Source organism: Cryptomeria japonica, chromosome 5 (assembly GCF_030272615.1).
Source record: "Cryptomeria japonica chromosome 5, Sugi_1.0, whole genome shotgun sequence".
NCBI classification, from domain to species: Eukaryota; Viridiplantae; Streptophyta; class Pinopsida; order Cupressales; family Cupressaceae; genus Cryptomeria; species Cryptomeria japonica.
The window spans coordinates 196,640,859-196,785,037 of NC_081409.1; the positions used below are offsets into that span (position 1 = coordinate 196,640,859).

Genomic DNA, 144,179 nt, shown 5'->3' on the forward strand with positions numbered 1-144,179 from the left:
AGTTAATGTTGAAAAATGAGAATGTTAACATTAACACCAAGAGAGATGATGTTTGAACTGAAAATGCGACTGTTTGGACCGTAGGTGCGACTGTTTGGACCGTAGGTGCAATTGTTTGGACCATAGGTGCAACTGTTTGAACCATATGTGAGATCGTTTGGACTATATATGCAACTGTTTGAACCGTATGTGCGACCGTTTGGACTGAAAGAGCTAATTTGTTGTGAAACTTGTGAATTTGACAGTTTGAAGTTTGAGTTTTCAATGTTTGTTGTATTTCAATGGATGAGATCTTGACTTGACTTGTAAACACAAAAATCAGATTGTATTTTTGTCCCAAAGGTTTTTAACAATTAAAAACACATCAATCAATCTATCCTAAGGAGATTGGCTGAGAATGAAAACCTTTACTTGCTGACTTAGGTACACACCCAATAGCTAATCAGAATACGGCCACTGAGCATCACACAATGGATTCTCAACACCGTATTATCCGACTCCAAACGCTAATGGGGGCACGATATGGCAACTGTCTTGGGAGAGTTACTATCTCTCTTGCACAAAGATTATCACCCTTTCGGAGGTGAATCAAGTAGATTCTATTTTTATAGTTCTTAGTCAGGAATTCTGTTTGAAATTACCCCTTGAAGTCACGCAAGCATGATTGAGGCCTATAGCCCGATAAGGTACCGAAACAAGTTGTAGTCACGTAAACGTGATTGAGACTGTGAGGCCCTACAAAATGCCTGATATGAGAGATCTCAAAGAGAAAACTCAAATAATCCCATCCTCTGAGACTTTAATCATCATAGACCTATTTATTATAGTGAGTTGGAATGCTCGGGTCCAGTCGTACTCACTTGGGTCGTTCTCACAGGGTGATTACTTTTTCCCACTATGATAGGCCCGCTAAAGATATGCACTATTGAAAGCAAAGGATGAGTCTAGCTTTTTGATCACCTAAGAAAGGTGAGAGCATACTCGCCTATCATCAAGACACATAAGACATGTTTGTTCATTTCCATTGTAATTAGTCTATGTGCCTAATTTAACAAATATAAGTGTAAAATCCCGCAGCTGCAAACAAAGTTAGTAGTTTATATTATATTATTTGGCGGCGAAATAGTTTATAACTCTGGTCTTTCATAGCGAAATAAGTACCTGCAAAACCAACAATCTGCAAATTAGGTTCGGGAAAATGACAGTCCATAAGCAGAAATGAGGAATGCAACATACAATATTTGCAAAATTAATAAAAAACTGAAAAATGCCATCAAATTGACCAAGAACACCATCATATATGCCAAGAACGCTACTCTGCACACCAGAAATGCTGTCCTGCACACCAAAAATGCTATTCTGCACAGCAAAAACGTTGTCCTACACACCAGAAACGCTGTTAAATAGACTGAAAACGCTGACAAATTTGCCAAAAATGCCACCATACATACCAAAAATGCTAAAGTATAGACTGAAAGTGCTAAAGTATAGAAAAGCAGAAAGACAGAGTTGAGAAGTCTCCTGAAAATGTCATTTGAGGTGCCAGAACACCACAATAGAGACCAAGAATGCTACTCGAGAGCCCAAGAGAGCTAATCTGCACTCTGAAAGAGCTAATCAACCCGTCAATGAAATTTCCTGCAAACAAACTTGTTAAAGATCAAAGGGGTTGGGCCCCATGGTGGGCGCCAATTAATGTGATGCTAAAAATGTTTTTAGTAAGAGAAGGCATACACATATAACGAGACAATAAAATGTAATTGAAAAGCTTAATTAAAAAACTAAATCAAAGATGCAAACCATAAGCCTTCCTAGAAATGTCTCATTTTCCTCTATTCTTGAGGACCTTGAAGGTGTTGGATTGATGGGCTCTTAGCGGAGCAATGACCTCCAAAGTGACAACTCAAGAGTTGAGTAGCTATTTGATCATGATTGACTATGGAGATGATATAAAATGCATGATTTAAGAAACTAGATTAACATGCTATGATAAATCCAAAAGCTAATTACTAGATAATTGAAATGCAAAATGCCTATAGTAATGATGCCTAAATTGATATGAGATGGGATCCATATTGCTCCAAAATGGGGGATATTTATAGGAATTCCAAGGTCAAAGCTGAGGTGGCAGGAATCAACGGTCTAGACTTGATATGAAGATATCAAGGGCCAAGATTGAGGAAGTTGGAGAAGATGTTGAAGGAAGGGACACTTGTCATCTATGTGGTGACAAGTGTCAAGGAGCCTTGCTCATGAGAGGGCAAGTGTCCAAGGAAGGAGACGTGGCAAAAGTGCCATGTGTCTCAAGGAGAGAATATCCACACCATGGGAGGTTAGGATAAGGAGGTTAGAATGTGCAAGATAGGATAGGGTTAGTTAGACCCAAGATTAGATTGAATGGGTTAAGTTAGGGGATGGTTAGGTTAGGTGGTTAAAGTTAGGAGCCATGGGATCATTTGAATTTAGAAATTCAAATAATTGGAAAATGGTAATTAATCTCAACAAACTTGAGTTTGTTAATCTTAATTAGGGATTAGAAGAATTGATTAGTATGGGGAGACATTAATTAATCAAAGGGGGATATGAAATGAACTATATAAATAAATCATTTAGATTTATTACTTAGTAGATGAATAGAGAAATTAATTAAATTGCTTGTGAATTCAATTAATTGGGAAGGGGAATTAATCAAATAACTGCGTATTTAATTAACTATCTTCAGACCATTTTTAGGTGTATACAGAACCATATATGTAGGACTCTATTTCTTATGGATTGGATCATCCCTAACTTGTATCACATGTTCCTGACAATTTAATGACAGGAAGGAGTGGAAGTTTGGTGTACATCGTGAAGGATTAACTGAAAATACATAGTTTTGGTGCCACAACTATAGCAGTAGCAGATCGGCCTTAAGGAGGGGATATTTTTGTATTTGAAATAGTAAAAGTATGTTGAGGAAATGGTGAATCATCCCTCATTTGATTATGGAAGTGATGTTTGGTGAGTTTTTGACAAAGCCCTAGGTTTAAGGGTGAATTAGTGAGGGTTTAGGGGTTAGGGCATATAGAAGCCTTACCTGACCATACAACCTAGAAAATCATTGGTTTTTTATCATAACCAAAGTCTTTACAGAAGGTTTCTTTCTAGAGATGATATTTGGGAGTACTTCCTTTGCAAACGTGGCCTAATTAGCCTACCAGGTACAAAGGACAGCGAGTTTTTGAGATTGTTGGTTCAAAATAATAGTACCTAAGTTTTGGATATGTTATTGTTGGCTGAAAAAGAGTATCCTAATATGTGATTTTTTTGTCTGGTGATTTGAAAATTTTGGGAGATAATCACCTAAAATAGTGTTTGCAGGGCTAGTAGGAGCCTAGGCCTAGTTGTAGGCTAAATACTTGACTTATCTTGATAAAGGAAGACTTGATGCCTTGAGTACCTTAGGTACATATTGCTTGGGAGTGTTTAATGGTGTAGAGGCAAAGGAACCACTTGCCTTAGTGGAAAGGTTTTGGGTCCTTATCACACATTTAACTGCAAGCTTTGCAATTACACCTCTTTCCTCTACATCAGATTGGTATCAAAGTAGTGAGTAGATATTTAAGGGAAGGTTTTGATACGATGGCTCCTAAAAATCAAATGGCTAGAGAGATATAGGAGTTGAGAGAAGCCCTTGAACAAGAGAAGAGGGAAAAGAGGGAGTTGGAAGCAACAAAGGATGGGGAGGATAGACAAAAAAGGATATAGAGGTTACAACTTCTAGCAAGAATTGAAGCCTTGAATAAAGAAAAGGGAGAGCTTACATGAGAGGAGATGAATGAAGAAGTCGGAGCACACGATGAAGGGGAAAGGCATGAAGAGCCTAGAAGGGGAGAAGAAGATCCTGAATAGAAGAGATTGGTGAGATTGATAAAGGCAGTCCAAGGTGGAGGTAAGAGTAACATTGACCTACCTATTTACCAAGGGAGGATGGACAGTGAATAAATCTTAGGCTGGTTAGATGCCTTAGACAACTATTTTGAATTTGAGGAAATCGATGAAGAAAAGAAAGTAAAGTTTGCCAAAACTAAGTTGAGAGGTACAACCTTGACATGGTGGTCTGATGTACAAAATGACAAGATGGCTAGAGGATTGGAAAAGATCACAACATGGGCCAGAATGAAGAGTTTGATTAAGGATCAATTTTTACCATCTGATTATACAATTCATGCGAAGAAAATGAGGCAAAATTTGAGGTAAAAGGACACGGATGTGATGTCCTATATTGAGCAGTTTCATAAGCTTGGTAATAAAGGGGGTCTAGAGGATGAAGAAGAGAAGATAGCAAGGTACTTGAATGGGTTAAGATTCAACCTTCAAGATGAAATAGGTTTGCAGATGCCTAGGACGTTGGGAGAATGTTTTTAGTTGGCCATTAGAGCAGAAGATAAGTTGAAGAGGAAGTAGGAAAGACAAGGCAATGCTGGAAGAGGTGGAAGAGGAAGAGGTGGTAGAAAAAGTTGGGAACAAGGACAAAGCAATGAGAAAGGAAAAGAGACAACTTCTGATTCAAGAGGAGGATAAAAAGGAGGTGAAAGATTTGGGGCAGGTAGAGGCACTTTCACAGGCAGATGCTTCAATTGTAATGAAGTGGGGCATCCTTCTTTTAAATGTCCTAAGTGGGAACAATTAGATAGAAGTAGGGATAGGAGAGTCAACTTGACACAAGAAGAAGAAAAGAAAGAAAAAAATGAACCATTGAAAGCAAGTCCAGTGCTAGAAGGAGAATTCCTCATGCTTAACAAAGGCAAGTTGCAGCAGCAAGAAGATCCTAAGGTATCAATTTTTAGAGCTCAGTGTTTGTGTCAAGGTAAAATTTGTAAATTGATTGTAGATTCAGGTTCACATAATAACTTGGTTTCCTATGAGATGGTCAATAAACTTAATTTACAAAGACTTCCTCATAGATGTCCTTATTATGCTACTTGGGTCAGCAAAGAAAACATATCCTCATTGGGGAACAAGCATATGTTAGTTTTTCGATTGGGAATACAATGATAAGGTTTTGTGTGACGTGGTACCTATGACTTGTGCACACTTCATCCTACGAAGACCTTGGTAGTATGGGAGAAAGACAATGTATGATGGCTACACTAAAAGATACCTTGTGCATAAAGTGAGCTAAATTTTTTGTTGAATCCTGTGAATGTTGTTGACAGAAATGACAAAAGTGTCATATGTTTCAGAGATCCAATACCTGTGAGTTTGCAGGTTGGAGATAAGCCTCATGTGAAGCAAAAGATGGTGGTTGATAACAACAAGTTAGTAAGCACAGATGTGCTGTGGACTAGTAGTATGGATGGTGTAATGGTGGGATCAATTTTGTATCCTATTGGAGTGTAGAAGAAAGGCAGTAATGGTGACATTGGTGTTAACCAAAAATCATATCAAATAACAGATGAAAGGAAGCAGCAAGGGCAGACAAAAGACAGTCCCATGAGGGAACCAAAATATAATTTTTTGAGCACTAATTCTTGTTTTGAGATTGATGCAGGTTGCAGAGGTCAGAGAGTTTCCTTTGAGTAGTTGAACAAGGTGCAGACATGTACCAAACAATCATCACTGGAGTTACAAGATCTGAACACAAAATATTTGTTCTTTTGGGACAAGAGATTTTTCATTGGGGGGGAGTATGGTGTAAGAGCCCTTGACATGAAGACAACTTGGAGGACACCATGGAGGCATTACAAGGAGGTGTATGGGTCTAATAGACTAAATTTTGATATCTTAAAGCCAATTATGGCATTTCATTGTAATGATCCTAATGTAATGGTTAATTGTCCTAATGGGCTTAATAGGACCATAGGACCAAATATAGGATTTTAGGGTTATAGGATTGGGAATAGTCTTAAGAGTGTTTAGATCTATTTGATAAAGTATTTTGATCCTTTGGGAGTCATTAGCTTTGGGTAGAAGTCAATAATAGGGTGTTTAATAAGAGTTTTTAATTCAAATATTTGAATATAACGACTAGTGTCATTTTGGTGGGAAATGATAAAATAGGCTTGTTAAGCATCTGTAATGACACATAACTATATGGATTGGTTGGGGAAGTTTTTGGAGGCCTATTAAAATCTTTGAGAGGCATTTGTATGGGGGGAGAGCACAAGGAGTCCAGGGTTCTACGAATTGTAACCCAAAATAGCAATAAAACTACTTATTTTTCTTGCAGATCTGGGTTTTCATGTTTTCTTTGCACTAAAATAGTTTTGATATTGGTTTTGTAATGAAGCGAGGGTAGTGTCTATGCATCCTTACATGTTTTTAATCTGCTGAGGGTTTAATAAACCCAGAATCACACCTTGCACTATACATTCCTAAGTCTGCAGTCTTTCATTTACTGTTTTGTTGGTTTTCATTGAAACAATTATCCAACCATAGATGTAGGAATCTATTTCTTGTGGATTGGATCATCCCTAACTTGTATCATACATTCGTGACAATTTAATGACAGGAAGGAGTGAAAGTTTGGTGTACACCATGAAGGATTAATTGAAAATGCATAGTTTTGGTGCCACAACTATAACAGTAGAAGATCGGCCTTAAGGAGGGGCTATTTTTGTGTTTGAGACAGTAAAATTATGTTGAGGACATGGTGAATCATCCCTCGTTTGATTTTGGAAGTGATGTTTGGTGAGTTTTTGAGCAAGCCCTAGGTTTAAGGGTGAATTAGTGAGGTTTTTGGGGTTAGGGCATATAGAAGCCTTAACTGACCATAAAACTTAGAAAATCCTTGGTTTTGGATCATAACCAAAGTCTGTACAGAAGGGTTCCTTCTGGAGATGAGATTTGGGAGTACTTCCTTTGCAAATGTGGCCTAATTAGCCTACTAGGTACAGAGGATAGTGAGTTTTTGAGATTGTTGGTCCAAAATAAGAGTACCTAAGTTTTAGATATGTTATTGTTGGCTGAAAAGGGTATCCTAATATGTGATTTTTTTTTTCTAGTTATTTACAAATTTTGGGAGATAATTTCCTAAAATAGTGTTTGCAGGGCTAGTAGGAGCCTAGGCCTAGTTGTAGGCTAAATAATTGAGTTATCTTGATAAAGGAAGACTTGATGCCTTTAGTACCTTAGATACATTTTTCTTGGGAGTGTTTAATGGTGTAGAGGTAGAGGAACCACTTGGATTAGTGGAAGATAAGTTTTGAGCCTCTTAGAGGTATTAGATGCACTTGAAACACCTTAGGAGTGTGGGGTTTGGGTCCTTATCACACATTTAACTTCATGTTTTGCAATTACACCTCTTGCCTTTGCATCAGTGGTACTCCACCTAATGAACAGATGCATGGGAGGTACCAAATCCTCAATTTGCACCCACTCCCCATTCTCTACTAAAAAATGAACTTGTGGGGTTGCAATTGCCAACAACTTGTGCATCCCATACAATATCTCCTCCTCGACACATTTATCCAACACACAAAAGACCTTTGCTTTGTGGCCCAATTCAAGTCCTCGTGACATCACCATGGATACAATATCTGCGTTTGTGTAGTAGCGATCAAAAACGCTCATAAACTCTTCACCCAAAAGGATGCCCATAATCTGAAAGAAAATGGGCTTCTCGAACTTAAAAATACCTCACATCCACTTCTTAGAAACTTGGCCCATGAATGCTAGTTGTTGTTTGGATGTCACAAATGAAAAGTTTGCTTCCATCTTGTGAAAAAACAACCACCACCCGTCTCTACCTTGCACTAAATTACTCTACCATCCATCTCCTTCCTTACACCAACTTACTCCAGGTTTTCTTGCAGATAAAAGGAAATGCCAATGCAACCTTAAATAATGACGTCTAACATCTCACACAAAATCCATCACATACCTCAATTACATTAAACTTTGGCAACATACACACTACATTCTTCATTAACCATCCCACATTATTATTTATTACTCATTGAACAAACGCCTCAGAGATCCTCCCATATCTCCCTATCTAATTTGCATTTAAAGCCATCGCCACATTGGACAACTTGTGCCCCCCTCTCAAGGTGTGGGAAACAATACATTTTGAAAATTTAGAAAAATAATTTCAAAAAAATTTAATATATTTATTAATTTTTCATGAAATTGATTCACCTTTTATGATGACATTGAACACTATCTGAGAGTCACCTTCAAGGAGATTTGAAACTGCTAATCAATCTGCCATTTTGACTGCCAAAAGAGTGACATAGGCTTTAACTTCATTGTCAGCTCCCTCTGTCAACTTCGTAGCCCCTAGTGCTAATATATTACCATTCCAGTCCCTAACTACATATCCTGCCCCCGAAGGACCCATATTACCTTTTGCAACCTTGTCAAAATTCACCTTTATCCACCCTTATTCGGGCCTTTTCCATTCAACCTCCTTTACCCTATGTGAGTCCAAATTAACCCAAATAGGCCCATTAATAACTATAGTATAACATTATTATCTAATAACTATAATGATTATTGTAATATAATATCATCTTAATTAGATTATATTATTTTCATGAGAAAAGCCATTCACATTCTTCTAATTAAAAAAAGTCTTATTATGCCTTACAAAATGATGATCTATTTCACATTTTGTAGGATTTTAAATATGACCAATTACGACAAAGATAAATATCTTTGTAATTATCTATAATAAATACTTAATTTCCATCTTCAAACATTTAAGAACTTTATTTTAAAATTATTTTTTTAATTTTTATCGATTGCAGTTAATAAAATATATAAATATATGTGTGTAAGATGACATCAATAATAGCCTCAAGAAGAACAAACGGGAGGGATGAATTGCTAAGCTAGGTAAAAGCCATAAACTTCTCACGTCAATAATCAGCGTTTCTTATATTTATGTATGCAATTTATTCTCAAACAAATTAGCGCACACAGCAATCTACTTCATATCTTAAAACAGCTATTGACATTCCTTTCGGGAGGATTGTCTGTAAAAAAACACCTAGTTTGCTTTATTCTTTCCTTATGAACATACACCGCTCTACTACACTAAATTTATCACGGAGTTTAGGGTTTGGATCCTGCGACTTCTGTGCTGTTATGTTCTCGGTAATTAAAATTTCGCTCTCTTAATAGCAGCAGGTTTATTTTTTCATTTTTTTTTTTTGGCTCTTAGGATGCCTTTTGTTGGATTGAAGTCCGCGCAGTTTCAAATATTGTAATGACTAAACTGTGCTTGCAAGAAACACATAGTTAGGGTTCGCGATCCAGTTCAGTTGGTAGTTTGTTTTTTTGGGTTAGTCATTAACACTCTTTGTGATTCGATTTAGGGAAGTTTATACTTGTAGATGATTTCAGAGGGCTGGAAATTGAAGTGAGGCGGATTTTCGGAAGGCCGTAATTTTCATTATAGCTGCTATTACTAGCAAGTAGGGTTTTGCAAAATCCGAGAATTTTGTTCTATGGAATACATCCCGGTTATGGTTTATTTGTAGTGACTGGAATTTAGTAGAGCAGGTCATTAGAGCTGATTTACTCTAATTTGGATAACCTAATTGTATCATCTATAGCATGGGGTTTTGTCGCCAGTCCGGCGTTTTCTGAATGGGATGTATTTTTTCAATTACAATTGTATTTCGGGAGAAGTGGGCTTCTGCCAAATTAGAGAACTTGAAGTTGAGGATGTTTTTATTGCAATTGCACTGGACGTAGCAAGTTAGGCATTTTTTTGTACAGGCTCTGTGCTTTTTGGTTTAGTTGACCATAGGAAGAAGTGGGGTTAGACTAGACAAGAGATTTTGATTGTACCGAATATAGTCCAAGGTTTTGATAAAATATTTTTATTCTTTTGCAGGGTCTGTACTTATTTCAGTTCAGTTGCTTCGGAGAAGGCTCAGGATTTTGCTGAATTATTAGCTACGCTAATATGCTTCCAATTCTAAATTGGAGGAAGTAACACAGACAGGTTGATATTTTTGCATGAGGGCATGGGCTCTGAGAGTGCAGTATATAATAATTGAGTGCAGGATTTGAATTTGTAATTATTTAATGCAGGATTGGAATTCACATTCTTGTTTGGGGTAATTTATACTTGGTTAAGGGACTGGTTTGAAGCATGCAGCGACCAGGGGGAGAAGCTCCTCCTCAGTTCAGGAACGGCCCTCCTCTCCCTCCTGGCTCAGGCCCCAGGCCAGGAATGATGAACATGGGTCGTCCTTATGCTCCACCTCCAATTCAGGGTCGAGGTCCCATGATGCACCAACGTCCTCCGTTCCCTCACGGACAGCAACAGCAGCAGAGCCCTAGATTTGGACCTCCTCAATCTCATATGTTGCCACCAGGGAACCTGGTTGCACCACCTTCTGGACAGCCAATGCCAGCTGCACCACCACCTCCTAATATTGCGCTGCCTTCTCTAGGAACCATGCCATCTAGGCCTCTGACTGGTCCTGCAGCAGCTGGTTCCCCACTGCCTGCTGTGGGTCCTAGAGGGCCACTACCTCTTCCAGGGAAGCAACCATTGCTTCCAGCGACGTTAAATTTACCTCAATCTCCTATTATCAATGCCCCTCTATCTTTGGGCCCTCCTCTTCTTGCTGCTCCCGTGCAGGTTTCTCAAGGACTGCTGACTGCTCCTAGTTTGCTTTCACAGCCTCCTAGGCCAAAAGATGATGAAATTATCCGCAACATTGAAATTTTAGTGCAGTTTGTTCTCAAGAATGGACCTGAGTTCGAAAACATGGCTCGGGCTAAACAGGCAGGCAATCCAAAGTTTTCATTTTTATTCGGTGGGGAACTTGGAAGTGATGCAGCAATAGGATATGAATATTACCAATGGTTGAAGAGGAAAAGCCAGCTGGATCAAAGTGCAGGGAGGGAGGGAGAGGCCAAAGTTCAATTGCAGGCTCCATCAGTGTCTCCTGATTCGAATCAGCAGCACATGGATTCAAAAGGTGTGCACTTGGGAGGGGCTTTGACAGTTTCTGTGGTTTCAGACATGGAGGTTGACATGGACATGGAAGGTAAAGCAATTTATTTTTTGTTAACAGGATTAGTTTTCATCATACACTTTTGAATCTATCTTTTATGCGTCTGGTTTACCTTCTTTTTCATAGGTTCTTTCACCGCCTTCTATGTTTGGTTGTGAGAGCCTTCTTAACTCTTTAAGAGTTTCTATTGCAATTAGATGTGCATTTTAACTCCTATTAGCCTACTTTTGTAATTGGGGGATGGTTGCTTTAGATTATATGCAAAGTTTTTTTTAGATAATAACATGAACAATTAAATCTTTTTTATCATGGGTTGTTTTTTCACTTAGTATTTTGGGTGAAGTTATTATTTTTCTCTCTCTTGAGCTTTGTGGGGAAGCCATGCAAATGGTATTTTAGTCCCTAAATCATCAGTATGAATGACACCAAATAGATTTTTAAAGTTTTTATATATTTAAATCCATAAAATATAGTATTCAGATTGACATTTTATTACCATGTATGAGACCCAGGGATTGTACAATTGTTTTCTTCTTTCATTACCATTCTCCTCAAAATGCTGTCTATTCTACCTAAGATAGTCATTATTTGTTGACATAACCTGTAGATATCAGCCATTGTTTGCTTATTCTGTTAACTAAACTTCTAGGTCATATGTTGGCACATTTTTTATTCAAAGGAAACACTTTTTACTGTTTAAGAACTCGATGTTCAGTAAAGTATTATCGCAATTTCTAAAGAAATATGTTTTCAATTTCATTTATTCATTATGTTTGCAGTTGTCTATCTAATGATTCCTGAGTGTTAGGGATCACGAACCTGCAATACAAAATATTCTAGTGATATTGCTCAATTTAAAGACTAAGCCCCCTCCCAGTATTAATAGCATCAAATAAAGGTTAGATCCAAAATCCATAAAACGAGGGAATTATGAAAGAGAAAAAAGTTCTCTTCCCTTAAAAAATGTAGCTAATGCCTCAACTCCATCTCTTTTAGGTTCATATAAAAAATTAAAATAGTAACTCATTTCCCTCCCTTTTGAAGTCCCACTCATTTCATTCAATAACTGGAAACAGACTCTGCACTGTTTTTTAAACGTTAAGCATTTCCTGATTATTCAGAAATGAAATAAACCAATCTTATGGAGAATTACAATGTATATGTTTGTATGCATAAATAATTTCTTCCATTAGAACTTGAGTCTAAGTGGACAGTAAGAAATAATTTCATGAATGGAGTCTTGAAGTAATCCCTCTTGAGTGCACTGCATTTTAAATGGAAAGAAATTTAGTCAAGTCCAAAAAACATTCAGGCTTATAGTTATAACTGTTCATTAATAGAGTGTTTTGTCACCATTAAGATAAGAGATAAAGCAGCTTCACTGGGGAGAGGCAACTATTGAGAAAAGTTCTAAACCCTGACAAAAGGAGTTAGGCATTGGAGCTCAGATAAAACAGTCAACACTTTAGAAGATCGGGACAAAAAGTGGAAAATTAATTATTTTTGACTTACCAAAAGAAAAATGAATGGGTTCTCGGTTTCACACAAATTTATTTAAGAAGGGGTGCTCTAAGATTTCTGATCCTTCCCAAGTGGTGTCTTCAACAAGAAAGTTCTTTTAGCGAACTAGTTATTCCATGATACTTCTTCCCCTTAAGTTTTTTCATTTTACCCTTGTATTTGTTACTTCTTCAGGCTTCAAAATCAACTTACCCTCATCACCTAATGCTGTTAGGTCTATTGAAGGCACAATTTGTGAGCTAAGAGCTCCTTTTTTTAGAATACAGAATTGGGTATATCACCCCCTATAAACTGCAGTGCACCTGGTAAACTTTTTAATTTGACTGGTGATGCTGTCGCGACACGTCCTCCAGTACCATGTGGGTTGGGGGGACACTAGACCTTGTGCTTTACCATTGGAAGCTCTCGCCAATCAGGCTAGGCCGCCAACCCAGCTAAGAGCTCTTTTCAAGCAAGAGACATGGAATACATTGTGGATGCTGTTGCTTTCAAGGAGCTGCAATGCATAGGCCATCGTCTATCCTCATCATGATCTTGGAGTGTCCATAAAATTCTGGGTGAGTTTCTTAGCTCCACTTCGTTTGAGGGAAGATTGCCTAAGAGATGTGCAAATGTCATGATGCTAGACTTGCCTTAGGAGCTCACAAAGAGAAGCTGCATAAAAGAGTGAAAATACAAGGCTAGGTAGTGAGTTTTTATAGGCTTAGGGAGAGGGTGGAGGTGGCGAGTAACCAATAGGGAGTGACCACCAAGTGGTCAACTGCGTTTTAGCATGTTGACACTTCAACATCCCATCCACTAATTTAACGCACTTTATTAACCTATGAAAGTTTAATAATAGTGTAGGAAACCTAGGGCTTAAGAAAATAAATAGCAAACTACTTCTTGCTTCACTGACAAATCGGATTAGAACCAAGTGAGAAGCATACCTTGAAGTAGACTAGCAATCTTGGGAATTCTTGACCAATTTGAATGTGTGACCCACCAAGTCAAAATCAATGCCCGTTGCATATTGAATCCCATAATTGTGAATACCCTTAATTTAGTGGAGAATTCTTGTTGCTTCTTCTTAACGTAGCTTATGTGGCTCCCGCATTAATGGAGAGACAATGCCTATAACATATGAAATATCAGGTCTCATGTGAGTCAAGTACATGAGATTCTCAACAAGATGTTGGTGTTGTAGAGGGGAAAAAGTGAACTACTCCAACAGGTGGGTGAACACCTATCAGGGACTCACTAATCAACCTCTTCACTCGGGATGCGGTACAAAGTATAGAACTGTTAGTTACCCCTTAGATGACATTGAACGTGTCATAGAGGTCCTCTTACGTGACCCAATGACACCGTTTGAGGATGCATGCATAGGTTGAAGACGATAGCATGACATGCTGGCATCTTGTATGGACAAAGTCACAAAGTCCGTACAGAGAATGAATTGTGACGAAAACCTGCCCAAATAACAAAAACTAAGCAAAATAACAATGCAAAAAGCAAATACGACTATCTATTAAGTAATAAAAAGGAAAGAGGGAAGAAATGTAATCTCACAATCGGTCCATGCTTGAAGTCTCCAGCTAGGCCCCCAAATCTACTCAACAACCTGCACACAAGACGAACAAGGATGAAAAGGTTGTGACTGTGTTTTTAGAGGCTTGCCATAGTCAGACCCCCACTTTGGTGTTTCCACCTCCATGGACAACCAAGATAGATATATGAAATAATAGATAAAAGATACAACAACAATATCTTAACGAATATGCTACGGAGATAACAAAAGATAGAGGAAGAAGAAGACTCCCCTTCTGCACCCAAAGTGAGAAGCCTGCGGGATGAAGAAGAAGAACAAGCCGATCTTCCTCAAAGCATGATAATGGTAGCAATGTGTGAGAGCCAAGGACACAGTCAGAGAGAGAGCTTCGAAAATGAGACAATGGGCAAGCGTAAATCCAATAGAATTCCATTGATTAGAGAAGCCACTAAGAGACCAAATGAGCTCCAAAAGGGAAGATAAACATGCTGGGACGAATATGGAAGTTGATGGTTGCGGAGAGGCAATAGAGGCATTTTCTAGGCGTAGGCGTAACTCTCAAACGACCGCCTTCAGACTATTAGATTCGCAAGATGATAGTGCGTTGTGCAGATGTCTCCGGTGTGCTACGAGTCAAATAGTCAGCAGGGTCGGAAAAGGACAAGGCAGAGGTTGACGGGGCAAGTGAGATGGACAAAAGGACAAGGCAATGAAGATCTCCAATCAGCCTATAGCGAAGGCTCTTATGTAGCGTAGAATTATATGGGATATAGTTTACAGCACTATAGGTATAAAGTGACATCAAGCAAAGGTTAAAAACACTTAGCCTCAAGTTTAAACCTTGACAAAAATGGAGTTGGTGCAGGCTTATAATCTACCATGCCAAACTTGGGGAGCATGTCAAATGTGTACTTATGCTGTGCAATTAAGATACTAGAATGAATGAGTGAATAGTTTTAATGACTCCCAAGAGAACATCAGCTTATTGGACCAAGACTAAGTGATCGCTTTCCCCCAAAAGTAGTACACTAGGCCTAAGTCTGACATAAAAAATGAATCATCAAAGGTAGTTTTCATTATTTGAGTTGTTCATTATTTAACTATAGGGAGGATGGAGCCCATCATGGCATACCAAGACTAAGGGGCTTGTTTGAGGCCATAGAGAGACTTTTGAAGATGTCAGGATCGTGAACAAATCCCTATTGTTGCAAAATGTATATCTTCTCTTGAAGGTCAACATGAAGAAAATCATTCTTCACATTCATTTTATGAATTTCCATTTTGTGGGTTGCAGCCATAGCAAGAACAAGTTGGATGCAATTTATGTTGGTGATTGGTGCAAAAGTTCTAGAGTAGTTTTTGGGAACTTGGGAGAGTCCCTTGGCAACCAAGTGAGCCTTTTGCTTGTCAATTGACCCATTTCGAGCAAATTTTGTTATATAAATCTACTTGCATTGAATAAGTTTCCTCTCCATAGGAAGGGAGACTAGATCCCATGTGTTGTTCCTCTCCAAGGAATTGAACTCTTCCTACATAGCAAAATCCCACTCGGCAATACTAGAAGCCTCTTGAAAGTATTGTTGGATCAGAAATTGTAGCAATCAAGAGATGTGGAGCTTGCTGAAATTGTTGATTGCAATATTTGATGAGCTCAAAAGGCCGTAAGGCTGGAGGGTGTGGAGAATTTGGAGGAGTATCCTTCGAGTGATGACTAGGAGTGGAAGGATGTGAATCATCATTATTGTCACCATCTGAAGTAGAGGAATTAGATTTATCATTAAGACTAAGTGGATTAAGATCCTTTGAAGGATTATCATTATGCTATAGTGTCTCCAATGCGATGAATGATGGAGAAGTGGTAGGACCCTCCTCAAAACGAACACTCCTCTCAATGAATAGCTCATGAGTAGTAGGATGAGGGAGCTTGTAGCCCTTTACACATTTTGCATACCCAACAAAGATACAAGGCTTGCTCTATGGATCCATAGCCTTGGATGGGATGTGGGCCCATGCAGGGAGCCAAACACACAAAAGTTTTTCATTGTGGGTTTACAACCAGTCCAAGCATGGAAAGTAATTACACCCTTCACAAGTTGGTGAGGAACTTGTTCTGAATATAACAACTATAGTTGATGACTTCCACCCAATATATAGGTGCTAGAGTTTTGGAGTGTATCATACAATTAGCCATCTCTTTCAAGCACCGATTCTTCCAGTTTGCAACTTAGTTTTGTTGAGGATTGTAAGGATTTTATGTTGTTATTCAATGCCTTCTGAAGTAAAAAATTTCTCAAATCTTTGGTTGACATATTCCCCCCATTATTTGTATGTAAAATCTTGATTCATTTCCCAGATTGTTTCTTTGGAAATGCTTTGATGTTGAAAAATGAATTTAAAGACTTAAAATTTTTATTTGAGAAAACACACAAAAGTTTACCTAGAAAGTTCAGTAGTGAATGTCAAAACATATTGGGCTTTACTAAAAGAGGAATATGGGATTGGACTAGCCAAATCTCTAAAAGACAGATTAGGTACAATGATAGAAATGTGAAATGGATGCATAACTAGAAACTCTTAAGAGAGAAATAAGCTATCAAATTGTAAATGAAAAACACAATTTACAAACTAGAGAGTTCAAGAGAATTGCATTAGGAACCCACAAAGAAAAGTTTGCATACAAGAGTGAAAACACAAGCTAGGTAGTGAGTTTTATAGACTTAGGGAGAGGGTGGAGGTGGCAAGTCCAACCAATAGGGAACACCTCAATAAACAATTCACTAATCAAACTCACTTTATTAACCTAAGGAAGCTTAATGTTAGTATAGGAAGAACCTATGATTTAGGAAAATAAATACTCTGTTAGGAAAATAAAAATCTACACTAACACAAAAGAGGATGCAACCTCAAATAGACCATGCCCCCAACCTCAAAAGACCTCCCTATATGTTTTTGATCTGCATAAAACTTTTGTTGTTGCTAAGCTCTTTGTAGGTTGACTTTGAGTTAACTCAAAATCTCTTGGCTTTGATTAATCAAGTGAGCAGCTGTGGGTATCCTATTGTTTGTGACTATGAGATCAACCAAACCTAGAGCATCATATTCATATAAAGTTGTAAAAGAGGGCACACTGATGGACATATGATAAGAGCTGTTGTAGCAGAACTCTTCCAAGTGTAGCTACTTGACGTGTGCTTACTACTAGTTTGAAACATAATTTCTCAAGCGCTCCTCAATCTATTTATTACCAATCTCTTTTTGCCCAACTATTTGTGGGTGATAACTTATGTTGGGGTAAGCTTTGTGCTTCTCAAGTGATACAATGCTTGCTAAATTAAACTTAATAATTTGTTAACCCTATCACTAACTAGGCTAAACACCTCCTTGAAGAATAGATCAACCACTCGTGGATCTTAGAAGTCTGAGGGAATGGCAAGGAACTGTGCATGTTTAGTTAACTGGTCTACAATAACAGAAATGCAATTCTTATCTTGCACCTTTGGGAGGCTAGTGATGAAATCCAATGACACACCCTCCCACTTTTGATTTCTGATTGATAGAGGTTGAAGTAACCTTGCTGAAAAATTTTGCTCTCTCTTGTTCTATTGGCACGTAGTGCACTCCCTTTTATGTTTGAGGACATCACTCTTGAGGCCCTTCCATGAGAATATTTCTTTGGTTTGCTTGTATGTCATGAATTACCTTGGATGCCTCGCTAGTGGTGTGTCATGAGCTGCTCTTAAGATCTTCCTCTTCATCTTAGATATTGGGACTAAGAAGACTTTGTTCTTATACAGGATGAGTCTATCTGTTGTTGTGTACTTGGCATCCTTAATCACCTCACCAAGGATATTAGTACTGAATGTGTTTATAGCATATTTTGCAAATATAGTAATCTTCTAGTTAGCTGCAATTGTTCTTCCTAGAAAGGGCTTCCTAGAAAGGGTGTGAACAACAATGTTCTTCTATCCCTTCACATATTCTATATCAAAATCGTAGGCTTGTATTGTGCTAACACATTTTGGTTGGTGATCATTTAGATTCTGTTGGTTCAAGAAGAATTTTAGGCTATTATGATCAGTTTTTACAGTAAATTTTCCATAGACTAGGTGCTACTTGAATTTCTCTAGCACATCAGGAACAACAAGCATCTCTTTGCATCTCTTTGTCATAGATGGATTAAGTCTTTTTAATGTGAATCAATTTCTTACTCTCAAATGCTATTAGGTGCCTTCATTTGGTGAGAACAACTTCTATTCCCCCTCTTGGGGCATCATGTTCTTTCACAAATGGAAGAGAAAACACAGGTATAACAAACACTCGGCATGAGCTCGTTACCCTTTTTAGTTTTTTAAAAGTTTCTTGAGCAGCCTCTGTCCATTCAAAAGCTCCCTTCATCAAATTTGTTAAGGGTGCAACAAGTTGGGAAAAACCTTTGACAAATCTCTTGTAGTAATTGCACAACCCAAAGAATCCTCTCAATTGTGTTAATACTGTAGGAGGTAGCGAGTTTAAAATGGCTTGAATCTTTTGTAGAACCACTTGCATTGCACTCTCTTGACGCTTATGATGCACCCTAAGTATAAAATCTTGGTCATTTTAAACACATTTGGATTTCTTTGCATACAAGAATGGCTGTAGGCTGTAGCTAATCTGGCTCTAAAAACACCATGATTTCTGCATAACACGAGGGTAAGTCGGAAATTACAGATCTTGGCTGTGCTTGGCAGAACTAGCTGCGTCTTTTATTTTTTCGGCTGTGTGTATAACAAGAAGGTTAGTCAGTCGTTTTGGAGCTAGATTAGCTGTGTTCTACAAGAATTGCTTCTCCAGAATACACAACATGGTGTCCAAGTTCTTCAAGTGCTCTTACTGTAAACAATAATGTTGTCAAAGAAAACTAAAACAGATTTCCTCAGCTGTTTGCTAAATGCTTGATTTGTATGGATTGGAATGTAGTTGGGGGCATCTGTTAGACCAAAGGGCATAACCAAGAATCCAAATTGTCCAAAATGACATCTGAATGCAGTTTTGTGCACATACTCATCTTTTACTTGAATCTGATGGTATCTTGATCTATGTCAATCTTTGATAAATTCACAGCTTTGTGTAATTCGTCTATTAATTCATCTATCCTTGGTATAGGATATCTGTTCTTGATGGTTTACTTATTCAGTTTTCTGTAATCAATACACATCCGCATGGTTCCATCCTCCTTCACAAGAACCACTGGGGATGCAATGGGGCTGGAAATTAGTCTTATGTAGCCCAACTAGAGAAGCTTGAAATATCCTATTGTCTGAATTTTAATGGAATTTACGAATCTGTTTAGATAGATGCTTGGTGTTTATTTCATATCTTGAATATTCTTGTGCATGCAACGATAAGAGCGTGCAATAAATGAAAATAACAGAGTTTTCATAATGGAACTGTAAACCCTTGTATACTACTATTGGAGTGGTGAATTTTGGCACTTATTACCAGTGTTCCACGGGCGTTGGGGATGGGGGGACGCGGGGACGCATTCCCGGGACGGGAGGACCAAGGGCCTAAGTTTGGGGACGGCGGCGGGGGGTGGTGGTGCTGATATAGTTATACATATACATATAGTACTTGAAAAACTAGTTTTGAAAAGATGTATGACAGTATTACAGTGTAAGAATTATATTTCAAATGAGACTATAGGAAATTTGAAATACTAAATCTAAATACCAAGATTTCTAAGTTGTGTTGTTATATGGAGCCTAATCAGACTCAGAGGTTAGATTTTCCCTACTTCTATCGGAGAGGTTTCCCCTTATATTTTTCAACGGGGGTTTGGGGGCAGCGCCCCCAAGTTGGGGTCAAGGGGCAGCGCCCCTTGAGCGTTCCCTGTCGCGATACAGGGCGGGGTCGAGGGGCAGCACCCCGCGAGGCCAAAAATATTTTTATTATTTTCTAAAGGCGTCGGGTGTTATTTTTCTTTTGACCCACGTCCAATTAGAGTTACCCCTTAACCCTCAAAAAACTTAAAAAGTCACTTTTAAAAAAAATTTAATATTAAAAATTGCATATACGTGGGGGCGACAGGAGACGTCTGGGCGTCTCCCCGTCCTTGGAGAGACGTCTGCATGTCTCTCGAAGGACGGGGAGACGCCCAAACGTCTCCCAAGGAGACGTGGAGGCGTCTCCATGTCTCTTTGAGAGACGCCCAGACGTCTCCCCGTCTCCTTGGGAGACATGGGGACGTCTCCGCATCTCGGCGGTGCTTGGGTGGCGGTGGTGGGATGGCGGGGGACGTTGTGTCCCCGTCCCCCGTCCCCGAGACGTTTTTGACGGGGGGATGCGCCCAAAAAGGGGGGGGACGTGTCCCCGTGGAATGCTGCTTATTACAATAGCATTTGATGCTGCAATTGCTCAGAATTTACAAACAATACATGCAACACATACCAAATTCTGCAATCATTTCCAAACATGCCCTACAAGAGGTTGCCCAAGCTAGAATTATCATATAATTTCATGTAACCTTCAACCTGCAACATGGCTCCATTATTGTGTCCAAACCCTAGCTGGAACTTCCACAAATCTGCCCAAAATTCTGCAAATAAGCTCAATGATGAACTCTAAATGAATCCACCTCAGAAGTAGAGTTGGGTTTCCGTCCAACCTACAAATCTCCAAGGGGTTTTGTCCTCAGAAATCGCTGTCACTGTCACACCAGCAACTAAGAAGAAATATCAAGTATTAAACAATCACATAATATCCCCCTTGGAGAAGGACAAGGCTCCTTTATAAAGACTTCCCAAACCATTGGTGCGCTTCCACTCTCAATGTGGGATTAAAAATCACTTTATTTTATTTACTCCTTATAAAGTCACTTTATGACTTAATTATCATTTTTATAAATAAAGTCAATTTACTTTTATAATTTTATTTTATAACTTAAAGTAACTTTTCTCACCAAATGATAATATAATATCCAGTGTTCCACGGGCGTTGGGGATGGGGGGGATGGGTTTTCTGGACGGGGGGACCAAGGGCCTAAGTTTGGGGATGACGGGGGGACAGCGGCGGGGGGGTGGCGGGGTGGTGGTGCTGATATAGTTATACATATACATATAGTACTTGAAAAACTAGTTTTGAAAAGATGTAAGACAGTATAAGAATTAGATTTCAAATGGAACTATAGGAAATTTGAAATACTAAATCTAAATACCAAGATTTCTTCAATGCTAATTGCTAAATAAAACTTGACAAATGAAATTGTCAAATTGGAGATTTCTATTATATTGAAAAAGGAAAACGAAAATATGAATATCTGATGCCATTGCAAAGTCTGTAATAATAAAGATGATTACATGATTCATCATTACAATGGGTAGCCAAATACAAATACGTGTAGCAATAGCATTACAAAAGAAACTAGAGTCAAAGACAAAATGACAAAACTCAAAATGTAGCTAATGGAGGCCTCTAATCATCTGCGAACTCCTCACTGGAATTGTTGGACTCCTGAAGATCAAGATCCCTCAAGCTCACACCAACTAGCCCTGCATCTGAAGTGGTAGGATCATCCGCATCAATCTGTGAAGGCTCCTCTGGCTCTACATCCCATTGTGCCGCTGGACTCTCCTTGTACACAAGTGTCTTGCGGTCCATGAGACGCAAAGCACTGTGTACAACCACAAGCTTCTTTGCTCTCTTATGCGAACTCCTCCTCACTGGAATTGTTGGACTCCTGAAGATCAAGATCCCTCAAGCTCACACCAACTAGCCCTGCATCTGAAGTGGTAGGATCATCCTCATCAATCTGTGAAGGCTCCTCTGGCTCTACATCCCATTGTGCCGCTGGACTCTCCTTGTACACAAGTGTCTTGCGGTCCATGAGACGCAAAGCATTGTGTACAACCACAAGCTTCTTTGCTCTCTTATAGGTAAGTCTGTTCCTCTTAAGAGAGTGGATGAAGTTATATGTAGACCAGTTCCTCTCAGCAACTGAAGAACTGGAAACCTGGGATAGCAGACAGATGGCTAGAGTGGTGGTCAAAGATTTCGGGCCATGGCAATTCCACCAAAAAAGTGGGTCCTCCTGTGCCATAGTGTCTATATCCATCTTTGCCGCATCTAAATAACCTTTAAGAGTGGTGAATCTTCCCCACTCAGTGTGAATTGTGCCGTTATCTCTGGAATCAAACATCTTTTCTACGCACCTAAAGAAACCCGCCTTCACCTCATCATCCTGAATCGGTGTCACTCTACTCGGTCTAGCCTTGTACCACTTAGGATTCAAGGCAAAGGCAGCCATATGCAAAGGAGTGTTCAACTTGTCCCATCTACGCTGAATGATAGGCCGAATTTGCTCATTGTAGAATGCTAGAGAGGGGTCCTTCACTCGCACAACAACTCTCATCTGGTCAAGCATAGAGTCAATGCACTCATAGACCTCTCCAAGGTTAGGTGCATCCCCATCCCCTTATCTGATCACCTGGAATACTGGAGAAATGATGGAGACAATGTATTTCGCATTAGTCCAAAACACATCACTCTTCACTATCTCCTTCACCCTTCTCCCCTGCTCTGTCTTGGCCTCAACCCACCTATTCCACTCATTAGTGATAACCATGAGTTGCAATGCCTCTTTCAACTCAATCATTCTCTCCAAGAGAATGAAATAGGATGCATATCTGGTCTCAACTGGTTTCAAGAACTCCTTCTTCGCGAAGGTCTTGAAGAGTGCATGTGAAGTGTGGTGGTTTGTAGATAAACATCCTGCACATCTCTCGCATTGGTGACCACTCCTCTAATCCAGTCAATCTTCCCCATGTCCTTGAGTGCATTGTTCATGGCATGCACACAACATGGGGTCCACCAAATATGTCTATAGGCTGCCTCAATGAGTCTCCCTACTGCTTTACACACATGGGCTGCATCTGTCACTACTTGGACCACATTTTGTGGCCCAACCTCCTCAATAGCCTCCTTGAGGACTCGAAACTGGAAATCAGTATCTTTACGATGCCTTGTACAATCAACTGCTCTAAGGAAGTAAGGGCCCTCTGCACATGTGACCATGACGTTGATGAGTGGACAATGGCTAATGTCCGTCCACCCATCGATAACTATGCTGCACCCCAATGCCAGCCAACATGCCTTCATCTTCTCCATCAAAATATTGATCTTGGAATAGTATTTATCCAAGATCGAGGTCCTCATTTTCGTCTCCCTTGGTGGCACTTAAGATGGTCCTCCCTTTGCCACCATAGCCATCATCTCCCTATAATAAGGAGACCGTGTAACATGAAATGGAATGCCATTGGCAAAGAAGAACTTGCCAATGGATTCATCTATCTCATCTCTTAGCTGCACATTAAACATATTAGCAATGGGGTTACTTTGTGGTGTCTGCAACTTACGTTTCCTTGCCCTGGCGGCAGTAGAAGTGGAAGTATGTGGCCGATTCTGGTTGTGTTGAAGGGCTGCCCTAGCAGACAAAGTAGTAGGCATTGAAATATTTGTGTCATTTGGAATCCCCCAAAGCTTGTTGAACTCAATTCTGTACTGTATATTTTTAGCCTCCTCCAAAACCTTACAATGTCTCATGCCTTTTCCTCTCCAACAAAGAAAGTGTGCATTCACCCTACTAATGCTACCAGACCATTCGGTGTCACAAATGTTGCACTTCCACTTCCTTGTTCCCCCACTTGAATGTGATGTGCCTTGTACTGATATTCTTGAAGCAAACTGTTTGAGAGGAGACTTAGGATCAAAATGACCCCTAGCATACAGTGCCAACAACTATGAAGGGCAACCTGTACTAGCTGGTGCACTCACCATATAACTAGATTGGGCTCTAGGATCAGCCCCATGGTCACCTCCCTCATTTTCAGGTTCATATTGTGAATCATTCTCACTATGAGAATGGATTTCCATCTCATCTTCACTCATGCCTTGGAAGCTCATTGTGAAATTGACACTGCATTTCACAAAATAAAATAAAAATAAAATCAGCCTAGTTTAACAATTTGTTTTTTTTTCGTATTCATCTCAAAATGAGATTTGATGTTTAATCTTGAGGGCAAAATGATCATCATTGTGCCCTCAAGATTAAACATGAAATCTCATTTTGAGATTCATTCATCATTTTGCCCTCAAGATTAAACATCAAATCTTATTTTGAGATGAATAGGAAAAAAAAATCCAAAAATGACATTGAACAATGAAAATCAGAAAATAAAACCAAAAAAAAAACAAGAAAAGTTGAAAAACCCTACTTTGCACTTGAAAAATCGCTTCAAAATGCAATAGAATCTTCTTCTTCCTCTTCTTCTTGCTTCTTCTAGCTCCTATCACACTTGCAATCACTTTTCTCACCCCTTCAATCAGTCTTCTTCAAGTTTTTCCTCCTCTTTAGCTTGCTGGAAAAAAATCAGTTTTTCAAAATGAGAGTGAAATCAACAAAAAAACATGGTTTTGTGTTGTTTTGGGGGAAAGGGTGGGGCCCACGTCCAATTAGGGTTACTCCATAACCCCCCCCCAAAAGTCGCATTTAAAAAAAAATTAACTTCTACGTATTAGACTTTTTGTGGGGTGACTGTCCACGTCTCCACTTCTTCGGCGGCGATTGGTTGGCGGTGGCAGGACGGTGGGGGACGTCGTGTCCATGTTCCCCTTGTTGGTTGTAATTAGGGCCAGCGGATTCCTATTGCCATAGGCAACATTGGAATCCACCCCCTTCATATAGGGCTAGGCCCATCACCACTCGACACTTAAAGGTTGCTCGCCACACTTAATAAACATGCCTCCTTGATAGGGCCGACCCCATCAAGGTAAATTAAAAGGAAAGAAATAAAATGTTTAAAGTATAAAGGAGGCCGACATGTTTAGGGATCTATATGTCACCTATATATGCAACACTTTCCTCTCATTTAGAACAATCAAGTTTCATATTGATAAAACAATCTTTGGTGAAGAGCGAACTTTCATAGTAGGCAGCGAACTTCCACATAGTGGCAGCAAACTTCAAGCAAGATCAAAGTCTTCCATAGTAGGCAGCGAACTTCATAAGGAGTGCAGTAGACTTCAACCAGCAAACAGCGAACCTCACATGTTGTAGCAGACCCAAATAGGAGGGTGCGAACTTGATCAAACAGCAGCAGATCTTACCTTGAAGGCAGCGAACTCCCTTAGAGACAGGAGATGATCATACAACATTGAAGACTCCATTAAAGGGCTGTAATCAGATAAGGAGGACTGTAACCTAATTATTCCTCTCTCATGGTGACTGTAAAACCAGATAAGTGTGTAATTTTCTGTTGAATTCTAAATCATAAATCAGATCTGAGGATCCTTTGGCTGGGTTTTTCCTCCTAGGAGGTTTTCCCAGGGTAACTGTGCATTGTCTTTAGCATTTCATTTCCTTTATTATGTCTAAAGTCTGAAAACAATAAATTAATTAATCTAAATCTAATTTTCTGAGTTTTATGCAATCTGAAAGTACTAAAATTAACACCCCTGTCTCCGAGACGTGGCCAAAAAGGGGGGGGGGCGCGTCCCCATGTAACTCTGATAATATCCCATAAAATAATATTCCACCTTTTATTTCTCCACCAATAGAAATAAATGACATGACCAGTATATCATCCCCTATATCTCCTAATTAGCCTATCGTGATGTTGTGAAGAAGGATAATCAACTCTTGTGTGGTCATTGAGGAGAAGGGGACATTACAAAGCTCCTTCATAGCTTTCTCAATCTCTTCTTTATATCCCCTTGGATGTCAGAATGGGGTGGTTATGACTTGTTTTGTACTTGGTTTCAATTTAATGGCCTGTTTGAATACTTTACTTTGTTTGGCCAAAATTATGAAATGTCTATATGATGAGGGAATTCTCAACTAGTTGTATAATTAGTGGGTATGACTAAATAGCTGGCTGCCCATGCCACTTGACCCATACAGAAAACCCTTTCCATTTTCTTTTTTGAGACTACTCTTAGGGTTCCATTCAATATCTTTTTGAGGATACTATCTTTTCTGTTTGATTTGAATTTGAGTTTCATGAACTGGTAATTTTGAGATAATTCTCCTAATGAGTGTAACCATATCCATTCTTCCAAGCTCAACAACATAAAAATCATTACATTATTTATGATCTCATAGAGCTAGATGGAGTTTTCAAATCACCCTAGTATATGGGAGAGTGAATCCATCAACAACTACATTGGAGATCTTAAAATCTTACATCCTCAATTCCTCTTTGTTGACTAATTTTCATCAACAAATTTGTGGGTTGCCGTGTTTATGAGCATTGCAGTCTACTACCCAAATTATAATCTACATACCTTGAAGGGGTAGTATTTTGGTGACCTTGAGAGGGTTGCAAGTGTGCCATCATTCCTTTTTTTTCATCTTCTTTAGGTACATTGTCTTTTTAATCCACTAATTCCTCAATTTCATCTGAGTTTGAATTTTTATCTGATGTTACCTCAATGTAGTGCACTTGACCCTTTCCAAGGCATTTATGACCTAAAGTGTATGGTTCTCTACAAGTGATACACAAGTTCTTTTTCCTGAGCTCATTCTTAGTTTCTTCATCTACTTTCTTTGTGGTGACTAGTGGACTGGTCCTTTGAGGAGGTGTAGTGTCCTTTTCTCTGGAAATTTACTTTATGTTTCCCAAAGTGGGGTGTCCTAGGATGGTAAGGGAGTTTATTCTTCAATAGTGAATACAAATGGATCTAGGGTTAGAGCTCTTTTGATTATTCTTGCAATGTTGGAGGAGCAAAAGCTTTGACAAGACATTTAATGGTTCCAAGAGTCCTTCAATAAAAAGGAATATTATTCTCTTTCTTGACATGCTTGTCACCACAATAGCAACTTTCTGGATCTCTACTATATAAACACTCATTGTAGTCTGCTACTTGATTTTTGAGAACTCCCTGAAATATTATTCATCATCGTTAAACTCAAATCTATGAGCACTCTTTTAGAGAACTCCTTGAATCTTAGTATTCACTATTCAGTCATGACCTTTTTTGATGTGGCCATGTTGCCACTATTCATATGCAACATTCTCTAAATGTAAGGAGGCAAATTTGATTGCATCTTTTTCCTTCATGTTGTTGTGAGTAAGGTAAATTTGTTATGTTTGTAACTAAACCGTGTTGTTATCTTGTCACTTTGATCAAAAGTGGGTGTAGAAAGCCTATTCAACCTATTTTCCAGCTCTTTGTTTTTCCACTTCTGTGTGTTCCCTGATCCTTTATTGTAGATGGCTTTTTCTTACTATGTGAACGTACTTTTTAAAAGTTAGGGCTGCCCTCACAGCGTTAAATTGATTCTGCTATTTCTCCATTATCTACCCACTTCTTCATATGATTCTTTGTGGGGAGTGATGGGGGCTTTTTTAGCTTCTTCCTCTAGTACAAATATTGGGCTTGGGGATTTTAGAAGGGTGTCTCTTGTGGCTTTGCTACTTAATACTAATGTGTGGTTTTTCCCTCCCTTGAATATTTCTCCTGCTCAATTGTTCTACTAGTTTCCTTGTTGTTGAACTCTCTTTGGCTTTGTTCAAGAGTCGTAAAAGTTTTTTGGAAGAACTCTTCCTTTTCCTCATTTGTCATTTTCTTTTTTTCCTTTACCTGCCTTGGTTATAGCTTCTCTTGCTGAGTCATCTTTAGTACTTGAGTCCTTTGCCTATGGCTTCCTTTGTTCTTGTCTAAGGTATTTGCTCTTTTGTCACAGGGAACCATAAATTATCGAGATTCTTTGTAGGATTGCAAAATCTTTTGCTTTGATACCATTATAATGATCCTAATGGCTATTATGAGGGAATATCATTTAGGGTTTTTTATATTTTCAATTAGATTGACAAACCTAAAAATTTCCTTTAAAACCTTAAATTTTACCCTTAAGGATTTATTATTAGTTTATAATTATTGCTTCCATTTATTAATAAATCCCAATGAATCATGGGTTCATAGATTACTAGACACAGATAAAAGGAGAGAAAAAGAAGGTCAATAGATCCCTTGACTTCAATAACAGAGTCAACGTGTTACATTTGATGATTTCAATACAAGAACATACAATGGACGCAACAGTAGTAGGTACAAGAACTGTAATAGAAGCAAGGCAAAACTTTGAAGTTTACCCGACGATTCACTGACAACATACCAACATGCTGGATGCAACATTTAGGAAAATTCATAGCAATGGAATTGCCTTCTAATCCTCTAGATAAAATTGCCTAGTTGGGGCCTAGGATTCTGTCCTCGGTTTGAGAACCAAAGGCTTTTCACCCTTTGGTTTGTGGCAGGTGTGAGGGCTTCTGTCCTTGGATCTGGCACTTTGAATTGCACATGTTTTGAGCAGTAGTGGTTAGGGTTTTAGGAAATAGATTTGTTGAACTCCCGTGAAACACTGCCAAACTTTGATGAAACTTAAGATTTGCAGTGAAAAGGCTTCTTGCTCAAATCCATGGCTGTTATAGTGATGACTCTGAGATTGCAGAGCTACAACTATCATAAATGGAATGTTATTGTATTCCACTGTTCACACTGCAACTGCCCATTATTCTGCCAAATAGAATATTGGTAATGTTTGCATGGGCGGGAAAGTCCATCTTTGAAGAAGTTTCGAGGTCCAAACTGCATTAATGGTGCCCTAGGTCATGCAGAGGGGTTAATGGTGTCCTAGGTCATGCAGAGGGGTAGGTGAGGAGAATTCAGTAAAAATGAGAAAGTTAAGAGTTTAGGGGTTGGGGGTGCCGCATGATATGTGTCACTAGGGAGTCTGAGATGTGAGGAGAGGCATGCCTATTGGGAGAAGTCTGAAACCCCAACAAAAGGAGTTCGGTGTGGGAGATCAGATAAAACACTAAACACTTAGGAAGATGGAGACAAAAAGGAAAAAATTGACTAGTTTTGACTTACCAAAAGAGAAAGGAATGAGTATCCAGTTCCACACTAATTCATTTAAGAAGGCAACATCGCATGCTCCATGAATCTCATAGTTTGTTGGCAGCTTTCTTGCTTCAATATTTTTATGATCTAGATTGGATTTTTAAAAGTTTTTGCATGGTGAAAAAGATGTATTTTCCATCATAACCTTCAATCCCCTTTTCTCATCATTTCCATCAGGCATCTTACCACACCTGTAGCACATGCCATCATGCTGTTGCTGGGAATTGCTAGAAAAGAATATTGATGGGTGGGAAAATTTGTGAACAGCAATTGTTAATTCGAGTGCTTTTGGTCCTTTCATTTATCCATTGGGAAAGGATAAATTAAGTTTTTATCCTTCACCTTGTCTCCCATTCATTTGATTTGAGTGAATGATACCTTGGCCGAAACAATGTGGGATTTTTCAACAATTTTTAGGCTACTTAGCTTAGACTCCAAGCCTCACATTTATGTTCACCATTTCACTGATTAGAATTAAGTAGATTTTTACAATTATGGTGTTGAGCTTACTGAAGTTCTTTCAGGTCTTTCAGAGCATTATCCTGGTTCTTTTATCAATGCAAACATGGAAAGCCATAGCCAGAAGGCTTGTCCATCCCAACACCAGGTTCCACCCATACATGCCAGATCTGTGTTTCCTTTGTTGCCCCATTTAAGTATGTCTTTATTATCCTTGGCATGCTATTTTCCTATAAAACCATAACAATTGCATTCTGCTTCCTCTAGCATTATTGGGTTTACAGTTTTTTATATGACTTTTAAGATGATTTTAGCTTTGGTGGTCTTAATTCATTAAGCTTGATTTTCAAATGATTTGTAATCTTGTTCCAGTCTGGTATGTTGCATTTGTTTTTTTAAATGTTAATGCTCTCAAAAGAAAATTTCAACAGGTATTAAAATGAGAATTTTCCATCAAATATTGGCAATGAAAGTATAGGAACAAGAAAAGGAAACCATTCTTTATCCATAGTCATCATCAGAAATTTCTCTACAGCCCTAGCCTGAGATGGTGCTCAGGTGAGGATTGTGACTTGAACTTATAGAAGACTCAAAATCAGAAATTTCTCTACAGCCCAAACAGATAAGGTTTAAGGATTTATTGTACAAAAGTATGTTACCCAGTATGGCATGCAATGGAATGTGCTAGGAATGTAGAATACAAATATATTTAGGGTGGTGGTCTCATTTTTGAACTTTACACTTCATGGAAACCCAAATCTGGCCCATCTGATATACTGGCTCATTATTTGCTGGGCCATGGTTTCTAAAGCAGTTTTATATTATAGTACGGATCCTTTGAATACTCAATAATGATATTATTATTTAGAGAGGATGTTGGAATCTGTAGTCTGTTTTCAGCTTAAGGGTTAACACTTAGCTTTTGATAGACCAACTTTGGTGTGGGGGCAAGGCTTTGGGCCCCATTACTGTGATCTTAGGTTGAATGTTGTCTCAACTCTTATCACATCTACCCCTTTTAACTCAACAAGATTACTTCCCATCAGAGTTATTGGAAATGGCAACCCCCAAGCCCGGATACCTGTTCTGCCATACCTGGTATGGATACGGATGCGGTACAGCACTCAAAAGGTACGACACTTAAAAAGTACCCTTCTGTTTCTGGAAACTTGCCCTTTTTATATGCGTTTTGGATTCGATTTTTTAAAAATGCCAAAAAAAAAAGTGCTAAATTAAAAACGAACTGCAGTTCGCTATTGATTTAATTTAGAAAAAGTTAAGATTTTTCTCCTATAAATGATCCGACCAGCAGCTCTGTAATTCACACGGAAATTGAAAAGTTTTCACAAGCAGTCTTCGGGTTCATCTTTTTCTGGAAGATTTCGGCTTGAGGTTTGCTGGAGTGTTTGCCGCTCTGCAGCTTCACTTGTTTTCCTTCCTATCTGTCTCTGCGCCTTTTCCTTCCTGTCTGGCTTTTCCGCTTCTTTCTCCTACCCGGCTCACTTCAGCTCGCAACGTAGGTATAATATAAAGTTTAAAGTTACATTATATGATTATAATGTTTTGATTTAAAATTTATTTAATTTGCATTTTAAATTTTTAATTTACTTATTTTTTATTTATGATTTTTTAATGTATATTTAGTTTCATTTAATTTAAACAGTGATTTTATTAATCTTTAGTACTTAGTTTTATTTAACAGTAACTTTATTAATTTATATTTAGTTTATTAAAAATTTAAATACTTAGTTTTATTAACAGTAACTTTATTAATTTATATTTAGTTAATTAAAAATCTAAATATTTAGTTTTATTTATTTTTATTTAGTATATACTTTAATTTATTTATAGTAATTTAATTAATTTATATTTATTATTTTTATTTTTTTTAATAGATTTATAACTGCAGAGGGGCAGCACCCTTGTATTAATCAAAATTTGAAAAATACAAGTTTGGTTTAGAAAGAGCCGTAGGGGGAAAGAATTAGGAAGAAAACCCCCTACCATTGCTCCAAACAACGACCAAAAACCAACCGAGCTGGCATAGATCCCTACATTGCTAGACAAAATCAACCGGATGAGAACAAAATGCTGGCTGTTACTATGCCTAATTTGGCCAAAGGCCTACAATCTTCTTAACAATTTAAAGAACTTGAGAAATGGAATACCAAAGAGAATCGACACATAGAACCGAGGAGATCACAACATTTCAAGACTCTTCAGAGCTTGAATCTGGGTCCTCGTCATCGGGAGCAAGAGTAGCAACAACATCCAATATTACCGGGCAATCATTCCCGCAAGCAGCATGAGCCAATGATTCCGCTTTTCCGAGAGGTGGTGAACATTGTCTGGAACCACTCTTCACCACGATCAAGACCCCAAGAGTTGCCATCGTCTATGTCACTGTTGGCCAAAATACCAATGTCTCCTTTGTCTGAAAGCCCTTCATCCTGAATATAGGTTCTTCTCTAGGCAGCCTTGAAGTCGGGTAGTATTCCGGCAACCTTGAAAAGGAACTCAATATTTCTGTTAATGTTAGGCCAGGAGGCCTCCAAGGCTTTGAAATCAAGAGAGGTTACTATCACCTCTTTCCTCACCTCCACACCATTTCCCAAACTCATATAATAATTTTGGGGAAAGGGCATTCTGAGATTGCCGTCGACATTATCCAGTACAACGTCAATTTCCCCAGGGGAGTGGTGCTCGAACACCATTTGAGTGAGCAGCTTCGCCCTTTGCTTGCTAGTCCCCATGTAGAGACAGTCTGCATTGGCTCTATATCTGTGGTAAGCATTTAAGAATTCCTTCCCCAAAATTCTTTTTACATAGTGTAGAATCAAAGGGTGGTTTGAGGAAAGAACCGATTGTAGGCGCTTATCAGAAATTTTGCCTAGAAACGCCATCTGATGGCATGTTGCCTCCAACAATATCGGTGTATCCATTGTATAAACAACAGAGCAAGAAAGGGGAAGAGATTGATATGCTTACATTAAGCAGGCCTTCCTTTATTTATCTCGACAGCTCATAAAGGTTGAGGAGCTTGAGGAGCTGGCTAAACTGTGCCAAATTACTTCGCACAAACAAAGCACATCTTAAGCATGTTACCTTTATTCGCAATTTATTGCCTCTTTGATGTTTACCGCCGTCTGGCTTTATCATATCTAATAGTAATTATGGGCATTAGATTACCTTTTTGACAACATCTACACCAAAACTCAAGTGAAGGACCCTGGAAAGATCATATTATCGGAACCATAAAAATACCAGTAGGAGACAAATGCAATAGACCTATGCAACTGACAACATAGCCAACCGTTAGACCTCGCAGCCGGGGGGGATACCCCTACCGGTAAGAGCCAGAAGGAAACCACAATCGAAGAAAAAACCCACACCCGGTAAAAATTAACCCCCAGTAAGTACTACAAACCGGTAGAGGCCAAGACCATCGGGGAAACAAAGCTGTTTCATTCTTAGACCAAGATAGGTTGCACCACTTAAACCATATCAACCACCATAATCAAATATAGATGTGCCCTAATTGTATGTCCCGGATCAAGGCCTCCATTCGCATAGGGTGACTTGAGGAGAAAACCGGTTGCAACCGCTTATCAAAATTTTTGCTAGATTGTCTTTCTGAGAGCATCTATTCCGACAGTGTAGTAAATGACCTCGATAAGACCATATTATCGGAGCGTAATAAATACCGGTAAGAGACAAGTGAAAGAGACCTATGCAAACGGCATCATTGCCAACCGGTAGAGACCGCACAGTCGGGTGGGATACCCCTACCGGTAGGAACCAGAAGGATACCATAATCAAAGAAAAACCCAAACTCGGTAAGAGATCATCTCCCGGTAAGTACTAAAAACCGGTAGAAGCCAAGACCATCAGGGAAACAAACCGGATCATTCATCTGCCATGATAGGTTGCAGCACTTTAACCATATAAAATGCTATAATCAAAATTTATCTGTCCTAGCCGTAAGCCCCGGATCAAGGCCTCCATCTACAATTGCCATCTTAGATAGTCTGTCTGCTTCCATATTACCTTCTCTATAGATATGGCTGATCCAAAATTCTTCAACGGTCTCAAGCAAATCCACCATCAGTCGAAGCCATAGGTTAAGATGCCAACTAGGGGTTTGGTTACTACGAACAACATTGATAACATTTAATGAATCACCCTCCAAATGGATTCTTTTTATCCCCCCAACTCAATTCCCAATTGCAAACTTCTTAATGCCGCTCGGAATTCATTCTCATTGTTAGTGGCCATACTGATATCTTCAGAGATTTCCTTAATACAGATATCTTTAGAATCTCTAATAATACATCCAATTCCATTCCGCCCTGGATTCCCTGCAGAGGCACCATCAAAATTAATCTTATGCCACCCTGGATCTGGGATTTCCCATTTAACATCCAATCTTGGATTAACCGGTATCTCAGGGTTACCACTTCCAAAAAGCGGGGGGATGATCAAATTTGGGAATGCAAGCTTTAGCTTCCAATCCCAGTCAGTGTATAGATTCTTTTTTCAGTGATTTGGACTTAGCCGATTCATTCAAGAGCTCAACCAGGTGATTCTCAATTTTCCCACAGAGGGCAATTTGGCCCATATCTTTATCCTGGAAAATTCTACAATTCCTCTCTTTCCAAATATCCCAAATCAGCAGTGAGGACAGGATGACAAATAAGTCCCCAAATAATGCCTTGCATTTTGATTTAGGCCATAGTAGAAACCAATCATCCAAACCTTTCGGAAAAGGGCATGCAAGATTTAATTTGCCCATAAAATGCCACCAACAATTGCTGGAGAATTTGCAGTGAAGCAGAAGGTGAATAATGGTCTCCTCTTGATTTCGACATAATACACATCTACTAGGCCCATTAATACTCAATTTAAGGAGTCTTTCACTGGTTAGAATCTTCCTCTGAAAAACCATCCAAGCAAAGGAACCTGCTTTACGAAGTAGATGTCTGTGCCAGAACAGATTAATCGACCGATCCTTCTTATCTACAACAACTTCTTTCAATTTATAGCCAAAACATACTTTATACTTACCATCAGACGAGCCACACCATCTAATGATGTCCTCATCCGGGGATGGATGAATGATTCGATTCCTTAGAATACTGACAAAAATGTCTTTGTGATTTTGGACTAAGTCCAAGCGGTCCAGAGAATTCCACACCCATCTGTCAATACCATTCTCCTTAACTAAATGACCATAATCACAGACTGTGCCCTCAAAGCTGGCATGTTTCTCTCATTATAGATTGAAGAGTGGGGTTATGACACAAGGCTTCTTCGCCACTCCAAGAATCCAGCCAAAAGGATGCATTCCTCCCATTTCTGATTACCACCTCTACAAATTTCCCATACCAATTTTGCTCCCATAGCCAAATTCATAATAGAAATCTATCGAATTCCAGCACCCCCAACATAGACAATTCTTGACCCATGTGATCCATTCATTGTAGAAGCCAAATTTCCTCAATACTTATACAAGAAATTCCCTGTCCACCATATCATATGCTTTCCTAATATCCAACTTTAAAATCGTACAAGAATCTTTAGTTTTCCTTGCAGTGTGGAGTGTTTCATGATCAATGATGATGCCTTCAACAATAGAGCGTCCAAGGGCAAAGCCACTTTGCTCATCTAAAATAATATGTTTTAGAAGAGGTTTCATTTTGTTGGCAATGATCTTTTTTACTATTTTGTAGATTGAATTGCATAATGAAATTGGTCTAAAATCACCCATTTGCTGAGGGTTTTTCTTTTTCGGGACTAAAGCTAGAAAGGTGTGATTAATAGCTCCCAACAAAGTCATTCTTTTTCTGGATTCTTCTACCGCTACGTGTAGGTCCTGGCCAATAATGTCCCATAGATGCTGAAAGAAGGCCGCAGGAAAACCATCAGGTCCTGGAGTCTTATTAGGATTCAGCTGGAAGGTAACTTTCCTGACTTCATCTAAGTCAATGGGTTCAAAGAGCTCTTTATTGTGTCTTTCAGTGATTAAAGAAGGGATTGAGTCTAGAATTATGTTTCTTACTTCCTGACCACTCTGGTATTTACCATTCATTAGAGATTCAAAATGTCTTACTGCTTCCCGGGCAATATCCTCATAATCCTTGGCAATTCTACCATCCGGCCTCACAATCTCCGATATTCTGTTCTTGTTTCGGTTGACAATAGCAGATCTGTGGAAGAACTTGGTATTTCTATCCCCATCCTTAAGCCGAAGTTCCCTAGATTTCTGCCTCCAGTGAATTTCTTCCCGCTGAAGAATTTCTTTTAGTTCAGCCTTAAGAGAGCTCTCCCTTTTGAAAAGTTCTTCATTCATGCCTGTCTTTATGACATAATTGGTAATTTCCTCCAGCTTTGCCGTGACCCTGAGTTTCTCCTTATGGATGTTTTGGAATTGACTCAAGTTCCACTCTTTGATTTTGATCTTAATATACTTGAGCTTCTTATTTAGCTTGAACAACCTCGAGTTATTTCCTAGTACGGGCTCATTCCACCATGCTGCTATCAATTCATGTAGTTCCGACACTCTGAGCCACATCAATTCAAACCAAAAAGGGTTGCCACCCTCGGATTGTCCTATAGACACATTTAGGCAAATAGGGAAATGGTTTGATCCTACAAGGGGTAGAATAGTTGATTCAAGGATAAGATTTTGTTCAAGCCAATCACCGGCCACCAGAAACTGGTCTAGACGTTCTGCAATGTTAGTGAAACCGGTTCTTCTATTTGTCCATGTGAAGGTTCCATTCTTCGGGGCAACATCCAATAGCTGATTCTTTTCTATAAATTCCTGGAAGTCTTTTTGAACCGTACCAATCCTCTGAGTAACACCCTTCTTTTCATTACCTACTAGCATAGCATTGAAGTTGCCTGCAAACACACAACTGCCCTTAGAAATATTTTGGAATCTGTTTGATAGAAGTGCCCAAAGATCTCGTTTGTCATTAGCAGTAGAGGGTCCATAGACATTAAAGAGATTGAAACTCTCATTTTTGCATAAACTAGTGACAGACAATGTTGCCAATATTTATCTTCTCCAAGGAGTGTGATTTTAACATTCATAGGATTCCAGATTATTCCCATACCACCAGAGGCCCCCTCGGGTTGCCTCAATAGACCTTTTCATTGTTTCCATGTTTTCATTTTTTTTTTCTATCTCAGCCCGACTCCATTTAGTTTCCTGTAATACCCAAATATCTCCCTTAGTCTCATCAATTTGGCGCTTAATTAAGCGCCATTTGTCAGGGGCATTAAGGCCCCTGACATTCCAGGATAGTAGCCTCATTGATCCTGGGGAAGGGGGGTCCCCGTCCCTAAATTAAGTTTGAACTGCCCACTAGCCGCACCTACGATTTTCAGCATTGTTTTCCTTGATTTGCGCCCCCTTTTGCCCTTTGTTAAAGTTTGGAGCATTAATATATGAAGCAGTCTTCCCAAAACCTTTCGCAGTATTATCCATTATTAGGTTGGCAATTGGTTGAAAATCTTCTTCCCATTCCGAGGCAGAGGAAACAATTTCTCCTTCTTCCAAGTCAGTGGTGATGCCTTTCTTTCCCAAAACACCAGAGGCGTTTGGATCAATTGGCAGAGGGGGAATATTCTCATCCTCCGTCACCCTAAATTCACCGACCTTAGTGGATTCTGAGGAAAGAGAAGCTGCGAGCTCTATTGTAATATCATTTTGAAGGGATTTAGCATCTTCCAATAGATTTAGTAGAGCTTGAGCACTATCACTGTTGTCAGTATGGATCTGTTGTTGGCTAGATACAATGAGGGGAGACTTATCAACAGGATTATTAATTTCCACCTCCTTCATACTGGCTGCCGAGGATTGTTCTACATCATTTGTTCCCAGTATTTCTGTATTTTCCTTATATGACTTCACATCAGTCAACTTAGTTTGCACACAAGCATAACTTCTTAAGAAAGAGGCCGAAACTTCACATTCAAGACCAATATGTTCCCTTGAGAAGCATTTGGGGCAAAGATGCAATTGATCTTCTCTGTCGATCCTTTGAATCCATACCTTGCCGACACCAATAATTTTGACTTCTTCTGGGATTCTGGAAATTTGGCCAGTATTAATGCATATCCTGATAAAACTACCCCAAACCCTATCCTCCAAAATGTCATCGACAGATACAAAAGTGCCAAGTTCTTTGCAAATGTCTTTAATAATCTCAATGTCAATAGTCCGATGGGCAATTGTATAGCCTTAACCAGACTATGCTTTTTGGTAAGGTATGAAACCGGGGATTGAAATTAGGTATCCAATCAATAATATGCACTACAATCCCATCCAGAGTATAAGGACCTTTATTTTTAGCATTCCATATGTCCTCTTTTTTCATAAACTCAATCAAATAGTAATCATTCGGAAGAACATTAAAGTTAATGTCCTCCCCCCATTGCGATCTTCACCATTTCTCAAAATTTCCCCTTAACCATTTACCTCCACCCCATTTAGTAAAAAAATAGTAATCTTGAAGATTCGACCTAGCCAAATTGATCTTGTTATCATCCAAAATAACAGTGGGTCTCGACATTTTCCTTACCGGTTTGTGAATGTCTGGATAAACTGATGGTTGGTATCTTCGCCAAGGTTCATTTTGCCCCACTCGATCCAAGTTAGATTGCTGGTTTCTGACCAGAGCAATGGACCACTAGACCTCTGCATGATCGGCTCGCGAAGTTCTGTCTTGCCTAAACCACCCATTTCGAAACTTTTTAGGGCCATTACCCGGTGGAGGGTTGAAACCTTGCCTATGGCAATTAGGGATGTTAAATCTTTCTGTCTCCGATACAAAGGGATTAGGATTTAATAATGAATTCCAATTGCGCGCCAACTCAGTAGCAGGAAGCTTCGCATTGCGAAACCAACCATCATTGTTCCATGAAAAGCCATTCTTCTTCCATGCTTGCATGTTTATTGGCCCGAGGTTACTGTTTGTGTAGGGATGACTAATAGCTATTTTCCTCTGAGGTCTTAGATCCTTATATCTTCTCTGCACGGGATTAGGTACATTTACCTTCCATGGCCGGCTTGGGATCTGATCTTTCCTTGCTGATGACTCGAGCTGGTCACTTGCTAGCAGTTTGGCTCCTCATAGCGTCGATGGGAAAGGCTTCGTCAGCTTTGTCGCTCCATGATCTAATCTTCCCCTGACCTCCCTTGCCTTGGATTGGAGCCACATCCACATGCTCGCCGGTTAGGAGCCTGCTGCTGCCGCTGCCTCTGCCGAATTCGTCACCTTCGCTCGCCATTTATTTTCCCTCCCCCAAATCATTTATGGATTTATTTATTAATAATGTAGTTTTAGTTTTATTCATTTAGCAATAACTTTATATTTGGGTTTACTTAGAATGTATATAATTTATTTTAAATTAATAATTAATTTAAAATTTATGGTGTATATAATATTATTATAGATTTTTAGATTGCATGTTCTGTAAATTTGATTTTGAAATAGTAAAAATTAAGCATACATTATAAATTATTTAAGTTAAATTCTTAAATTATAATTTGTGTTTTATAAAGTTAAAGTCAATGTATAATTAATAATTGTTTATATTTTATAGTTTTATTAAATTATTTTTTTGTAGGATAGTAATCATGGTAGCATGATCATCATTCGAAAACGACAAGTGGATCAAACCAAACCTTAAGTATCTATTATGGAAATATGTCACCATTGTTGAAATTTTTTAAGGTGGTGGAGGTTTTAAATGGGGGTGTCATGAGTGTTTAAGTGATTATAATGGTTCTTATACTAGAGTTCGTGGGCACCTTTGCCACAAAAGGTACATGATGTAAGTATGCCCTGGTCCAAAAATTGGTGATAGTAAAGGGAAGGGATTGTCAATCAAGAAGATTGCAAAATACCAAAACGAAGAGGATGAAGCTAATAATCAGGTCCAAACATCAAATCAAAGGCCAAGTCTAGGTTCAAATAGACCCCCATTGCATCCAGCTTCAGGGACATCTACTAACCACAAGAGGAGCAATTTAGGACCTCTTGAAAAGGTATTTAATTTGCGAAGTCAAGAGGATACATACCAGCATATTGCACATTGTCTGTATGCGAATGGAATTTCATTCAATGTGGTTTGCTCTCTATTTTGGCAAGAGATTGTTAGTTCTTGTAATGAAGCCCCAAAAGGATACAAAATTACAGGGTTCGAGAAGGTTTGTACAACTCTTTTGGCCAAAGGAAAAGATATTATTGACAGAAAATTGCAGGTGATTCGAGTTTCATGAAAAATATTAGGGGTTTCTATCATTTGTGATGGATGGAAGGATGTTAGAAACAAGCCACTAACCAATGTGGTTGCAATGAGCCCAAAGGGGGCAATGTTTTTGAAAGTAGTGGAATGCGATGTTGAAGAGAAAGATACTCGGTTTATTGCCAACATTCTAATTGATACAATTAAGTGGGGCTAGAAAGTGTTGTTCAAGTAATTGGTGATAATGCAAAAGTATGTAGAGCAACATGGTTGGTTGTGAAAGCAAGGTATCCAAACGTTTGGTGGATCCCTTGTGTAGTTCATTCTTTGAATTTAATGCTCCAAAAAATTGGAAAAATTCAATGGATACAAAAGATTTATGAAGAAACCAAAGAAATTTAGATGTTTATATGCAATCATCACGTCATAGGCCATTTACAGATAATTTGCCAAGCTAGAGATGCTAAAGGTAAGTATTCTTCGATATTAAAATTATTCAAACATATTATTTTTAAATTTTTTTTTTTTCTGTTGAAATATTTGTAAGATTTATATGTTTCTAAAAATTATTAATTTTTAATTGAAGGTGGTTGAGACACGCTTTGCCACACACTACATTGTTCTCAACAGGCTTGTGGATGTCAAACAAGCCTTAAAAAGTATGTTGATTAGTGACGTTTGGGCAGTTTGGAGGCAATCTCAAATAGATAGAGCAACTAATATCAAAAGATAAATTCTTGATGATGATTGGTGAGCTCAAATAGATTGTTTACTATCCTTCACTAAGCCAATATACACCCTCATTTGTTGTTGTGATACCAATCAACCAATTTTGGGTGACATCTATGATTGCATAGATACAATGGTGGAGCAAGTTAGAGATATTATTATAGCAAAAGTGCAAGATCCCTTGGAATTTTTTTATAGGCAAATATATGAGATAATCAATAAGAGATGGGATAAAATGACGACTCCTTTGCAACTTTTGGCATATGTTAGCATCACTAAATAGGACTGCACCAAATATGGATGTTGAGGTTGTTGATGGGTATAGAAAAGCTCTCAAAAAAAATGTTTACAGATCTTGGAGTTGCTACGAAGATTCAAGATGAGTTTGGCACGTTTGCATCCTCTGATGGAAGTTATGCAGATTTTGATGCAATGGCAGATAAAAAAGAAATGGACCCTTTAAAGTGGTGGAACTTGCATGGTGCCACAACTAGACATTTGCAAAAGTTGGCTATCAAACTTTTGTCACAGGTTTGAGTTTATATGAATTATATTCTAATTTAAATTACTTTTTATTTGTTTGTTTGTCTTTGTAACTTATACTATAAACTTTTTTACAAGTTTCAAGTTTTGCATCTAAGAGGAATTGGAGTACATATGGCTTCATCCATTCCGTGAAACGAAATAGGCTGGCAGCTAGCAAAGCAGAAGACTTTGTATATGTACATTCCAATCGTCGTCTCCTGTCTCATTCCTCCACAGGTTACATGAAAGGACTACTTTGGGATGTACAGCTGGAGATGAGTGACATTGATGTATCCATAAATGCATTGATGCATCTCAATATCATTATTGGTAATTCTGACATAGTAGGAGGATCGTCATGTGAATCTTTAGTGCGTTCTGAGAGTCTAGTTGGTGGTCACACTCAATCCAACTATCCTAACTCTTCAGAAAATCTTCATGATATAGATCTCCAATTTTAAGAAAATAGTGATAATATTTTTGATAGCATGTGATTCTACCAAACTACTATGTATTTGAATTTTGTTTTAATAATAAAACTTATTTAATTATAATCTTTTAGAATATGTCCCAATTATGTGTCCATATTGCTTCACAATAGTGAAAATCTTCTTTAATAACTTAGAAATTTGTGTTAAATATATATGTATGTGTTTTTTATGAATGTCGTATCTTCTGCCGTTTTGGAATGAGAGGTCTTGAAAAGTAGCCGTATTTGTATCCGATACCGTTATCCGTTTTTGTGCAACTTTGCTTCCCATGTATAAGGACTTCAAAATTTTCAAGACATGGTGTTTGGGTTATGGGCTACCTTACAGTGGTTTGCCTCTTTGAACTTGGGTTGCTCTCATATAAATGCATCCTTTTATCAATATACCAGCAACAATTTGGATACAGGGTGTTAATTCGAATCATTTCTGATAATTTAGTGCTCTCATCTGTTGTGATGTTGTATATTTGGTATAGTTTAATAGTAAATTTGTTCATTGCAGTACAGTTATCCTTAAAATTTTATTTTATCTATTTTTAATATAATGTGGAACTTAAGTGTGAAGTTCACATGTAAAGAGAACATTCAGTTCGAGAGTTTAAAATAAGAACATAACATTGCCTAGATAAATTGTTAAGATATAAAGCATGGGCCTTGCAATGAACTTCATGTGTTTTGCATTATAATTGTGACTTGGAACATGCTCAATAGCCATCTTTATTGAAATACTATATTTGCACATTGTAATTGATATTAGGAGAAATCTGTGAGATTGGAATGTTAAAACTGGTCATTTGCTAACATAATGGGGCAAAATGGGATTGTACCCACTTATTCACCATAATTGTCTAATAAGCTTCATACAGCATGGTTTACCTGTTTGTATCTTTAGGATATAGTTGAAGTCTTTTGCAAACATTAATATAAGAGACATACAAAAAATTGCGATCAGTATGCTCATCCAAAGGTGTTTTGATCATGGCAGATGACAGTGTAGAGCCTATGTTAGTGACTGAGGATGTAAAGAATTTCCAGGCTACTGGCAGAAAGGAAGGAGAAGTTTGGCCATCAGTTGACAATGAACAGGGAGAAAAAGGAGAAACTCTGTCTTTACAGGTGAAGAGTTTGGCAGCTGAAGGTGGAAATCATATTGAGGCATCCCAATTAGAGTTTCAGAAAGAAAAAGGTTGGCACAGACCCAATTTTTTATAATGCTTGCTTTCTGTTTTAGGAATGAAATGAATTAATAATACCAATTTGATCTGTTGTTTCAATTTGCGACAATTTGCTCTTCTATGTCTGTGATTATGTTTTCATGGTTTTCTCAATCAAGGCAGTATTCCATTTACCCAATACTGACACTGCAAACTAAAAGGGTAAATGGAATTCAATCACTCAAGTTTAATATAAGAAAAAGATGAGAAAAATTAGCAAATTTAAAAATGCTAAAATATTCTTAAGAAAACAGAAAAAAATTGCTATTGCTTTTTCATGCCAAATATAGTTCATAGAAAGAGAAACACACATTGGACATAAATAAAGAATCTATTCATTGATGTTAATTTCTCTCAAATTTATTAGAAAATCTCAATCGAGTAGTATATTACAGCTTCAGTCTTAAGAGTACAAAACAAATCTAGAAAACATAATTAACCTTTAAGGTTCCTAAACTAGAATGTGAAGCCGATGCCCTTGTATCCTCATTCTCCTCCCTATGACTGTGATCATGATCATCAAAAACCTCATTCAATATTGTCAAATCCTCTTTGTCAAATGATGAAAAAACTGCAGATTATCTAATAACTGCAGTTTTTTGCCAGTCTAAAAAAGGTCAGGGTTAGGGCTTATTTTAACAAAGTCTAGCTCTAATTAACTTTTTAAAATTTATGGTTATTATCAGAAGTTTAGAATTTTACTTTACCTAACCCTAACCCTAAACTATGAATTTTGAGTTTGGATTTGTTGGTATGTGTCCATGATATCCCCTTGGGATCTGTGACATGGTTTAACAACCTCCTGTAAGATCCTTAACTGGGATGGTAGCAGTTTCCTGAATAGATGCATCTTTTGGGAGAAATGGTCCGTACAACTCCCTATAATTGGTATCAGAGTGGGGTTGCAGGTTCGTATCCCCTGGGGTAACACTCAGGGAGAGATTGTTGGTATGTGTCCAGCATGTCCCCTTGGGATTTGTGACATGGTTTAACAGCCTCTTGTGAGATCCTTAACTGGGATGGTAGCTGTTTCCTGAATAGATGCATCTTTTGGGATAAATGACCAGCTCAACTCCCTATAATAGGATTAGCGCTTTTTAATTTTTTTTATCTAAACCTAAAAGTTACCATTGATTTGTTTATGATGTCAGCTGATAATGGTGTGGGAAAAAGATTTTACATGGGCCTATTGTGAATCTGTGCTAATTAGCACGGGCTAAAGTGCAAATTTGTAGAATGTTAGGGAACAATGTGAAGGCTTGTAGAATTTATCTTGTTGATTTATCCCACCAAGTCTTATTATATCTCGAGGCCTTTAAAAGGACAAGAACCACAGGTGGATCATCCACAAGGTTTTTGAATTAGAGCTGGTTGAGGAGGAACTTGAATGATAAATTCATGTTGATACTTCTACACCATCTCAGTTTTTCAGAAATTCTAGTATTTGTGAATTCGTTTTTGCACTCCATTCCACACTTAGAGCCTAACCATCTTTGGAAAGGAAAAGATAGAGGAAGAATGTTCATGCACATGTTACAAGGCAATAGTCAATTTCTTCTGTGGCTTGAGCATCCCATTCAATGTTGTATGATTTTTTAATTGGCACTCAATGATTGAGGTTGTTTCTGCTGGGATTTTTATTTTAGAGCCATCGTATGAGGGACATTGAGTTGATGTTTTGAAAGACATGGAAGATTTGAGTGAGATTTGTGTTGAGCATTGCAGGAATTGAGCAAAGATAGGTTGCGAACTCCCTTGTGCCATCCAACAGTGTTATGGTCTTTGTCAATTCTGTGAATGTATTTTATGAGGTGATGATTGAGATTGGGCCACAATATGCAGTGCAATTTATCATAGATAATACAGTTAATTGTATGGCCTCATGCAAAACTATGATGGAGAAGTACCCTACATTGTTATGGAGCCCATGTGTGACACATTATGTTGATTAAATGCAAGAAGATGTTGGCAAACTTCTATATCTTCAATAAAGATGGGGATATCCCTAAATAAATTCTTATGTAATCACATTAGGGTGCTCAATGAATTTGTCGGACCAGGTGTGATTAGATTTCCTACTCACTTCCTTGCATTGTAGAATTATGTGTATGGAAGATTAAAACCTAATATGCATGTTTAAACTTTATTTCATTAGATAGAGTTGAGTGTAGAATTGTCAATCACACATATGATATCACTATTGCACACCTTGTTTTTAATGCCCCATTTTGGATGGATGCTGCAAATTTGAGAGCTTTTGATCAAAGTGCTTATATTAGTTGATGGGGGTATATTCTCCATGGGCTATTTTTATGACAGTATGGATAGGCTAAAGAAGGCAGTAAGGTTTGAAATGCGAGGAGAACTTGTAAATGCCATTATGAGAGATTATGTGATGTTCCCAACACAAGCCATGAGGCTTTGGCTTTTTCTCTTTTCTATTCTTAAGTTGTGGGCACGTCTTTTGTATGCAACTTAAGTGATTTTAAGTTGTGGGCCCGTCTTTTTATGAAACTTAAGTGACTCTTAGCCTAAAGACTTAATATTTCCCTATGTTATCCCGAGTTTTTGGGACAGGGACGACAAGATGAGTTTTTGAGGCGGCAAATTTTTTTGGGGACGGCGGGGGGACGACAAAGGGGACAGCTATATATAAAATATAGGGAAAATTTAAATGTTCATATGAAAAATAGATAAAGCATGTATGTATACATTATATTCATATGAAAACATGGATAAAGCAGGTATATGTACATTATACTTTATAGAACCTCAACTTACGACATTTGTGTACGGAATTCATTGTCAATACTCAATATGGATTCATAATTGACAATTCATTGTCAATACTCAATATGCATTCATAATTGAAAATTCATAGTTTCATTGTTTCTTTCTGGTTGGAGGATATTTTGATAGTCTTCCATTACTATTATGACCTACTACCGCTTTTTTATTCACTACAAAGTTTTGGGTGTTTGTGAAATTCATTACCAAGCTATTTTTCATATTTTTGAGTGCTTTTTGTAGAATTTTTTTTTGTCATTGATGTGCAGCTGTCAGTATGCGATCTTGTTTATGTGCCAAGTCACTGTTGCTCTTTTTCAGATGTCTGCTTAGAGTCTCCAGGTAATAGGCTTGGTGATTCCACAGGTGGAGTAAGAGGGATCTCTTCCTCAAATGGTAGTTACCCGACACATAAATATACTTTGCATTGAAATATCTCCAGTTTGTAACACCTCTGTCTCATTTGTATTCTGCCGTCTCTGTAAGTGGAAGCGTTTTTCTGAATGCTAGTGTGCCTGGTTGTGGGTCGACAGTTGTCATTCTGCGTGTTTGGATAACAGTTTAACAGTTTTGAAATTGTAGATGCCTTTTTGCTGGAAATGTTTTTTCCTTCTGAGCTATCAAAAGGTGCGAGGTCATTTATGAGAATTCTACGTATGCCACTTCGAAAATATTTTTTTGTGAGCCGTTTTCTTCTGTACTCTGTGTACAGCCAGTCACCTGAAGAAAGCGATTTGATCAGTTCATTGTTTTGTTTCTGTGTATGGGCATTTTTTTTAAGGTCTTTTTCGAGCTATCTGGAAATGCCTGGTGAATATTGTCTGCAGATTCTTGAAGCATATACAGAGACGTTAACTTTGTATGAGAACAGCTGTTTTGTCTGCCGTTTTTGTATGTTGAGTATAATGTTATTCTGGAGGTGCAGCGTTAATGTGAATGAGAGCTGGTATTTGCTTTGATTGAACTCTCTGGATATATCACGTCACACATAATCGAAGCCTTTAAAGATGTTTTTGTTGCCAGATTGGAAAGAGTTTAGTGTGCGTTTTTTTAAGGAGAATCGTCTGACTGAAGCTTTTGTTGGATGATATAATTTTCATTTATATATGCAGAGCTGTTTTTTATTTGGCGTTAGAGCTGAGTTGGGTGTAATGGTAGTCGGGTGATTAAACTTGTTTAGCTGAGCTGTTTTCTGTGTTGGAAGGAGATGCTTAACATAAGGAATCAGATGTTCGAGTAAAAATTGGTACGTTTGATAGAAAGTTCTTATGCAGATAATTGAGAGGGAGTCTAGAAGTCTGAGTGATCTGCTCATTGTATGTGAAACTGGAATCTATGCTGTTCTGCCGAGGTTCGATTAAGATATTAAAGAAAGGTTTTTTATGGATTTGATGAGCTCACAGAAAATAATGCTTTATCGATATACTCTCTGCTTTGAAAAAGCTGAAGTTGAACTTTTCGATAGTAAGTGTATGGTACTGTGAGTGGTATGGAACTGTGAGAAAGGAATGTTCTGAATATCCTCTTTATTTTTGATAGATGGGTTCTAGAGAAGTATATGTATTTGCAGTTTTGAGAGCATGCTGCAGATACTTTACTGCTTCGATTTGACTCAGTGGCTGGATATGGCAGTCTGTTCATTAAAAATAGTTTCATACAGATTGTAATGTTTTGATATCTCATGTATTATGATGGTTTTGTGCCGAGTTCGTTACACATTTTATGTATTTAAGGACTGAAGTTTCTTTTGTAACTTTGCTCTCAATCAAGCAATCTAGTCACGTTGATTTGGTGCTCAAAAGGAGAGGTTGGAGCCTCTGATGTTCTGAGTTGAAGCTCGTTTTGTAATGGGTTGGAGCCCTGTATTAATAACAAGATTTCTTTGTATTGTGGTTTTTCTACTCTGTTGGGTTTTCCACGGGATAAAATCTGTGTAAAGTCTTGAATTTGTTTTCAGTTTTCTTATCTTCTATTTGGTTCAAAAGTGCTTAAGATACTGATTCACCCCTTTGCTTCTCACTTCTCAGTATCTTTGTTAGCGTTTTCACTTTTGGCTATAATTCAGACTTGTTTACCTTTCATATCAGTGAAAAGTCCAATATTGTAGACCTGCAACCACTTTTTTACACACTACTGAGTTCTAAGTGTTTGTGAAATTTATTACCAGGCTGCTGCTCATTATTTCTAAGTGCTTTTGGAAACGATTCAGACATATTTACCCGTCATATTAGTGAAAATTCAGTTTTATAGACCTATAATAGAATTAAAAAATGTTTTTTTTGAGCATTCAAGTCTCTTTTATTTTTTTTAAATGTGCTGGGAAAAGGGGGATGGCTGGCTATCCCCAGGACGATTAGGGGACGTCACAGACGTCCCAACCATATTGGGGACGGGGGGACATCTCCTTTGAGAATTACTGCCGTCCCCAAGTTTCTGGACGTTTCCCATAGATATTGCACTTTTGGGGATGGCGGGGGGACGTCCCTTGGCCGTCCCTAAGTCCCTGAAATGTCCTCCGTACAGGGATGGGGGATTTTAGCCCGGGTACTCGTCCCTGGGTAACGTAGGTATTTCCCCCATTTGAGTTTAATGACTTAAGAGACTTGTACTTTAAGTGATTTCTATTAAACATGTGCCAAGAAGGTCAAGGGGGCATTGGAAAATAAGGAGCCTATATGCTCATTTTTGAGGGTTTTATTTGGAGCATTGGATTGGGCTTGCAATGAATCTATGACTGAGATTAAATCATTCTTTTGGGATTCATTATATAACATTTTAGGGTTCTCATGGAGCTCATTATGTGATCAGCCTTTTCTCTATGCTGCTGCAATCGTTGGCTTGAGGCTTGAAACCCTATAGTATTTTTGGTTTTGGAGAGACATATTGGCTGCCCCTAGTAAGAAGGGTGTGTTTCGGTGGAAGGGATTTGGTCTGTGGTGCTCTGGCGCATTATTTTTAGAGTTGCATTTTCTTATCAGGTTGGGAGGCCATTTTGGAGGTGAGATTCAAAATTATCAAGATTAGATTTGGACAACCTATATCAATATGTTTTAATGTTTCTGAGCATAATTGAAGCTAACATCATAAAGGATAGGTGGGACATCATCTTGAGACCTAGCATTGGTTTTTTGAGGGTTTTGTCAAGGGTTGCTAGGGTTTGGAAGACAATTTTAAGGCATTTAAGCATAAATTTGCATATTCATATCATAAAAATAAGGAAAAAAATAATTTAAATTATTTCTGAAAATTCTGTTGGAAAGATCAAGAACCCATCATGAAGCTGCAAATTTCAGGGATCAACCAAGAAAGATGTCAACCACAAAAGAATGTTGCAACATGAGGTTGAATGAACAATAAGATTGAAAATGATATGATACAATATATAAATGGGCCTTGCTTATATAGGCAGGGTGATGAGGTGGAATTATAACTACCCTTGATACAAACATTAAATGTATGATGCATTATGATTAATGCCTAGATCAAATATTAAATAACGAGCTATGATTCATATCCTCTAGAATGCCACCTAGGATAACTAACATGATTTTATGAATAATATTAAATGACAAGTTACATAAAGCAACTTCATGAAAACTAACTTTAATGAAGCTAGGTCCTATTGTGACCTTTTTCACACATCGCCCCATTGCAAATGGGGACCCCCTGTTTTTGTCTTGGCATCATAGTTGCTAATCACTAGTATTTTTTGCAATGAGGAGTTAGAGTTTTTAGGTGGTCATCAAAGTCATTTTGAGGAAATCATGGTCAGAACAATGTCTTGATACCATCAGTGTGCCTAGAAAGTCCAAAGGATGAAGATTGCAATTGATTTGGGTCAATTTGGATAACTTTCTATTTTTGGAAAGTTTTATTTTTTTTTGCTTTTTCCTATTTTTTTTAGGAAGTGTCGTTTTTGGCACTTTAAGCACGATCCCTAAAATGGCTATTTTTAGAAAGTTTTTCCTATTTTTAGGGATTCTTGCTTTTTCTATTTTCGAAAAGTGGATCTAGGGTTTTGCATTTTTGACTCAGTGTTATGGTGAAAATGATCGAGAATTTCATCCAAAATTCTAAATTTGTCCAAAAAGCCAAATTCCTAAATTTGAGAAGTTCGAAGGGATTGAAGGGCATAATTATGAGTGATTTCAAAATTTCTAGTTCATTGGAGCAAAATTCGATAAGGTATGAAGGATTCCAAATCTGGTTTTCATGGAGACAAAGCTTCATAAAGTCTGCCCTTATGAGGAAAGTCTTTCACAAAGTCCGCCTTGGGATGCACAAGCTAGGGGAATGAAGATTTTCAAGTCCGCCTTGGAGAAGATAGAGCATGGTCAAGGTCTTGCTCAAGTCCGCCCTTATGTGGAATGAGTTACATGAAGTCTGCCCAACAAAGATAGAGTGTTTTGTGGAGAGGAAACGAAATCATCAAGTTCGCTGGAAAATATTTCTTAAAGTCCACCTTGGTAAAGAAAATGCTGAAGTCTGCCCAGCAGTTGAAAGGGAAACAATTTGAAGTCACTCATAATGAGGAATGTTTTTCTTGAACTCCGCTTGGGAGAGGAAAGGAATCCTCAAAGTCCGCCATCATTTGGAAAAGATTTTAGGAACTCTGCCTAAGTGAGGAACAATTTTGGTGAAGTCCGCCACACATGAGGAAGCATTTTGATGTTTGCCAAGGTCTGCCATAAGGAGGAAAGAAATTCCTCAATTCTGACTTGTGCAAGGGAAAGAAAGTGTTTAACTCCGCCATGCCAAGGAAGGAAACTAATCAACCCCGCCCAACTTAAGGAAAGAATTCTATGAAATCTGGCCTACCTTGGAAGACACTTTGATCATCATATTGGGAATAAAATTCACCAAGTCTGCCTTAAGAAAGAATTTCCTAAGGTTCGCCACGAGTATGGAAGGAAAGAGATAAAAGTCCACCTTGACAGGATTGGTAGATTCATTGAAATGAGAAAAGGTTCTCTTCAAGTCTGCCCTCAAACTAGGAAAATAAATGCTGAAGTCCACTATCATTTGGAAAGAATCTTATGAAGTCCGCCACAACTGAGATAATAAAATTTTTTTGTCATGAGGAAAAGATCTTCCAAAGTCCGATTTTGGACTAAGATAGAAAGTTTTGAAGTTTGAAACAAAAGATTTTATCAAAATTAATTTTAGAAAGTTTCAAAATTTGGAGAATAGGGAAAGATGGAGTTTGATTCTTGAACTCATAATGGAATTAGAAACTTTCTCCAAAGGCTAAACTTGAACTCAAAATGAAATCAGAACTTTCTCAAATAACTGAGTTCAACTGAAATTCGAAATTGGAAACTTTCTCAAGAGAATCAAATCGACATCATTCACTGTGTCCAAGTTCGATGTATGGGACCAAATTAGAAACAAATAGGAAAGGCAAGCTATGTTTCTAAATGCAGAATTCAAACTCTTTTGGAAGTTTATACTTATAACAAATCATTCATTCATTTCATTCATTGTGAAAGTTCGAACTTGGAGAGCAAAACACAAGAGGTGGAAAAGATTTCAAGAGTTTTCAACAGGTTTCAAGAATTTTTCAAGAAGATTTCAAGAGTTTCAAGAGCAATTCAAAGACATATCAAGTGCAGATTCAAATTTTTTTAAGACAAGCAGCACTTTCTTACTTCACTCGTCTAGATTCTGAAGGTGAAAAGGGTTTTTCAAGACAAATTCTCATGGTTTTCAACCTGGTTTTTCAACTTTTGATGAAGTTTTTATGGAAAATGGATTTGGTTTTCACGACTTAGTTTATCTTTCAGTCATCCAAATCTGATTTTAACATTCATTTCACAAATTTTGGGACTAAGTTATTCATTCTCAGACCAAATTCAGTCCCAAAACCTTTAAATTGTTGAAATTAAATAGCTAGTTCGAATTATTTGGTAGCAAATATGTATTGTAATAGTTCGTAAATAGTTGTGATCAGATTTATCAATTTTCAGTCTAACCTTTTGTTCAAAGTTCTGTTTTCATGGCTTCTTATCTTAGGACTGAAGATAGGTTGGAAGTTTCTGTCAACTACACTTCTTGGAAGGTCAGAATAATGATGGCCTTGAATGACCTTGCTGAAAATGTCAGCAAGGATGCTCCTGAACCTAGTGGTGAAGAAGAAAAGCAAGCTTGGAAGAAGAAGGACTACCAAGCGCGAAGGATAATAATAGACTCCGTCAAACATCATATTGTGACAAGCATCTCCAGAATGAAGATTGCAAAAGAAATGTTTAGCACTTTGGAAAAGATGTATGAGATCAACAACACCAGTCATATACTATCATCAAGGTAGCAGCTTAATCACATCAAATTAGAGAAGGAAGAACCTGTAGCTGCTTACTTCATGAGGATCTCTGAGCTAAAGGATCAGCTCTCTACTGTTGGGACGACTGTTGAAGATAGTGACCTAACTATGATGGCTCTAAATGGTCTTCCTCCATCATGGGAACCTTTTGTTCAAGGAATCAGTGCAAGAGTTGAGCTTCCTCAATTTGATCGATTGAGGGGAGATTGCATTCAAGAGGAATCATGCTTGGCTACTAAAGGAAAAATCAGAAGCCCCTCATGACAATGTTCATCATGTCCTCTCAGCTAAGGAGGAAGGTGTCCATTGGAAGAAGAATAACTTCAAAAGAAACTGAGATTTCAGACCCTCTGCTCTTGATTCAAGGAAGAAGCTAAGGGACTTGTCTCACATTCGATGTTTCCGATGCAACAAGTATGGTCACTTTGCAAAGGACTGTCAATCTCAACTCGAGCAAGGAGAAGCAAACCTAAATGAAGTCTCAGAACAACAGAATAATGAAGATTTCCTCTTTGTCTCAGCCTTGTCAAGCAATGTTCAATCAGATAGTAACACGTGGTTGATTGATAGTGGTGCATCTAGAGACATCACAGGCTATCGGGAACATCTCTTAGATTTGGTGGAGGAGGAGTCCAACCTTCATGTGACTATTGGTGACAATGCTCGTTATGCAGTAAAAGGTTTTGGCTCTACTTTGTTAAAATTAGATTATGGTATTTCCCTTCATCTCAGTAATGTTTTGTTTGTACCTGGAATAAAAAGGAATCTAATCTCTATATCTGCTCTAGAAGATAAAGGTTATCGGGTTGTATTTTTTGAAGGAAGAGTTCTTGCATGGCCTAAGGAGTCCAACCTCAAATCAGCTCGTGTCATCGGGATTAGATATGCAAGCCTATACAAGCTTTCAACTCTCACTTTCAATTAAGGATATAGTTGATAGATTTTTAAACTATGCTATGGGTCCTTATTTGAATTTATAATTGTTATATGATTATTACAAGGATGTTCTTGATCATGATTCTATGTTTTGTGATAAAACTAACATGTGTTCCTTGTTTCTTTGGAATATACTTTGGCTAAGAGGGAGTTTTCAGCTCCTATGATACATTGTGTATATCTTCCACCCTCTGTGGAGTGCAAGGTGGTAGTTTCTTTGAGGTATGATACCTCTCCCACCCTCTGCGGAGTGCAAGGTGGATCCATCCTCTGCGGGTGTGTATGATGGATATCATGGAAGGAATCCATGACCGTATTCTTTGAATCCATCCTCTGCAGATGTGTATGATGGATATCTATGGTTGTATCTCAGATCCATCCTTTGCGTATGTGCATGATGGATATCATGAAAGAAGTCCATGATGTGTTATTACAATATATGGTTACTCACTATAATCCTCCCTAGCTAAGAGGGAGTGTTGAAATTAAATAGCTAGTTTGAATTATTTGATGGAAAATATATATTGTAATAACTTAAGTGATTACAATACTTGTAACTTGTAATAAAAAGGGCAGGCCCTATTTGGGCAATTGATTTAACTTGTAAATTGTATATGGGTCTTGACCCATATGTAACTTGTAAATTCAAAATTATATCTTGGCGCCAGAATATGCAAGGCCAACCAAGGTTTATTGTTGACATGAATTCATATATAAGTAAGATGATTTGAGGATCACAAATCATCAATCACAAGCAAATATATATCTCTCTACCTTATGTGATCTGCTTCCAGCTGCAATCATCATCATCAGCAAAAGGATATTCATCAAGTGTGAGCGAACTTCAGCGAATTGGTTTCTTGTTGAAGCGAATCTGATCTAGGAGTGCAAATCTGTCCTAGGGCATCCAAACCTCATATACTCTGCCAAATTTTTGTTCTTTTGGCTGGACGAATTGGTATGGAATCTGAGCTATGAATCTACCTTATATCTGGGCGAACTATTGATCATTCTGAGCTCCATTCTAGACCTGACTCTGATCACCATTGTGGAGCAGACTTGTGCCAATTATGGGCGACTATGCTGGGCGATATTGAGTTGTCTAACTCACTAATTTAGAGCAGCGATCATCCTCTTCTGTGGTGCCAAAACCCTACTTGTGGGATCAGCGAATCAGGGCCTGCAGATTAGTGATTTAGATTGGGCAAAGCTCTGCACTAGGTTGACGACTTAATCAGATAAGTGATCTGATCTTCATTGTACTTGTAATTTGCTCATGATTAAAGGATTTTGATCTGGACTTGATGCTGAGTTTTTCCTCCAAGAGGGAGGTTTTCCCAGGGTATTCTTGGTGTCTTGTCTCTTTTGTGTGATTGCTTTGTGTTATTTCTAAGTTATTCTAAATCTGATAACATAAATCAGATTGAGTTTCTTAGAAGTTTTTCTTATTTTTCAGATTTCTATGTGATTACAGCTTGTTCAAAGCTAAAAGCGTTGAGAAATTGGGAAATCAGAGTACACTCTGCCATCAAACCTTCAAAATTTACACTCAAAGTTAGAATCTTAACTTAATTTTTTTTTGGTTTTGCAGATCATAGATGACAACTGAGGTAGGATCATCGCAAAAAACATAAATGGAGTTTCAAGCCAAACTCATAATTAAAGACAAGTCTAGATGCAAGGTTCATCCGAGCATAGAGATGACCAAAATTTGGCTAAGTGTTGAAAGGTCTGCATGTTCAATTGTTACAAACTGAATTGCCAAAATTTGGCTATGAAGTTTATAGAGAAAATTCCAGTTTCCTCCATTGTGGCAAAAGCATAGAGGAATTCTTCTCCAAATTCAAGGTGATTGAAAGAATTTCAGGGCATAAAGAAAGAAAAATCCTCAGACTTGGTGAAAATATAGAAATTTTTTTGGACTTCTTGGGGGAATTCATCTACAATGCCAGACCTATTGAAGCAATCAGGGCAGCTTCTTGAAGGATTTCATCTCTTGAAGAATTAAAGACAAGCTCCCAATCAGAATCAAACAAATTTTCATACTTAGACAATTTCTTGGAGAATCCAGAGAGGAAATTCAAAGGAATAACATCATATCCAGTTCAAGCATAAGGACATCCAAAACGTTGAGGTGGTGCTTTGTCATCTTCCAACCAATCACATTGTTCCAAGTCAACATGTCCAGGGTCAATGAACCTGACTTATCCACAAAAGCTTCTAGAAGGCACACTTCACAATGCAACAACCTTCTATTTTTATTATTGGTTTATATTTAGTAGAAGGACAAGTGTCCTCAAATGTAATTTTCTCATTGGTCGAGGGGTAGTTAGTTGTAACAAACCCTAATTAGGGTTTTCTTTTGTAATTTCAGGTGTTTATTCGAAATCAATCTTGGCCATTGAATTGTAATCGAGGAGCATATAAATTGAGCTTGTCCCTTATTTGTAAATCATGGGAGAATGTTGCAAAACATGTTGAGATAAGCAAATTGTTGCTTACGACTCCCAAAGTAATAAGTAATGCATTGTTCAAATTGATGGTGATTACTTCTCTTATTTTGGAGTTTGCATGGTTCTTATCCCTCATCATAGTTTAGATTTTATTTCATGCATGTTAGACCAATGCTAGATCTGATAAGTATTGATTTATGGTGAATCTTTCGCTCATACTTTTGATGAACAGATGATTTTTGTTCATTGTGTAAAGTTAGTCTGAGCTTACTTTATGGATGCTTAACTTCTGTCTGGATGAATATTGTTCGATTTGATGGTAGTTATTCATGACGTGAAAATCATAAGCACATCGCTTGAAGATTGCACCCGGTTTGTGTAGTTGTCCTAGCGTGGCGAAGCAAAGTATTGTTATTGGGTTCACCTAGTCAATACCTTCTCTTGAATTCTTAGGAATAGATTAGAACTTCTAAACCTTCATCTCTTTTTCAGTTTTCTTGAAGTCCATGATCCAAGACCCAAATGATAGAGCTTCATTGTCTAGACTTTCATTGTGAATTGAACAAGCCAACCATAAGTCCCCCTTATATTTCAGCATACATAACCAAGGAAGCTACCCAACATAAAGTCGCCCGTTCGCATATATAAACCTTGGAGTCGCCGTATGGTCTTTCTTGTGCAATCTTGGCATACGTAGTGATTTTGATTAAGAGAGGGTAGAATGTGCTTGACATTTTATTCTAGGTGAATGATAAAACGTACAGCAACAGGTCCTAAGTAAACCTAACATGTGAATAGGTTTTAACTTTTAACTATGAAGTAGATAGGATATAACATCATTCACACCAACAACTCCCCTAACTGCCACTTAGGGAGAAAAATTATTATGCAAATGATGCAAGACTAATATAATGGTGCAAAGCCAAGTTGACATGTGAATAGGTTCTAACTATGAATTAGTTAGGATATAACCTCATTCACAACAACAAATTCTGGGCAGATTTAGAGTGTTTACTGCCTTTTTTTTTACTCAGAAATAATCAGAAATTTCTATAAATTAGCAGAAGAATCAGATAAAATTTTGAGTCTATTTGAGTTTGTTGAAGGGTATTTTATTTGCAAGTATAATTTGAAATTTTTCTGTTGTTTATTTTTGGAGAGATTGCTGTTTTAACTTTATCACTATTTGGGGACATCACAAATAATTCAAGCTGGATAGAATTGACAAATATCTTATTATCTCTATGTTGCCAGATGCTACTTAAATCCATCATTTTTAATTGTATATCACTTGTGAATGATGTGGAGGTGACATAAGGCATAATTCAAGTGCATTGCAAAATTTTTTCTTGATGTAGAGGATTAACAAACAAATGTGGTGAAGTTACCAATGTATCAACTGGTTTCTCCTACAACTTAGGTAAAGTAGACTAAAGCAATAAATAAAAACCAAGGTAGCAGGGAGATGCATATGCAACCCCCTGGGATGTGACTACCGCACCTGGGACATGGTTGGGAACACCCCACCAATGTCTTCGGGTGTTTTCACTTTCAATGAAAAAAACCCTAACTCAATACACTAAAAAGTCTAAAATGTGGGCAAAAAAATAAAAAAAATGTGATGAAAATGGAAACAAATGTGACAATAGAAAATCACGTGCGGTAATAGAGAAAATCATGTCCGAAACCTTCAACTCGCATTGTTTCAAATCGATTTGCAGGAATTTGTAGTTGTTTGGGAGTGCAAGTTGGTCTACTATTCGAACTGAGATTTCAGAATAAGCTATTAAATAATTTATTTATTTTCTTTTTAAGAATCTATAAGCTATTTTCCAGATTCTTGAAATTGCTACCATCAAGATGCAAAATGTATGATTTTGACTTCCAGGATATAGCTATTTGTTTTTTTTTCTTTATTTTTTCTTTCATATTTTCTTTGTGCTCAGTTTATCAACGATTTTGTGATTATTTTTTAATCAAATATCTACATTATTAATATATTTGCATGGCACTGCATGTCTGTAACCTTAGCAAAATATTTTAATTTAATTGACTGTAGTACAAACCAGTGAAAAATGCAAAACCAAGTGTATGAGTCTATGACAGTCGACACTTTGTTGACTGTTATTAACTTATAATCATAGATATATATTTTAAATTTTAAATTTATTATTTTTTTTGCATTTCAAATTGTCTAACTGTTGGTAGAAATCAGAAACTTTATTTGCATTACAAACTTTAAACCTGCATTCCAATAGTTTTGAAAAAAATGGCATAATTTCACATCAAATCTAATTATTTTAATTTTTCCATGTAGAATGTTGGGTGAAGGAAAGCAAGTCTTGTACCCACTATGGAAGTATGTTGACTGTGCTCGAGGGCTGAAAGGTTTAGGTGGAACAACCACAATCAAATGCAAACTTTGTCCAATGGCATGGTAAGGTACCTACATGAGGGTGAAGGTTCATTTCCTTCGCCAACTTGGAAAAGGTGTTGATTCTTTTCTAAATGAGTCAAAATGATATGATGCTGTGAGGGATCAAGAAAGGGCCGATGAGAAAGTTGCTAATCGAAGCTCTCATGCTTCAATGACGGGGGCAACTACTGCAGCTTAAAGTCACAATACAGAGCCAGAGGTGGATGTGACTTCTAAAGATGTAACAACAAAACATGCTCCAAAAGACCACACATTGGTAGCTTAAACCCCATTGGAAGATTTGTGTGCAAGGTCAAGAAGTAGTTGATGCAGGGATTGCACGATTCTTTTTTGCAAATGGAATGCCAATGATGCGGTGAGGGATCAAGAAAGGGCCAATGGGAAAGTTGCTAATCAAAGCTCTCATGCTTCAATGATAGGGGCAACTACTGCAGTTCTAAGTCATAATACAGAGCCAAAGGTGGATGTGACCTCTAGAGATGTAACAACAAAACATGCTCGCAAAAGACCACACATTGGTAGTTTAAACCCCATTGGAAGATTGATGTGCAACGTCAAGAAATAGTTGATGTAGGGATTGCTCAATTTTTTTATGCAAATGGAATACCATTTAATGTTGCTCGCTCACCTTTCTATGGAGAGATGTTCCAAGCTTTCGATAGTGCACCAACATGTTATAAACCACTTGGGTATGAAAAGTTTCTCACTACTCTTATCGATAAAGAAAAAAATTGATTAGAGGAACATACTGAACTATTGAAAAGAGTGTGGGCTATAGGAGGATGTAGTATTGTGATGGATGGGCGGACAAATGCTAGGAATCGTCCACTACTTAATATCATGGTAGCATGCAGAAAAGGGCCCTATTTTTTGAAGGCAATAGATTGTTTAGGGCAAGAAAAAAATGCAGAATTTCTTTATAACCATCTACGTGACGACATTGAGGAGGTGTGGGCATCACATGTAGTCCAAGTTGATACTGATGGTGCCCCTGTTTGTAAAGCAACATGCATGTTGGTGCAAAAAGGTACAAATATATATTTTGGACACCATGTTGTGTGCATTCGTTGAATAATTCACTAAAAATTATTGGCAAGTTCCAATGGATTTCGGATCTCATAGAGAAGGGCAGAAAAATACAAATGTTCTTATGTAACCATCACCATATACAAACCATTTATCATAAATTTGCCAAGGTGGAACTTCTCAAACTTGTTGATACACGTTTTGCTTCTTACTTTATTCTTCTTGACCACCATTGTGAAGTCAAAGGAGCTTTGTGTTCCATGGTTGTTAGTAATGCATGGGCAGCTTGGAGAAAATCTATATCAAATGTTGCAGTTGAGGTGAGAGGTATGGTCCTTGATGGCCATTTTTAGGCTGATGTTAAGTATGTTGTGGACTTTATTAAGTCCGTATGTGAGGTGATCAAATTTGTAGATATCAGACAAGGCATGTTTGGGAGAGGTTTATGAAGTAATATACTTCATGTATGAAAGTAACATTTAAATGGTGGTGGAACCATGGAGGTGAAACACTTGAATTGCAATAATTTGCAATACGATTGCTCTCACAAGTAGCTAGTTCTTGATCTTGTGAGAGAAATTGGAGAACTTATGGGTTCATTCATTCACTAAAGATGAACCTATTAGGATCAAAGAAAGTAGAGAACCTGGTGTACATTCATAGCTCATTTCATCTAATCTCTTGTGTAGATCCTGAATACAATGAGGGCCATTCAGCAAAATGGGATTAGATTTCACTTGATGGAGAAGTTGCAGCCTGTTGTGATGTTTTCACACATCGCCACATTGCAAATGGGGACCCCCACATTTTCTGCTTTCTAGGATAGTTGTAGAGTCTTTTAGCTATTAGCCTTTCACTTGTAAGAAGTGTAGCATCTTAAGTGGCCAGAACATAATCAAGTCAAGTCTCCTTCTCTAGATGAAGTGAGGTTAGTCAATGAATGATTTACATCTTTGCTCGCTTTAATGGAAATGAAATGTTGAAATTTGGTTAAGGCAAGTCCCTTTTGGAGGATCGGTATTCTAGGTTTGCACTTTGGAGCTCGGTTATTGACCCCCCAAATGTGCACCTTAAGCATCCACTCTTGGTCATTGATCCCCCAAATGTGTGCCTTAAGCATTAAGTTATTTCCTTTGCTACCTTGGAAGTGCGCCTTAAGGATTGAGTGATTTCCTTTGACCCCCCAAAAGTGTTTCCTAAGGATTGAGTGATTTCCTTCGACCCCCCAAAAGTGCGCCTTAAGGATTGAGTGATTTCCTTTGACCCGCTAGAAGTGCGCCTTAAGAAATAGAGTGACTTCCTTTGATACCTTAAATGTGCGCCTTAAGATTTTTATCACTTCCTTTGCTCTGCTAAAATGTGCAACTTAAGAGTTGAGTGATTGCCATTGACACCTCCAATCAGCAAACTGAGGTTTTTGTATTGTATTGTTTAAAATGTGATCATGATCGTACTAGGTGCATTGCCACGCTTGAGCATTTCTAAAAGATTATAAAATTCTTATCCAAGGTAAGAGAGGGAGCAAATTGAGTGCTAATTCAATCAGTAACTCATCAAGCGCTGTCAATGCTCACTCAAATCCATGATTTAGCTCTTCCTTTGCCCTATGTGATCCACAAGCTTCCCTTGCTACCTAAAACCAATGCAAATCAGGTATTTCTCAGACCTGAAACCTATGAAATCGGGCATATAGAAGTGAGAAATCAGACATAGATCAGACCCGAGACACAAAATCAGACTTAAAATAAGATGTATCCATGATCAGAAATTCATTTCCAGATTTAGAGAAGGGAGTAGGAAGCTTGATTTAGTACTTTTTGCATTGTTTTGATTCAAGTTATGTTCGTTTCCAGGTTTGATGCAAGTAGGATGAACAGGCAAAGGAAGGTGATGAGGATCAGCTTCAAGATGAGGACTTATCAGCTCACATACAACATCAAGATTTCATCACATAAGCAAAGACGAGCCCAAGGATGACAATGCAGCATTTCAAGCCTCAATCTCGTGCAAGGCAGCTGATGGGATCATCTTCACAGACTATAGGGCAAGAGTAGGAGTCATCTACATCAAAGGAAGCAAAAGAAGACTCTAGGCTTGGAATGAAGGATTTCCACTGCATGAAGAAGATAATATTATACAATGAAGATCAATGCAATACTATGGCAAAATTTCAAAGCAAGAAGATGAAGGGTGAGATGATCACGAAGAAGAGATATGCATCATTCATTCACACATTTGTGATGAACTTCAAAGAACAAGTTGAGGTGGCGCCCATTCATCACTTATCCAATCATGTCATTTCAAGCTAAGACATCCAAATTCAATGTACCTAGCTCATCCATCAAAGAGATAACTACCACATGTGGGCACAAAGTTTGATACACCTACCGTCATCATCCATTAGTCAATTATTCAAGGAAGGACATGTGTCCCATTCAATGTAATTTTGTCATTGGTCAAGCTTTAAATTTGTAATGGGTGTAACCTATGTCACTGCGTTCGAATTCGAATTCGAGTTCAACAACCATAAAATTCAGATGAAATTTGGCGAAGGCAAAAAATTCGACATTAAATTTGCTTTATGTAACTTTATTTTTTAAAATACAAGTAATATATAATAAATTACCAAAATAGTTTAAGATTGCAAAATAGATTTGAAAATATTATAAATAAATTAAAATAATAAAAAATTAAATATACTAAATATTAAATTTTTAATAAAAAATTAATGTAAATTAAAATTACGAAACAATAAACAAATCTAAATGTATTTAATATTAATGAGTAAAAGTAAAGTAAAACAACATTAATCAGAAGGAATGAAAAAAACCGAAATAATATTAAAATAAAAATCCTATACGAAAAACCAATTTAATATTATCTTTAACTCTTCGTCTTGAATAGCAAATAATAAATTTTGGTAGTCTTGTCTCTCTCTAATAGGAAAAAACAAAAATTCTATGGCTGAGAAAAAATTCGCGGTTGGGTTGTGGGGCTCATACGACACAAGAATGGCACAGGAATAGCACGGCTAGGCACAACATCAATGGCAGATTTGCCCAATGGCGGACTTGACCACAAACAATTTCAACGTGATGAACAACAAACCTTGCATTTTGACGTACTAATTTTCGGCGAATTTTTACGATTTTTTTTCTTTTTTAGTTTTGTAGATTTGCTGAATTTTGAACCTGAAGCCGGAAATTTGGCGAATGCAATGACTAAGGGTTTAACAGACCCTAATTAGGGTTTCTAACATTAGATTTGGCCATTGATTGTGAATCAATGTGAGCCACTCAATTGTAATAAGAGCACCATAAAAGGCTCCACTCTTTCATTTGTAAAGGTTAATAGTTAGAAGTTGAAGAATAGTTCAATAGTAGATAGCAATTAGAGTAGAGTAGGGAGATAAGATAAAGATTGTTGCCAAGACATTGTTGTAAGAAGCATGTAAACTTCATTGAAGATATGGTGAAATTCATATGTTGATTCAACAATTTGTATGGTCTCTACATCTCGTTTAATTTTCATGTTGGTTAATTGAATGAAAGACTTTGTGTATGAGCAATGGTGAAATTCCCACATCCATACTACTAACACCTTGCCGATAGTCAACTAGATTCATCTTAGCCAAGCTTAACTTCAATTATCACTTCTTCATTGATATGCATCAACTTGATGGTGTCTATGCTTGTAGTGGTGATTTGAAAACCATAAAGCTGTCCTTAGAAGATCACACTAGCCTTGTGGAGATGTTTGTAGCATGTCAAAGCAAAGCTTAGTTGAGTTCCACTAAAGATTATCCATTGCTCTTACATTCCTTGGATTAGATTAGCTCTTTCAACCCTATCCTTTTTCCTTTTTTTTCAGTCAAGTGAAATTTTCACGTTCCAGTGACATTCAAAGCATTCAAGCATTCAACGTAAGTTGACCTTGCGATTCCAGCAATATCACATCAAGCAACTAAGTCTATCCAAGAGCACATCAAGACCTGACATTTGGAACCTTGGAGTCACTCCATTTGATCATGTAGCTTAACATTTGGCGAGTCTTTGTTCAAGAGAGGATAGTATTTTATTCTGTGTTGCATAGTGCGTAAAAACACTATCAACACAACCATTGTGGGTGAAGTGGTTGAAGCAGATGGACTAACTTATTTACCCCCTGTTATTCTACCATCAAAGGAACTTGAGTTTGAGAGTGATGACTATTTGGAGATCATCATAACTGAGGACCTTGATATCGATGCATGACATGGAAGTGTAGATGATAGATATAGGATTTCTGAATTTTGTTTTCAGTTTTTTGTTTGCGTATCAGCTTATTGCTTATCAAACTAATTTCAATATGTAATCATTAGAAAAATGTGGGTGTTTTTTCGTAAAAACAAGTCATAAGTGTTTCTTGAATTTTAAAAGTTTAAGGCCTTAGTTGAAAACGAGTCAGGGTTTCCCATCAGAACTCTTAGGTCAGATAATGGGGGGGAATTTTGTTCAATTGATTTCTCCAACTTCCGTGCACACCATGGCATTAAGTGCCAACTTACCACACCCTACACTCCTCAACAAAAAGGTGTTGTTGAGCAGAAGAAGCACACAATCATCGAAATGGCCCGATCTATGTTGGAACATAGGAATGTTCCTAAGAAATTTTGGGCTGAAGGAGTCTACATTGCTGTTTATCTTCTGAACTGGTCTCCCACACAAGTGGTTAAGAAGATGATCCCAGAAGAAGCTTAGTCTGGAAGGAACCCCAAAATCAACCATATGAAGGTTTTTGGTTTTGTAGTTTATGTGTGGATTCCAAATGCAAAGAGATCGAAACTGATGTTCACGGGTTACACTGACAACCATAAGGCTTATTGGCTGATTGATTTAGAGAATGATCGTCTCATATTTAGTCGAGATGTTGTGCTGGATGAAGAAGGGAGGCTTTTTCAGCCCACTTTTGTTTTGAGTCCTAAAGATCAGCCTCTGAAGGCTAAGGATTTAGGTGTTCGACTTCCCTTAGCTCCACCTGAAGGGAGGGATTCTGATGATTCTGAACCAGAGAATGTTGTATCCCCTAGGCAGGATCTTGTTCCACCAAATTTTCCGCAGGAAAACTTGGATCAGCATCTCGATGAGTTTCTTATAGACACTCCTGCTCAGCCCGATCCTTCGGTGTTAGATATCGGTGCTTTTCCTTGTCGACCTAAATGGTGGGAAAAGACCATTGGTGTTGTTTGTAATGATGAACTTGATGAGGGGAGATCTTCTAGAGGTAAGAGCAAAAAGAACACAGTAAATTTTGCTTTGATGGCAAATCTTTAGAGTAATTTTGAGCTTCAAACGTATTCCGAAGCAAAAGGAATACTTGAATGGGAAAAGGCTATAGAAGTTGAGTATCATTGTTTTCAAAAGAACAACATTTGGGTTTTGTCAAATCTTCCACCCTGGAATAAACCCATTGGTTGCAAATGGGTCTACAAAGTGAAGTACAAAGCTGATGGAACTCTTGATAAGTACAAGGCTTGGTTGGTGGTAAAGGGTTTTCATAGAAAGAGGGCATCAACTATGAGGAGACATTTGCTCCCACAACCAAGATGAGCACCATTCAACTTGTTCTAGCCATTGCAACACAGTTTGGTTGGAAGGTCTATCAAATGGATGTCAAGAGTGCATTCCTCAATGGTGAATTGGAGGAAGAAGTGTATATGATGCAACCTCAGGGTTTCAAGGTTGCCAATAAAGCTCACTAGGCATGCAGGTTGGTGAAAGCACTCTATGGCCTCAAATAGGCTCCTTGGGCATGGTACATAAAAATTGATCAGTATTTGGTTGGACAAGGCTTTCAGAGGTGTCCTTCGGATCCCAACTTGTATGTCGATAAGACTGGTAGTGAGATCATTCGTCTTGTCATCTATGTCGATGAACGGGTCATTACTGATAGTGAGATCATCCTTCTTGTCATCTATGTCGATGACTTGATCATTATTGGTAATGCGACACATTTGATTGAGTTGATCAAACAAAATTTGTGCCAATCTTTCAATATGACAGATTTGGGACATCTACATTATTGTCTCGATGTAGAGGTTTGGGAGACTAGTGACAGTATCTTTATTTCTTAGTCGAAGTATGCTAGGAGTTTGCTGGATAAGTTCAAGATGGATGATTGAAAACCTTCATCTACACCTATGGAGAAAGGGTTGAAACTATTAACCAAATCAGATTCACCTGTGGTGAATGGATAAACTTTTAGGCAACTAGTTGGTAGTCTTATCTACCTAATAGGTCACTAGACTTGATTTCAGTTATGCTGTGAGCTACATATCTCGCTTCATGACAACCCCTAAGGTAGAACATTGGGTTATAGCTAAGCATGTACTGAAATTTAGGTTGTGTTGCTGGGTGGTTTTGACGATGGCCATGGACGATTATTTCCATTTAGGGCAATTGTTCCTCTTCCTTGTGTGGTTGTGGATAGAAGGGGATTTAGGACAACAAAGGAGACAATTGAGGGATGGCTTGTCTTGTGGGAGACATTCAACCCTCACTTTAACAGGAGTATGAGCCCATGGAAATACTCGTGGTAAAGTAGATGAAAGATGAAAGAGAGGAGCAATTAGGAGCACAATCAGAAGGAGATAAAACATCACTAATTTCGAGCAATCGAGCCCCCAATCTTAGGATTTTAACTCACACAATCATATGTAATGGCACACAAAACAAGATAAAGACAAAAAAGGCAAACAAAGACAAACACATATAAAAGGCAAAAGACACAACACAAAAGCTAAAGACCTCAAGTCAACTAGCTGAAGAGACTTCGATCAAAATGTCTCAACTACTAATATCATTCTTGAAATGCCATTACAAGGACACAAGCGATCACATAAAAAGAGGAAGACCATGCATCAAAACATGAACTACAAATAGAAAAGCTATGAGCTCATGATGAGAAGAAAGGGAAGACATGGATATCACATTCTAGTTGTGTTTTACTAGGTGATCTATGAGAAGAAGAGTGAGAGAGGACATAGATGCCATGAGCTAGTTGTGTTTAAGTGATCCATGTTAGGGAGGAGAGTAGGAATAGTCTAGCTGTGTTTTGCTAGTTCCATTCATCTTGTTGTTTATGCAATTTTGAGTATGTTTTACCTCATATAAGACATATATAAATGCTGCGTCTGGTTTTGGGCATGAAGCATTTTGTGTAAGAGTTTGTTTTCTCTGGTTTCAAGAATGAACATCCCATTTAAGATGTGCAAAAACACAATACAATATATTACAAAGAGGGCAATATGTAATGCCCCTCCCTTAAGATGTCAATATAGCCCTATGTTGATCTCTTAAGGAAGCTAGAAACAAGGATACTCACCTTCAACACCAAGGAAATATCCTTTTAGGCAACAATGTTCATAAATCCAAGCTAAAGAGGATACTCTTACAAGCAAGGATAAGATAGTTGAAAAAGAGATATCTTGCAACAAGTGTAAAGGGAATCCTTGGAGAAGAGTCTTTGCTCAAAAGACATCTACCTCCAAGAGGAGATTCTTGACTAGACATAACATCTAGTTGAAAAAGAGATAGCTTGCAACAAGTGTAAAGGGAATCCTTGCAGGAGAAGAGTCTTTGCTCAAAAGACATCTACCTCCAAGAGGAGATTCTTGAACAGACATAACATCTTCTACCAAAAGAAAGGAAGGGGAACAAGAATGCATACCTTACCCCTATTGCTAAGTGAAAGGGATTCTTGATGAAGGATGACACACTTTTGACCCAATATGAGGAGTATGTTTATAATAGATATACATTGCCAAGTGTAAAAGAGGTTGTAGGCAGGAATACACACCTCTTGCATAAGAGAAAATCCTTGAGCAAACAAACAACTTACACAAAGAATGACATCACATCATAAGCAAACACCACTCAACAAAAGAAAAGTGGATCCTTAGAAAGGGTAGGAAATATCAATGCCCCACAAGCGTAGGGACAATGAGATGATTTACACAACCTCTAAGTTGAGATTATACATAAAAAAAATGCACTATTCCAAGCAAAGAAAGGTCCTAAAGAAGGAACACACATGTACTTGCATGAAGGAATATTCAATGCAAGAAAATACATTAAGATATGCAAAATGCAACTCTAAAGAAGAGGTAATCTTCAAAGCGAAAGAGAGAGTTGAATATATATTGTCCTTCATAATAGAGCTTTTATAAAGAAGAGGTAACATAGTGCTTTTCTTAGGTTGTAGTCAAGGATACACACCTCTTGCATAAGAGAGAATCCTTGAGCAAACAAACAACTTCACACAAGGAATGACATCACATCATAGGCAAACACCACTCAACAAAGGAAAAGTGGATCCTTAGAAAGGGTAGGAGAGATCAATGCCCCCCAAGCATAGGTACAATGAGAAGAATTATACAACCTCTAAGGAGAGATTATACATAAGAAAAATGCACTATTGCAAGCAAAGAAAGGTCCTAAAGAAGGAACACACATGTACTTGCATGAAGGAATATTCAATGCAAGAAAAGACATTCAAATATGCAAACCACAACTCTAAAGAAGAGGTAATCTTGAAAGAGAAAGAGAGAATTGAATATATCTTTTCCTTCATCATAGAGCTTTTCTAAAGAATAGGTAACATAGAGCTTTTCTTAGGTTGTAGTCAAGGATACACACCTCTTGCATAAGAGAGGATCCTTGAGCAAACAAACAACTTCACACAAGGAATGACATCACATCGCAAGCAAACACCACTCAACAAAGGAAAAGTGGATCCTTAGAAAGGGTAGGAGAGATCAATGTGCATCAAGCGTAGGGACAATGAGAAGCATTACACAACCTCTAAGGAGAAATTATACATAAGAAAAATGCACTATTCCAAGCAAAGAAAGGTCCTAAACAAGGAATTCACATGTACTTGCATGAAGAAATATTCAATGCCAGAAAAGACATTAAGATATGCAAAATGCAACTCTAAAGAAGAGGTAACATAGAGGTTTTCTTAGGTTGTCAATAGAAGCATCATCCAATCCAATTATGTCAAGCATGCACCGTCAGTTTTATGGCTTCAAAATTTCTCTTGGTTAGCTAGGGATATTTCTTGTCAGATTGTAAATTGTTTTATCAAAAACGTATAAATGCAAGTAAAACATGTTCTTTTTGGATCGTCAATGGTTGAATTTCCAATTGGAAGTCAGCATCTGGGGGAGAGAGAATCACCTACTAATTTTGGCAAGCTACTGCATGATATTTTCCTGCAATTTTAATGGTTGGCATAGGTAACAGGTTCTACTATGTTAGCTAGTAGAGGCATGAATTGAATTCTTTTGGTTTTGGATTGGGTTTGACTACTAATATTTGCAAGGTGTCCAATATATTTAGCTGATATGTTTTTTGTTTTTTCAGATTTGGTATCTTGAAAGATTGATTTCATTTTTTTCTTGGGAATTTGATTATAATGAAGGTCAAATGCAATTGGTATTTGAATGATGTCAATGGTGGCATATATTGCTTTTAAGTGGCACTTCACAAAGGAGGCAGGACATGACACCACATCTTGCCTAGCCTAAGGCAAAAATTGCAAGAATTGGGATATAAGTGGTTCTTATTTTGCAAATTCTAGGAGAAATCCTATGGAGGAGGTAGTTGGTGCAAAAGAGTCTTTTAAGGAGTTTGAGTCAACATATTCTTCTACAACACATGATCTAAACATTGGTGGAGGAATCATTAATTCTTTATTTGCACCTAGTACATCAAGATAACAGATTGCTTTGGAGATTACAAGATTGAGGAAGAAAGCCATTGAGTAGGTTGAGAAGGCAATTGCACATTGTAGTACTACTCTGCTTTTCCATTCCATGTTGCCATGCCTCTATGCTAGCAAGGTATGGTGGATGCTATTGTAGCTATAGGTTTGGCGCTTAAAACCCCATCTTTTGAGACATTAAATGTTGGTTTGGTCAATGATGCAATATAGGATGTTCTGAACATTGATTAGAGTGCACAAACATTGCATGAACCATAATGTTAGATGGGTGGATGGATAGAAGGAATCAAACTCTCATCAAATATCTTGTCTCTTGTAATATTGCTATGATCTTTTTGAAATTAGTGGATATGCATTAGATAGAATCAAATTTATAGTTATATTGTTTGAGTTGTTTGACAAGGTGGTCATCTTAGTTGTCGACTTATTTAGCTTTTTAGCTTTTTAGTAAACTTATTTAGCTTGTTTTGGTGCGTTAAGTGAAACTATTGCTTCTTTATTAAAGATGCATAGTTAGCTTTTTAAGCTTTTTAGCTTTATAGTTTTCACTTAAACGTCATGTTCTTAATTTAGAACGTCGTCTTGTAATCTCTATATATACGCTTGTATATTGTTGAATAGATTATCCAATTATTTTGAGCAATAAATTTTTTCGTGGTATCAGAGTGGGATTTAAATTTTTTTGGAAAATTTATAATTCTAAAATAATTTCTTATTGAAACTTTTTAGTGAAATTTTTCTTGTTTTTTTCTTGGGCGAATTGGGTCCAAGTTTTTGTAGGTTTGTCCTGCTAGGGTTTGTTGGAAGAAATTTTTTAGGGCACAATCTGAATAATTCCCTTTTTGGAGGTCATGTTTTTCGCAGGGTTGAAAATTCGCGATTTTTGAGATATTGTAGGGTCTTCACTGCGTGTTTTGTTTGGCAGCAGTTTGTTTCCATTTGGGTTTTGGCTCGAATTTTGCGATCAGGGTTTTGGTGACAATGTTTTTCCTTTCTAGAATTCGCATTTGTTTTTTGGCAGAGTTTTGTGATTTTCGTGGCCCTGATATTCTGAGTTTACTGCACGATTTTATTGTGTCGGCTGCGTTTGTATTTTTGGGTGCTTTTTGGGCACCCGCTTTTTTTTCACGTGTTTTTTACATGATTTTTTTGCGTTTCACCCTCTTCTGGTGGCACTTTTTTTTTTGTCGTTATGTTGTGATGCGTGACATTATTTCGGCAAAGTTTTTTTCTGTCTTTCGCAATTTTTCCGCCCGATGTGGATTTCTGTGTTTTGCAATTTCGGATCTGTAGTGTTTTCCGCGATTTTGACTTGATGGCAGAGTGACATTCCACGATTTTTTTTTGGGTGATTTTTGCATTTCTTTTGGTCGCGATTTTATTCTCTACGACTTCCATATTTCCTGGGCGCAGTCTAGGGCAAAAATTTGTGTTTTGTTTGCTTTTGTGATTTGTCTCTTTTTTAAATTCAAACTAGGGTTTTCAGAAATTTATCCGGGTTTTCCAGAATTTTGCATCTTGGGATTTGTGCACGTTCGAAATTGTGAAACACAGAAATCCGCATAGGGTGGAAAAATCATGAAAGACAAAAAAACTTTGCCGAAATACCGTCACGTGCCAAAACACAACGACAAAAAATAATTTGCTGCTGGAAGAGGGTGAATGCGAAAAAATTGTGTCACTATAAGTGGAAAAAATGCGGGCGCCCAGAGAGCATGCGAAAATATGGACGCAACCGCCACAATAAAATCGCATGGTAAACTCAGAATATTAGGGCCGCGAAAATTACAAAACTTTGTCAAAAAACAAATGCGATTTCTGGAAAGGAAAAACATTGCCGCCAGAACCTTGATCGCGAAATTCGCGCCAAAACCCAGTCGGAAACAAACTGCTGCCAAACAAAACGTGTAGTGAAGACCCTGCAATATTTCAAAAATCACAAATTTTCAATCCTTTGAAAAACATGACCAAAAAGCAAAGTATTCAGATTGTGCCCAAAAAAATTTCTTCCAGCAAACCCTAGCAGGCAAGACTTGCAAAAACTTCTTGGATCCAATTCGCCCAAGAAAAAAACAAGAAAAATTTCACTAAAATAATTTCAATAAGAAATTATTTTAGAATTATAAATTTTCCAAAAAAATATAAATCCCGCTCTGATACCATGAAAAATTGATTGCTAAAAAAATTCGATAATCTATTCAACTATATACAACCGTATTCATAGAGATTACAACACGACATTCTAAATTAAGAACATGTCGTTTAAGTGAAAACTAAAAAGCTAAATAATGAAAAGATAACTATGCGTCTTTAATAAAGAAGCAATAGTTTCACTTAACGCCCCTCTTTAAAAAATGATAGTGTTGAGGTTACATAGGGCTTGTTCATGTGCATGGCTAAAATCATTTCTTTGTTTTGCAATTATTTGTTTATTGCCAATGGAGGAAGATGTAGATGCCATTCTAGTTCCTATGGCAAGAAATAATATAAACATATTCAAAATAATATAAACATATTCAAAAACAAAAGCTAAATAAAGAAAAAAAATTCAAGTTTCATGTTTGACAATTTGTGAAACAAAAATAGTTGGAAAAAAATGTTTAAAAACCTACCTCTTGCAGCCAATGGAAACTTGAAAATGTATGGAAATGATGCTGCAACACTTGTTGAAGCTTCAAAAATCAGTCTTCAACTCCTCTTTGATCTTGGAAGCCAAATTTTGTTCACCCTTTCTTCAACCTGCTCTCATAAAACTTTTGTTTGCAACACAAATGAGGTGAAATGAGTCAATAAAATGTTTTAGAAGTCAATTTTAGGTTATAACTTTAACTTTTTACAAGGCGGAATTGAAAAAAATAAATAAATTTGTGTTATTTTTTGACTTTACGGGCCGCCCAACCGCTCGGTTTCGACTGGGTTCGACCCCGGGTTCGAACCCACTCTGGGGTTTTCAAACCTTGGTCGAACCCAGTTTGAACAGGACCCGGTCGAACTAGGACCTGTACCAGGGGGCCCCAGAGGCGAACTTGGTAACCTAGCAATTATGGTAGAGTTGTCAATGTACAAGCAAACAAGGTTTTTTTAAAAAGTATGGCTTTCATGTTAGGCAACAAGAAGACCTTCAAACCAGGTAAACGCTATAAAATTTGGATAATCTCTTTATATCGTGGACACATTTACATTTAAGATGCTAAACTTTTAAGATATTCTTACATGATATCATTTCAAAATAAATTTTGTTTTTCAATTTAAGAGTGGGATTTTTTTGGCCAAAAAGCCAAACTTTTTTGGAAGGTAAGTAGTTCACGTGCTTGTGAGCATACTTGGAATGTTTTTGAAGACAATACATTCTAAGAAATGCAACCATATAACACAATAATGGATGAATGACTTTGTATTTGTTCACTACAATCTTTGCCTATAATTGAAGAAATTTCAAGGATAGAGTTTTAATATATTTGAAATCATAATTGTAATTGTATTCATTCTATTTTTCATTTTCAATTGCTGAGACTAATTTCTATTTTGATCTTGTTAAAATTGATTCAAAGTTTGAGTGGATTTCAAATGATGATTTTTTTTTGACCGCGAGGATTTAATGAAGGCCAACATTGATAATGTTGGTGAACCACTTAGGAGAGTCTCTAACCTAGAAGCTTCTTAATTAGGTCCGATAGCTCTCTAGTGTATCTCTTTTAGTGGCAAGAGTCAATGGCTAGGATAGATTTTTTGGAACTTTATACTTAGTTTATAGGTTGACTTTGTACACATTAGATTTCAATAGAAAATTTGAAAACTGTCAGCATCTAGTATTTATACACTATGAAGAATGCATTGTGCAATACAATGTAATCAGTGATATGAATATAAACAACAAAAAATATATTTCACAATTCATGTGTCAAACTCTCAATTTTATTTGCTCTCTATAATCCTATGCTAGTGAAATGCCTTTAACATTTAAAAAATAACAAGTTTATTCTCTTTTTCTACATTTTTCTCTTCTTTTTTTTGAATCCAATTTTTCCCATTTAAATCCCAAAAAGGTTTGCTGGTTTTTTCCCCAGAAGACTGTTACTGGTTTGATTCTAACAAATTTTGCCACTGATACAAGTCTTGGGGTAAAATTCACTGAATCCACTCATGATGTGTTGAACTCAGAAGAATAGTCTGGACCACGTCAAAGCTTAAAAAAGGTTGGAAGTTAAAACAAAACTGACCCGATATATAAAATATATTTTTTGAATATTGAATTTGTCAATGTGATAAATATTAAGGTTCTAGTTGCAAATGTATCTACATTTTCTAGTTGCAAATGTATCTACATTTGGACTGTTCAAGGTCAAGTCCACACTGTGGGAAAGCCCAGACCTTTGAAGGGCTGGTGGCTCATTGTTGAAATCCCAAAAAGAATTAGACAGTTTTAGATTTGGGAGCTAGGTGTGCTTGCCCCAGTGAGTGATTCTGCAGGTTAAATCTACACTCTCACAAAGCCCAAACCTGTGAAGGGCCAGTGGCTCCATTGTAAAGCACCCAGAACTGCCACTGGGGCTCCTAGGATCAAATTCTAGATGGTCTGGTCTGTCTAGGAACATGAACTGAGAACCCATTTCAGTATGCAAGTATATCATGTCTGCTGAGTCCATACTTTACAAAACATACTTCCCAAACATATTTATTCTTATTGAAACCTAATTTTTATTAAAAGGAATTTTAACTTGAAATAATGAATTTTTTTTCACAAGGATTGCTTTGCAACCTACCAATATTTTTATTTCTCATTATTTTTAGACAAGATACTGCTGATTGATGATTACAATGGTGTTCATGTTAACAATGGATTAAGTGGCTTATCCCAGTTTTGCATGTGTTATTGAAGGGGCTAGCTGTATCAAGATCAAGTGACTTTTTATAAATTTTGAGTTTATATAATACTCAAAGCAAGTGAACGTGGGTGTCTAATTGGTTGAGATTGCTCAGTTTCACACATAGAAGTTGGCCGCCACTGCCAGTCAGTACTATTCTGCCACTTCATTGATCCATGTGGTAGCGCTTTCCATTGTTGACAAAATAAATGCTGCCAGTTCTAGCTGCCCTAATCTATACCAAGCTGGTATAGGTGATATTGTTTGCACAAGGCGTGATGACAAAGTTTTAGATTGTATCATTGATCCTGGTATTGTAGAAACCATGTGGCTGAAACACAGGAGCTATTATGTGGGTAATTCAACTAACCCTTTTCATATATGCCATGTTACAAGCAGGGGAGATGACTGTTACAAGCAGGGGCGATGACTAATGCTTTGTTACTGATTACCTTATTAAAGGAACATCTTCAATTGCCATCCTTGGGAAGCTGGTTAAGTGAATGTATCGAACGCATATTTTGAGAGGTGTGTTTGAGAAACCAAATTTAGCGTGTGTCTCATGGACTGTAATTTGACTTCATTTTGGGCACTCTGGGCTAGATTAAGGCATTTGGCAAGGAGAAATTAATGAGTGCTTTTCCATTTCTTATTTAATGTGCAACAAATATTGCTCTGGCTCTCCAAGTTTAAATCATTGCATGTTGCTAAATTTGGCATACAGCTGGAATTGTTTAGCAATCTTTTTATCCTCACAGAGTTTGCTATGACCAGACTGGTTTTCAGATTTCCAACAAGAATTGTTATGATTTGATAACAGGCATTCAGTTAAGCATAAATATAAGTGCTTCCACACCAGTGCAATGGAGGTATATCTCTGAACTGATTATGCTAGAGAAGATGAGAAGAGTGTGTTACATGCCCAGCTTCCAAATGCTGTTTCCTCTCATGAAGCACAATTGAGGGCTCATGCTGCATCTTGCATAGATTATATCCCTATTATGTCTTGTCTATCACTACACTGATTGATAGGGCCTGTATACGTTATGCAACTGTTACACATGCCCACAACACAAACTTTTTCACATATCTCATCTCATTCTCTCAGCTGCAACTTTCTCTGAGGATAGTAGAACCATTATTGCAGATTTACATACAAAATGGCATTGGTATTATGTACCTTCACCATGAAGAACCGATCAATTAATATGTTAAAGAGTACAACATTCAGAAGATTTTAGAGATTCTATCTGGTCTTTTCTATGTAGCAAATATCAAAGACAAGGTGGACTCCTCTTTGAATTTGGTCATTAGGACTGGTGCAAGCTTTGCCATTGCAGCAATTTATCTTTTTCTAAGCTCTTAACTGCCCAATTCTGCTATACAGATTGTAGTATGAAAATGTCCCAGTAGCTTCGTTCTCGTAAGTCCATGAGACAAGAATGATGTGTAACCCAGTGCATTCAGCAATATTTACAATATAGCCATGATCAAAAGGATCTCATATCGCTATAACTCTAAAAGAAGTCTTATGTACAAGGATTTTGGATCTTTACTATTTTGTTTGGATCTCATATTTGGGTCTATCAATTAATTCTTTATGCTTTGATAGGCTTTTATAATTTTGTATGTCATAAGGTTGAATTTGTTTTCTTCATAGTTTGGCAGTCATTGTGTACTTACAGCCATGAATTGACAGGGTATAAGATGCATGCCACTTCCAATATTTCCTTTTGGTATTTTTACACATGGATTTATGCTGGCTTTCTTAACCCTCCAATTTTAATAATTTTACTTATGCATAATATAATTAATTCTATTTGACCAATTATTAAAAACATAACCTGTTTGGACAATTCCAAGGCTGTTACCAAGAATATTCTTCTCTGTACAAATGCATCTTCTGTTTTTATGCGTGAGTAGTTTTATGGTTATATGCCATTTTGTAAAAGATAATGAGAAACCGTGTAACTTTATTTTAGGATATATAGTGTGGTGAGAGTTAAGCACAATGGAACATGTTTTGTGCCGTGTGGGAAGATGTCCTTGCCACACATTGATCTCTATGTTCAATTGATTCGTAAAAATATTGAATTGGGTTAGATGGAGAATAGAGTGCATTGATAATAGGCTATATGTTTTTTTGAAGGAGCAACTATTTTGTTTATGACTTTTGCATAAGATGCAGCTAAATATGGCAACTCAATAGAGGGAATGGAATGGAAAGTTTCCATGTGATGTGAATACTTGTATATGAAAATTGTATTGTTGAAGTAATGGGCATTGTTAAGGGAAGGTCTGTTGATGAATGGAAGCTTTTGGATTCCTTAACAACTTTGATCAGATATGGAGAATCCTTCACAAAGTAGATTTCCTTTTGAGAGCTACTTCTTACAGGTGAGAAAACAAGACTATGGCATATATGATATAAGAGATCTATAAAGTTGGTAGCAGAACTTGAATGGGATGAAAAGTGATATTAGGTTTACACAAATTGAAACATTTTTATGTAAGGCAAATAATTCAAGCATTGATTACTTGCATCATGCATTCATTGTGCTATCTTCTTGGTATTTACAAATAGATGTAAATTAATAATGATAATTATTAGGGCCATGGGCATATTGTATCAAGTTTTCTGCCTTTAGAATCCCGAATGGTATTTAATTTAGTCATTTTGAGTCAACGATCTAGCGTAAATTGACCCTAATGATGTTATAATAATACTATCCATTATCTTGCTTACTAGTGGTATTCAAGCACAGTTGCCAGGAAACTCCAATAGAGGGCCAAGGACTGTTTCTGTATCCACATCTTCTAGTGACTAAATATAATATTATATATAGTATAATATAATTTATTTCTACTCTTCTTAAATTGCTCCTGGACCCCGATTTTAAAGAGTGTACCTGTACCGGTATCTGTATCCCCATTCCCCTGGGAACTATGATAAAAGAAAAATAATTCAAAAATCTACGATGTGGAAATAACAGTAGTGAGGACTTTGTTGAATGATAAATGAACCTTATTCCTGCCTGCCTTGATATTTATGAATGAGAATCAAATTTTTTGTGTCACATGAAAATCCATCACAAATGGTTCTTTATTTACCTGAGCAAATAATTGAAGTGTTGGTACATCCATGAAGATTTGAATAAACAATTTGAACAATTTGAATTCGAACATCGTTTATGACAGTTGGAACAAAGGCAAAATTAAAGAAAATTTAAGCATTATAAAATCAGCATACACCTTCAAGCAGGATATCCTACATATCTGCATAAGGAAATCAAGCTTAAAAAGAAAAGTGGTATTCCATGGGGATGTTACATGTCTTCTAGGGATGTTGGAAGGGTACACGATAGCAAAAATGTCTCCTTCATTTATATGCTTTTTGACATGATAACCCTAGGATCTTTTGTTTGATCACTAGCTGTCTTGGAGGTATTGGTTATTTTTTCTGTTTTTGGGGATGGTTTTGGGATATTGGTGAATGGTCAAGGGATGCCCTCAAATGCTTTTTTCCTCAATTTTCTTACTAGTTAACTTTCATTTTCACAATAATATAACAGCCCGATATTTTGCTGCAAACATGGTTATGCTGTAATGTTATTTTGCTACCGTAGAGGTTTTGGAAGCTTCAGAAAATAAGTAGATCATTTCTGTTTTGTAGAATTGGGTTATGTTCCACCAGCAAAATTTCTTAAGATGTCGTTTTGCTAATACAATTCTAAAATTTTGACTATAGGAATTGATATTCTTAATTCTCCGTTTGCAGGAAAATGCCTAGAGCCTGCATTTGAAGTTCCATGTGTTGAAGATGTGAGTCCAATCCGGCCTTTACGAAAAGAGCTACAGCATTCATTGACAAATGACAATTTAGAGGCCAAAAGTTTCCCTATCTTGAAAGAAGACCCACCAATTGCATCCAACAGAATGGCAGAATCTGATGCTATGGTGAGATCTGTGGTTGGTGTGGGGTCAGAAACTGTAAAGTTGGTTGACAATAAAAGTGGAGAGAAACATGGCAGGGAAGATATAGAGTGCCAGAAGCTAGAAGCCGATACTGCTTGTAATCATACTAAAATGTTAAATGATGATCTTCTTTCCCAAAATACTAGAGATAGGTTTGTTTCATCAAACAATAATATGGCTTTGGAACCAGATTATCTGAAGTATAATTTTACTTTGGAAACAGATATTGTAAAACCTGATTCTGCTTTGGCTCCTGATCATGTGAAATCTGAAATGGGTCTCCATGGAAAGCGAGAAGATGAATTAGAAAGATTTGATAAATATGGTAGACTAATGAGAAGAGGCAACAGTGATAGTGAATCAGATGATATGCCCCCTACTACAAAATTTAGGAGGGATTCTAGTTGGAGTAGAAGTCCATCTCCAGGGTATGATAGATGGAGAAAGAGGAGTTACAGTCGTTCTCCCAGAAGAAAGTCCAGGTGGAGCAGATCTCACAGGTTTGGCACAGAATTTGATTTCCGTTTCAGTGTTTATGCTTCTTGTTAGGAAGGATAAAGTGTGAGTTGCTTGGATGATCTTTTAATGTGTTTCAGCTATTAGACTTATTACATTTACATTTTTAAGTGTTACTAATTTCAGAATATCTCTACAGTAAAATTTTATTTGTTGCTTTTTATGCTCCAGCCGCTCTCCCAAACGGCGCAGGAGCAGAAGTAGGACACCGCCACATAACCACAGGCGAGGGGGAGATTCGAGGTATGATCATATGAGCAGAGGAAGAGGGACACCTCCCCCATGTAATGACTTTGCAAAAGGAAGGTGTTATAGAGGAGCATCTTGTAAGTTTCTTCACCATGATGTTTCTGGTGATAATGCTAGTAGGTGGGCTGGTGGAGGAAGGGTGAGGGGAAGGTTAGAGAACAGACAAGATGTGGCAAAATCTGCAGGTAGCAAGGATGGTTTTTTATCTGGGGAGTTGGAGAAGCTTAACAGCATTTCACCGGAGAGATTCTTTGATGGGCATGATAATCGCAGTTTTGATGAGAGACAGAACCAGGAATCATATAAACAAAATGATTGTGCACCTGCTCCATGCTTCAATTTTTCAAAGGGTAGGTGTTATAGAGGAGCATCGTGCAGATATCTTCATTCTGAGACAACTGCTGATACAGGTGGTAGATGGCATGGTTCTGCAAAAGGAAGAGAACGGACGGAGACCAGGCAAGACTCTACAAAATCTTTTTCTGGGAGGGATAGTTTTGGTGTTGGAGAAATGGAAAGGGAAGAAAATAATTCACCTCATAGATTCCGTGATGATCATTATAGACACAATTTCAGAGAGAGAAGAAGCCAAGAGGTGGACAGGCCTCATATTCGTTCAGTTCCAGCATGTATATTTTTTGCAAGAGGGAATTGCCAAAAGGGACCATCCTGCAGATTCCTTCATGAGGATAGTTCTGGTCAGAATGTTGGTGCAAGGGGTAGAGAAAAATCCAGTACTCGGGCAGAGTTAACAGTGCCTTTTGGTGACAAGAGGTTTTCTGGTATTGCAGAGATGGACAGGAACAGGGACATTCCCCTTGAAAGGACTTCTGATGGTCAGGATAGATGGGATTCATTGAGACACAAAACCCAAGAAGCACATATGCAGAATGCTTCATCTGCAAACACTGTTATAAAACCACAATTTTCATCTCCAGGCAGGGAAAAATCTCAACCTCAGAGAGAGGAATTACCGACATATTCAATGCCAACTACAGATGCTTCAACTCTGCATGATAATAGGGAAAATCTTGAACTTCAATTCATACAAACAAAACAATTACACTCCAATTCAGCATCTTGGGAAAATGTTGATGCACAGATCCCTCAGGATGGTTCTGGTGCAGAATCTCTGAGAGCACAGGTCCACCCTGACAACTCTGTGACAAATTTGGGTCTGCAACCTTTGCAAAATAGTGATAATAAATTTCATGTGGAACACATACATTCCAATGAGGATTTGCATTTAACTCCCCTGCAGCCCTTGCCTAGGGATTTACCTTCTCATCAGCATCATGCTGCTATGAGATTTTCGTCATTGTCAGGGCAGCCTCCTGGATCTGGAGGTTCATCTTTGAGTCAGCATGATACTTTACAAGGGATGCCACTTTCACACTTAAATGTAGCAAAGAGCATCGATCCTCTTCCTCCTGGATATCCATTAAATTCCTATTATGATCATCCACATTCTGAGATTGCAGGATCTTCAATAGCATATGAACCCAGATCTATTGCTACTAACCCCATCTCAACTAATCCCACCTTAATTCCTCAACCTCCTCCTGATCATGCTAAATTTGTTCAGGAGTTTGAACATGCTGTAAATGTTCATATTGACATGCCAACAACCAGTGCAATCCAGAAACCGGCATGCTCTCAGACTTCCTTGGAATTAGAATTACCAAATGTTTCAAGCACTGAACAGGAAGCTCTAATGCAGAGACCCACATCAATACCACTTCTGGCTCCTGAGAGTAAATCAGGACCGGCTGCATCAGCTCCATTTGTGTTATTTGGAGAACATATAACTAATTTATTATCCCACGGTGTGACTCCATTGACAGTAGGCCATTCTACTATTAATCACCCCCCTCAAGACATATCAGCCGGAGGAGACCAGCATAATCCTTTATCTGACACTGTTGAGTATTCATCCGGAGCCAGTGAATTCTTGAAGAAGGTACCTGAATCTCCCAAAGTTCAGGATGTTAAAGGAGTAGTGGTAGAGTTAAATACAACCCCTTTACCAGAGGCTGTTATCTTAAATAAGGATGACCATGTCAAATCCGGTAGTCCTTCCAAGGTTCAGGATATTGTTGAAGATGATAAATGTAAAGATGCTACCATGCACACTACAATGGAAACTGATCATCAAGCGGTAAATACAGACATGCATGCTGGCATAAATATATTAGAGAATGGAAGTCCTGCACGTGAAGGGAAAAATTGGAGTCCAGGAGCAACAGGTGCTGCAGATATTGACACAGACCAAGCTCATGTACAAGATGAAAGCAAAAAAAGTAAAGAAATCAGAATAGTGAAACAATTTAGGTCCGTACTTGCAGAATTTGTAAAAGATGTGCTGAAACCTACATGGCGAGAAGGTCACATGAGTAAGGAGGCTTTTAAAACAATTGTCAAGAAGGTTGTTGACAAGGTTGCAGGGTCACTACAGATCCATCAAATACCAAAGACACAAGAGAGAATTGACCAGTATCTTGCATCATCTCGGCCAAAGCTGACAAAGCTTGTTCAAGTAAGATTCTTAACTACATCCTTTTTGCAAGAAGAGCAAACAATATTTGCATTTTTGCTCCTTGGAATTATTTCTAATTTCAATAATAAGGGCAGCTTGCATGATAAGAAGTTTTTTTCCTGCAGGGCTATGTTGATAAGTATGTGAAGTCTTGAATAGCATTGTAGAAGCTAAAGACCATCTAATGTTTCAGTTGTTCATAGAGCTTTTAAGGGCCATTAAACAAGAAGTGGCAGTACTTGATGGTAAGATACTGGCTTCTGCAATGTTTTGCTACCTGGAATTCTATTTTTACAGACACATTTATAGATATAAAGAAGCTATACTTGTAGAGGCATTTACTAGACCTCATGTGTCTATGTGGTAGCTACAAAGAGGATTTAACATGATGTAATTTGATCAATTTGGACATTTCCTTATGTTTGTGAAAATTGAAGTTTTGGGTTTGGCAGATTCCTGAGCATCTATTTGAAGTATTCTGAATGGGTTAATTTGTAGGTAACAACAGAAGCAAATGGTTAACGTTTTGATGCTATAGAGCTTTGTCTGATTGTTTTCTCAGTTGATAGTGTAAGGATGACCTATATTTTGTTATTTGAGTGTATCTACTATCACATATTTCTACCAAGTGGGAATACAAGCTGATTACATTATCGTTGTAACCACCTAAATCCCCCAATTGTTTTTTTTATCTCTTTTGATAATCTTATGTTCTGTAAGTTGGGATGATCATATTTTTGTTTGGCATGGTTTTTGAATATAAATTTAATCATCTGTATCTTGAATGGCTTATGAAGTTATTTTTCTGTCCAATTAATTTGTTAGTAGCATGTTTTCGATGGTCCTGTTTATTAATATCCATGTTTGACATCTCATTTCGGATTTATGTAACACTCTCTTGATATACTATAATGAATTTAAAGTGGTTTTATAATTTATATCTTTTCAGAAGGTATGGGTCTCAATATTCTGTCACACAGCTGTAGTGACCAAAGTGCTTTATTGCTTCCCTGCCATGTCAATGATCATATTAACTATAGTTCTCTTTATTATAGTTTGTCTATTGTGAGCCACACTTTTACAGGAATTCTTATCATGGTCATCGAAATGATGTTGATCAAGTGATGGGCAGTCATGCAATATGGTTTTCAATGTTGATTGCAATGTTTTTACACAACCACTTTTTCTTGAATTTCTTGGAGGCTTTTTAAGAAATGGAGAAGTATTCTTCTTTTCTTGGCTTCTTGTAACTCTTAGAGTTTCTAGAATTTCTACCTATATCATGTCCACTAATTTTATTGATTTTTCATCCAACTTTCCAAACCATTTACTTACAAATTATCTGGTCCCATGAACTTCATTCAAGCCTTTTCTTGTAAAATGGGAGCATACAGTAAAACTTAAAGATTATTTTTCCTTTTGCCTTTGATTATGTATTTTATAAATCTCTGCATTTTGCTATATTCTTTGAAATGATATTTTAGTAGGAAATGAAGATTCTGGGTAATCCTAATTTGTTTATTAAATGGAGTAATATCAAGACTTCTTTATAACATTACAAATTTCATAATATATTGAAGGATGCAAATTGCATTCACTTCAGACTATTTTGTACTTAAAATTGTCTTTTGTTTTATTACTTTGGACACTAATGATTCTTTAAACTTTTCAATTGTATCCTTTTGTAACAAAAAGGTGAACGTTGTTTTCTTGATCTTAAGATAAAAGGTCTCTCTTTGAATTTTTTAATTTGATTTCCAAATTGAACATTCCACCTGGGGCTATGTTGTACGTTGTTAGAAGATATTTTTCAATATCTTTTAATATGGACACTAATGATTCTTTAAACTTTTCAATCGTATCCTTTTGTAATAAAAAGGTGAACTTTGTTTTCTTGATCTTAGGATAAAAGGATTCTCTTTGAATTTTTTAATTTGATTTCCAAATTGAACAATCTACCTGTGGCTTTGTTGTATGTTGTTAGAAGATTTTTTTCAATATGTTTATAATGGTAAAGTGGGCCTTCCATTAACTATTTTATTTTGAATCTGTTAGCAGAGCATTCATGCATTTTTATCATCACTGTTACTGCCATAGTATTGAAATTTGTAGGGAACTTGAAAACCCACGAGTTCAAATTTTCCCCGAGAATCTGTGCTTGGACTTGCTGCTGAGTTGGTGTGAGTCTGGCATATGTTGACACTAAGTTGGCCTGTCAAATTGGCTGACATGGATAGAGCATGTCTATCATTTCCTCCAGTGTATGAATGAGCAGATAAAGACCCATGCCATCAGTTGTGGAATCGTGAGTGTTTGGCTACATTATTTGCTTCAGTGATGTCTTATGTAAATTGGAGTTGAGCATCCATTGCTTGTGGTCATTGCCATAGAAATCTGAGCCAGGGACGTCACTGCCCTGTTTTTGCTGCAACTGATTTAGTTGTCATTCTGTACAATTATTTATGCAGGTAGTTGGTGGGAACAGGGGTGATGGTGATATTCTGTCGGGGGGGGGGGCGCGGGGTGGGGGGGAGGATGTCCAATTCTCCTTTTGCATGTTATGAAAATTATATGTTTATATTTTGTTGTCAGGATTGAGAACTCAAATTCTTTTTACAATGGGTGCCAATGACAAAATGACATCCCATGAATTTTTATTTTTTATTGGCCAATTCTTCCAAAGAACTAATCCTAAATTTGGTTGACACATGTTAAGATCTGGACTGTTCCATTGTTAGACATGCCTGTTGCATGTTGCAGGAGCATTTGCAACAAGGAGTACTGCTGCAAGTCTTCAGAAGGCTACTGCAGGTGAATGCTGAGATGTTGCTGGTGTTCAATAAACCTCTACAAGGATTTAGTTGTAAAATTTGGGGAGTTGTTCGTGACCCTTTGTGGGTAGTTTGGGCATCTTTCTTCTGCTGGGGTCATTATTTTGGGCAATTCATATTGGTCTCAGCCTTAGATAAAAAAACTCAGCAGAATAGTTGCCAGACTCATGAGTTCCTGGAAGACAAAATTGCTCCCAAGTCACTTGCCCAAAAACTTGGGGTTAGTTTTTACAAAAAATGGTGAGATAAGTGCAAAAATTGTGGTTAAACATGGCAAAAACTTGCTTGAAGCTATGAGTACATTGAATTGTATTGTTGCAGGCAGCATGCGGAGAAATCACATGAAGCATAGGAAATATTCCTGCATGTGAAGACACCCTTGACTAGCCACATGCCAAATGTAAAAAAAAAACACAGTTTTGTTGGCATGTTTTCTTGTTGCTACCACAAGGGAACATCTTCCAGTCAAGGCACATTGTTTGATCACGAGTGGATGATTAAATGATTGTTGGTTGTGTGTGGGAGGGCATTGGGCGTTTCCAGATGTGAATGTGTGATTTTTAGTCACTTGCTAAGTTTTGTGAGTTTTTAATGAGTCATCAAGTTCAAGTAGAATTTGGGCTTACCAAATTTTGTTGACTTAGAAGTTTTTAAGCTACACTTTCAGCAATGCTGCAAGTGCAGGGAAGGATGGATAGTGAGTGTGTTTGGAAAATGGTTCTTCAGGCATCTTGTTGATGGTCCAAAACATTATCATTATGCGTGTGGAATCAACTATCCATATCTACAATTGTTGGAGGTCAGTTCTAGCTGAATACTTGAAGCTGGAAGGTTGGGTGGGTAGAGGAATACAAAGGGGATAGATATGTCTCATGGAAGTGCCCATATGACTTTATCTTGGCTATGTTTGACTCTTCAATATTGGATGGTGTTAGTTAGGGCAGCATTTGTCTTGTCTTCGGTGGTGGGTTATTTCTTTTTCTTGGTGGGTTATTTCTTTTTCTTTTTCTTGGATGGGTGCTGTTTCGTTTCCCATGCTGGTGATTGTGATGAATTGGACATCAGTTGTTTGGTTTCTGCATAGGTTGTGTTGGTGGGTGGTTTTGACGAAGGCCATGCATGATTATTTCCATTTGGGGCAACTGTTCCTCTTCCTTGTGTGGCTATGGATAGAAGGGGATTTAGGGCAGCAAAGGAGGCAATTGAGGGATGGCTTGTCCTGTGGGAGAAACTCTCTTTTGCTGGTTGGAAGCTCACAGAAGGTGTACATGGTTTCTGAGGAGCATAAGAGTAGAGTCAACATAGAGGAGGCTGTAGAAATATTGTACAGCTTGATTATGACCATTGCAATGGTGTGATTTTCATTATTGGCACTGAATTTAGTGATGGGATGCTTGTAGCTTACTCTTGGAGTTTTTCACTTATATGGGTTTTCTTCAGCTGAAATCTGTGTTATGTGCTTTGCATATTGTGTGACCTGTTATTTGCTTTTTCCTTTTCTGTTATTTGAACATTCTGTGCTGCTGCATGTTGCTAAGCCATTTGGGCTGCATGTACTGAGAGTTGTAGCTATTGAACTAGTGTGGAGTTTGGTGTTTGACGTATTCCTAGGGTAATGAACCCAATATTATGGAACAAGAACTAAGGAAATGATTAAGAATATCTCCTTATCTTTTACTCCATTTGCTCTTTGAATGGTCCAATTCATAGAAGCCAAAAAAGGGAAATAAACATGATTAATCATGAATCACTGTGGATTGTGATTTTTTGCATGCAGCACTTGCTGATTTGTTAAGAAATTATGGTCAATGATTTTTTTTTGTGTAATTGCATTTAAATCATTAAAAAATTGTATAAAATCACTTTGATCTTTAACCTACCTGTAAATTTTTTATGTCATTTTAGGGATTTCTTGGGTGAATTTTTAAGGATTTTGTTATTTTTATTTTTTAGCATTTGGAAGGGATGTTTTGGACTATGCAGGTGGGTTAATTTTTTGCTGGTTTTCAATGTCAAGACTGTACGAAGTTGGGCAAGACTTGAAATCCAATAAGTTGTGCTTACTTTTCCATTTTACCCATTGGGGTATTAAATATAATAGTCGGTTATTTTTATCTTTTTTCACTGATATTTTCATTGGCAAAGAAAGGCAACCCTTGCAAAGCTGAACTAACAGAAAAACTTAAGGGTATCAAGCAATATATATTTTTCAGTGGAATTTCTTATGGAAAATAATATATCACTTATAAAATCCATTCCTTGCTACTTACACTACAAGAAAATCAGGTGAGAATAAAATTTACCCAATGAACTTACTAAACTGAAGAATAAACTATGAAAGTTGGCAGTAAAATATCACAACAAATGAAAAGAAATTAAGTTTTAATCTATTTAGTTTTAAAATTTAAGGTTAATAATAATTTTAGATACTATCAAAAAACAAAATGAATATTTTTCTCAAAAGGAAAACGTATCTACTTCACCCCATACATGGAAGGTCATTTGCTTTAATGTTCTAATGTATGTTGGCTTTGTACAAAGTAGATTGTAATTGGAAATTTTGAAAATTATTGGCATCTAGATATTATTTATGCACTGTGAAGAATGCATTGTGCAAAGCAATGCTATCAGTAGTATGAACATAAATGACAAATTTTTATTTCAAAATTCTGTCTAAACTCTCAAATTTATTTGCTCTCTGTATTTCTATGCATTGAAATTTAAAATTCAACGAGTTTTTATTGTTTCCTTTGCTTTTTAATGTTTTTTAAAAACCTGTTTTTTTTCAAAGTAAATGCGAATATATAGAAAAATCTTATACTTCTGGTTTGCTAATATTTCCCCAAAAGATTTTTGATGCAATGGTCTAACCTACATGAAAATTTTGGTCGGTTCCTTTTTCTTAATTCTTTCCGAAATGAGTTTTCTCATTTTATTTTGCAAGAGGTTGGAACTTGTCATTTTTCTTACTGATATCTTATGGACAAATTTTACCAAAATTTCAATTAGTCAACTGGTTATTGCTGGTTTTTGGCTTCAAGGTCAATTGTTTTGCTCTCCCTCTCTATTAGAATTACTTGACATGCATGCCTATTAGAATGATATTTTTGGCATTGTTCATCGTTATTCCTTTCTTGTTCGGCATGGAAATCTAACCATTCTTATTGTTTACTAACAGCCCTTGTTGCCCACTAACATGGTTGCGAATTTTGTGTAATGTCCCTTTCTTGCAACTAATCAGCTTTGCTTCCAGTTAGCCTATGCTTGTAGTTTGCTTCCAGTTAGCCTATGCTTGTTGTTTCCTTGGTGCTATTTTTAGTATATGCTATTTATATTAAGTGCTTGTCTGACAATGTTTTGGATTTTTTTGGGTTTGTTCTCTTTAGCTCTTGGAGAACACTGCTATTTATAATAAGTTCTCGTTTGGCACCAATCTTTCTTTGTTTTTGTTGCTTTGTTCTCTTCAACTCTCAGAGACACTGCTATTTATTGCAAGTGCTTGTGTCGCCATCAGTCATCATCTTTCAACATCAGTTATGTTCCAACATGATCGATTTTCCATTTTCGGTGTCCTGGTGAGTTTACGTAACGTGATGGTTATTATTTTAATATTTACACTAAAGTAATAATGTGACATTTAATTATTTACTTTAGTGTTTAAATATTAAGTGTTGTGTTGACCCTCAATGTTGGACAACTAGGTGATGTTGGGGGTGGGGGGACACAAGTTGTTCTTAAAACATATTGAGAGCTTTTAGAGGGAAGATAAACTATTGAATTTTGAAGTGCCCTAATTCTCTCAAACTCTATAAATCGGAGTTTTAGCTCTCAGTTAATTGATTGAGAGCTTGCACACATAAGGAGATGTTGGCAGGATGAACAAAGGTGTTTTTCCAGGTGTTGTTGACATCGAAAACCCTCTTCAATCTTGTTAGTTTTGGTGGTGGAAGAACCTCCCTACTTGGTTTGGGTGTGTTTTTGCCTCAGGAAACACCATTGCTTTCACAATGGCAGATTGTTAGCGAATGTTTTTACATTGTTTAGTCTTCGATTGTGTAGTTATGGTGGCAGTTGGTGTAAATATATTTCAACTGCATTTCTTCGTTTACATGTAATCTATTCATCAATGAAACATTCACTGTTCTGTTTTGGATTCTAATATGCTCTCTCTCATATAGTATCCGAGTAGGCAAAATAGAATGTAGAGACTTCAGAATAGAGCAAAATGACAAAGCAAAATGTCGAAGGCAATTACAGAAGAAGCAACAGGTAATCCAACATTAATGAAGTCTAAGTGCTAAAGGAGAGTTCTGCGATCTGCTACAAAGGTGGTGACAAGAATTGTGTCGTGAAAAATTGGTAAGCGTCCATATAAATGTTGGGTGACTCCTTGTGTGTACAAAACCTTCTTCATGGAAATTGAAGATATGGGGTTGCTGAGGTGCTTGAAGTTATCTTGATCTTAAATTCAAGCAAAATCATCTATTTTAGTGAGGGTGGTTTGAAGATTTCTCCAAAAGTTACAAAACTGCCACTTTCTGACAATTTTTACCCTTATTTACAGCCATAACTTTTGTACAGACTTGAGGCAAAACGAAATTGTATCTTTTTGAAAGGAACATGAATATTCAAATTTTAGTGTAGCAAAAGTATAGTTTGTGGTCTTGAATCTTGCGGAAGCATTTTTCTTTTGAATATTATCTCTTGGAAGCTCACAATTTCATGATTATGTTGCAAGGTCATGGTGTAATTATTGTTTGTAACTAGGCTCAGAAAAGGGGGTTCGGATTGCCTAAGGCTACATCCAAACACCTAAAGGGCTGGGCCCCCCTTTCCCAAAGTTTAACGTGTAGGGCTGGACCCTTCACGCCAAAGAGGGTAGCGTGCCCCTAAACAGGGCCAGCCCTATAATGACATGCCATACTAAAACCTATATTGGCGCCAGACATATTTATCTAATTAAGGCCGACTTGAAGGTTATATGCTCATAGAAATAAAGACCATTTGCCAAGATCAACTCACTCAATCAATTCATGCAATCAGCGAAATCCATCTGCTCCTTGGTGTGCGAAATTAAGAGCTGAACTGGGCGAACTTATTCAAGGAAGACAAAGCTATTTTGGTGTTCCTAATTACTGTTAGATGGTGCATTAAAGAGCAGACTTGGTGAATTCAGAAGTGCAGACCTGATATAATAAAAGGGCAGATCTGATTCATTCAAATAAGAGGTTGAAGATCCCAGATCTGAGTCACATGACTGGAACTAAGTATTGTATTATTACAATTCAAGATTGAATACATAATCTGACCTATGGGTTTTTAGTGCTGGGTTTTTCCTCCTTGGAGGTTTTCCTAGGGTAATTGTGTTGGTCTCTTGTGCACTTGTTTTCTCTCTTTCATTTACTTGCTTATCATTTACTTAATGTTAATCTGAAATTAAATACTGAAAGTCTGATCGCTGGTCTGAGACACAAAACTAACATGGTATCAGAGCTAAGGTTTTACTAACTTCAGATTTCAATATATTATTTGTTGCATCTAGTTGCTGTTTGTTTTCAGATTAAAATGTTCATCAACATTCTAAACCTTGTGCTCTCTAACATCTTGATGATGGATCACAGAGTGTCATCCAAAACATTGATGCAAAAATACAAGCACAATCGAAACCAGAAAGAACAGCAAGAAGAAATAAATAAGGGTATCGTTAAATTGTTGCCTAAAGATGGGGACAAGTTGTTAATTAAGAATTGGAGACCTATTACCCTTCTGAATGTCACATATAAGATTCCAGCAGAAGTATTGGCTTTAAGATTGCTGAACATCCTCCCCACCTTTATTAACCCAACTCAAACTGGTTTCATAAATGGTAGATACATATTGGAGAATCTCATTGCAAGCTGGGAAGCCATGGTTTGGGCAAGATTTTCCAGCTAGAATACAAGCATTCTCTTACTTGACTTTGAAAAGGCCTATGACAAGTGGAGGCAAATGGATCATTGTTTGATCAATTTCCTCAGCAAAAGTCTATAAGGCAAGGTTGTCCCCTTGCTCCTGCCTTGTTTGTAATAGCCTTAGATGCTTTATTTTACCTCCTAAGGGATTCCAGTATATCTCTTAAGGGAAAAGGGTTGTCTCTTCCCAGTGGGGATGAGCTCTTAAACGTGCAGTTTGTAGATGACACAACTCTATTTGTTAACCTTGGAGCAAGCAATGTAGAGTACAAAGTGCAAACTATAAGAGGAGAGTATTTTTTGACACACCTAAGATCTGCCCGACAAGGATAAGTGTTGCTTATTCCACTGACTCAGCCTTTTTTTATCAATTTTACCTTTTATCCATTCCTACATATCTTGTAAACAGGGATTTACAGCAAAAGTTATGGCAGGGTACCAACCTTTTTGTTAGGGCCTCCCCAATGAAATTCATATTTACATAGCCAATTGGGAGGGAAATTTTCCCAGCCAAGCATAATGTATTTTACCTTAGATATATTCACTCTAAAGGCCTCACAAAAGAAATCTAGCTTTTGCATAAGGTTGTCAGTTTGTACTAGTCTTTAGTTTGCTTATTCAATACTGACCAATTAAATGAAGTTCGAAAAAGCATCAAACAATTCCTTTGGTCAAATGGTAAAGGAAATAAGAAGAAGCATGTTGTTAAATGGGAGTGGTGTTTGATGAGCACACGGTTATACTAAGAGGCGGGGGTGGTGGGGGTGAATCATTATAAAGGACATAATTTTACTTTTTCAACTTAATATAATAAGCATATTATTTAATCTCAAAGCATATTCATTGCATATTAACATTCACATGAGATCTAGCTATCATGTAACACAAATAGAACACAAAATATATGTGGAAACTCTAATGGGAGAAAACCATGGCAAAATAATGCTTTTATATAAAATATTTTCTTAAAATTTTTGTAGTCACCAACCCCTCATTCAATTTGTGAGCACCAACCCATTGGAAGCACCAATGCTCACTTCTAAATTTGTAAGCACCAACCTACTAGAGGCACCAACCTACTAGAGGCACCAACCCCTCATTCAATTTGTGAGCACCAACCCACTGGAAGCACCGACTCCTACATCTGCATTCGTAGGCACAAACCTAGTAGAAGTACCAACTTCCAAAGCAAATTACCACCTTGTATGTTGGTCCTTCAAGGATGATGGACATTACAATCATCTTTTTACAATTTCACTCACTCCATGATTACCTTTTCATGATTAATATATCTTTCATTGTTTCTTTGTTAATCCTACTCATACATATATTTTCCTTCTCAATTCTTCATATATTCCCTTGTACAAATCTGCTTATACCCTATTCATGTATCTACTCCAAAAGGTGATATATTGTATTCTCCAAATTCTGCTCCAAATCAGGTATATGGTTTGTGACAAGAACTGTAACAAATCTGCTCTTGATCTGCCTTATAACTTACTCCAGTATGCTGACAAGAATTGCCTCAATATGCTGATCAGATTTGCCTTGATATTCTGTTCCAAAAGAGGACTATGAAGTCTGCATCAAAACTAGTATAGACTCTGCGCCAAAATGGCTATCAAATTCTGCTCAAATGTCTTCACAAGGTCTGCTCAAAAACTTCTCACAATCTCCTTATAGAATCCACAAATAAGCTTCTCATGTTCTTTATCTACTTCATCATTCCATTCCCACTTCAATTGATTGATGTCGTTTGTTCCTCTTGTGTGATCTTTCTTTTATTTCTTATCCTATCAACAGTCACACTTCTTCAAATGTCTCTTGCTTTATTCTTAAACTGAACTTTTAATTAACTCCCTCTGCTTGGAGTTTTCTTAATTTCCTTAACAGCTATTAGTTATATATCATCTGTCCTCTATTTAATTATTTATGCTGCTCCATGTTGCAGACTACATACCTTTTCATTATGTGTGCAAACTCTTTGAAGAGTCGCCTCTTCTTAATTTAAATTGCAACCTTTTGTTTTATTAATGTTTGCTTACTTTTTAAACAGATTGCTGCTAAACCATTCACACCTTTTGGTTTCCCATACTAATCGCTTGTTACCATATACTCCTTGGTAATTGCTGCTCAAAGTTATCTATGTTATGAATTTTCTTTAATGAATTTGCTGCTTCAATAATGGTAATTGGCTTTGTTATGCTGTCATATATTACTTAATGAAGTTGGTCAATATGTTAAGAATTATAATCGCTGATCTGTCTCATAAATACTACGAGGGTCGGCTTTTTAGAGAAGTGGCTTTTGTCTCTTCTACCAAATCTGTTTTGTTTTGTCTTGAACTTAGCCACATAAACTTTAATTAAATCTGTTTTAACCCAATCAATAGAAAGTCAGCCAGTAATCAAGCTTCAAATTAACTGTAGAAGCCCTTGTTCCTCCACTGCTGAAATTGTTTATTTTGCAAGTTTTGTGTTTTGAGAAGTATAGGTTTTTTCTTTAGGATTTTTATGAACAATAATGCTAGGCAGAAAATTAAACATGAAGCTATATATGCAATAACGAAGAGAATTAATTGCTGCAACCAATTGGAATTAACTCAATCATTTTTCATTGTATTTCACATTACATGCATACCCAAGAAATGAAGAGAATTGATTGTTTGCTTTTTTCTGGAAATTGCAGCAGCTATGGGGTTGTACGGCCAGCATGGAATTGATTACCGACGACTTGAAATGAGTTACTTGAGTCCTCCAATTCTACGCCCAGCCTTCTCAAACCCCCACAACCCTTACAAATTATTTCAGAATTTTTGGAGGCGTCCTCACACAAAATCGCCCAAGCCCTAAAGTGTACGATTGAAGGAGGGGTATGGCTGGGTAAAGTAGCAGCTGTATGGCTGGGTAAGGTTGCCAATGATTTGCAAAAATGATGTCCTCCTTCTGCTCTCCAATCTGCTTGGAACTTAGAGGAATTCTTGCAAATTTAGCTCAGTTAGAACCTCTGTCTAGAGTTCTCCTGAATGCCAAATTCAATGGATATTTCACCACCTCAAATGGCTGCAACATTGAAAAATGTAGCGTTCTCCAATGGCTCGAAGAATGAAACCCTTGGCTCCTTTCTCACAAACAATTTTCATGAAATCAAATGCTCCAAGAATGAATAAATCGATTTCCAGGCAAAGGTATATATATGCCTCTAATAAAAGTTCGATTTTCCTCATGAGGCTCATTAGTGATCTTTAAAAAGTTTATAACCTACAATTTAATATTTATTAACTTTTCACCTTGGGCTAGGCACTCACTTTTAATTAAATAATTGGTCCCCCTTTTCATTAAGTTATAACTTATTAATATATCCTTATAATAATTTAATATCATTTTGGGCATTAAAACATTAATAACTCCTTCAATATTCATTATTTTTCAATCCCGTTTGAACCAAAGGGTCAATAACTGTAACCACTGTGCATCTGATTGCCTTACTAAAATTAGTAAGGGTCCCTCTCAACCAACCTCTGACTTACTATAAATAGTAAGTAGACCCTCTATCCATACTCATTAGCCTACGAGGGCCAAAAATAATAGGCTAATCCCTTTAACTCTGATGCTCACGAAAATGGGGACATTACAGTCCGCCCTCCCTGACATTGCTTGTCCCCAAGTAATCTCTCATCAGAAAAAAACACACTGTTCTCAGTCTGAAGAAGATCCACAACTCCACTAGGATCCCATGGGAAGATTTGTGTAATGTACCAGATATCACCAAACAGCTCTTGTAATACCAACACAAGAACAACTAACGAAACCTTCCGAACCAAAGTAATCTTGCCATCAGGTGTTACAAGAAGATGAGCCTCAAAAGGAAGCAATTCAAAAGACTGAAAACATTTGGTTGCAATTTTTGCGCAAAGCAAACTATCGCCACTGAACTGTGCATTTGAAATAGATCATGTACATGAGAATCGAAAGTGAAACCACAAGTAATCCACACCATGTACACACTGCAATACTCCCGAGTGAAACCAAATTGGAACCTTGATGCACACGAAAGATCCCACAACACACTGAAGAGTGTCCAACCAAATATACCTGGATCCCAAATCCTGAATAGAAGCTTGCCATAATGAACATCCTCAGACTTCTGTTGCTCAACACTGATCCCAACTTCACCATACCAGAAGTGGTGAAGCCAACCAATAGGACCCACCCAAACTGCAGGGCTAACCTTGTCGCCACCTGGGTCCCAATGCAACGGAGACTCACATCCATCCGTACTGTGGAGATAAGAACTCTTGAAGGTGTCTGTATCATAACCACTATCTCCATCCTTTGCTAAATTGCCATGGATGTGCTGATCTCTGCAAGTAGTCCCCCACCAACTTGCAATTGCTGATTCCATCCACTGAAGATGGTGAATACCCATCCCGCCAAGGATGGTATAATCCCGGAGCCAATCCACACCGATGCATCATCAAGTCCTCTACATGTGGATCAAAAGAAAAATGATGAGCACTCCTCACTGTGTAGTTACAGTAGAATGCTCCAACCTTTGTCAATGGCTCATCATTGATAACTTTGGAATCAGGAGATGGCTCCAATCTTTGACCTCGAATAACTGATTGGGTAGGGGCTTTGGTAACCCTCTCTGCAAACCCAACCACAAAATCTCTATGAGCAAGCATTGTAGTTGGAGTATCTACAATCGCTCCCACCAAATGCTGCATGAACCTCAGATGAGAGTATCCTTAGTGACTCCAAACGGTCCCTTTTGAAACTCTGGACTCTCAAGTAGGTACTCAATAAACGAATCCGTGTAGGAAAAACAATATTTGGCAGAATCAACCTTTTCTTCTCCAACCTAAAGCTAATCACACTGACTCTACGACATAACAAGCTGGCATTCAAAATTAGTTGCATGGGATGAAGTAACAGATTTGCTTCCAAGAGAGAGAAACAAATCTACATGAGAACCATACTCCCAACTAGATGACACTCTGTGAGTCCTCTATGAAGATGATGGAGTAACATAATGTACTAACACACAACTCTTAGGGGAATCCATCACTGCCACATAAGAGGTGTCAACAATCTGACCTGCATCATCTGTCATAGTGCTGACCTCGGGAGAACGTGATGCAACAAGTGGTTCTCTACTTCTCTCAACGCAAACACTCATCCCACCTGAGTCTATTGCACCAAAATTTGTGACGGATGTAGCCTTATCCTCAACATGTCCACCACTACAACCCGTGGGTGTAAACTTATCACCAAGTGCTGCTATAGAAAACTCAATTGTGTTCGTATATGGTGAAGACTGTGCTAATCTCAACGCCACGGTAAGCTCCTCAACTTGTGATAGTGACTCACAAAGGGCTGACTGAGCGCTCTCCAACGAGTCCATAGCCACCTCAAGCTCACGAGTGAGCTCATCAACCTCCTCCTTTCCCTTTAGTGCATTGTAGCAAGGGCAATCCCACTCGAGAAGATAATCCCTATCGGGAAGTAACTGCAAATAATTATGTTTCATTAATCCAATAGCTCCTCCGAGTGCGTGGAACTTTGCTAGGGAAAGGCTACTATCACCGTGCTCATCTCTCTTAGGAGTACTCCAATCATAGGTCACCAACATCTGTCGAGCGACATCAAAATGCTCCAAACTTGTAGCAATCATATCATCACTTACCTTCAACTGCCCAGCCAAATGATGATACCCCTGTGACTCATTCTTTCCACCCAAATCTGCACTATGGTAAGAGGCTGTATCTACATCACTCACCTCATGATAAGCAGCGTCGTGCATGCAATCAACCATGCACACATCAATATCTAAGGTATTGCTGCTATGTACCTCAAAGGATGGCTCAACTGGCAAAGTAGAAGCTGCTGATATGACAATATCTTCACACACTTCCACTTCCAGTGCAATTGTATCACCATCCAACTCACGATCCTGGGAATCAATGCCAACCAATCAATTTTCTAACTTGTTTTCTAAGGTCTCATTTGAGAAATCGGACTCGTCATGACATGAATCCACAACATACAATGCATCATTAGTACTTAATTCCTGAGTACTTTTATGTGACAACTCAATAGTAGCATCTTGCACACGTGTAGTCACTACTGTCTCATCCTGATGCAAAATTTCATCACTGCTGTCATGAAGATCAGATTTGTTAATGTGACCGTTAACAACTTCTTGAGTGCTAATAACATCAACTTTCTCTTCGAATCTCACCTTCTTTACTTGCATAGGCTCCTCCTCAACCAAACAAGGTTCCAACTTGTCTTTGCATTGATCAAAGACACTGCATACCAACACATGGGCAGCTGGAGATGTTAATTTCTCACGCCTGCGTATTGCTAGAAGAAGTATCATAATGGGCTGAGATATGCTATCAATGTTATCCACGATGGAGATCATGATATCTCTCATGTAGTCCTGTATACACCTATCATGCCCCAAACTAACGGACTCTACAAAGAGCCTGAATAACTGCAACACAAGATCATGCTGATCATAATCAAGCATGGCAACACATGATCTAACTTGTGACATTAGCTCTAAGACCTTAACCTTCCGTGCATAGGTAGGACTCCCAATGTCTCCAATCCCAACCATACAATCAATGATCAGCTCAAAAACCTCTCTCATGGTGTTACCAGAATAAGGAACTAGAGGAACTGTGATCCTCATGAACTGACTGTAGCATAGGGCAACAACAAGCCCGATCTCACTATTGTTATGCCTCAAGTACCTATGCTTACCCAACGTTGTCATTGCAGGACCCATTGCTATCTGAAGCACTGCTGAAGGTGAATGCCCTACCATACTCAAACTTTCTTCCAGCTTTCTAAGAGTACATAATGTATCATCCCTGGACTCTGGAATTTCACCAAGTTTCTCAGCTTGTTCATATGTTGTTCTCGCTAACCAAATTCAATCACTAGATCTAATCCCATAATTTAACTCTTGACTGGATAACCAAGGAACTGAAAATGCAAGAGTGCTGATCAATCAAATGTATCAAATGCATGCTCAATAAAAATTTAGTTCAAAGCCCAGCAGGATGGCAGGAAACCGATCTGATACCACTGTAGAAGCCCTTGTTCCTCCACTGCTGAAATTGTTGATTTTGCAAGTTGTGTTTTGAAAAGTATAGGTTTTTTCCTTTGGATTTTTATGAACAATAATGCTAAGCAGAAAATTAAACAAGAAGCTATATATGCAATAACAGAGAGAATTAATTGCTGCAACCAATTGGAATTAATTCAATCATTTTTCATTGTATTTCACATTACATGCATACCCGAGAAATGAAGAGAATTGATTGTTTGCTTTTTCGGGAAATTGCAGCAGCTATGGGGCTGTATGGCCAGCATGGAATTGATTACCTACACCTTGAAATGAGTTACTTGAGTCCTCCAATTCTACGCCCAGCCTTCTCAAACCCCCACGACCCCTTACAAATTATTTCAGAATTTTTGGAGGCGTCCTCACACAAAATCGCCCAAGCCCTAAAGTGTACAGCTGAAGGAAGGGTATGACTGGGTAAAGTAGCAGCTGTACGGCTAGGTAAGGTTGCCAATGGTTTGCAAAAATGATGCCCTTCTTCTGCTTTCCAATCTGCTCAGTAACTTCCTTTAGTCTGCTTGGAACTTAGAGGAATTCTTGCAAATTTAGCTCAATTAGAACCCCTATGTAGAGTTCTCTTGAATGCGAAATTCAATGGATATTTCACCACCTCAAATGGCTGCAACATTGAAAAATGTAGCGTTCTCCAATGGCTCAAAGAGTGAAACCCTTGGCTCCCTTCTCACAGACAAATTTCATGAAATGAAATGCTCAAAGAATGAATAAATTGATTTCCAGGCAAGGTATATATATGCCTCCAATAAAGGTTCGATTTTCCTCATGAGGCTCATTAATGATCTTTAAAAAGTTTATAACTTGCAATTTAATATTTATTAACTTTTCACCTTGGGCTAGGCGCTCATTTTTAATTAAATAATTGGTCCCCCTTTTAGTGATGAATGACCCTCAAGTTATAATATTAAGTTATAACTTATTAATATATCCTTATAATAATTTAATATCATTTTGGCCATTAAAACATTAATAATTCCTTCAATATTCGTTATTTTTCAATCCTGTTTGAACCAAAGGATCAATAACTGTAACAACTGCGCATTTGACTGCCGTACTAAAATTAGTAAGGGTCCCTCTCAACAAACCTCTGACTTACTATAAATAGTAAGTATAGCAAACAAAGCGTTGGAAACACCAAACGAAAGCCAGAACTGGAAACCACTAAACTTTGGAGACGATACATGCCTCAGGAGACCCTCTATTCATACTCATTAGCCTACGAAGGCCAAAAATAATAGGCTAATCCCTTGAACTCTGATGCTCACGAAAATGGGGACATTACATTAACATTCAACAAATATATTTATTTTCCAATGTAAGCACCACCAATTAGCAAGTCAGCCAATAATTAACTATAATAATTTAGTACGGAAGGACTTAAAAAAGCATGGTGTTGCTTTAGCTGGTAAATGGATACTCAAAACCTCAAAATGGCCTATTTATTTTTGAACTTGAATATCTTTACTTTCACTACACTCATTGTCGGTCATATTTTTTCTTTGAAGACAATTGCAAGTGCAAACATGTAATGTCCCCTTTCTAGGTGACAGGAGAAGAGTAGTGGGATGGTCTATTATTTGGATCTCGTACGCTGGCAGTGGTGGATAGAGACTCATGCAGTGTATTCAGTATCTTGAGTTGGCATTTCAGACAATTTGAGGGCCATTGGGAGCAGTTCCTTGATTTTAGGGAGATTCCCTGTTTTTTAGGAGGTTGTGGCAGTTCCCATATTGGAGGTTCCACGGGACCATGTCATGGTTTTAGTTTCAGGGAGTTTGGGTGTGTTTCCTAGTTTCTAGGAGCATCCCTAGATTTTAGGGATGGGACTGCCAGTTAGCTCAGCTTTTCCGGCATCGGTCACAGATAGGTGACAAAGTTATATTCATGATTGTTTGGTCATTTTGGGCTATTATTGGATATCTGGAGATATTTTAATATATTTAAATATTTCCTAAGTTAGCGATTAAATAAATTAAAATAGGGCTATGTTTATAGCCATTTTGGAGTAATAAGGGGTTTTTGGCTTCATCTGGATGCATATGCCCATGTGTTATAGCTCGTTGGAAAGGTCTTGAACTTTTCTAAATGTTTACCATTTGTCAAAGACCCTTTTGATGAACGGAATTATTTTATATTAAAAAAGTGACATTTTCTCTATACTTGGCGACTAAAAATGAGAAATAAGACTTTATAAGCCTAAGCACACTTTTCATACACTTTTAGGGTTCGAGCTAGAGGGGAGGAGTTATAAGGAGATGGTAACCTAATTATCATCCATCTTTTACACATTTCATCTTTGATTTGGAGAATTTGCTCTGGAGAGCGATTCAACATCTGGGATGGAAACCCCAGGGTCTTGCCTATCTGGGACGTAGCCCCCAGCATAGTGGTTATTTGGTTCTTGCATTCAGTTTTTCAGTGCCTTAGAGTTGGTACGACATCTTTTCTAGAGGATTCAATGATAAGAGTTAGGGTTCAGCGTGGAGATTGGGGTTTTCAGCTTGGCATCACCTAACAGCCGTACGGCTATACTTTGCAGCCATTTCTCTTCCCACGTGAAGCTATGTAAGAGCTTTGGATGTTTGCCGCAGCCTCCTTCTTGATTACAGTATTCACTCTTCATCCAGGTTGGACTCATTGTTATTGTAATCTTCCTGGAATTGTTTGGAATCACTATCTGGATAATTATTTGATTTAAATAATCAGACTTCTGCTTGGTACGATTCTGATTTGGCTGTGTATGAACATTTATTTCCAGTACTCTTTTCATGTACTTGTCCTTCAATTATTACTTGCTGAAAAACTATCAAAAACACAAAAATAAACAAACCTTCTGCAACTTTTGTCTATTCTCTAAGACCATCAAAGGAAACACAAGAAAATATAGTTTATTAATTTAAAAACTATAGCAGATCAGCAAGGGGATCCATTTGGGATCTTTCAGTGGTATCAGAGCCTAATCTTGCCAGCCTGTGGGTTATAATTGCATTCACTTGGTGTGATTGAATTTGGTTTTCAGTTGGACAGTAAAAAGAATCATCATGACAAGGTTATGTAAAAATAAACAAGCAGGGAGGGAATTTGATCAAACACCTTCAAAGAGTTCAAGACACTCTAGAGTTACAACTACATCTAAAAGTACAAGGAGGAGGCCCCCTGTTAAAACATTCAATGATACAGTCATAAGCAACTATCATGGGTATTGCTCCCTTCCAAAAAAGCTACAGGATATGCTTACCTTCACCCAATTTATGGGTATTTCAGATGAAGCTGAAGATGCTATGAATTCATATCAGCTGCAAATAAAAAGAGAAGAACCGATTGACTCATCCATAAATGAGGTTTGTAAAAATCTCTATGAGGAATTTGATGAACATGCTACAATGGATGAAGTGGTACCTATGAATGTTGAAAACATGTCACAAAGGTATGGCAACCATTCTGATTTTTATAACAGCAGTCCTTCATATGAACATAATGATGATTCACAGATCATGGCACATGAGGAGGAAGTTGTAGGAGGGATTCCTACAGTTGGCATGCAATATATGAGTGTTAAACAAGAAGGTTGCAAGGGGATAACAAGCCATAGCAGCCCTGACTTTTATAATAGTAGTGAGTCATTCTCTCTTTTTCATGTTGTTGGTGCTTCTAATTATTGGGAAATGAGTCATGAAAATTCTATTATGGTGGGTACACATGAAGCATGCTTTGATCATGATAAGTCACATGGTATATCTCATGCTAGGACTGGGTTTAGACACTTTGGAGCAGCTGATATAACTCAGTCCCAAGTGATGAATGATGCTTGGCTAGAAAGGGCAAGGCAAACCAAGCTATTGGCTCAACAAGCCAAGATCAATCTTCAACATGTTCGTGTTGTTCACCATTCATCTAATGATGAGAGATATGAGTTGCCTAATTCAGAATTTTTAGTTGAGGTATTTGATCATTCTCTTGAGAGTTCTTTGTGTGGAGTAGTGTTGGCATGCATACTTCATTTCTGAGTTTATCACCTATTTCACTTGATATGGAAGCGATATCTTTGTTGGTTGGTGACTTCATTTTCTTCGATTCCTTGAGGACTAGTGACTGTCCTAGGTGGAATCATGTGGCATATCCTGACATTTCATTGTCTACAATAGTTTACCAGTAGTCTAGGAGTGTTCGGAGGTATACCTTTGGGATAGAGATGGAGTGTGGGGTGATTTTTGTTGATTGTCATTGGTTTGATGACAAATTTGATACCATCTATGTTGCTGATCAGAGTTATGACAGCGAGGGTTGGCGGCCACTTGTTTTGGTTATATGGCATATGGGGGTTCATTTTCACATTGTTTTGATATTCTACATGTTTGTATGGTTACTTCAGGGTGAACATTTGACATTCTCCTACTTCATCTCCTACAACAAATTCTATATTTTGATTTGGGATTCGGGTATTGATTTGCTTGGTACATTATTTTACATGGATTCCCATACGTTACTTCATGGTTTGTGGTATTTGGGCATTTTTATCAGAGTAGCACAACGGTTGGGTGAAGCAACATTTATCAGATTGGTATGGGGTCCGAATGTTGGCTTGCTGGGTACTTTGTTCCTCATGGATCACCGCATGTAATTGCGTAACATTCATGTAGACTAGAACAGGAGCATTCAGTATTTTATGTATGGCTTGTATGGGATGGTGGTGGTACATGGAGGCATTGCTTGTGGACAAGCAATCTCCGGGAAGGGAGGACTGTAATGTCCCCTTTCTAGGTGACAGGAGAAGAGTAGTGGGATGGTCTATTATTTGGATCTCGTAGGCTAGCAGTGGTGGATAGAGACTCATGCAGGGTATTCAGTATCCGGAGTTGGCATTTCAGACAGTTTGAGGGCCATTGGGAGCAATTCCTTGATTTTAGGGAGATTCCCTATTTTTAAGGAGGTTGTGGTAGTTCCCATATTGGAGGTTCCACGGGACCATGTCATGGTTTCAGTTTCAGGGAGTTTGGGTGTGTTTCCTAGTTTCTAGGAGCATCCCTAGATTTTAGGGATGGGACTGCCAGTTAGCTCAGCTTTTCCGGCATCGGTCACAGATAGGTGACAAAGTTATATTCATGATTGTTTGGTCATTTTGGGCTATTATTGGATATCTGGAGATATTTTAATATATTTAAATATTTCCTAAGTTAGCGATTAAATAAATTAAAATAGGGCTATGTTTATAGCCATTTTGGAGTAATAAGGGGTTTTTGGCTTCATCTGGATGCATATGCCCATGTGTTATAGCTCGTTGGAAAGGTCTTGAACTTTTCTAAATGTTTCCCATTTGTCAGGGACCCTTTTGATGAACGGAATTATTTTATATTAAAAAAGTGGCGTTTTCTCTATACTTGGCGACTAAAAATGAGAAATAAGACTTTATAAGCCTAAGCGCACTTTTCATACACTTTTAGGGTTCGAGCTAGAGGGGAGGAGTTATAAGGAGATGGTAACCTAATTATCATCCATCTTTTACACATTTCATCTTTGATTTGGAGAATTTGCTCTGGAGAGCGATTCAACATCTGGGATGGAAACCCCAGGGTCTTGTCTGTTTGGGACGTAGCCCCCCAGCATAGTGGTTATTTGGTTCTTGCATTCAGTTTTTCAGTGCCTTAGAGTTGGTACGACATCTTTTCTGGAGGATTCAGTGATAAGAGTTAGGGTTCAGCGTGGAGATTGGGGTTTTCAGCTTGGCATCACCTAAGAGTCGTATGGCTATACTTTGCAGCTATTTCTCTTCCCACGTGAAGCTATGTAAGAGCTTTGGATGTTTGCCGCAGCCTCCTTCTTGATTACAGTATTCACTCTTCATCCAGGTTGGACTCATTGTTATTGTAATCTTCCTGGAATTGTTTGGAATCACTATCTGGATAATTATTTGATTTAAATAATCAGAAATCTGCTTGGTACGATTCTGATTTGGCTGTGTATGAACATTTATTTCCAGTACTCTTTTCATGTACTTGTTCTTTAATTATTACTTGCGGAAAAACTATCAAAAACACAAAAATAAACAAACCTTCTGCAACTTTTGTCTATTCTCTAAAACCATCAAAGGAAACACAGGAAAATATAGTTTATTAATTTAAAAACTATAGCAGATCAGCGAGGGGATCCATCAGGGATCTTTCAAAACATAAAACACAAAACCAAAAACTAGAAGTTTGAAGTGTTTGAATCCTTGATGGAATAAATTTAAAGAGATCTGTCATTTGTGTAAATGAACAATGGATGGTAAATTTACCTCAATTGATTTAGTTTTGATGGTCTCTTGTCTTTTTCTCATTGCTGTTCTTTTTCTTTGCCAATAGTCTTGTAAAATGCAAAATTTTAAAATGAGAGTTTTTTGTTTTTTATGTGTCCTTTGGTTTAGGTTTAGGGTGGTTGTTTTTTAAGTGGTGTGGGAGTCCTTGGGGCTCCCCATTCCTTTTTTAGTTCAGTTTTTGTATTTTTAAAAAGACCTAAACTTTTGTAGGCTAGGCCATAGGGGATGGCTACTTGTCCTTGGGATGGTTGGGAAATCTCTAGGCATTCGTTTATCATACCGTGCCATTTTTTGTCACCATTTGTGATTTTCACCATGGAATGTAGAAAAATAAGTAAGTTAACTAAGTTTTATTTATTTATTTATTTTAGGTTAAGTTACTAAGTTATAAATGTTGCCCTTGCAATTTGTGGTGTAAAAATTATGGTGAGAAATAACATGAACTTTTTCCATCAACATTTTGTCTCAGCTGTGTACCACTTCTAGGTGTGAGTACATTGAGTATATTTGAGGTGGTTCATTTGAAGAAGTACAATAGTAGAAGCAAACATTTTTCTTGGGAATTTCTGGGCAAACTAAAAGATATATTTTTTGAAATTTATTAGGATTAAAACAGGAATCCAAAAACCAAAAATAAAATAGAAGAAACTTGCATAACAGAACGAGGGATTTTTTGTTTGTTTGTTGTAGAAGCATATTTGGGGGAAAAAGTCAAATAACCAATAATTGGCAATTTTTAAGTTCAAAAGTGCACTGACTGATATTTTGAAAATTTTGTGGTATTTCAAGAAATTTATTGGTGTGAATGCTAAGAAACGATATCTCACAAATTCTTGCAATACTTTTGCTATAAATGCTTTTGAGTGTTGACTGAAGCACACTGACCTTGTTTTCATACAACACAATTTGCTTCTATGTGCCAAAAAGCTGGAAGTGTAGGAGACTCATGAAGCAATAGATCTAGGTGGCATTGATGCATATTCAGTTTGGATTGTCGAGGATGATGAGCCCATGCATTTTGTGAATGAGATTGCTGATTTTGAGATAAGTGGAAGAATGGGCAGCAGATGTAGTGGCATAAGGGGAGGCCAAAGGCAACGTAGCAATAAGGGCTTCATTAGATGATCATGATATGCTTGAGGATGATAATGTTCCTGAATGGGAATCATTAATATCCTACGTTACCCCAAGTTTCCGGGACGGGGGGACGAGTTTCCGGGACGGCAAATTTTTTTGCCAAATTTGGGGACCGGGGGGGGGACGGCAAAGGGGACGGCTATATAAAATATAGGGAAAATTTAAAATATATAGGAAAATTCTAAATGTTCATATGAAAACATGGATAAAGCATGCATCTATACATTATATTCATATGAAAACATGGATATAGCATGTGTATGATACTATGAAAACAGTTTAGAATGCAAACATCAAACATACAACATTATCAATAGACTCAATACTCAATATGCACTCATAATTCAGAATTTCAATTCATTCACATTGTCAATATGCATATCATAATAGATATTAAAGAAATAACATACATAATGGAGCCTAATCAGACTCGGAGGTTAAATTTTCACTACTTCCATCAACGCAGTTTCCCCCAATATTTTTCGACGGGGGTTTGGGGGCAGCGCCCCTTGCGCAAGGCCAAAAATACTTTTATTATTTTATTTAGGAGTCGGGTGTTATTTTTCTATTGGCAAAAAACCCTTCATGAGATATTTCACTCCCTCAATTACGCAAAAAACATCATTAAAAAAAATGAAAATACAACTTTTTTTATTTTAATATTTTTTCCTAGCCCTAGATGTGGGGGACGTCTAGCCGTCCCCGGGACGGCTGGGACGCCCCCCAATCCGTCCCCAGCCGTCCCCGGGACGTACGGACGTCCGTCCCCAGCCGTCCCCGGGACGTACGGACGTCCCCCACAGCTAGGGAAGCCGTCCCCCCCGTTTCGGGGACTTCCCCTCAAAATTCTAGCAATTTGGGGACGGGGGGGACGTCCCCTGGCCGTCCCCAAGTCCCCGAAACGTCCCCGGGACTGGGACGGGGGTTTTCAGGTAGGAGACGCGTCCCCGGGTTTCGCAGTTAATATCCAGTTTGAGGGCACTCATACAGTCACAGAGAAACTTTAGTCAGATAAGAAATTTGTAAAATAATAATACAGATTTGTAATTTATAATCATATTGATATGACACCATGATGTACATAAAACTTTCTTTTTCATCTATAAATGAATGAAAAACTACTTACAAGTCTCTCTGTTAAATTTTATGCTTTTTAAACATTAATGTACAAATTTATGTTGGCTTTCAATGTTAAAATATTAAAAACAATTGCTCAGTCCAAAATCAGAATCAAATTTTGGGCCTGCCATCTTTGAATTTTTGAACTACGGTATAGAGATTACAATTGAAGCTGGCAAGAGGATACATAAATGGGTAAGCATAGCTAGGAGACTATATCTCTTTCAAGCTGTTCCAGTCCATCCTTTAACTTCCATACTCATACACAGAAATGCAGAAGATCAGATTTCAACAGTCTAAAAGATTTTTTTTACGGAAGGAACTGAATCAAACTTCAAATTCCTTTTGGTGGCTTTGGTCTACACCATAAAACCCTACTAAATTGTGGGAAGCCTAAACATAAAATATTAGATATTTTATCCATGTAATGACCATGAAATTTTTAGACTCACCCAAGGCCCCTCAATGATCCTGACAAAACATCTTAATCAACAATTTCAGCCAATGTTTGACGGGCATTGGGGTTGGGGACAGGGGGACAAAGGCCTTAAGTTTCGGGGATGGGGGACGTGGGCCTGGAGGGGGGAGACACATCCCCATGGAACACTGATTTCAGCCCCTTTTGTAGCCCCAGGGCATATAAAGAATGTCCCTTATGCTAATCTAGCTAGGTTCATCCTAGAGATATTGTACCAGGCAGAAAAATACATCTCTTGGCAAGTGGGAAATGGACTATTTTTTTGGAAATGAACAAAGGTTGTATGCCGAAAAACCATATGACCTTCCCTGAGCTTGACATTGGAACATCCCTTTCTACTATAGGTGCCATTTATCTAGCCATGGTTTATGGAACCCACTTGTGACAATCTAACAGCGCACTTTGATGAGGCGCTTGAAAAACCTAAACACAAATGGGATAGACAGAATTAACAGTCACATTGTACACTCTATCACAGACTTAAGTGAGATAATTGAAATTGAATCAGACAATTACATCGAGGCTATAACACCAAGTATGAGTCTAGGGTTTTTCGATAGTTAAAAATTCAAAACCTTTTAGTAATGGAGGAATATTCTACTTATCATTAACCAAGGTACCAACCATTAATACCAAACTACAATAGGCTTATAACAAGATAGCTGCAGGCTGGATCCTATATGGATGTAGACGATTCAATACATTGGAAGATTTGCTCAGCTGTAACCCAAAGTCTGTAAGTTCAATAAAGTGGTTGGCCTCTTTTGAACTACTTGCCAAAACCAAAAACTCGCCAAGGCCTGAAAAAAAAACATGGGAAAAACTCGGCCACTACTTGACAAAAACTAGACAACTTAAAAAAATTGCTTAAATTTAACTAGAAATGCATTTCTTTTGCAAAATTCAATGAGAAGATGCATCCAATGAGTCAATAAATGAGAACACAAAAGAAACAAGCTGGGTCTGGATATATTTAGACGCGAAGTGAGTACAAAATCACATCCTCGTGAGGAACGCTAATGGCTGGAAGCAAAATAGTAAATAGTTTTTGTAAAACTAAAAGTAAATTCATTATTACAATCACATCTTCCTCTTCCCAGCTCTAGTAAAAACTAGGGGAGAGGTAGAACTAGAAGGTCTAGTCCTAGTGGTCTGTTGTGGGTGTGAGTGTGCCTCCTCGCTTGGTATGTTTGGCTTAGGTTGTGGCTCATCCTCCATCTTGGATGTAGCTCTGCCACTAGCCGCTCTTGGCACTAACAATGACTCCTTATCCTCATCATCCTCAATGTCATCCAGTGTGAAAACAAATCCACCCCCCTCCTCCTCCATAGCTTGCCTCTCCAAATCATTGACGTCATCCTCTGTAAAGAATGGAGGTTGTTCCTATGATGTCCAATTACTGTAAGGATCTATATCGTTCAAATCAATTGGACCAGTTGCTGCTTCCTCTACCTTATGCGCAACCGAAGATTATATTGTACAAAGTCAAGGTCATTGAGGCTTTTTTGAGCTAACTTGCTCCTCTTCTTCGTATGAATGGCCTTAAACAAACTCCAATTGCGCTCACAATTGGATGAACTACAAGGTTGGCATAAGATTCTGAGGGCAAATATTTTGAGATTTGGGGTATTTCCACCCCAACTTTGCCACCAAACATCTACAAAATAAAATATTGAAAAGTTAGGAAGCAAAGAGAAAAGCGAAAACATATTTTATCAATTTATCAATTACTTTAGACTCCAAAATCCAAATGGCAAATGTTATGCTTGGGGTTTGAGTGGTTCTTCCTCTCCTTGTCAACTCTTAAGAGAATAGCTTACCCCTTGCTACCTCATAGTTTTGGAGTTAGGCCACAACGAGGTCTCTCACCTCAACCCTAGGTATCATCCTTTGAATGTATGTAGTGAGGCCCTCCATGACCTCTCCATTAGGATTTGAGTAAGAATCCCCGAACTTAAAACGGGGGTTGAGGAAGTACCCTGCTGCATGAATGGGTTGGTGGAGTTGATTGTTCCACCTCCTATCAATAATTTCCCAGATGGGATCAAATTTGAGTCTATCTCCCTTGTAGTAATTTTTTATACTCCTTGGCCCTATCCATGGCCTCATAAATATACCCAATTGGGGTTTGATCCCCATCTACCCAACGCCATAACTCTAACCAAGGGCTTGGACACCTACAATTGAAAAATACAAATTACAAAACGATTAATTAATGAAGTTACAAATTAATAATGAGAGACTTGAATCAAGAATAATTAAAAATTCAAGTTTTGAAGTTACCTTCACAATCTCTGCAGCCTTTTGTGCAAAATGGTTGTCGAAGACTATTCATGTGAAACCCTCTTCTTCAGCCTTCTTTGAATAAGGTGAGTCTAGCCATGCTTGACTCACAAACATTTGTTTCAAAGGAGTCAATGCGCCAAGAATTCTTTGCAATGTCGAGAAAATGGTTGCAAACCTTGTGACATCGGATCTCACCAAATCTCTCCCTTGAGTTTGCTCTTTCATCAAATGTAGAACCCAAGGGTGATTGTAAATATATTTTGTGACCCTCCTTGCATCTTCCACAATTGGAGTCACCCAATCAAGTTTTCCTATGTCCTCCAAAAGAAGGTCAAGGACATGTGCTGCACAAGGTGTCCAAAAAAGAGTGGGGTGCCTATCTTGGAGGATTCTACCTGCTGCCACATATGTTGTTGCATTATCTGTGATTATTTGCACCATATTCTCTACTCCCACCTCCATGACAATGTGCTCCAACATTCCAGCCAATATTTCTAAATTCTTCACCTTATTGGAAGCATCAACCGGTTTCAAGAACACCACATTGTCTTTGCAAGCAACCAAAAAATTAATAATGGTGCGGTTTTTGCCATTTGTCCATCTATCGGAAAGAATGGTGCAGCCATATTTTCTCCATTCTTTTCTTTGGTCCTATCAATTGTATTTGTGAGCAACCTACAAGAACAAAGATGAAATAAGTCTTAGCACACAATTTTGATTTAATAAACAAGAAAAACAATTAAAAATGAAATCAAGTGGACTATTTTTAACTAACCTCTCGTCCAAATCCTTGTGAATGGGATGTTGTTGAAGTATCAAAAATCAACACATGCAATGTCCGTTTTCTCATGTGCCTCCCTATTCCATCTAGTGGCCTCTAATGATGGTTGTGCTCTAGGTGTGTTCCTAGGCACAAAATAACTACCTATAGACTGTCCCTGATGGTGATGCAACAGGTACTCTACTAGAGGAAACAAAAGTGGTGGCCGAGGTGGTGTTGGGTTTGTGGATACGTGGGCCACGGCGAGAGCCCACTATGCCCTAAAGTGTTGCTTCTTCTTCTTCTTCAATGTCAACTGAAGCACCTTGAGATTCAGCTATGGCTGCTCTCATGGCTAGTCTTGCCCTCTCCCTTCACAATTTTTTCTCTTCGCCAGCTGAAAGTAAGACATTAATGTCTCTTTTTATTTCTTCGGTGGCCCCAAGACATACCCTAGCATCATGCTTCTCGATGCCTGCAAGGTGGTATTTGAGGTGGTTTGTGCCTCCATGAAATACTTTTTCCCATTTAATGCAAATCACTGACCCAGGGTCCAGTCCTTCATAGGCATACCTCCAAGCTCTATCTTTAACACCTTTAGGACGGGTGCCTATATATCCAAATGGGCATGGTTCTAGTGGCCAGTCATACCCTGAAGTTGCCATATTGAATTAATGGTTAATTGTTAACCTACACATACAAAGTGAAAAGAGAAAATTAATATTCTAGTTAAACAATTTAGCAAACTATCTAAATTAGTTTAAATACTTTAGACATCATTCAAAATTAAAAAAATTGAAAAAACTACTAGGGTTTGATTTTTTTGAAAAACTAGAGATTCTTCAAAAAAATAGTGAAAAATTCAACAAAACTTGTCAAAAATAGTGTTAAATCTTGTTCCAATGACTCTAAATCATTTTTGACTACTTAGGAATGATCTAGATGCAACAAAAAATAAATAAAATATTTTAGAAAAACATAGAAAAAGAAATCAGGAAACCTACTTGGGAATCTGATTTTTCTTCAAAAACCACCTCAAATCCGCTTGGAATTGGCAAGAATAGATGGAAATCAGTTTTCAAGTGTGTTGAAGTGTGTTTTCCCCCTTCTCAGCAAAATACCAAACATAAAATGATGAAATAAAACACTTTTTGGCCATTTTCCGTATAAGTGCACAGATGGGCGAGTTTTTTTCACGGACTCGCCGAGTTTTTGGTGCGAGTAAAAGTCGTAAAAACTTGCGAGGCATAAAAACTCACGAGTTTTTTACTACTTGCCAAGTTTTCGACGACTAGTCCAACTATGGTCTTGCCTATCCTTTGGAAAGACCTTGTTTACCCTTCCAAAGAAAGCCAAAACATGTGGCCTAAGAGAAACTCTCCACCCCAACACACATCAAATATGTCTGTAGTTAAATGAGTTGTTCTTCGGAGGGACACCCCTTTGTAACCTTTGTATACACCCTTCCTACCCTATGTTTACATCCTCTCTTTGCCTTGCCTTTACCCTTCCCCACCCATGGGTTAAATGCCAAGTAAGAAACACCTTATTAACACTTTCAACATTTCCCTTGCACACCTCCTTGAAACCCCTCTCAACTCACCTTATTGATTCCTAGAATCTTGTCATACCCTCATGTTGTAAGAAGCCTTCTAGACTTTTATGCCCACATGTCATCCCCCCCCCTTTGCCATTGTCTTCAATATTGTCACTTGTACTTTAGTCTCGTGTTTTTCCATGTAACAATCTTCCTTAGAGGTGTACTTTATCATTCCTTGCTTGTTTCCCTTTTGTGTCTATGCTTTCAAAATCCACACAGCAATTTGTGACAACCTCAATGACACAACTGCCTCAATATAACTAGTAGATCGATCTCTTTTTTTGGAGGTTGAAATCTTTTATACCTAGTAAATGAAAAACAACATGCATTTTGAAAACTTGGTTTTGCTTGGATGGGATTATGTCATGACACCCTCACTAGTATATTTGATTGGAAATCCATTTGATGGGTAGCATGCTATAAAAAATGACAAGCAAAACGTTAATCATGTTGTTGAAGAATTTATTATCCTCAACAAAAGGTAGTGGAAATCAGGCTGTAGTCAACATTGTTTCAGAGTTGTCTATTTTCACAATGGTTTTGCTTTCTCCACAGCATTCCCTGACAAACATTTTCAGCCGACCTATGCTGTTGGTATATAATCCTCTAGATGTGGTTGAAGAGTAAGTTCCAGGAAGACACAATGTTTGATTTTCACAGTTGGTCCCTTCTCCACACTCAACAATTAATGAAACTTTAGAACCTAAAAAATTGATCTCACTCAGCTCCTCAATGTAGCCCCTGCAGACTCATCACACAACCTCAGTTGAAGAAATTCAATGTTAGACTGGGGCACAAGATGACCATTTTACTGACAAGGAACCTTGGCATGAGTTCTATGAGAAGCTTTGTATTTGAGGCACCTTGTCATCAATATCTTTTGCCTATTGAAAGACCACTTTAGACATTCGCCAACCACATCCTTCAGCTACAAATAAAATTGGGGAAAACAATGTCCAACAAAATAAGGAGCTAAAGGAAATTGAAAGAGATCACTTGATTCAAGGAGGACCCTATTGTTATATTAACAATCTGCTGTACCAAAACCATCACCAAGGGCCCCATTCCCTTGATTACACAAGTATCGGCCTTAGAAGATGACCTCAGCTGCTTGCTATGGCTATAAAAAGAGAACAGATTCAGATTTTATGCACCAAAAATTTGTTGAACACGACTGACTTCAGAGTCTAATAGAGGATGTCTCAAGGCAAAAGAAGCATGCAAAACTGCTCCCATCTAAGAATGAAAATTAATGCTAGGCAGTAAGGGGCTAGGGGCCTTTAGAGGCAACACTATCAAGATTGATGATTAATATTTAATACTATAGGGTATAAACTTGGAATAACATGCCAGCTCATGAGTATTCACAAGGAAAATAGGGTTGTTGAGTTACTCGTCCAAAAGCTCGCTAGATGGGAAAAAAATAGTCCTCATTAAAACTCTCAAAATTTTGTTTTTTTCGCCTCATTTTATTTAATCTTTTGACCTTTCAACATATTTGGACAGATTACATTTATTTGGAGGCAATATTATGCAATTTTGAGTGAGCATCGCTTGATTTAGTGAATAATGAATTTATCAGCTGCATTTGATAGGTACAAAAGCAGTCCACATTAGAAAACTCAAATTTGGTCATTTTTTGTTTCATTTCATTTGATGAGTTGACCTTTCAACATATTTGGGCAGTTTACCTTTATTTGCAGGCAATATTGTGCAATTCTGAGAGATCATTGATTGATTTTAGTTACTTTATCAGCTGCATTTGATAGGTATGTTACAGTTTTTCTGTTTTTTTGCTTTCATTTTAACTTAAAGTTTGTACTTCTATATTTTACTTCTGATTTTCAGTTATTTTCTTCTAGCTACTAGGGTTTTTGTTTTTGTTTTTTTTTCTCTGTTTTTTTTTTCAGCCGTCCCCTGTCCCGGGGACAGGGGACTCCTAGGGGACGTCCCCATAAACTCTGCATATAGACAGTGAATTCTATAAGCAATTTGACTTTGACTCTCAATTTAACACAAATTTGCCATAAGAACTCTACTAGTTCTTATATGTTAAGGTTCTATAATGGATATGTGCATGTTTTATCCATGTTTTCATATGAATATTTTATATTTCCCTATATATTTTAATTTTCCCTACTTTTATATAGCCGTCCCATTTGCCGCCCCCTAACCGTACCCAAAATTGGCAAAAAAAATCACCGTTTCGAAGACGCGTACCCCCGTCCCCTGTCGTCCCTGTCCTGGAAACTTGGGGTAACATAGTTTTTTTTTCTTTTTTTTCTTTTTTTGCTAAGGTTTCATTTCATTTTAGTGAAAGAAAAATGGCATCCTCAAGCAACAGAAGTGGCTGCAAGCCTAGGGAAACATGACATGACAGTTACAGAGCCAGGAATGGTGACATGCAACTTTTGTGGGCCGTGCATGAGTGGAGGCATCAATGACCGAGATTTGCAATATGCAGTGCAACAGACAAAAAGGTTGAGTTAGGTGTTAAATCTCTCTTTGTGTCTTATGGAGAGAGGAAAATTTGGAAAAAGAGGGCAGCTATGGCATTCACATTTGTCATGAGTTCTACATGGCCAGAGGTAGATTAGGGGGCTCTTCATTTTGCAATTGCCCATGGATATGGGGATCTCCTAGTACAGATGTCCATCGTTCACAATCATAGGCACATGATTTTTCCATTTCTTCAGAACACTCCTGGTGCACAACCTTTGTTGGAAGGTACTGCATGCAATTAGGAAATCATAATGAGGTGAAGTTGGCAATTGGTATTTTTTGCTACTACAATAATGTACCATTCAATCTAGCAAGGAGCCTTTATTGGGAGGTAGTGGTCACTAGACTAGTCGTAGAAGAAATTTGTAGGTTATAAATATGTATTTGTAATTTTTTATTATATGTTATGACATATGGCAGTAAGATGTGTATTAACTTGTTTGATCTATAAATGGAGGAAAACTACTTATCAGTTCTCTAAATTCAGTTATATGCATGTTTTTGAAGATTATTTTACAACTGTAGGTCTTTTAATGTTTGAAAAATTCGTTGGGTTTTTGCTGAGTCCTGAGGCTGACTCCAGATCGTGGGTCTGCTGAGTTTTTGAACTATGATTGAAATATCACCATTGTACCTGTTTTGCAGGTCCAAGTCCAACAACATCAATCTACTGGTCTATCCAAGTAAATGGTGCTTGCTTCCTTTTCTCAAGGCATCGGCCAACCACCATCAAATCCACTCAACATCCTTAAGCTCAAATGAAAACTTATTACAACAAATATCTACTAGAGGCACAAATGACAGACCCTGCTCATTTCATGCTTTAAGCCACTTGATGTCTTTAACACAAGTGCTGGATATGGTGATGTCCTAATTCAGTGCATCTTTGGCCTTCTCTCACACTATCAATGAAATCAAGACAATCCCTCTACTCAAGGGGAGTGCTCGCCCACCATGTCACTCTGAACCGGCTACATCTAATGCTATCAAAAGTCTGGATTCCACTATCCACAAAATGACAAAGGAAATCAAAGATGGTGCGCTCGATCCTCTGTTCTCCAAAATTGCATTCTTCACTTGCTTGTGGTTGGTAACAAGTCTAGCAACAAAGCATTGTGGTTATTGAAGATGCGCTTCACCAAGACCCTACAAAATGCAAATATGCCGAGTTCCTTCAAGAATTGGTCTACGAAAATGACAGAAAGTAGGACTCCCTTTAGCTGAAACCAGCAAATCAACCTCTCGAAGGTTATCCTCATGAGATCCACTGGCTCTCATCCTGAGCCCCCTACCTTGAAATTGATCCACAGGTCTACGAAAAAACCAACTGGCTTGGGGGACCCTGTTTCACTTGAGTCTCACGAGGATCTGTGATCTCTGCTCCAGTCTTTCTTTTTGAAGCTCCCATTTTTCTAGCAATGTGCAAAATGGCATCTTTGGTTTTTGTGGTGAGCGCCTTAACTTACTGATTACTGTTTACTTTCTCATCACAGTTTGTACGTCTACTTACTTTTTAGTAGATGGACTAATCGCTCACAGTTTGTGGTTTACTTCTAGCAACTTTGCTCAATATAGTCTTGTACTCAACTCCAAGAGCCTATCATGAGCCTGGAGCTGACATGCTGGTTTTCGTGGTGAGCACTCTATTGTACTGTTTACTGTTTACTTCTCCTCCTAGTTTGTGCTGCTACTTTCTCTTCAGTAGGCAGACTAATTATTCACTTGTCTTCTGGTTTTCTGCTAGGCGCTCTAGCTCTATATAGTCTTGCACTCGACTCCAAGAACCTATTATGGGCCTGGAGCTGACCTGCTATTGTAATATCTCTTTTCTATCGAATACAGCTCTTCCTTTGTTGAACACAAATATGGATGTAAAGTTCCTACCACCAGTCAAGTTTTTCTATTTCAGATCAGCAATAATATTCTCTAATAAACCATTGCCTCAGCAAGGACTGCAACTTAGTATTTTGGCATGTATATAACTTAACATCGAAATTAAGTTGAATATTTAACTAGTATAACGTTTCATATACGTTTTATATACGTCTTAAAAAATATAGAGAGGTAGCTTCATTGTTTACTAAAGAGCTATTTTTATTTAGTTAAAAGAGTTTATTATATTTTACTTACGACTATTTAAGAATTATTCTACGCATTTTTTTTTCTTGGCTAGCCTAGCTTCGCACATTTTGAAATATCACGTGCCTTTGTATAATCTTGTGTCCTTTTATCATTCTACTGCACCAATTGTAATATCTGGACATCGATTTTGACAAAGGAAGAAAAATATCATTGAGAACCAAAATGCTAATCAGGATGAATCAGATGTTCATTAGCATAAACTGATTACTCTTTTTATAAAGATTTATAATTGGAAATGGAATTAAATATTACAATTTCAATGATAATGTCCACTTATAAAGAATTTGGGAATTTATATTTCTGTACGAATAATTATAAGTTAATATCAACAGAAATGAAAAGTATAAATACCAGAGATTTTGTGACTATTTTTAGAGCTTCAATCATAGATATCAATGTGGTGTGGATTTTGTCGCGGTGCGGCATTTTTCCAATCTAGAATAACTTGGACATAAAAAAGGAAAGAAAACATGTTGGGTTGGCTATGTAGGGGCTTGTTTGGGTAAACTTTAGTTTTGATGTTCCCACCTACATAGACAACCAAGATGGATTTTATACTTATAAAAGATTGATTAGCAATAAGATATAATGTCAAAGATAAATAAAAATAGATTAAACATACTATATTGACACCAAAAATATTTAATTGTTAATATAGAGAAGCAATATGTAATGAGGAGAACAAAATGAATTTAGATGAAGTGGAAGTTCCAAAAGACCTCCAATGTGGATTCCAAAGTTTCAATAATTTTGCCTTACGTGATCTTAGTTTGAAAAAGTGACATGCAAGTGCATAGTGTTGTTTAGAGCCAATACCATGGTATGTGTGAATGTTTGATACAGGTAGAGTTAAAAATTCTTCCTTTAGTAAATAGCAAGTCGTGGGCTTTTTGTTAGACATGACTATTAATTAAGGACATTACAATTGGAAGATTCTCAAGAATGTAATGTTCCAATGGTTATTTGAATCATGATCTTTTGTGGGATGTTAGTGCGTCACATAGGCATAGGCATTCGTGTGTGGTGCTCTTATTTGTGAAAAATAAATTTAAAAACCGAGGATTATGATAAAAATGTTCAAGGGGTTGAGCTTAGTTGGTTGAAGCATTAAGCTCTCAATGTGGAGACCCAAGTTCAATTCCCATGAGAGACACCTTTGTGTAGAATTCTAAGTTGTGACTCTTGGTCTTCCATCATTGGATGCTCCAATGAACAAAAAATGAGCTTTGTGATTCTATGATACTTAATACAAAAAAAAAATGTTAAATAGATGATATTCTGGTGACAAATATTTGTAGTTAAAATATATATTTTTTAGTTCAAAAGATGGTGCAATTGTTGGGGTGTCCAAGTTCTTACATTATGTTTTGGTCCCACTTTAGTAGACATATACATTATACCAAATATGCACGCTAAAGTAGAAATGAATTAAAACAAAAGTTTACCAAAGAACAATGTAAAGGAAGTAGAATCTTCAACCCATATGGATACACCTCTAGGGAGAAGACTTCCAAAACAACTAAAATATCTTGCACAAAACATGTCATGCAAAAAATTTCACCACAAATATCTTAGTTGCAAGGATACATGTTAGACAAAAATAACATTAAACAAGTGTTTATGTAGATAAACACATAAAAATAGAACTTTAATTAGAAAGAGAAAGAAAGATAATGGAAAAAACATGAGATTAAAGAATTTGATAAATGATTAACAGGTATGGTTAGTAAGCTATGTTATGTTAGAAATTTTACATTGATTTTGCTTGATCATAGATGTTGCAACTTGCAAAACAACTATGTACAAAAGAAGATATATGATGAATGATAGTCTAGCAAGTTGTGCTATGCTAGGTAGTTTATATGCTATCAAGCTACTCTAAAGATTATAAAGACTATTGATTTAAGATTGAATGTGATAGCCCCTTTAAAATAATTGCATGATTCAAGGTGTATAATCTATTTTATGTAGAGAGAAAAAAATATAAAAGGCTTGAAAGAACAATATCAAGCAAGATGTTGTGGCATGATACACAAAATTATGCTCATGGGATATCACCGCTCAATGATAGGGACTTCACTTGAAGACTACAACATCATTTGCATAAATACGTTATGTCAGTATGAAGATATGGTAATCCTTTACATCATATAAATTATGATTCTTGTATTGTCATCATCCCCCAAACATAGTAGAATTAGAAGTACAAAGGAAATATGCCACATGTAAATAATTTTTTTCTTGGATCAACATGGTAGAGACCTAAATGTCTCGATGCTTTGCATCGTTTTCAAAAGTAGGGAGTCAATATTCAACAAATACTAAAATGCTGATATAAATAGAAGAATTTACAACAATTCATCTACCTTATATCTATGTAGCTACAAGGGTATCGTGGGTCCTCTAGGTCAGATAAACAAACATATACAAACAAACATACGAGAATACTAACAATCATACAAATGTTTATATTCTAGAAATAAAAAGGACGATGCTTTAAATAATTTCTTCGTGTAGATCATTAACCTCTTGATCATAAGGGAAGGGAGGTCAAGCTTGTACATGAATTATCATTAAAGCCATACCAAGTGTTTCACCTATATGTAGAGCCAAAGAATTGGGTATGAGTACAACATTATCTCGAAAATCATGTGAGGTGGTTGCCAATGGTTTTGTAAAGATTGTAGACAACATTGGAATATGTCTTAGAGATTTAAATATGGAATGAGACCTTGCTCAAACTTCCATTTTGGAGGGGTTTTAGGGATATTAACATCAATGGTAATAGATTTGATGTCATTTGGGAAGATTTGATAGGGGGTATCATGAGATGGGGGATGTATAGCAAGAGTAGCATTGGGTACCACCTTTTGTTAAGTTCTTTCAAAATTCTGTGATCAAAATAGAAGAAATGGAGATATGATCTGAAAGTTGTATTTTATCTGCTATAGCATGTTTTAAATATGCACCACACTTATCAATTTCGGTGTGTGCATCCTCCTCAATGTAAGCATGCTATATAAGTGGATGAGGGGTTACGTAGTGAAGAGATATGTCTTCCCACGTTGGAAGACACATCTCTTCCCTACGTACCTCTCACCACAGTATATAAACTAGTCACCGTTTACTTACCTGATTGAAAGGAGTGCGACTTGTTTGAGAATCGCTTTACCACCCGATACCATGAACGATGTAACCGTTGGTCAAACACGATAAGTTAACTTTGGTTTTATTTATCATTAGTTAACGTTAACACTCCCTTTTAACTAGGGAGGACACATTTCATGTTAGAGAAAACATCACAATTCATCCATTGATTGTGAAGAGAGGTGATATCACACCATAGTGATATTCAGAGATATGGTTCAACAATGAATATCAAGTCTCATGATACTCACCATAACTCATAGTTATCAAGTAAGGTATGTGCACTGGCATCAAGTCACATGATGCCTACCATACTGATAATGATTTCATGGCATGTCCACGAATATTATGTTCATAATATTCACCATGAAGATCTCTATCATAATTATGGTTTATTTAATGATATCAACCAACAGATATCTACCATAATGTCTCAAACATATATATATACTATCATGACATGTCCACAGATATCAAGTCACATGATATCCATCAAGATAGTTAAATTGATAATTGTAACATCGTCACCTTACAATATCAATTTGAAACAAGTGTTCATAATGGAAAAGTCGTCACCCTTCAATAATGTTCACAGAAGGCCCATGCAGTCATGGAGTCACACACGACAAATAAAAGAGTTTACACACTAAACATCTTTAAATATATTAGTATATCAGAATAAATGAGAGACTATCTCAAAATTAAATAACATTTTCAACCATACCAACTTTATCTCTAAAGTGTTCAATCTTGATCCTGGAGAGAGGCTTGGTAAGAATGTCTGCAATCTAATCACCTATACTAATATAATTTAGTCGGATCACATTCATTTCCACCATATCTTGAACATAGTGATAAGGAATCTCAATGTGTTTAGACCTATCATGAAATATTGGATTCATTGAAAGTTTGATGCAACTCTGATTGTCACAGTAGATAACAGTAGGATTTAAGGGTTGACCAAACAGTCCTACAAGCAATTTCCGGAGCCATACATATTCTCTTGCTCCCATGGAGGCTGCACTGTATTCAGTTTCTGTAGAACTCTGAGCAACTGAAGACTGTTTTCTACATATTCATGAGACCATTCCTGATCCTAAACTGAAGCAACATCCTGATGTGCTTTTCCTGTCAACTATGCTTCTAGCCCAATCAAAATCAGTGAATCCATGTGGGTCAAGTTCTACATGTTTATATTTCAAACCAAAACCAATAGTTCCTCGAAGATATCTCAGGATATGCTTTGCAACAACAAGATGTATTTCCCTGGGTTCACACATGAACCGACTTAGTGCATTTACAACATAACATATACCAGTTCTTGTGTTTACCAAGTAGACCAGAGATCCAATAATCTGTCTATAGAGTGTAGGATATGCAAACTTAGATTCTGCAGCTGTTTCCTTTAGCTTGTGCAGATTTGTCTCCATAGGTGTGGTCATGGATCTACAATCCAACATTCTATATCTCTTGAGTATATTAATGGTGTATTTTCCTTGATTAAGGATTATACCATTGGCCTGCTACCAAACTTCCAATCCAAGGAAGTAGTGAAGAATTCCTAAATCTTTCATATCAAACTCAGAGGCTAATTCTTTCTTACATCGAGAAATACAATTATCCTCTCCTGTGATTAGTAGATCATCAACATAAAGAATAAGAATTAATAATTCATCATTGATTACCTTGCAGTAGAGTTTTGGATCTGCTTCATTCTTGAAAAACCCTAATTACAAGAGATAGTGATCAATTTTTTCATACCATGCTCTAGGGTCCTGTTTCAGTCCATAAAGAGCTTTCTTTAATCTGCAGACATGTGATTCAACCTTATGAATCACAAAACCTTCAGGTTGCTCCAAATAAACTTCTTCTTCAATCTTACCATTCAAAAAACCAATCTTGACATCCATTTGATGGACTTTCCATCCTTTAGATGTTGCAATAGTCAAAACTACTTGGATAGAAGTGTATCTGGCAACAGGAGCAATTGTCTCTTCATAGTCAATACCTTCTTTCTGTGAGAAACCTCTGGCAAAAAACCTTGTTTTGTGCTTCTCAATGCTGCCATCTGCTGCATGTTTGATTTTGAAAAGCCATTTAGAAGATACCACATATTTTCTTTTAGGCCTAGGCACAATATCCTAGACATCATTTTTCAGAATTGATTGATACTCTTCTCACATAGCATCTTTCCAAACTTGATGCTTGAGTGCATCTCCAACATAGGGAGGTTCTGCATCAATGATCTCACTCATCAAGGCAGTATAATTGGAAAATAGGTTAGGTCTCTTACTTTCTCTGAAGGTCCCCTTTGGAGCAACATAATTTTCAGCTTCTTGAAGCATCTTTTTAGCCCAAAGTGGGCTTTTCCTAGTTTTGGGATAGTTTTATTCTAAAGGTAAGCCTTGAACTTCATGCTCAACATCTTCAGGGGTCTCGCTTTGAATCTCAGGGGTGGAATCCTCATCCAAGCTTGTAGGAGTATCTTGGTGTTCTAATTCATTAGAACTTTTGGACCTCTTGAATGCTATGTCTTCCTCAAAGATGACATCTCTGCTTAGTTCAATTTGTCTTTGACTGGGTATATATATTCTGTAGGCTTTAGAGGTTTCACTGTACCCAACAAATACTCCTTTCTTTCCAGAAGGTTCTAACTTTGACCTCTTTTCTTTGGGGACATGAATATAGACTGGACACCCAAAGATCCAGAAATGACTTATGTCAAGTTTGTTGCCAGTAAAGGCTTCTTCAGGGGTTTTATTGTCAAGAAGAGAATGAGGACATCTATTTTGAATGTACACAGCTATCCTAGATGCTTCAGCCCAAAATGAGGTTTCTATAGTTTGGTCAAACAACATAACCCTAGCAGCTTCTACTATAGTCCTATTCTTTCTTTCAGCTACCCCATTTTGTTGTGGGTTATAAGGTACAATTAACTCCCTCTTAATCCTAGCATTTATACAATAATCTTTAAACATATCAAAAGTGTATTCCCCCCCCATTGTCTGTTCTTAAGGTTATGATTTTCTTACCTGTCATATTTTCTACAAGCACTAGTACATTCAGAGCTGATTTCCGACGGCCGTTTGTCGGATTTGCGATGAATTTTCGTCGGAGTGTCGACAAAATCAACCGTCGAAAACTCGGTGTCGGATTGGTCGACGATGCCATGCCCGTCGGAAATATGACAATCCAATGGACTCTGCCGACACCGTATGTCCGCCGATTACATCGTTGGTCGAAAGCTTGGTATTCGTCGTAATTCCGACGATGATAATTTTTATCAAAAAAAATAAAAAAATTATCGATGTCGGTGTTTCCTTCCTTCGATGGCTCTTTTATATCGATGAGACATCGCTGGGTCTCATCGATACCTTTTGAATTCGGATCGATGAGACCCAACGATGTCTCATCGATATAAAAGAGCCATCGAAAGGAAACGCTGAAGAATTCCAGAAAGGACTCACCGAAGATAATAACTTCATCGACAAAAGATATCGAAGAAAGCAAAGAGGGTCTTCATCGACGGGAAAAGTTCTCGAGGAAATAATACTATCGGTGCAACATAAAAAGGACCCACCGAAAGGAGCGTTTTCATCGAAAGAATAATATCAATCAGACAAAAGGAAGCTACATCGATAAAAGATATCGATGAAGATATAGGTTTCGAGGAGGTTAAAAGGCATGTTCTCGATATGCGTGGTTTTGCTGATGTAACTTTATCGGTGAAGAACGATAAGGGAAAATAAAGAAAAGCTTCGGTGAGATAATAGACTCATTCATCGACGGGACATAGTGATATCGATGAAAGAAGTATTTTGATGGAAAAATAAAGGAGGACACCTAAGCCCAAGGTTTCTTTGACATAAGACCCGATGGATATCAGATATGTTTTGATGAGGAGACAACCATACTGACCGAATACAGTATTTCGATGAAGGGAAAAAATACTTGATAGAGGTAATATTCGAAACAAAAGTATTGTCAATAGAAACAAAGAGATCGATGGACTAAAGAAACAAATGATCGAAAGACATATCCTCCTCGAAATGATTATTGATTGCCGCGCGGATAATCAGAAAAAAATCCCAGGGAAGGTCACATCGCCATTAAATTCAAACATGTGCCTGAGTGACCGTTGTCCAAACTGCCATTACTAACTGATTAAATAGGCCATAAGTAGTGGATCAACATCAAAGGACACAACATTAAGGAATTCACAGGCGACGAACTGAAAGCAGGAATTGAGCGAATTCATAGATAAAGCTCAGTAATTCCAAGTAAGTTGTCTGCACACAACCTCTTTTTTAAAATTCAAATGGAATCATCATCTAAAACTAATAAGACCAGAAAGGGAAAAGAACCTATCGCTGCAGAAGAAAAACCTAAAAGACAGAAAAGGGAAGGACGTTCTTTGGCCCAGGACCTGATTGACCAGTGCTCATCATCCAGTTTGAGGTCCAAGAAGATTAGAGCCGATGAGGAAGGCTTGAAGGACTGGTTTAAGGATCTTGGAGACATATGGACAGAATTGAGAGGGTATGAATTACTCATATATGGGTACAACAGAATAGTTTCCCCTCAACCTATCAACAATTTATGGCGATTGAACTTAGGAAGGTTAGCTGTGGCTAATGTATTCATGAATGTGGAGCTCATGAAGGCATTGGCAAACAATTATGACCCTAAAACTAGGACCATATATAACTACATGGGTGAGCCAATTCTTGCAATCACAAAGGAGGTTATTGATACCGTGTTTGAGTTGGATTGGGGATTTGAAGAATTGATTGACCTCAAGAAGTTAACAAGTGAATATTTTAACCTAGAGCACATTTACAAAACGTGGAGACTCCCTATACATAGACCTAGGAATGTAGGGTCCTTAGTGCCACTAGGTCAGGATGACAAAGCTCCCTATGATGTCAACTCTTTCCATCCATATTTCAAGTATACCTATTACTGTGTTGCCCAAGTGCTAGGGATAAAAGCCCATCCTTTGATGGATATTGTAGCCATGGTCATTTGTGCCGATTTGCAGTCTAAGGACCCCCACTTCTTTGATTTTTCTGCTTATTTGGTTGAGGTTTTGAATCATGGGTTAGAAAAGTTAAAGGGGGATGTCATCAATGTTCATTTCAAGCATTATTCCTTACTTATGCATATTCTATTGTATGTGGGCCAAGATGAAGGGTTATGGCTAGAAGCGTTATGTGTCAGGACATATGACAATGCTGGGATGAGAAAACCAGTGCAACTATGGGTTTCTTCATGGGACCAGAGGTATGTGAATAATCGATATTGACATTTTGAGGAGTTCTTTGTCAAGCCATTATATAGACTGTTGGGATGCCCGTGCGATCATGCCCTTGCACCAGAGGTTCAAAGATTCCTAAGACCAAAAGATTTCACTGAAGATCCCTCAATTGAACACAATTGGGGAGATTGGTGTTGTTTTTCAGACTGCACACAAGTTAGGGTATACGGGTTCGAAGGGAGACCATACTTATTGCCACTTACAGTCCCTAACAGAGTGGCTTGTCTAGAAATTGTGAGGCAACTGTCAATAGTGAGTACAAAACATTTGACAAGCCATGGGAAACAATCAATTGTACCTGGGTTGTTAGTATTTTCAGATTTTATTGTGAAAAGTTCAAAGAGTTATGCACTGCTGCAGACAAAATTGGATTATTATGGCATGACTATGCGGGATCTAAGGCCCAATTTCGATCTTGAAGGATACATAAGGATAGCCCGGTCATCACAAAAGCTGAAGGCTGGAGAGCATAAATCTTACCTACCAGATGACCTCATTAAGAACATTGGCAGGGAAGAGGCCAGAGTGAAGAGAATAAAGTTTGAGAAAGCAATATAGGCTTATAATTGGAAGCTTTTTAGAAGGAAAATGGATGAGAATGTGCTACAAAAGATTGAAGACCCCTTGGAGTTGGCCAACAAACTTATGGAGCATGAATTGGAAATACTTGAGGGAGTCCCGACTCATGTTTTTAGGGATTACATTGATACTATTAGGAATACAGAGCCTTTGGCTCATATGTCTCCTGCTTCCACATCTAGCATCGTTCCATTCACTCCTCGAGAGGATTACCCCTTGGTTATGCAGAGGATACACCGATAGACTTGGCAATAGGACAAATGAATGTCCATGAAGTGGCTGACATCAGATTCCTGGAGCATGAGGATTTCATTGCTGATAGTGACTTTATTGCTTCCAAGGAGTTCACTGCATTCCTCTATCAACATAAAGGATCTCAAATTAGGAATAACATGAGAAATATTGAAGAAGAGCAGCAACTTCAAAGTTACAAGAGGGGATGGATCTTGTGATGAGAGAAATGACACCTGAGAAGGGAAGACAGTTGCTTAAGGAAGCTGGTGTGCTATTATACTCTGGATGGGACATGAACTCTGCCTTATTGTTTGATGGATTCCTCAAGAAACAGGACCCAAGTAAGCAAATGATGCCAAAAGAGATTGATAAACTCTTTAGAGGATTAGGATATGATCCAGATCAAAAGGCTCTTCTACAGTGGGCTATCTATCCCAAAGATAAAAGACCTATATTGGTTGATATAGAAGAAGCTTCTAGACATTTGATGGTGCAACAGGTTGGAAAGACTGACCCTAGAATAACTGCCAAACTAAATTTGGATGTCGCTAAACTAAACCAAGATCAAATAGAGTTTCTGGTCTGAGAAAATTCTACATACAAAAGCCTATATGAGGAAACCGATGAAGAAAAACAGAGGCTGCAAGCAAGATTGCTTCAGATTGATACAGGTACCAGTCAAATAGGGATGACATATGGTGTTGACAGAGATGCCATGGATGCCTTGACAGACGCTATGTATTGGAGGAACAGGGTCGAAAAGACATCTCGACAAGTAAAAAAGGAACAACAAAAGATGGATAAGTTAGTTCTCGAGGTCGTTGAGCATAGATTCAAAAGTATGGTGCAGGTTGCAGAAATCTATTGGAAGACATACACTGGAACAGTCAAAGCTTTGAAAAAGCATGAAAGGGTCAGGTCTCAGTTGGAAGGCATGATGAATGACAACAGTCTGATGAATCCAGGTGAGAAAATTGAAGCTGAGGCTTACTTGAAGTCCCATGATGAATTGGCAAATCAATTAAGGAAAGAGCTTCAGAGGCTGGACGATGGGAATACCCCTAGGGTGCCCTCTTTTTACAATAATGGTGAGTTAGTATTGTTGGAACCGTGGAAACAAGAGTTTAGTGATGAGAAGAATCGAGCAGTAGCAGAGTTGGATCAGGACAAAGAATTGTCACTTTGTGTTAACCATATTCTATCCAATCATTTCCAGACAGAAAGCGACATGAGGACACTAAACAATGACATTCTAATGTATAAAGATGATAAGTACATTGAACACATAGGAATGTTGAACTTGTTTATCTCCCAGTTTGTTAACAAAAGTGCTAATTAATAGTTATGTGCTGAAAAGCCACGATGCTTGGTGACAATTTATACCCTCATATAAATGAGGGAACTTTTGTAACAATAAGGATCATTAGAGAAGAAGTCGAATATAGCCTCAAGCTTACTATTCTACCATTTTGCGAACATACATAATATAATCACTCGTCTTTCCTTTGTGTATATGTTGTGGATTATTGCATCTTTCTGTAGGCAGTTGCTTGTGATATTATCTAAAGGAGATAAGGTTACTTGTGTTCTTCCAGTAAAACTCTGTGTTTCATATTGTGGATTTGAATAAAACATTTACTTGCGAATATAGTTTTGTATATAGTGCACCTACATATTATCTCAACCATGGTGCGCTTGCATATGTATATAATTTTGTTTATAGGTGGAAAGCCTGAGGTTCAATGTCGAACTTGGTTGCTCTCATACCATATGTAATATTCCATTAATTCTATACTTAAAGAAAATAAATTGTGATCTATATTAAGATAAAAAATTGAACATTTCAAAATAAAACATAACTACTTCAGTTAAAGGAGAAAACTAACTAAATGTTCTTCAACATAATAAGAATATAACTAATTTATCTAAAAGGAAGGTAATCTTTTAACGATAAAAATATTGAACAAATATTATTAAGCTAATCAATATGAGAAAGGAATTCAAATGGCAAGTTTCATTTTTGAGGGAAGAGATAATGGTTCAGAGGTTACAATTCATTTAATTTTCCAACTAAAACTTTTTGTATCAAGCCTCGACATAGTTTGGAATAGGGAGAGCATCATCAAGGGCTTCTCCATTCAATCATAGACTTGCCAATCTCCCATGCCCCTTCCAATTGGAAGAGACACAACCCTTCATGAGGGTGCATTCTAAGGATTGGGTCTCTTTTACATCTGGCCATCTGATCTTGGTGTTCAAAACCTACACGCAACTAGTCAGTCACACACTATAGGTAACCCCTAACTACTATGATCATCTGACTAGTAGGTGTATCTAGTTCATGTGATCTAACAATCACTTAGATAAAGCATCACCATCTTGGCCAAGGTTTTAACATTGCAAGCACCAATGCGTTGTTAGTGTTCACCTCCCTTGCTTGACTTGTACATCCAATTCTTGAGCTCAACAAACTCACTAGTTACCAACCATCTAAACAAGCCATCTACTTAATGTGTACTAACAATAATGGTTATTAACGACCATCATATGATAAATAGCATACACTTGAGCCAACTAACTCACTGGTTTACTAACCAACTATCTAGCAAACTGCTTAATGTCTACTAAGAATAACGATCATAAATGACCATCATAAGATAATTAACATACACTTGAGTCAGTTGATTCATTGGTTACAGAACTTATAGGTTTAGCTGATCCAATTCGTTACATAACAGTCTCATGCCTACTGACATTAACAGTTTACAAGGACCTTCATGGGATTGTGACATAACCCTATAAGCCAATTGCTACAAATCCCCTATCTCTAACAAGCTTCAACTGTCATCATGGAATTGAACCTAATACAACATTGGTTCCCTTATTTAGCTAAATTAACACACCATATTATGACTCAACAAAAAATACGATTCTAATATATTTTTTTGTCTTTGTATATTCCCAAAAGTATGCATCTAATTGATGATAAGAATCCTTCTTCAGGTCTTGCAACCATGGAGACTGGTTATAATCTGATTATAACTGATGTGCATTGATTCTAGGATGAACCATATTCAGTTGAACTATGAGTTAAGAGTGGAAAACAAATAAACATAGAATAGCTGCAATACTCGGCTATTATGCCCTCGTGGGCTAGCAATCATATTCTATAGTGAATTCTCTGAGGTTGCTACTCAACCATACTATGCACAAGATATGAATGCAGTATTCAATTTTCTTATGAATAAGGTGAGACAATGTATCCGATGAAAAGTAACAGGATATCGTCATGATTTATATCTGTGAATAAATTTATCTTCGTTAAGTTCAACACTTGATAATAAATGAGTAAATCATTTAGGCTCTACAATTTATCTTAACAAGAAAGATCATGAACATGCAATAGCTATACATCGGCTACTCAAGGCGAAATTTACACGGCTATGCAAGACAAAATAATCACAATTAGGCATGATAATATTTTCACAGCTATCAGAGCAAGATTATTTTCAATTCATTTTACTTTTTCTTTTAATGAGTAACATTTCCACAGTCAATTAGTGATACACGATTAACCTTTGCATTTCAGTCGGATATGAAATAGATACATACCTGATGTGAGAGGAAACGAGGAAGGAAATACCCCTCAAATGCAACATTTGCACGACTATCTCCTCACTAGGTATTTTCTCCCTTCATCGAAATGTTGTATTCAGTCATTGTGGATTTCTCCTCACTGATACCTATCTGATATCCATCAGGTTTTTATGTCGAAGAAACCTTGGGCTTCGGTGACCTCCTTTATTTTTCCACCGAAATACCTCTTCCATCGATATCACTATGCCCCATCGATGAATGGATCTATTGTCTCACCGAAGTCTTTCTTTATCCTCTCTTGTTGTCTTCCACCAATAAAGTTATATCGGCGAAACAATGCATATAGGAGACATGCCTTTTAGCCTCCTCGAAACCTATTTCCTCATCGATATATATTTGATGTCCATCGGGTTTCATATCAAAGAAACCTTGGGCTTCGGTAACTTCCTTTATCCTTCCATTGAAACACTTTTTCTATCAACATCACTACACTCCTTCGATGAATGGGTCTATTGTTTCATCGAGGCCATCTTTCTTTTGATGATTTGCTTCCACTATCATCTTTCATCGATGAGCTCATTAGTAATCTTCCTCGATAAAGTTGCATTGGTAAAACCACACATATCAGTAACATGCCTTTTAGCCTCCTCGAAACACATATCCTTATTGATATCTTTTATCGATGTAGCTTCCTTCTGTTTGATCGATATCATTCTTTTGATAAGAACGCTTCTTTTGGTAAGTTCCCGTCATGTTGCGTGGATGGTATTATTTCCGCGGAAGCCTTTTCCCATCGATGAAAACCGTCTCTTCTTTCTTCGATATCCTCTTTCGGTGGAATCATTGCTTTCGATGAGTCCCTTTTAGAGTTCATTGGTGTTACCTTTCCTTCGATACCCTTTTTATATCGATGAGACATCATTGGGTCTCATCCATACTATTTGAATTTTGGATATTTCGATAGAATGCTATTAGACTTGTTCGATAACTTATGGGTTATTACGGTATCAATGAAAATGATGATTTCTTCCAAAGATACATGGCTTGTATGATTTAATCTCTCAAATCCAGATATTTTACTTAATTCAGATTTGATGCTCAATAGGTTCCACAAGCTACACCTTCAGTTTATGTCCTAGCACGTCACCGCAAGGAGGAAGGTTTATAAGAAAAGGATTGCATGTAACAATCAAAGGGTTACTTCAAAGTTTGAATGAGAGGTTTGCCTCTTCGATGAAGGAGTTTCATAAAACTATGAAGAGAATCCATAAGGACATTTACAAAGCACCTCATGCCAACACCATGCAAACCACATGCAGAGTTTAGACGTGATAGAAGTTAGCATCAAAGCTTCTAGAGAGAAATTGTCATAGTCATAATAGTAGATATCCACATTTGGAGGCAAGGTTTTCAAAGCCCTATTTTAGAATTTTTAGTATCTTATTGTTTAAATCATGCATTGGATATGCCTACAGTAATGATTCAAGCAAAAGTCGGGTTAAAGGAGAAATCTGTTTATCTATAAAAAAATAATATAGTTTCAGCTTTGTGTTATGACAACATCTATAAGTCTGTCAATGCTTTCTTGCTCACCATAAGGGTTCCACATATTATTTAAAAGGGTTGATTGTCTTGCTAGATTTTCTTTTTCCTTGAAGTGAGCAAATCCCTAGGTCTCTTTTGTTCCCTAGGATAGCTTAGAAAGTACAGTCATGCAAAAGTCATTTAGTGAAATCATCAAGAGTTTTTAATCCCAAAGCAAATCTCAATCATAAATAGAAAAGGTGCAATAGTAGGATTGACACAAACCAGATAAAGATCAAGTACAGGAAGTAGTGAGCAAGGTCTTTTACATATAGGGTAGTAAAATTAATTAATAGTGGCCCAAAATTATTCAAAAGGTCAAGAGATAGAGCAAGCTTGAGAGTCAAATTCAAAAGACAAAGACATCATATGATCATTGAGTAGTGAATTATAGCAAGGTGTTGTGACTATAAGATAGAAACCATCCTAGGAGCCTCCAATATATCAAAAGTTGAGAAAGTATCAAGCTTACTGTACAAAGACAGTGATCACTATAAAGTTGTAGTCAAGTTCAAAGCATTGATTTATGGGAACAAAGGGTTTCATATGGGGATAGAGCGGTCTCATGAAATATCATGACAGTCATAATCATAATCTAAAGAGTAGTCAAATCTTCAAGATAGATTGGTGATAGTGCAATCATTCATTAATTGTTTTGGACATTTCAAGCTATGTTTTCCTAATAGATGGTCAAGTATAGAACAACAACACTCAGAAAATATAGTCTAGAGTGATTGCAGTCTACAGTAAAGCCAGTAGGCAGTCATACCTAGTACCAAATAAAATGACAGTAATCAAGTCTACTGAGTGAAAAAGAGCAGGGTATAAGTTTCTAAAAGGTCTTTTCAAACCTTAACAACAAATAACACGTTATTGTTGCAGCATTGTCAAAACTTGACAAGAAAAACACCTTATAACCTCAAGAGGCATAGCAGTCATAGGGCAACTCATGTCAAATTTGCAACTCAATACAATAAATAATCTTAGTTTGTAGCCCTATAGCATCATAATGCAGTCCTTGACCAAGTATGCATACAAGAAACATCTAGTTCTATTAAGGCACAAGCATCAGAGTCAGAGGTTATGACAACTAGTCAAAAACATCAAGTACAAAAAGGTTAGTCTCAGTCACTAGAACACAATTTGCAACATGCATTAGGAGTTGTCCTCCTTACAAATAGTGCAACATTAAAAAGGTATTACCAAAGCTACAACCACAATTCAAAGAGGAAGCTTACAAAGATAGGACAAAGCTAGGTACAGTCGTAAGTCAAGGCAAATACATAGTTGAAACTCAGTCCAAAATAGTGAAGAAGTGCAACAAATGACATGAGAAGTCTAAAGAAGTATTATAGCAATCATGAGTCAAGGATTAATGAAGAGATTTTTTGCATCCATGATACAATCCTTAAAAGCATCCATGATACAATCTCAAACACACTTTTTACCGTTCTCTTGGTGATTGTGTCCAATTGTGTATGTCTTGCTTATGTATGAAAATGGCATTTTGCAGCTTTCCACCGACGATATATTTGAGATGTCTTTGATTTAGATATGGCATGAGCTTAGTCGTAGAGTGAGACTAGGGAGTTGGACCCTCTCAACCATGGTGCGCCTACATATGTATATAGTTTTGTGTATTCATTAAAGATTTTCATTTAATTTTAATCAACTAAAGAGCAATATTCATGACTTACAAGTAATAAAAAAAACTTACAAGGATGAGGCATATTCATAACTTTTGCAGTCCTACCTTGGATATCAAAACTAGAAGCAACTCATATTGTTCATGTACAGACAAGACAATATGGGAGTTCATTATACCCAGCAACTTGTGGTGTTGTTGTTCGTGTTGGCTCTGTTGGACCCTGCAATTAAGATTCAATATTCATTATTCAATAAGATTAACTGTGCAACATAATGAAATATTGAAAAGTGTGTTATCTTGTTGAGCTTCGCTTGGTTTCGAGAATAGTTTAATATTCTCTACTTAACAAGGCCAACCACGTGAAGGTGGAAGCTCATTTGGCCCCTCCTCCCCCCCCCCTAACATCACTCTAAATTCCCCGTTAACATCTTATAACATTCATTAATTCATTCTTTCTACCATTAATAAAATATAGCATTCATTCATTAATATCACACAACGTTCATTAACGCATAACATTGATTAACATTAGTTTACATTAATTAACATGCAACATTCATCAATATTAATTAACATATATAATCCATAACCATTAATTAGCACATAATTACATTCACTAACACATAAAAATCAGTCATTATCAAATAAGTTAGACTACAATAATTTCTTTCTTTGTTTTTTCTTTGAAGCTATGAAAAGATTAAGTGGAATATCGATTTCTTTATCATTTCCCCCCTCTGCAGATGTTCCACCAACTGCTTGTGATCTCGATGTATGCCTAGTCCTATACTGAGGACGAGGACACTGAAGCAAAGGGGGGTCCTCTGCAATAACAAAGAAATGGGTTAAATTCAAAAAATAAAAATAAAAATTATTGTTACAAGTATTTCATTAATTTAGAGAACATAATTGTTGTGCTCCTTACCTAATGGGGCCACATCATTTTATGTAGCCTCAACCTCAACATGTTGAACACCCTCTAGATCATCTGGAGTAGAAATACTAAAGGTTACATTAATGCTGAACACCAATTGCAATTATATTTGTTTAAAGCAATAACAGCGGTCCTCTTTACTTGAGTGGGGAACATCACGTTCTTGATGTTGTGTACCCAGATCATGCTCCATTTGCTCACCACCGACTACATGCTCTAAAATATTAATAAAAAAGGTTACATTAATTACTACTCTAATTACAAATTAAGATGTTTAATTGTATTAATAGCTAAATAAATAAATTTAAATAGCAAATGAATACCTCCACTACTGGGATGCACATTCGGACCTTCATGTGCAGGTGGTGTTTCACAATTAGCAGGCTGCATTCCAATGACATGCACATTGTTATCATTGCTAAAGTATTCAACATCAATTAGATTATTGGTAAAGTATTCAATTTGAAACAACTTCCATTTAGCATATTTACCTGTGTGACGGATGCACTCGAAAACACTGGTCCCCCCGTCCCCCCGTCCCCAACGCCCGTGGAACACTATTTTTTCATAAGTTGCCTCATGCTCTAAGAAATCAGGGTCTGGCTTGAAAACATCCAAACCAGCTTCTTGATCAAGTTCATCTTCTAGGAAAACTTCATGTGTTAAATGATCTGGACGCACAATTGGATGACCCTCGAACTTAGCTTTGCAAATTGCAAAAAGGCCTTCAATTAAAAACTGTGCTCGTTTGTCAATTTCCCCCTCATGGAGAATACCTCTAAATCTTTCAAAAATCCCATAGAGACCTTTGGGTGAAAGGGCTTGCAACAAAGAACCACATTCTTTCACGAACCCAACAACAACCTCTACACTGTCATCTATGGGGTTCTCTAGTAAAAGGGTGAGAAGTTCCAAGGCAATGATCTCATGTGCAACCTGTTGATTCACTAAATGAGCTATGAATTTGGATGTTGCTATCAACATGTGCTTGTCATTGCGTTTGTATGCCCTCTTAAGCTGCAAAATAATTCTTCGCAAAAGCAGATTGCCAACTTTAGGAAATTTTGTATTTACCACAGCAACCAACACAACAAAAACATCTGTAAATCCAGGGGATGTCATTTGGGATTTCATACAAGATCTACAAAATAGAACCCTCCCATGGATGAGATTCTCTGCAAACAACTCTGGAATGATGTTCTTGATGTTAGATGCATTTACCTTGTTTACTAACCCATTGATACTCTTCCGAAGGGCATCCCATGTCATGCGCTGGTATTCCACACTGCTCTTGTCTTCCACATCTTTCATCATTTGAGCTAGCTTAAATGGGGGAATGTAAACACCCCACTTCTTCCAACACCCTTCTCAGCTCCTCTTACAACACCTTTGCCATTCCCATTCTGAGATGGAGTACACACAACACCAAAAGTTTTCACTTCCACTGCCTCTCTGTCCCTCTTGTTTCCAGAAGCCCCTTTACCACTTAATTCGTGCTTATTTCTGTACATAAACCCATCAGGAAGCATGAGTTTTTGCATATAAGCTTGCCCAAATATTTTACAGTTATTTTTCATCAAGATTCCCTCAGGAGCTGGCAGATCCTACTTCCATACTTTAATTTTGTTTTCTCAAAGGACAATCCTAAAAATCCATGCATTGCAAACAACTTTTTACACCTTTGTTGGTTGTGGTGGCGTCACAGAGAGTTTACATCAATAAATGAAGAACATGCCAATGCTTTTAATGCAACAGTAGAAGTCTATCTCTTATTCAATATCTCTAGTGAAACCCCCATGATCTTTTGTTGGAGTAGAATTTGTTATATTCTAGAAAGGGTCTTCTCCTTTGTTGATGGGATATTCATCTACCTCAAGAAATAACTGTCCTTTTCTCCAACAAGAAGTGGAACTAAATGAAGATCTAGCACCATGAAATGAATCCTCAAAAGGATTACTATAGTTAGTTTTGGTAGATAATGATCTGGGTAAAATACTAATGTGGCTTTAGGAAACATTATGTACTAGCTTAGCATACTCTAACAACTTTGGTGCGACATGCTACTTCCAATTAAGTCTCCATCGGTATCTCTATTGTGTTTATGGATTGGGATTCAATGTACTCTTTTTATACACAGATTTTACTTTCAACTAAGGAGGTTTGCATGTACTTACTTGTCTTTCGATTGTATCCCTATTTCAAGAATTTCTTCTATCAACAAATCATTTGTTGTAAGTTGTACAAGTGGAAGCTTGAACATGCCTTCCATGCTAGCCTTGTTGATACGTTCAACACCATTTTGTGCAGCAAATCTTTAGAACTCCACTATTTCATTGAAGAGTGAGTAGTAGGGACAATCTAGGACACTTACAGAGGTTTTACAAGAGAGATAAATAGACCTAAATATTATGGCTTAATAATGATCAATAGGTAAACAGATAAGAAACTCTCAATATCAAAATGACTTTCTCAATTGTCTTTACTAGAAATGGATAGATCTGCTAATAATGGCTTTATGACTATTTGTCAACTTTAGATTCAATCCAAGAAGAGCTAGAACTAATATGTGATATCTAGATTTATGATCTCTATAATATAACAATCCCATAATTATGTTTCCACACATCTATACCACAACACAAACATCATGCTAGTGTTCAGCCATAGCAATTGATATCCTAATTATAGAATGTGAAATATGCACATAACTATGAATAAAGATTAAGAAAAACTAAGAAAGATGCTTATTGCAAACATAAATGACTAATGGACAAGAATTGAATTCATTGTAGATAGTTTTGAATATCAAATTCACTTATTAACTCATGTGCATTTAGTAACTCATGTACTTGTGGCCAACCATTTATCTCTTTCATAAATTAAACACTTATTAATAACATTAAATGGCTGAGTTATATGTTTTAGTTGAAATTGAAAATAAAATATTTTATTTCAGGACAGCTCACACTATTACTTATCATATTTTAGACTCTTGGTTTTGTTAGTAGTGGTTTGATGTCTTTGGAGTTGATCATTGCATTTCTTTAGTTACGTTTGCCAGTGTACTCCCAGCCTGTGTCAAAATGGGAGCTTTGGAACAAGGTATGGACATCCATCAAAGCATAAAAGATAGAGAAATTTTGTCAGATGTAGTTGCAACTGCTCTATTAGCATGTATGCAAAATGTGGAAGCATAGACAAGGCATGAGAACTGTTTGATGGATTGCCTCAAAGAAATGTGGTTCCCTAGACTGCAATGATTGTCGGATATGCACAAAATGGATTTGTTGAGATGGCTTTAGAAACTTTCAAGCAAATGCAATCGGCAGGTGTAAAGCCAAATTCCACGACCATTGCTACTATCCTCCCTGCTTGTGCCAAAATGAGAGATTTGGAACAAGGTATGGACATTCATTGAAGCATAAAGGATAGAGGAATTTTGTCAGATGTTGTAGTTGCAACTGCCCTGGTAGACATGTATGCAAAATGTGGAAGCATAGACAAGGCACGTGAACTGTTTGATAGAATGCATGAAAGAAATGTTGTCTCATGGACTACAATGATTGCTGGATATGCACAAAATGGATTTGTCGAAAAGGCTTTAGACACTTTCAAGCAAATGAAATTGGAAGGCATAAAGCCAAATTCCACAACCTTTGCCAGCATCCTCCCTGCCTGTGCAAAAATGGGAGCTTTGGAACACGGTATGGACATCCATCAAATCATAATGGATTGAGGAATTTTGTTAGGTGTTGTACTTGCAAATGCCCTGCTTGACATGAATGCAAAATGTGGAAACATGGACAAGGCTCGTGAATTGTTTGATACGATGCCGCAAAGAGATGTGATCTCATGTGAACAATCAACACGCGCGTATACGGGAGGGGGGGATTGTTGCTACAAAATTGAACGTTCACTCTTCAATCACAGTTCTATGGTTTTACGACATTAAACTAGGACAATTAACCACCACATGAATATTTTTTGCAACATGAAATTAAAAACTAGGGCAATTTGAATCTACCTCCTACGTGGGATTGCAAGCAATGCCACAAATGCCTTCGACGCAGGTTTGATGTTCTTGGGGGTTGAAGTCGCCATAGACGCCTACGCGAGATTGCAATGCACAAATAAATTCCCCGCTTCTTTTTTTTTAGTAATGGTCGTTGTCGTTGGAATTACGACGAACTCAAGCACTTTTTTGAAAAAAAGAAAATTCTCATTGCTAATGCCTTCTTCGTTGAAACCAAATGGGAAATTTCCGTCAAAATTACGACAAATGCGAGCATTTTTTCAAAAAAAAAATCAAATTTGGCCATAATATACCTTCTCTGTCGAAAACCTCAATTGGAAATCTAGTCCAAATGTATTAGTGAAGAGCTTTGAATTCCTTAAATTTAGAAAGGATTTGTTTAGACTCTTTGTACCTCAGAAACTATATCTAGGTCTTCCTAGAATAATCATCTACAAATATTACATAATATAAAAATCCCCCTAATGAGGGTATAGACACGGGTCCACATAAATCGGAATGAACTAATTCTAATACATTTTTGGATTTACTGTTGCTAGAATTAAAAGACCCTTTAGTATTCTTTCCCAAGGCACACCCTTTGTAGGCTCCTTCAGATTTTTGACTTAGCTTGGGTAAGCCGATCACCATCTTCTCTATCTTAGGTAGGGCATGGAAATGAAGGTGCCCTAATCTTCTATGTCAAAGTTCATTCGAATCTGGAGTCTCATGAATCAAGGCTAGAGGTGGAGTGGTGCAAAGTCTGTAGAGGCTCCCTTGTCTTACTCCAATGGTGTGGGCTTTCTTGATGGTGGAGTTCTTTGGCCAAGCAAGTACCTTTCCTTCCATAAAGGTTAATCTGTAACCCTTATCTTCAAGTGTAGAAACTGAGATAAGGTTTCTCTTTATACCAGGTACAAATAGAACTCCAGTCAGCTATAGGTATATGCCTGACTTTAGGTTGATATTGCAAGTTCCTATTCCCATAACTAGATAATTTGAGTCATCACCAATTGTCACTTCTTCATTTGAAATTTCCACAAGTGTATATAGGTGCTCACGAAATCCAGTGATGTGTTGAGATGCTCCACTATCAATCACCCATGTGTTGAAATTGGAGGTCACTTGACTAGAGAGGGCTAAGTAGAAGACTAGCTTCTTGGAATTACTCCCTTTCTTAATTTCTGCCATTGAAGCTTGTTGTTTGATCCTGTCTGGACACTTCATTGCATAGTGCCCATATTGGTCACATCTGAAACATTGTACTTCAGAAATGACTCTCGTCTTCTTTGAAGACCTCTTCCCATTTGAGTTGTTGTCCCTCTTTCTCTTAAATTTCTTCTTCTTTCCTTTCTTGAGGGAATTAGAGTCTAGAACTTGAATTCTTCATTACCATTGTTTTGTTTTATTCCTCTTGTGACAAGTCGAGATTCCTCTTGAATGCAATCGGTTTTCAATCTATCAAACTTACGAAATTTAGAACGAGCACTGATTCCTTGAATGAACGATTCCCATGAGGTAGGAAGTCCATTTAGGGCCATCATAGAAAGTTCTTTGTTGTCTGCTAGATGTCCAATAGTGGATAGTTGATCCCTAAGCTCGATGATCCTCAAGAAATAGGATGTAACTATTTCTCCTTTATTCATCTTTATATGGTGTAGTTGATTCTTTAGGGTGAGAACCCTGCTAGTGTCAGCTAGTGCTTTGAACATCCGAAAGGCCGTCTCATATTTAGAAATGACTGGTACAATGTGGTCTCTTACCGAATCCACAATTATCTTAAGGGCCTTCTCACCGTCCTTGCTCCACTGAATTTTCTCTGTATCATCAGAGGGTTCGGGAATTTCACTTTTGACATGGGACTCAATTTTATTTTCTTTCAAAACAAGCATGATCCTGAATTTCCAAGATACAAAATTTGATGCTCCATCTAATCTATCTTCAAACCTAACTCCGGTTGCAATTAGGATTATGGGAATTTGATCTTAGCAAGAGCCTGGTGAAAGTTTATGAGATCATTATAGAATTTTAATATGATCTTCCTTAACTTTGCTCTGATACCATTTTAAGTTCTTTCAAAATTTTGTGATCAAAATAGAAGAAATGGAGATATAATTTGAAAGTTGTATTTTATCTGCTATAGCGTGTTTTAAAGATGCACCACACTTATCAATTTCGGTGTGTGCATCCTCCTCAATGTAAGCATGCTATATAAGTGGATGAGGGGTTACGTAGTGAAGAGATATGTCTTCCCACGTGGAAAGACACATCTCTTCCCTACGTACCTTTCACCATAGTATATAAACTAGTCACCGTTTACTTACCTGATCGGAAGGAGTGTGACTTGTTTGAGAATCGCTTTACCACCTGATACCATGAACAATGTAACCGTTGGTCAAACACAATAAGTTAACTTTGGTTTTATTTATCATTAGTTAACGTTAACATATTAGTATATGTAATCAAATATATATATATATATATATATATATATATATATATATATATATATATATATATATATATATATATATATGTATGTATGTATGTATGTATGTATGTATGTATGTATGTATGTATGTATGTGTGTGTGTGTGTGTGTGTATGTGTATGTGTATGTGTATGTGTATGTATATGTACATATATATATATATATATCGAAAGCATGAAATAGTACGACCGACATTACAAAATTAACACCTTTGTTTTTGACATATCCAATGACTCAAGAAGGGTGGAGTAATAAGAAGGTTCACAATTAGTTGAGGTTTCATTGAGGGAGTTGGGAACACTTGCACCTTGTTCTGGTGAGCTTCATCAAAAGCATGATGAACTAGAGGTGGTGCAATGATGAATGGTAGAGAAGAAGACTCAGACATGACTAAATATGGAGGTGGTCACATTGGTGAAGGACGTTTACCATCAGGCATCTGCATAGTAGCTTGGTCACAAGCTAATGCATGCCTATAATGCTTGTGTTCACACACAAGTTGGTTTCAATGGTTGTGAAAACCAAGCATGATTATATGTGATGGAACAAGAACACTATGTACACTTGCGTAACTCTTTATTTCTAAAATAGAGGGAAGAACAAGCTCCACAAGTCGAGGGTGAGGTACCTAAGGTGCACGTAGTTTAGTACACATTATAGGTGCATTTCCTCATTCTGCCTTAGAGGTAGTTGGAGGAATAAAGGGTACCATTCAAAGGATGAGATGTAGATGGTGCACATAATGATCCATATCTAGTAGGATGCTTCCCCTTTCTTATTGACGAAGTAGGTCTAGGTGCAACAAGAACTACTGGTGGACGAAAAACTTGCAAAGAAGATTTAGACAAAATTGATGTTTTTCCTCTTTTTATTACAAGAAACAATAGGAGGAACATTAGACGTCACTTTCGGTTGCAATCTCTTTGGGGCAACAGAAGGTCTATCTAATAAAGCATGTTTGCCCTTAGCCCTTGAAGAGAAAGGCATAGAGGCATTAACAAATTGTTGCATCTGAGTAGATATAAGAGTGGGGAACAAGAACATAATTATAAAGTTAACTGCTCAATCAATGAAGTCGAGGCTTATTTACTCCCCACTCTACCTCCATTAATCTTGTTTGTACATTGAGTCATTTATCCAAAGTCCAAGTTTTTACTTAAGAGGGACTGCATGTAATTTTCCTAATAAATTCTTAATTCACAATGCCAGTGTGACTTCTTTTTCCTTAATTTAGCATGGGATTGTTACAACTAGGATTGATGTGATGATTATTGGGGCCTTTGGGAAGATCCTATGTAGGGGGGACTGTCAAAATCAGCATGAGAAACTTCCTGAAACTACCAGGAGATCGGATGGGAACAAATGTTCGCAGGAGGGATTGCATGATCAGTTTTTGAGAGTGTTGTTGCCTGGCTAGATGTTTATACTTTTTCCTAAGTTCCCATTATGGCGCATATTGGGGAAAATTCTTATCAGCTTTGGGAATTTTCAATATGCCATTTTTAAGAGAGCATGGCAATGATTGGAGGATTCTCCAATTCCATCAATTTTCTTGAGATGTCCTTACCAAGCGCAGGTCAAGAGTAGGGTTGAGCCTCAGATACCAGGTCAGTATCATACCTCTATATATTGCATATTCCTTAGATAGACAACAAGCATGATCGATATTGTAAATAAAATGGTGGGTTTATGTGTTATGGTGCATGTTCCATTTTGTGACGGATCTTTAGATGTCTTACCTTGGTAAAGATTTGTTTTGTGGCATAGCATTGAAAATTTCATGTCAGGAATATTGAGTTCCATCGATTTTAGTGTTGATCTTGTATTGTAACATCAGTTTTGTTTGCACTACCATACTTTAACTCTTAGCCTCTATTGGTGGTGCATCAGAAAACTATATATATATCTTCTATAAAGCATAGACTCCATAATTGCTTGCATGTTTTCAAGAACAACTGTAACCGTCTGTCGATTAGTTAATGCTCTGTCACAAAGTTTAGATTTTATTTGGCAACTGTAACCGTGGTACCAATCTGGCGTGCTATGTTGTTAGGAAAATAATCATTTACCTGAATGATCAAAAGATCAATTGCGTACCGATAGATTCAGACTTGTTTCTTGTTTCGATGGTCATGATTTCCAAAACACAAAGTGGGTTTAATGCCACTGCATATTAGTACCAAAACATAATCTGTACTCTTCTATTGCCGGAAAAGGTTGAGGAACTTGGCTTTATACCGTGATCCATTAAGCTTTGCTGCATAACCATACACTATTCGAATGCTCTCAGTTTGGCAAAGGCAGGTTGGATGCTGGCAAAGGTTGTAGAATTTGGTCATACACCTTCACTTTGCATATAATTGTAAGTTTCTAAAACATTTTACATCAAATCTATTTTCTGCATATCTTACAATCATTGCATTCCATGAGATGATAACTCTTGAGGTAACCGGTCAACAGTTCGGATTCCTTGGTTGAGCACCCACATTTTGCATGGATGTCTAGTAGTTTGAATGTTTAACATTTTTTCCTTTTGTTATGCTTCGATGGATTTCCCTTCATTACCACTGGATATCTGAAACCGTTCACATTATTATAGTGCAAGCCTAATCTTCAGATTGATTCTCTTAGCATCACCCATAACCTCCACAAGATCTTTGTCTGTGTTAAAAAATGATGGTAACGGTCCACATATCTGAGAATGATTTTCTGCAGTTAAACATTCTTCATGTTAATGTTTGAAAACAATTTTATTTTTTTTCGTTAGTTAAAGGTATCTTCGCGACCCAGTCCAACATTCAACTCATCTTACTTTACTTTTACATGTTGTCAAATTGAAATTCAAAAAGTATCAAACTGAGATGGGACTAATCCTCTGAAAATAAAATTGAAACCTGCAACCAACCTGAAAAAACAAATTTTAATTTGCAGCCTTTTAATTTAAAAGGCTGCAAAAATCTTGTCTCGAGCTCAAGAATCAAGAAGCTCTAAAATCCCTATATTATTTTAAGATCTATTTTATTTTTGTACTGGTAAGATTGAGGTAGCAGCTATATGCTTCATGGATGTCAATACCCAGTCCATAGCGTACATTGCGTTGGCAAAGAATACTTTATACCTGTCAATTGCATTTGATTGAAAGCTTCGATATTCTCTTCACCAAGTCCATTTTCTGTAAGCTGGTAATCATTGCATAACTGGAATCAATTTTTGCAGGCAAGATATTCTGACATGCTCTTTTTATTGCGCCAAATCTGTAACTAAAGCTTGAGCCAACTAATTCCTTGAAGCATTCACCTTGTCTGGAACTTAAGCATGATAAATTACTCACATATTATTCATTTTAATAAGTAGAGTATCTCATAATTGCAGTTCTGGTCTAACAAAGAGAATATAATAAGTATCTACTTACATATTATCCTTTTTAATAAGTATAGTATCTCATAACTGCAGTTCTGGTCTAACAATGAGAATATAATTAGTATCGCTTTACAGATTTCTGCTCAGAATGACCTTTCTTTATGCTTAGATAAAAAGTCCGTTGATGATATTGTGCTCAAATCTTTACTAAAGCTAAATTTAAATTATTTTTATAGAGTGAAAGAGGTACGTTAAAAGGTCAATAGGTGTTGATTGAATAGAGTGAGGCATTCCTCTATTTCCTCGTTTTGCATGAATGTCTTCTAAGTTCTTTAAGTTATATTCTTGAGGGGCATTAAAAATCTTTGAAAACATAAGGATCTGTTATGATCAGTTTGAGTATATTCCTTTATCTTTCCACTTTTACATGCATTTCTATTTAAGAGATTGAATTATATGATTATTAGTTTTTGGAGACTATGTGCTTGGCATAGTCACTTATACTTGACTTTGATTTTCTATGCCTTGTATTTCACATATAGGTTGACTGAGAATATTGCATATAAATGTATCTTCAATTTTTTTTGTATCTTATCAATTGTATGAGAATAGTTTAGTTGTACAATAAAATAATAAAGAAATAATCAAGTAAAAGTAATTATGATATAAGAAAATATGATATATTAGAAGAGATACAATATGAGAATTTTTAAAATGAAATATAGTATATGAAAAATTGAATGAATCATAGAACATGATACTTATCTTTGTATTAGTCTAGACTATTGATGGAAATCCTCATCTTATCTTGTACTTTCAGATTATTGAACTATGATTAGTGGGTATGAATACATTTGATTTATTAGATTAAGTTAATCTCTTTGTTGCATATTATTTTTAAGTTTAGATTGACAAAGAGAAAAAGGTGTGGATGTATAATGATATGTTCTCAATAACTATAGAGTTAAGTTACAAAAATTAGATGGTATTATCATAAACTAGGAAGAGAAATTAAAACCTCAAAGTTAAGGATTCTTTGTAGACTAAGAGAATCTTGAAGGTTTCACAAAATCCTTTGAAATAGCAAACCATTATATAGCACATTATGATAATAGTCTCAATATTTTAGCCTTTGGAGTGATAACATAAGTTTGTGGAAATAACATAATGAAAATATTTATCTAAGCTTTTCAACTACTCGTGCATTTGCTAGTTCTTTAGCAACTTTGGAAAACATATCATGATTAGTTCCTTAAGCAACAACACGTTTAAATTGGTTGTCATGTGTGAACTTATAAAAAAATGACAATGCATAAATAAATGCTTTTGTAAGCATATGAGCGCTTTTATAGGCTTGAGGACATGTCTAGAATAATGAATATGTATGCTTTTATTCACTTCTATATGTCTTTGAATGCTTTTAGTTGTTCTTGTATACTCTTGTATGATTATGTATGTTGTTGCAAGTTTGTGTATGCTTTGTTGTGTTTTCAATGTGTGTTATGTGTGTATTGGATGGGTGCAGAATATGGACCAAAGGAGAAGGGTGAGTTTCTAGAGAGGTTTAAGTCTCTGCTTTAACTCATTTGCTGATAGTCAGCCCTAAAAGATCTTTGGCCAAAGTTTTTGTTGATCTCTTAGTATATTCTTGCTAATTGAATCATTGCATTTCCATTGTCTTCCATATCTTAGTGTCAAATGTTACAATAGCATCTTAGATTATAGATACACTTAAAGTTGCATTAGATTCCATCCCTTGCTAGTTTCGAATCGCTAGGCATCCTCGTGTAGGGTTGACAATTTTTCATGTCATTAAGAACTCCGAGGAAGCATAAATGCTTCATGGTTGGGTGGTAAAATGCTCCAACAATGTTCTTGCCCGTGGGAGATAGATGTTGAGAGCTCCTGTTAGGATGAGTATCAACTATGTTTCACATAATCATTGTAAATCGAGCTTATGGTTTTTTGTAACTATAAAAAAATAATTTTCTTATATTTTGCTAATCTTTTGGCACATGTATTTAAACATTATGTCAAATTGTAACTTCATGTATCTATTGAGTGTATATTGAGAAAGTTGTATTAATTAATGGCTAATTATGTATAATTTGAGCATTTTATTATTTTATTAATATGGAGGTCCTTACATAATGTAAGTACCTTCATATTATTAAAATATTAATACATAATTAAGAAAACACTTTATCAATTAATCAATTATGCTCAATATACAAAAGAGTAGATACATAATGTTATAACTCAACACAATGTTTAATAACATCAGCCAAGAGATTGGCTAAACATAAGAAAATTATTTTAGTTACAAAATACTATAAGGTCGATTTACAATGAATATTTAAAAACATAGATGATAATCTTGTTGATAGGATCTTCCAACATCTTTCTCCCACGAGCACTCCACAAGCGAGAACACTGTTAGAGTGCTTTACCACCCAATCACAAAGAATTTACACTTCCTTGGAGTTCTTCATGTCATGAATAATCACAGTCCCTACACGAGGATGCCTA

General features: G+C 37.3%; 1 protein-coding gene across 8 annotated transcripts; it reads left to right on the forward strand.

Moving 5' to 3' along the window:
• The first annotated feature begins 8,786 nt into the window (after positions 1 to 8,786).
• LOC131057751 (zinc finger CCCH domain-containing protein 55) lies at positions 8,787 to 114,730 on the forward strand. Of its 8 annotated transcripts, XR_009372565.1 has the most exons (9): positions 8,861 to 9,084; positions 9,830 to 10,997; positions 42,399 to 42,599; positions 76,994 to 77,690; positions 77,878 to 80,491; positions 80,617 to 80,736; positions 113,251 to 114,053; positions 114,163 to 114,239; positions 114,350 to 114,730. XR_009372565.1 is itself a non-coding variant. In XM_059221328.1 (7 exons), the coding sequence occupies exons 3-7, from the start codon at positions 10,091 to 10,093 to the stop codon at positions 80,644 to 80,646; spliced, it is 4,449 nt and encodes a 1,482-aa protein (XP_059077311.1). In that variant the 5' UTR covers positions 8,788 to 8,823; positions 9,830 to 9,940; positions 10,030 to 10,090; the 3' UTR covers positions 80,647 to 80,944. The 8 variants fall into 8 exon arrangements, 7 of the variants coding, with proteins under 7 accessions (XP_059077309.1, XP_059077311.1, XP_059077312.1 ...); XM_059221328.1 differs by lacking the exons at positions 8,861 to 9,084; positions 113,251 to 114,053; positions 114,163 to 114,239; positions 114,350 to 114,730 and adding an exon at positions 8,788 to 8,823 and having other exon boundaries at positions 9,830 to 9,940; positions 10,030 to 10,997; positions 80,617 to 80,944; XM_059221329.1 differs by lacking the exons at positions 113,251 to 114,053; positions 114,163 to 114,239; positions 114,350 to 114,730 and having other exon boundaries at positions 76,994 to 77,287; positions 77,414 to 77,690; positions 80,617 to 80,944.
• Positions 114,731 to 144,179: the final 29,449 nt, after the last annotated feature.

Bases quoted from the DNA above. Each gene is read 5' to 3' on its own strand.
- LOC131057751 (XM_059221326.1), top strand. From the start codon at position 10,091: ATGCAGCGACCAGGGGGAGAAGCTCCTCCTCAGTTCAGGAACGGCCCT. The intron at 42,600-76,993 runs GTTGGCACAGAC...CTCCGTTTGCAG, and splicing joins AGAGTTTCAGAAAGAAAAAG to GAAAATGCCTAGAGCCTGCA. The intron at 77,691-77,877 runs GTTTGGCACAGA...TTTATGCTCCAG, and splicing joins AGGTGGAGCAGATCTCACAG to CCGCTCTCCCAAACGGCGCA.